This window comes from Liolophura sinensis, chromosome 7 (genome assembly GCF_032854445.1).
Source record: "Liolophura sinensis isolate JHLJ2023 chromosome 7, CUHK_Ljap_v2, whole genome shotgun sequence".
NCBI lineage: Eukaryota > Metazoa > Mollusca > Polyplacophora > Chitonida > Chitonidae > Liolophura > Liolophura sinensis.
In genome coordinates this window covers 4,377,954-4,515,168 of record NC_088301.1, presented here as the reverse complement: position 1 = coordinate 4,515,168, position 137,215 = coordinate 4,377,954, and the positions used below count along the sequence as shown (strand labels likewise).

The 137,215-nt window shown below is 38.7% G+C and overlaps 5 protein-coding genes across 9 annotated transcripts; 2 read left to right on the top strand and 3 right to left on the bottom strand.

The window, feature by feature from the left end:
• Positions 1–3,382: 3,382 nt before the first annotated feature.
• Positions 3,383–32,414, bottom strand: LOC135470099 (spermatogenesis-associated protein 1-like). Of its 3 annotated transcripts, none has more exons than XM_064748849.1 (12): positions 32,317–32,414; positions 17,225–17,331; positions 16,172–16,289; positions 15,403–15,456; positions 14,338–14,575; positions 11,687–12,011; positions 10,608–11,124; positions 10,118–10,211; positions 9,429–9,554; positions 8,674–8,852; positions 5,723–5,821; positions 3,383–5,335 (listed from the first exon to the last, which is right to left on the bottom strand). In XM_064748849.1, the coding sequence occupies exons 1-12, from the start codon at positions 32,356–32,358 to the stop codon at positions 5,171–5,173; spliced, it is 2,064 nt and encodes a 687-aa protein (XP_064604919.1). In that variant the 5' UTR covers positions 32,359–32,414; the 3' UTR covers positions 3,383–5,170. The 3 variants fall into 3 exon arrangements, with proteins under 3 accessions (XP_064604919.1, XP_064604918.1, XP_064604920.1); XM_064748848.1 differs by lacking the exon at positions 32,317–32,414 and adding an exon at positions 26,097–26,237; XM_064748850.1 differs by lacking the exon at positions 32,317–32,414 and adding an exon at positions 26,097–26,237 and having other exon boundaries at positions 11,687–11,822.
• Positions 32,415–41,321: 8,907 nt separating this feature from the next.
• Positions 41,322–76,186, top strand: LOC135469594 (AP-3 complex subunit delta-1-like). 3 transcript variants are annotated; one of them, XM_064748087.1, is made up of 34 exons: positions 41,322–41,534; positions 47,451–47,546; positions 48,018–48,098; positions 48,953–49,033; positions 49,646–49,753; positions 50,132–50,261; positions 53,526–53,665; positions 54,041–54,114; positions 54,594–54,643; positions 56,238–56,266; positions 58,940–58,988; positions 59,479–59,624; positions 60,269–60,417; positions 60,799–60,925; positions 61,249–61,352; positions 62,011–62,242; positions 62,521–62,666; positions 62,872–62,970; positions 63,251–63,311; positions 63,576–63,650; positions 64,209–64,281; positions 64,930–65,114; positions 65,705–65,784; positions 66,940–67,114; positions 67,526–67,711; positions 69,120–69,284; positions 70,220–70,387; positions 70,920–70,967; positions 71,655–71,792; positions 72,615–72,755; positions 73,305–73,390; positions 74,215–74,339; positions 75,175–75,257; positions 75,575–76,186. In XM_064748087.1, the coding sequence occupies exons 1-34, from the start codon at positions 41,439–41,441 to the stop codon at positions 75,674–75,676; spliced, it is 3,828 nt and encodes a 1,275-aa protein (XP_064604157.1). In that variant the 5' UTR covers positions 41,322–41,438; the 3' UTR covers positions 75,677–76,186. The 3 variants fall into 3 exon arrangements, with proteins under 3 accessions (XP_064604157.1, XP_064604156.1, XP_064604155.1); XM_064748086.1 differs by having other exon boundaries at positions 56,217–56,266; positions 64,945–65,114; XM_064748085.1 differs by having other exon boundaries at positions 56,217–56,266.
• A 5,945-nt stretch (positions 76,187–82,131) lies between these two features.
• LOC135469853 (probable leucine--tRNA ligase, mitochondrial) lies at positions 82,132–104,212 on the bottom strand. The gene is made up of 25 exons (XM_064748475.1): positions 103,991–104,212; positions 102,414–102,528; positions 101,873–101,956; positions 101,072–101,203; positions 99,906–99,997; positions 99,594–99,654; positions 98,497–98,586; positions 97,681–97,824; positions 96,967–97,080; positions 96,018–96,140; positions 95,773–95,800; positions 94,829–94,933; positions 94,232–94,344; positions 93,624–93,677; positions 92,129–92,239; positions 90,602–90,720; positions 90,041–90,207; positions 89,232–89,405; positions 87,952–88,043; positions 87,438–87,528; positions 86,347–86,504; positions 85,985–86,062; positions 85,256–85,414; positions 83,083–83,151; positions 82,132–82,444 (listed from the first exon to the last, which is right to left on the bottom strand). Exons 1-25 carry the CDS (start codon positions 104,011–104,013, stop codon positions 82,157–82,159), a joined length of 2,784 nt encoding a protein of 927 aa, XP_064604545.1. The 5' UTR covers positions 104,014–104,212; the 3' UTR covers positions 82,132–82,156.
• A 3,022-nt stretch (positions 104,213–107,234) lies between these two features.
• Positions 107,235–113,345, bottom strand: LOC135469708 (metallothionein 20-II-like). The gene is made up of 3 exons (XM_064748271.1): positions 113,186–113,345; positions 108,106–108,222; positions 107,235–107,662 (listed from the first exon to the last, which is right to left on the bottom strand). Exons 1-3 carry the CDS (start codon positions 113,211–113,213, stop codon positions 107,589–107,591), a joined length of 219 nt encoding a protein of 72 aa, XP_064604341.1. The 5' UTR covers positions 113,214–113,345; the 3' UTR covers positions 107,235–107,588.
• Positions 113,346–123,445: 10,100 nt separating this feature from the next.
• Positions 123,446–128,749, top strand: LOC135469852 (pancreatic lipase-related protein 2-like). Its single transcript, XM_064748474.1, has 7 exons — positions 123,446–123,513; positions 124,022–124,320; positions 125,822–126,050; positions 126,420–126,536; positions 127,355–127,480; positions 127,860–128,096; positions 128,739–128,749. Exons 1-7 carry the CDS (start codon positions 123,453–123,455, stop codon positions 128,747–128,749), a joined length of 1,080 nt encoding a protein of 359 aa, XP_064604544.1. The 5' UTR covers positions 123,446–123,452.
• The last annotated feature ends 8,466 nt before the right edge of the window (positions 128,750–137,215 follow it).

Genomic DNA, 137,215 nt, shown 5'->3' with positions numbered 1-137,215 from the left:
CTATTATGGTGGGGACACGTTAGGAATACGGAATGTAAAAAGAAAACCAAAATCCATCAATCATGTGAAAAAGGAATTTATTTCAAGCTGTAAAAGAAACACAGATTAGGCATTAATAAACTTACTTTTCCATGACTTAATTGTTGATCATCAAGATGGAATATATTGATGATGCATGGTAGGTTATACACGCACTGTCCCGTTCTCCCGTGATGAAATATATTCTGACGTACATTATTTTGTGTGTACACAGTGTGTTTTTAAGCTTTACGTCATTATCTCATGCAATTGCTTGATAAGTGAAAAGACTACATTTATCCTGAGACAATGGCAGGTAGGTCGTGAAGGACTGACTGTGACGGTCCATTCATGTGGTGTGACTTGTTTGCTCAGCTTGTGCTAAACCATATTTTAGTCATATGATATCATGTGGTGTGGCTTGTTTGCTCAGCTTGTGCTAAACCATATTTTAGTCATATGATATCATGTGGTGTGGCTTGTTTGCTCAGCTTGTGCTAAACCATATTTTAGTCATATGATATCATGTGGTGTGACTTGTTTGCTCAGCTTGTGCTAAACCATATTTTAGTCATATGATATCATGTGGTGTGGCTTGTTTGCTCAGCTTGTGCTAAACCATATTTTAGTCATATGATATCATGTGGTGTGACTTGCTTGCTCAGCTTGTGCTAAACCATATTTTAGTCATATGATATCATGTGGTGTGACTTGCTTGCTCAGCTTGTGCTAAACCATATTTTAGTCATATGATGATACTGTTCTCCAGTCTTTGACTTTCCAACCAATGATCGCTAATAGCAATCATTCACAAAGTCAGTTTGAACATTTGTACATCTCTTCCACCCTGAAACATCATGTATTTAACAAGGCATGTGTATCTTGCATGCAATCTTTATCACTTATGATTATACATCCATTTGCTTCGCTTGGTGCTCAGTAGTTAGAGGTTAGAGCAAAAAAAAAAAAATTAAGGACTGGTTGGCTCGGTGGGGTGTCATATCTGGTGTCTTTGGCATGATCCTTCAGTGGTGACAGCACTGGTGGCATGGACTCATCCTGCCACAAGACTCGTTGTCGTCGTATGACAAAGAAATTGTTACTTACATGGTGAAACCCCAAGCACACATGCATATCCTAATACCTCAACCATTTTGTATTTAAAAGAGCAGCTTCCAGTGCAATTTATGCATAATTTTGATTTGATTTCTGAGACAAAACTACATTATATGGGTTTGCCAACTTTAGGGGTTCACAAAAAGTATAATTTTATCAGTCTACAGAGAATAACACCTTCAGAATATGCTTGCAACATGCAAAAAGGTTGAAGAATTGCAGTACACACACATCCATACATCATATTTTCTTAATGTTGCCACAAAATGGCCGATGTGGCATTAAGCCATAATCATTCACTGTTAAACGCCTGTAAAATGCTCCACCCAGTCACTGTGCACGAGACACCTGGCTGACCTCTATATACCTACCTATCCGTTTATTCCCAGTTTGATCTGATAATAAGCTACTGACTAAAATGACAACTGCATTCTCTATATTTGACAGCGGTTTATAATTATGAGAGATGTGCTCAGGTTCATGCATGGAGGACACCAAAGTGTGCAGGGTACCACCCTTTTAAGACAAGTTGCCAAAGTGGAAAGCGATGCTTCATCACATGTAGTCTTATCTATCTTGTATCTTCTCACATGGCAGCTTTCCATGAATCTGAGTATGAGCTAATTATAATGAGGCAGTGGAAGGTCTTTATACGGCAAAAATAACCCAAAACAAAATTATCTTTTCTGTCTACATTGCTAAAGCATGAGTAATAAAACCCCCAAAACACAGACACAACACTTTGTTTTCTTTTGTATATTTTTACTAAATAGGTTTTGGAGAACAGACAATACAATAAGAATACATGTATACAGATATATCACAGATTTATTAAAATATGAAAAAGACGAGATGTACATGCTTAACAACTATCTAAGTTTCATTTTCAGCCAGTCAGACAAAATGGACGGAAGTTAATAAACCTAGTCAAGTCTTCAATACCGGTATCTTCAAATTCAAACCAGCTGTGTGTTGTCATATAATGTAAAATGCATATTGAAAAAGATAACTCAAGGTAAAATATGTAATGCATATAATATTTGAATGCTATCTTGTTCAACATAAGGCTAAATAAATCAAATATTTTTGGCTATGATGGTTTTGGGGCATCGTACAAACAGGAATTTTTAAAAACATGAATGTTATGTATGCACAAATATTCAGTGTCTAAAGACAATTCAAGACGTATCATTTCATAGGCAAATCCAATATCAGCAAAGTAAGTCTCGTTATGATTTATCTTCTTTCATTAGGTCATGGAATTTAAAATGTTAATTTCTTCTGTCCAAATCACAAAGAACCCAAGGACAATTAAACACATAGTAACAAGTTCTCAGCTGAAAAAAACCTTGATGAAAATTATTCTCGTCATGGGACTTGAATCACTGACATGAAAAATTTGCGTAAAAAGATTAACCTTTCCTTAATATATTAATTTTAGAAATCTGCACCATTATGAACCTAACATCAAAATTACAACAAAGGACATTTAAAATTTCATATTTGAATCATATTGTATGATTCTAGAAATAAAATTATTAGCAAATTTTTTGCTTTTTTTTTTTAAGCATATCTAAATATATGCACATTGAGCAAAAGTCAGCCAACAGTTTACCACTTCAAACTTAACTCAAACAATGGTCACTTACCCTATTACATCCAATGTAGGCTATCTATTGATCATAGTGAAGCTTTGTATGTACATGTATCATTTTACACGTGCCACTTGCTTTAGTCACTCTATGAACCTTATTTCCAGTATAATATCTTTGAATAAACAAAAGCAGAACCTTATTACACACAATGTAAAAAAAAACACAACCCAAAGAGCCACATAGATAGATTATACAGAGGGATTAACAAAATAGTGATTTGGCTTTGTGGCTAACAATTTTTGACAAGACAAAATATTCCTTTGGCATAAATAAATATTCAGGCGTCTTTTCATAATTCTAGATGTGTAACATGTACATCTGGTGCATTTGTGCTTTGATACAACTTCGTTATTTTCTTGGCAACTAGTCAACATGTTGAAAGTAGTTACTATATATGGTAGGAAATAGCCAATCAATTCACATTTTATAGTTAAAGATTACAGACAAGGCTTCCATAATCCACCTAAGAAACATGCTTTTGGGAAAGTTTTGTGTTTACAAAAGACATTTCTTAAAATATTGCTTGAAATTTGCTAACTAATATTACTGGCTTTTTTTTTTTTTTTTTTTTGGGCAACTTGCTGGTAACATTTTCTATTCCACAGTTGTGAACAGTGGCCACAACATAAAATATATGCATAGTTCCAAAAAAATTTTACCATTGCATATTAAATATGGTAATAAATAAAAAAATGAAAATATTTTGACACAAGAAATAATCTTCAGCTATGCTTAAACATTTTCACACAGTGCAGGTCATGGCCCACTGAAGGTGTAGCTACACAAATACAAATGTTTAGAATAAGAACATGAGCAGAACATACAAGCAAATAAGACAGGAAGACAGCATTTTGTTATGATAAACAGTAACAGAGTAAGTTTACCTGACAACATACATTGACCAATATAGTACCAGTATCCTTGTTTGCTGCATGTACCAGCTTGCACAACACTTTTATCTGACATTCCACAAAAGTTTGTATTTGAATTAGCCATATGATTAACTGCTGGGACCATTCCCCAAATGACAAAAGAATCTGTCCTATAAAAGTCTCATTATATCTTTTCAATACTGGTACTTAATACAAGATTCTAATGTGACTGATATTATTCTAACAAACAGTTTGTTAAAGCAGTCAATAATGATCTCTAAATCTCAACAAATAATATCTAAAAGTGGTTAGTATATGCAAACTGTAACAACTAAGGTGGTGATCATCAAGTTCTGCAATAGCAAATTTGCTTTCACAGATCTCTAAACAAATAACAGTAACAACTGAACCTTTTTGGCCTATAAAAAGGCAGCACTAAATGCAATTAATGCAGTGAAGAGGGTTAGGCTCAACTTTAAGGACCGTATGTGGATGGCTGTGGGTTTTCCCCAGGCTCTGCCCGGTTTCCTGCCACCATCCTGCTGGCCGTCATTGTATAAGTGAAATATTCTTGAGAACGGCGTAAAACACTAATCAAATAAATAAATACTCAACTTCAAGGGCTCTCCTGAAAGGTTATTGAGGTTATCTCCCTTTATACAATTTTATGCATGTAGTTTTGGTATACAGTAGATCCACTTATTAAGCGTTACATGTTACTGAAATAAAAAATATAAAAGAGCTAAATTTAGACTCAATATCTCAACATTATATTTTGCCATCACCAGGAGTGACAATTAAATGAAATTCTCAAATATTGAGCCTATATGAAACTTTTGTTTATTCAGAGTTATGCTACTTGTGTATTAGTCTAGTGAAGATGGAAATCAGTGCATACATGCTCAGCTCTGAACAAAACATACAAGTAATAGTTACTAGTTGACAGCTGCATGCATGTATGTCGGACTTTACCCTCATAGATGTATGTCACACTTCATTATCATCTGCGTAACTCGATGCTCACACAGCATGTAAACTGAACATTTAAAAAAATCAAGCAGTGTGCGGAAAAGTCAAAACTACTCCATAACAGGACAGGAAAGATCAGCTAGCTTCCTAGGCCAAGTAGCTGAAAACTCGTAAATCAATTTTATATGACTTTGCTTGTGTATAACATCAACCTATGACAACACTACATAGATAATGTCCTAATGGGGGCGTACAGTAGGACATTAGATGGGGCTCTAGATAAAGGGGAACTGGTTTCTCAGGATTTTGGGGAGACCATAGATCTGGGGGTCTACACATGTAGGCACAGAAAGAGTGAGTGAGTGCTTGGGGTTTAAAGTCGTACTTAACAATTTTTCAGTCATATGATGGTGATGTAGGCACAGAAAGAGGATCTAGAGTAAGGGGGGCTGGTTTCTCAGGGTCCTGTGGAGACCATGGGTCTGGGGATGTACACATGTAGGCACAAAAAGAGGGTCTAGAGTAAGGGTGAGCGGTTTCTCAGGATCTTGGAGAGACCATGGGTCTGGGGGTCATATAAGCCATATCATTATTACTGGCTGATAGGGTTGCCATCTGTTGAGAACGAGATAAAGTCAGGTTGATTTTCTTCTGCGTCAGCTCCGCTCTCAATGCCCTAAGTTCCGTCTCAGCCTGGTTTCGCAACTGTGCACAAAAACAGACAACACGCTTTAGCAATGCGCTTAGCTTTCTGCAAAAATGTATCAAAACAGACTTTTTAACATCTCAGAATTCCAAATCCAAAATTTCCATTTTATTGAGAGGATGAAACTAGCTAGCTGCTAAAGAAACTAAGGGGTGTAGATATTAATACAAGTTACATCCAGTATGGGCATCTAATCGAAACTGTCATTAATCAATTACTACATCTGAACACACATTACTTTTGATTAGTATTAAGTTATTTGCTGGCTTAGCTAAGCCGTGAAGTTTTTTTCTGCAAGTTTTCTGAAAATCAGACCTACATATACATTTTTTTTTCTCACTAATTATGAGAACTTCACGTCAGAATCTGTCAATATCACCGCTTACTTTCATTTCTGCAGTTAACTTCATCTTTGCATTCTCTGCTCTCCGTTTTAAATCTTCTATTTCATGTTGCAGTTTGGTGGCCTGGATTTTGAAATTATTCTGAAAATAAGAAAAAACTTTGAAATGGGGATCAAGTTTAAAGGCATACAGAATTAAAACAGGATCCAGGCCCAGGTGCTCTACAGTCCATCATGATTTAAACGTTGAATAAAGTTTACCTAAAGTTCTGCTGCATTACAATCAGGAGACAGATACTAACATTAAAACAGGGCTTTACACCTGTCAATACGCGCCTTTCACATGTGTTATCGCATTACACTGTTTTCTATGCCTGTCAAATTTTGCTGTAGAGCTTTACAGTGCATAAAAGCCATATACATATTTCACAAAAATTACTGACATGCAAAAATTACAAATCACCTTGCTACGTGTACATGCATGCTCTACAAGGTTCAGAAAATACAGCATGGGTTCATAGAAGTTGTCTGAACGAGAGTGTATTTGGTCCGTCAATTGAATTAAAAAGCTCAATTAATGGCTATGTTTATTCAATTTGAGGTTGGTTTTTGAAAGAAATATCCAAAATTTACATCAACTCAATTTGAACATATCTGAAGTTCTTCATGACTCTCTGCGTTGATTAGATTTAAGAAGGCAATTTTTGGAAGCGGATGAAATTAAACATGACACATAGTAAGCTGCTTTGGTCTCTACCAAATCGGTCCTCATGAATAATTTGACCTACTTCGGCTTTCGGTTGTTTTGATTTCACATTAGCGTAGTGCTAGTGAATGCATGAGAGTGCACGCGGTCTGACTGGTTTCCTCCCCCTGACGTCAGGTATGGCAATAATAACGTCAGGTGGCGCTAATATCTTCAGCTCCACAATGCAGTTTGCCGCCAAGTTTTTTTTTCAGGAGTCTTCATTATTTGTACCACTGCTGTATGTGGTAACAAATTAAGGTTTTGGTTCTTACACTGTACAGTTGTATCTCAACAGTACAAATATGGCAAGAAAAAAAACATAAAAGACTTGTACAATCTGTCAACATTTTTTTCAATCTTTTCTGAATTATATCCAAATGTTCATCACATACAGCAAACGATTACTAGCAGCTCATTCCACAATTTAACAGATAACTTCTTCAATGGACCATGAAAACTTTGTATAATAAGTTTGTTGGCATTGATGAAATTAGGAAAATCAACTCTTGAGCAGTAACTCAAGGGTTTAAGCAATACTACAGATAATTTTCAGAGGTAGTGCTGTAGTCCCTACTTTTCCAAGAGAGAAACTACTGGGTAAGCCTACTGCAGTACACATTTTTTGAAAACATTCAACACTTCACTATTCTGAGTCCCAGCAATACACCTGGAAAGTGTGAAGATGATTGAGTGAAGGAGGTTGAGAAAATCAAAAGACACATATGTGCATACATGTACAGGCCTACATGGACCTACCGGTACAGAGATTCTTGTAGTTACATTTAGGATTACAAGTACATGTACGTACATGTTGATTGCCCAGAATTACGACTTGTCATAACATTCTAAAATAAATTTATTATTTCAGCGCTTCCTCACAAGGAATTTATTTATTACACCTCAACCTGTTGGCCTACTGGGTCTATTCCAATAACTCACTCACTGAAAACTTTACCTTTTCATTTTGTTTTCACAGCAGGGGTTGCAGTATTATTTCATTCTATGGTAACTTGCCTAATGCAACTGGTAATTTCTTTTTACCTGTCGAAACATTTCTGTATACACAAACAACTGTCGTTTTGGGGTCAAAGCATGATACACTTGTTACGCTAAATCCAAATGTAGGTCTACGTTAGAAGACAAAAATTTATTATTTGTGCTTTATTTACTGGCAGTGTGTAGTATATATCTGAAGAGTTTCTGCATGCTAACTGTTCTCATGATCATTGTATTTCACTGCACTTGCTTCTCTCTACAGAAATCACTGATAGGTCAACATGTACCTACCTTAGGCTACCTTACATGGTGTAAATCATTTCCCTATATATGCTATCACAGCCAGTCAAGGTGACTAGTATGTAACATGTACCGTCACGATCCTCAAAATACCACAAGCGCATTCAATACCCTTTCATGACAAGAAACTAAATGAATAATAATTGAAAGCACAACTCCAAACATAATTAAAATTTTCATTCAATGCATAATCATAACATATAAATCCCATCAAAACAATGAAGAAAACATCAAGAAAGGAAGCTAATATTTGACCATAACAAATGGTATGCTTCATAAAGCACACTGACATGTTGTACTTGGGTGAAATTACTTCCGGCAATTTCATCACAGTTTTTCATGCCTCTATAATGGGCCTCTGGCGATTCTCACCAATAGACCCATAAAAATATTCAATTTTAGTATCTCAAACAGACAGCTGAAACACAAGAAAACTCAATTTCAGTTGAAAAAACACTCAATTTTGCCTACAAAGTACTGGTCAGTACATGGGAAATGAGCACACATACACTGAAAATTGGGATGTAGTACTGGTAGTAGCAAAAGAGTACATTTGGACTGTTTTATTGAAGGCAGGAGTTTTTACAAACTGGAATTGGGAACTGCTGCGATTCACTGCAGCCTATTTTTGTTTTTTCCTTCAGAAATTATCTATTTATTTACTTAATTGGTGTTTTAATGCTGTGCTAAAAAAAATTTTCACTTGTATGCCAGCCATTGGATTTACAGGTAACCGAAAAACCTCTGGACTTCAATCTACTACCGAAAAAAGCAAGATTTCAATTTGAACACCTAACCCAATTGGTCAAGTGCCTTATAGTCGCAAGGAGTAAGCACTTTAACAATCTGAGCCAGACAGGCCCCTGTTCTGCAGGAATTAGCGCATAGACACAAATGTGACAACTCGTTAATCTTGGTAGAGAATGACTACCAGCTGTAGTCCTGCTTACCTTTTCTGAGGGTATGTTATTTGATATCTTGCCACCTTTATGATCTTTTGGACCTTCTAAAGTAGACATCAGTTTACGATGTATCTGCTCCACTTCCTGTCGTAGTCTGTTACACTGATCTTCTAACGGTGATGTTTTCTTTTTCTCCTCAAAGTATCGCTTTTTCCATACATCTCTGGCTAAAGTTTGAAATATGAAAAAAAAAAAAAATCATCAATAATGTCATAAGTATTTTTTCCCACTTTCCCGCAATTCTTCAGAAGTTTGAAACAGTACAGCATTTAGGCAGTGTTTAACAACATGTTTAATGACAGTTGCAATCAATCTACTGTAGTCTTGAACGATGAGTAGGCACTGCAATTTCACCAGGTGTAAGACAACGCAAAAAAACCTCATTACTAACATATTTTGACATATCACTAGAGTGAGTACTTTACAGTTATAAAATTGGCATATAGCACGTTATACTGTAAACATTTTTAAACATCATCCTAAGAAATATATATACCACATACTTTTTAAATTTTTTTTTGTTTTCATTAAAAATAAAAGAAATTTTGTTATGATTGTGCCTGAAGAATGAGAAAAAAAACCCTTGAGTTTTGGCCCAAGAACCGAGATAAAGGCAAGGTGCTGTACTGTGCTCCATTATAGTTATCTTCCTTTACACAAGGTCCAGGTGGTGATAAGCTCATCTTCATCCACAGTTCACAATGCAGTAGTGTTTTTCATGGTTGTGAACAAGTCTGGTTTACCATGATTCCTACGGTTCTGTGTTTTGGTTTGCAGTAACTTGGCCCTTTTCACCAGTTCCTCCCTCTGTCTCTCTACAGCTCTCCTCTGTTCTCTCGCTTTATCTAACTCAGATTGTAAACGCTCTTCTGAAGGTCACAAAAGAAGACATACTGATCAGCAATACCTAAAGCCAGTACAGGACACACCCTTCTCTAACTTTGACTGTAAATGTTTTCTGAATTAAAGCAGAGACTAGCAAAACCTAAATATATTGCCAAAACTCCATAAATTTGTAGCTGAAACATCATACATATACATGTAGGTAAAAATACAGACCAATTATATATCATCCTGAGGTATGTCATTTTTATCCACTCAACAGGACATTTTTGGTTTCAGTGTCACCTCAATGCTAACTATCAAGTAAGGCTTAAACAAAATTTATTTTTATTCATTCTTAGCTGCTGAGTGAAAAAGACTCATTATCACATATTGGTGCAGAGATTGGGAAGAGGATATCACTGATACACTGCTGAGTATACCTGACAAACTTCATGGAAATAAGCCTCTGACTAGATGATTACCAGGTGAACAGGATGCACCCTCAGTCAGGGGGCAGTCAAATAGAGCAATAAGCAATGAGTTTATCTACAAACAGCTATATAAATATATACATGTAACACACATCCTTTTGGTACATATCACATACTTTCTGCTTTCTTTCTGGCTTTATCCTCTTCTGACAGTTCTCTGTCTGGAGATGTTGTATGTATGGGAGGTGGAGACGGGAATCTGGACAACTCCTGACAAGATAATGTGGCTCTATTGGTCACTTTATACTGGGAACAATAGGGTTGTCTTTTTTCTTGCTCAAAAAATGAAACTATGCCATCTATTTGCTTTCAAAAGTAAAACCCAAAAAGTCTGGACTGCACAAGAATCACACAAGGGGAAGCACATAATCAAATCAAACATAAAACATGCATGTCATAAAAGTGAATGTACAAAGAGCAGTATCTCCAGTAAACTGCAATGATGTATAATAATATTTCAGAGAGGACTTGGTTGTAACCAACAAACATTATCTTAAAAACAACTTTAAATTTACGCCTTCAAAGAAACCTTCTAACAACAACCAGCTTGTGCCATACACTCAGTAGAGATTGACAATTAGGAATTGGTGGCCTTGCTATTCTCACCTCTTCTGTCTGCTCATCTGTGTCTGCTTTCAGAAGCTCATCATTCTGCAGGCGTTGTCGCTGCTCTTCAATACGCCTTCTGTCTGCCTCCTCCTGCTGCCTCTGCAATGCTGCCTGCTCTTCCTCACGCCTGCGATATTCCTCCTCTTCCTCTTGTTTATGCCTGCGGTACGCCTCCTCTTCCTCTTCATCCCGTTGTCTCTGTAGATCTTCTTCCTCTTGCCTCCGTCGTCGTTGCTGCTCCTCCTGTCTCCTGGCATTGTCAAGGAGATCTAGCATCTCCTGATCAGCCAAGAGCTGTTGTCTCTCCAGCTGGTTATCTCGTTCTCTGTCCCTTCTCTCATCCTCAAGCCGCTTCAGTGTCTCTCTCCTTTCATCCTCCCACTGTCTGAGTTGCTCCTCCTGGCGCCGACGCTCATCCTCCCGTTGTCGTCGCTCCTCTTCTCGCAGCTGGGCATTTTCCTGCTCCCTCTGTCTAGCTTTGCCCTCTGCATCACTATCAGCAGCACGATAAGTTCTACAATCACCGATCACAACAACTCATGTACATTCTATATTAACAGTTCATTATTTTTTCATACTGTCGAGCTACAACCCAACAAGTCTGCCTTTAAATTTTGAAGTATTTATAATAATTTATAATGAGTATTTTCTTTCAATATTCCTGTGTTAACTGTCATTGGAAAGCTATGAGAATCAATCAAAAAGTGAAGAATGACTTGTCAGGTGTAACCTTACAACAACAGTATGATATTCCTGACGTCACTCTTTAAAAAAGGGCAACTAAACAACAGCCAGCCTTTTCCATGGCAGATTATCTCACCCGCTGACACAATTTCTTAACTTCCATACATTCTTACATCAATAACTAATAAAGATAATTAAAAGGACTGTATCTTCCAGCTTATGCTAATCAGTTCTAATTAATCAAATGAAATGCACAAAGAAGGTTAAAAAGTGTCACCGTATCCATGAATAAACAAATATGGCTTTACAGGATTTAGAGAACATCACAGCAATATACGGTGAAACGGATGCATTTACTACTTGCACTTCATCAAGCACTTCTAAGACTTTACCTTTGACCTCTGTCACCATAGGTGTTTCCACTGTACGCCCCATCTGGACTGTCTGTTCTTCTTGGGTCTGGCTGGTGTCCCTCAGGGTAAGCCTTAATGTTGTAGCCTCTCTTCGACTGGTTACTGCGATGTTTGTCTGGGGATGGAGGAGGACTGGCACTGAGGGGAGGTTGTGAACCTTCCTCCGTCTCCCTACGGTGCCTGTTTGAGCGCCCAGTGGGGGAGTCGTCGGGGGGCGAGCGGGTGCGATTGTGAGGTGGTGGCGACCGGAGCTGGTTAGAGATGGGAGGGAGAGATGTGCTGTCCTGGCGCGACCTGGCTGTGTCTGTGTTAGGAGGAAGGGCAGGTTTAGGAGAGAGTCGTGGAGAAGATTTAAGAGGGTAGTCTCCTCTCTGGGGCACCTCTAGTAGCACCCCGTGCTGACGTGCCGCACCCCAGGAGGACTGGGTCTGCCCTGAGGCAGACTTCTGCCTGTGCCGTTTGCCTGAAGGATCTTTAGGCTCACTTACAGTCTCTAGAGAAAACCCAGTGCGCTGAGAGCTACGGGACTTAAGGTGTGCTCGCTGGGGATCTACTGGGGTGAGTTTGTGAGTGGAGCCACTACCAGCAGGTTTACGGATAGCACCTAAAACGCAGAGAGCCTTAGAGTTCACAGCCAAGCAAAGCATGCAGGTTCAAGCATAAGTGTTAGACAAAGCAAGCTGATCCATGCATATAGGAAGAGACAAAGCAAACAGCTCCACTGTACAAGTATAAGCGGTGAGACAAAGCAAGCTGATCCATGCAGATAGGGTGAGACAAAGCAAACAGCTCCACTGTACAAGTATAAGCGGTGAGACAAAGCAAGCTGATCCATCCAGATAGGGTGAGACAAAGCAAGCTGGTGTAAGTCGTGAGACAAGGCAAGCTAGTGTAAGTTGTGAGACAAGGCAAGCTAGTGTAAGTCGTGAGACAAGGCAAGCTGGTCCATGCATTCAGGGTGAGATGAAGCATGGAGGCTCAATGTAAGTGGTGACAATGAGACAAGCAATCTGGTCCATGCTTACAGAGTAAGACAAAGCAAGGAGGCACAATGTAAGTGTTGACAGTGAGACAAAGTAATCTGGCCCGTGCATATAGAGTGCGACCAAGTACACAGCCACACCTACATAGCATAGGACAAAACACTCATACATGCAAACAGGGTGAGGAAAGGAAACAGGTACAGCCATACCTAACAGGGTAAGACAAGGCAGTTCTCTTTCCATGTGATCAAGCATGAAGATTATTTGTTAACACAGTTAACACAGTATATCTCTAAGCAAACTCAAATATTATCATAAAGAATCTGGACATGTCAGCAAGATGCACATATACCAAAACTATTAAAAGTGGTAAAATGTCTTCGGATATGCTATCACAATGTTTGTTGTTTGTACACACTGCTGACATGCAGACAGATGGAAGAAGAAGGGCTTGTAACAGGGAAAGACAGTATAATATTAAAACAGATTAGAACACCACCTCACACTTCACATCTGATATCAGTACAGTCAGACCACAAAGATCTTATGTTCACCAAAATACATAAACTTTCTTTAACAAATCTTTCATTTTACACATCCATAAAAAAGTCAAAATCAATTCAGAAAATGCATCAGTTTTACTGTTCAATGCAATGTTGAAACTCTACATCATAATTCTTAACAGATGGCAATGACTAGGTTTGGCAAAAAGAAAACTGAAACACATTATAAAAACAAAAACATGGAACAACCAGAGTTTAGACTGATAGTCCACACAAGCAATCCACAAAAGCCTTCAAAGCAAATATTCTAAGAATTTACATGTGAAGTAAAATGTACACTATACAACTGACAAAGTTTTGATAAACATAATACAGCACAGCACACATATGCATTTTGACCTATGTACATGGAGACAAGAAAATGACTGTGTCTATGATGCTAGACTTGCAACTTGCATGAATACATCTGTAAGTGCAAGCTATTCTACATCGCTACAAATTTTCTACCATTTTATGATTTCTGGCGAAATAAAGTCTCTAGTCTATTAATCCGTAAATAAATCGCAAGTAGTATGATGCCCCATGTATATTTATATTAAATACGCTATTCACATTTCATTACTATATATACACCTACATTATATAAATGCTTCGCAGTTTACATATATAGAGGAAATATATAGAGGGCTCCAGAAAGTAAGTTTAATGCATCCATCTGGAAAAACATGACGCTGATCGGGGAAACATGGTCAGTGCATAACAAGTCAACAAAATATTTCAAGTAACAAAACATACTCCCACATCCCATTCAAATGCTTTTTTAAAGCATTTCTCAAGAAAAATCTTTCATTTTTTCATTTCCGGAGCAATTTTCCTCTAAATGCAAACGTTTATTGAAAAAGAAAAAAAATCGTAACGGACAAACCCTAATTTTCTCGACCCAGTCAGCTTGGTGTACACAGAAAACGCTAAATGAATCCAGTTTGACAATGTATGACTGCAAACCCCTACCTGAAATCATCCATCAGCAAAACTAACTACAACAAGCTAAATTTTGCTGCATCAGTGCTCTTGCAAACACTTACTTGTTCAGGAATTTATTTCCTGTCCAACCCTTGATAAAACTCCTAAAAGTTAGTCTTACCTGGATGATAGCCACCATTTCTGATTTTTTCATTTTCCAGATTCAACCTCTCCCTGCTGTTGTAGCGGTCTAAGTCTTCCTCGGAGTAGCGGTTCCTGTACCCATGGGGGTGGGGCGTATCTCCTAAATGTACGGATGTACGGGTCTGTGCCCTGGATGACCCCTCTCCACTGCTGAGCCCATACAGGTGTCTCTCACCAGGAGATACCTCTAACAGGTAGACCTCGGGTAGATACGCCTATAACAATGGAACAAGTAATAGGAACAGGTGAAGAAACAACATAATATTACAGACATAATAGTCTTCATAAGTTAAATCCAAACACTCATTTTTGTGGCAAAATTGGGGACACCTAACAAGTGTTGTGAAAGGATTATTATATCACAATTTGATGCTTTCAGGTTGTAAACTACTGAAATTTTAAAGTTTGAACAAATTCAAAATTTTGTAAATCAAAAAGATCACCAGCATGGACTAGGTCACGTCCACAGCATGGATTAGGTCAGGTCTGCAGCATGGATTAGGTCAGGTCTAAAACATGCATCAGGCCATATCCACAGTCTGGATTAGGGCATGTCTCCAACATGGATTAGGTCAGGTTTCCAGCACGAATTAGGTCAGGTCTCCAGCATGGATTAGGCCAAGTCTCCACAATGGATTAGGCCAAGTTTCCAGCATGGATCTGGCCAAGTCTCCAGCATGGATTAGGCCGGGCCTCCAGCATGGATTAGACCGGGTCTTCAGCAAGTATTAGGTCAGGTCTCCAGCATGAATTAGATCAGGTCCCAGCATGGATTAGGCCAGGCCTCCAACATGGATTTGGTCCAGTCTCCAGCATGGATTAGGCCAAGTCCCGAGCACGTACTAGGTCAGGTCTCCAACATGGATTAGGTCAGGTCTCCAGGTCATGGATTAGGCCAAGTCTCCAGCATGGATTAGGCCAGGTCTCCAGGATGGATTAGGCTGGGTCTCCAGGATGCTTCAGTCAATAAGATCAAGAGAATCCACCATTACAACTACTTGCTTAATCTACACCTTTGTGTATGATGTATGTTTTTACTCACCAAGGGAGGAAGAAAATTTTTGATCTTTAACTGGTATTCTTGTTTTGGTTTGACCTGCAAAACATACATAAGAAATAGTACATGGTCTGTACACATGTTGATAACCTAAACCAGGCCAGTATACCAGTATTGTATTCTGAAATTTACACCTGTAACGACTTCATAAATTTAAATAGAATCTTTTCACATTACTTTGTACAATGTTAAAACCAAACACAAATATTGGTTTTAGCATCAAAGCCCCGTTTGAGGTTAATTCATCTCATATTATTAGCTGCAAACAGACATCAGATGTTGTGTACTTTAAAACTGAAGCAGACTTATATATGACAGGTTTAGGTCCCATAACAATCAAACTCAATTTTTATCCTATTCAAATATCTATTGATTCGCTTGATTTATGTTTGATGCTGCATTCAAAATTGTTAAGCACCTCACACTATTATGAAAGCTGTCAAAGTCTACTGTTGGAGGAAATTCCTGCATCTCGCTGGGTGCTTGACAAAGCATCAGGATCTGGATTTGAACCTGTGATCTCTTGATCATGAGATATGATGAACTCCTACTTTTGAACTCCAGTAGAAGCTACTGGTTCAGTGAACAGTTCCATCAAATAATAATTCTAGCTTCAAGGGAGATTTTGGTTTATAGAATATAAACCTCAAAATTAATAAGTTATTAAAACATTCAATGAATTAAATTCTAAAATATCTGATAATACTCCTGATACTCCTTAGCAGATCCCTTAGAAAATTTGTACATCACTTACCCGTGTCAAACTGCGTCCAACACATTTCATAAAAACATAGTCTTTTGGTGTGAGATCAAGACCTAACTGTTGTTCAATATCATCTCTAAGGGTAAACACTTTATTCTCTGGATGTACTCTGAAACATACATGTGGGAAAGAAACTCATTGTAAATCACAGTTACACATCTGAAAACATTGTAACTGACATTTGTGCCTGAGAGGACACTGTCACTGAAAGTTACAGTAATAAAAAGAGCATAAACTTTGCACCTGCCCCAGACACTTGGGAAAATACGGTAACTGAGAGCTACTTTTGTGAAAACAATGTAGCTAACACATGTACAATGGAAAATGTTGCTGCTGACATCAGCTCCATGTGTGTGGGAAAACATTTATGTAAATCATGCATGTAGATCAAAACTGAGATCGAAAATGAGATACAAATTTTGAAACTATAAAAATATATGCATGGGCAATATTACACCTGAAAGTTACATCTGGAAAACGATTGGAAACCTTCCATTACTAAACATTATAACTAAAACACAAATATACAAACCAATCTTCCTACCACTCTATGCTTCACATCTGGTACACATATAAAATGCATAAAACTTACACACAGAAAGTTACTTCCTACAACAATGTTTTAAAACACATCTAATATGCTAAGGCACTCATGCATAAAGCTGGCTCTTGTTTGTAGGACTATAAAGACTCACCAGATATTACACCTGTACATGTATCTGTAGCGTTTATAGTGCTAGTCTGTAATACACATTCCTAAACTTTTCATGAGTTTTCATGCCACATTTGACTGATGACACAGACGTCCCAGTCACAGTATTTATTTGATTTATTTGATTGGTGTTTTACCCTGTACTCAAGAGTATTTCACTCACACGACGGCGGCCAGCACAATGGTGGGAGGAAACCCATGACCATCCAAAGTCACAGCAAGAAAAGGAAGTACATGTACTACAGTAGAAAGGCACACAGATCTGGACTACTGTGTAAAGGCTGGAAGAAGTTTTAAAGTTCCCCGTAATAAGCCAATAGGGGGCACTGTACCGTATAAATCCAGCTGATATTGTTTCGTTGACATCAGTGTTGAGTACGTCATTGTGCTTCCTTCTCCAGATATCAGGGGGCACCACATAAATGTGTAAATCTACCAGCTGGAATGGAAATAATACATGTACAATCAAAGGATTATGCTGGTTAGTTTTCTTCTCAAGATGGGGATGGTCAGAAGTTTTTTAGTTTATTGAACATACTTAAACTATGAATCTCAACAACATATTACCAATCAAAGTATATCTATATGGTTTGTCGAAGTCTTTGCCCCTTAGGAAAGCAGTTATGGAAGGGAGGACAGGAGACTGCAATGTGCAGGTATACAGGTACATGTATACCAGAGTTTTTTTGTCAAAAAATTAATATTGGTTCATCAAATTTCCTACATATGTGTCATCAATAGCTCATATTTTTGCATTTCAGTAAATAACAGAATTATACCTGTTCTATTTACTAAGTGTCATAATGAAATTCTGAAATTTGAAAAAGTTATAATTCTACCCGCTTTATAAATTTTAGAACCTTTACTACTTATTTTGAACAGTAACATAAGAGGTTGATATTTTGTGAAATGTAATAATTTGGGCTATTCTAAAATAATAGCAAAACTTGGAACTCTGATCGTTTTTTTGGCCCAAATCTCTGGTATAGCCTCTGGAAGAAGTATGACCATTACCCATTGTTAAATACACAAAGCCAACCTTAGCACTTCACTTCTTGTGGTTCTCAGTGTGCTAGTTTGAATCACAACATAGAACAAATCGACAGTTGGTGTCACTACCATGAAATGTTTCTTACTACTGACAAGTTAACCATTTTCTTATTAGGCTTTGAACATAAATTACATAAACCAGACACTCGTATTAACAAGACTGGCAAGCAACTCAAAATCTTCCATGCGTACAATCTGGACAAAATTCTTGGTCCTTCATATTAATCAAAGCCGAAAATTGGAATCCCCACCCTGATTCTGTCTGTGAAAAAGATCACAACCAAACTTGGTATATTATATAGGAACAAACATATACTGGGAGAAAAAGGCAAATATTCTGTATTATAATTCCTTCATTCTGCCACATATCAACTACTGTTGCACAATCTAGGGGATATGCCAGCAAGTACCAGATAGAAAGAATCTCAAACTTCCAAAAAGAGCAGCTAGACTAATATTAAATGCCCCTTATTTAACACCAACTTCCAACCTTTTCAAGCACCTCAACTGGCTCTGTATCCAAGACAAAATTTCCCAGCAAACAGGAGCCTACCTGTATAAGATACTAAACGGAAAGTGCCCAACATACCTGAATACACTATTTAAATCTGTCAACTCTGCAACTACAAAACATCTCTGATAAACAACGAATGGTAATCTGCAAATGCCATTCCCCTCCTCAAAGGACGTCAAAAAAAAGCCTTCCATACAATGGTCTAAAAGTGTGGAACTCATTAGAAAGGGAATTAAAAGAGTCAAAATCTCCAAACGCCTTCTGTAAAAAGTTTTATTGACCATGCTTGAAAAACTAAATGTAAATGCTTAAAAACCCATTTTCAATATATACACAGTAAATATCTTCACTGTAATCTGTCCTTTGCTGATTGCGTTCGTTTTGTATTGCTTTGTATAGCATAATTACTGAATCTATGGCTACTTTTGATCGGTTATGTGTTACTGTTCGTCTGGTCACTGTTAATATTTACTTGTAAATGCCCGTTTGTTTTGTCATCCTGTCAGAGGGCTTCTGGGAAGAATAGTTTTTGTAACTGACACAGTTAATGTTCACCATTTGTCACCCTCAGAAAATAAAGTTTGGTGCACTGCAATAAGATACTTTATATTCCTTTATTTTCTGGCCTAAATACTGTTTGTACTAAACATGGAGACAATTTTTACATATATGTGCTCAATGATTGTAAGATAATCTCTCTCTGGTCTCAAATGCTATTAAGCAGTTCTATTTGTTTTTCAGATACAAATCTCCTTCGGTCCTTTATCCAACAAAATGGAGCATAAACTCTATATACATGTACACGTACGACCCCTACACAATCCTCTGGACCCTAGCACCTGACAAGTGTAACTACAACAATCTGAATGTAAATGTGACTTTAACTCTCTGAATAGTTCATCTGTCAATGGTTGCTCTCTCCAGATTAGCTTAGCTACCATACATCTGAATACATATACACAACTGAGTCAGGCAATTAACCCAGGTAGCCACCGTATATTGTACAGTACACATCCTTAAAGCAACATACTGAGATATCAAAAGAATACAATGCAATTTGTAGATCATGCGGGATAATGGAGACGAAAAGCAAATACTGACAGCCAGTTTATACATCCACTTCACTGAATGACAGCATACTCAAATTTGTATTACATTGATCATGCAACTAAAAATGGATGGTTCAAATTAATAATAAAGTTTAGAGATAAATTTTCTTATCTCTAACAGACACCTTATTAGCATTCAGAACTTAAGAGGCAATCAATGAAGTGGCAGATATTAAGAGTATGGCATGAGGAGACAGGTATACACTGTTTATAAGAGTATCAATATTCTCCCATTTCAACCATGAAGAAGTTTAAGAAAATCAAAATACCCAGGCATTATTAAAATATTAGCAAAAAAGAGTGGGATAAAGCTATAGACATAGAGTACAAAATGTTCTCAAAATGTCATCTACATTTTGCTAACACAATGATGTTAAAGACATACCTTTCTATTTCAGAAGACACATGTGCACCATTCCACAAGTATGTAGTACTTAAGAACACATGTACTCTTTGATGCTGAGAATGTCATGAGGTATACATGTACATGAGTATCCCAGTACTTTGTAAATAGTTTCTTTGGGATGGCCTTGGTCACTGACAAGCAATATAAAGATAATGTACACCCATCGATGTGCTACACCGGACATGCCAGATGCAATAAGCCGGATAAATGTTTCCAGTGCACATGATCAAGAATTCATCTCTGTGGGACAAACAAATCCATGAGAAGGCAAAATGACCCTCGGCAGTTTTACACACAGTTCAGCTAAAACCATGTATTTTATACCACTTGTTGTGACATCTGAGACCTTACATGGGTTTGAGGACAATTTCAAGTCAAAATGTTAGAAAAATACATTATAAGAAATTGGATGGAGCTGAATTCTTGGCCATCGCAGAAGCCTGTAATGTTGTACCATAGGCATTAATGATCATGTGCTTTTGTTTATCTTACCTATGACATGTTACGCTCAGGCGTTCTGAGTCACCAATCAAAACAGCTATCTGGCATATTTACTAATGCAACATGCATAGGATGAGACAGTGATCACACTACAAGTGTACATGAAAAACTCAAACTCTGCATAGAAGATCTACACATCAGTACATTTGTGACAGGCACCCTGCGTTAAGATTCAACTGCCATTCTATTCCTGTGTATAATCACCATAACAGAGTGAATTGACCTCGATTCCTTAAATGACACCCCACTTCATGAGTGGGATTATCAAACTGACATCTAACAGCACAATAATAAATGTCTTCGCACACATGAACTCCTCTCTGTCAATTGATATACTGCAAAAGCCATGTCAGGGTTTGACCATTCAGGTCGTTAGTCCCTAGATTGTATTTCCTTAAAGTTCAAATTCTTGGAGATTTGCCAAGTACATGTGAGCCATTTCTATTCGATTTAATAATCTACAGTATCAAATTCCATCCACTCTGGTTTCTTAATCTTAGATTAAAAATCCATAGCCCTACAGTATTACTGAGTAAGCATATACCTGATGTATTCACTGAAAGTATTAATCTACTAACCAGCTTATTAGCATGCAACTGGACATGTGTCCAATGATCTAATACAATTTGTCATGTTTGTAGCCTAACAAAGATGGCGCTCACTTGATTTAGGACCTTTCATAATTATGAAATCAAAATTTATTTATGACATAATTTTCACCTTGTTACACTACACAGCTTCTTTCATTGTGTTCTGACAACATGATGATTTGATGAGATAAAACCATACACAATACAAAATCACTCCACATGTACTTTGAACTTCATGCATGCACATGAATGTAGATGATCATTTCTGCCAAGTTAGTCCCAACTGTTTATGACTAACTGATTATTCATTTTATACTGACTTTATTTAAAATAATTATATCAAAATTATAAAAATGGATTCTGCATTCTGAACATACATGTAAACACATCATGCCAAGGAAGTTTCATCTGGTAAAAAATTCCAATAAGTTGCTTGCATAAATCATACACACGAAAAATTCAGGACAACACACAACAGGTACATGTACAGGTAGCTGGATGATTTCCGAGGTGCATCATTTAAGAAGTCCCAACAAGTCAAGTCTCTATGCGACAGGGTCCAGTACATTTTTCTTCTTGAACAGAGGAACAAAAGCAGACAGCAGTATACCAGTATGTAATCCAGGTCAATGCTTTCAGTTTTCAATTAATGTTTTCATTTTTTAATTAGGAGAAACTTACATATCTACACCGTCCCTAATAATGTGTTAATAGTGGCAAGCATCTTCAAAAATCATGTATTTAACATACAAAGTGGTAAATACTAGTCCATGTGGTCAATAATATTTATAAAAAACACTTCAATATACACAGACCGTGAGTTTTGATTCTGGACTATCCAATCAAAGCTGACATACTATATACATGTATTGTTATAGAGTACGTCATATTCATCAATCAACGAGTGTACTTCGTGAACTAAAACAATTAGCTTTCTACACACTCCGGCTGATTCCTTCCACTTGGCTGATCCTTCCTTCCACAGGTCATGATCAATAAATCAAATCACATTAAGTGTTTTAAACTGAAGTGATTTATATTGACTGAGCTTCTAATCAATAAAACAGCACTATTACAATCCATGTGTAAGCTATTAACCATTAATTTTGAACCTACACAACTTGGTATCCAAACTCAGCCTCTTTGAGAAACATACGCAGGACTGCTTTATCAGTCCATCAGCATATATGTACCTATTAACGTGGTATATTTACACATAAGATCAATCAAATATCACATAAATATGATATATTTATATCGTAATACCAGTCTTGTGACTTATTTATTTATTAGATTGGTGTTTTACACCATTCTCAAGAATTTTTCACTTATATAACTGTGGTCAACATTGTGGTGGGACGAAACACTGATGTATATTGCTGACCATGTATCAGCTCGACTCTGAATTAACTGGTAACCCCAAAGAAATAACTTTAATAATAAATAATAAATTTATACCTTACTGATTTAAAATCTCTTAGTGAGCTATTGTTTTGCTTTCTTGTTTCATTCACATACTTTGTGTGAATACTTTACAACTTCTGTATACCAGCACGTACAACAGCGTGTCTATGATGTACAATTTTAAATAAGCTTAGCTAAGCTCTGATTTTTTTCATCAACAATGGTGTAATCATTTAAGCTACACTGTTAACAGATGTTCTACATGCCTACTTTATGTACTTAATCATAAGATTGTTAGCTTTGAGATTAGCTGATAATCCCCACACTTACCATACAGATACAGTTAATCCCAATGGCTGATTTAACTTTACAGTCCCACAATATAATCTACAACAGCTAATCCTTCAGAGGAAAGCTGGTCTCAAAGCACTGTGGAAAAACACATGCAAGTACATGGCCACGCAATCCTTATAAAGTTATGCCTCGTACATACACTGTTAAAAAGCGAGCGTAAATTTGAAATTTAACTGTGACATGCAATAAGAAGTCAATGTCTTCTTGCGCTATGTGTCCTCTAGTTAAGTGAATGAATAAAGTTAAAAAGTTGGATATAAACACACTTGACAAACAGACCTGCAACCTGCCAGACCAACTGACAGACAATTATTAAGTGTGGTACTGAAAAACAATCAAATAAAGAAACAAATAAATTATTATCCCCAATATAAACAGTTGAAACTTTAAAGCTGAAACAAAAATGCTGTATAATGATATAGTTAGGCAGTAATCATATTTAAAGGAAGAAGTTGTATCATTTCAAGTGTAATAAAAAATACAGCCAGAAATATTTGAATATCTTTATCAAAGAATGTAGCCTTTACTTAACATTATGTTTTCTTTTTATGCTGAGATCTGGCTTATGAGATGACAACCTTTGTACAAGTGTACAGTAATACACTGTGTGCGTGCAAATTCAAACCTCAGGTTTATGACTAGATCATGACCTGTTTCTGTATTGTGATATCTTGCATATATCATATATTATATATACTTGGCTCAGAGATTGCTTTTACATGTATGGATATTTACACAAAGTTTATAAAGTGTGCCATGTTTGTGATGATGCATAACTGAGATATCACAGTTCAAAATGAGCTACATGTAAAATGCACATACTGAGAAAATCAAGTGCCATCATGTTTTCAATTTTAACCACTTACTTCTGTCACCTGAGAGAGCAGCTTTTTCCGCTGATCAGTCAGCAAAGCCTCTTTTGCCTTTTAACCATGTGTGCACAGAGCAATATCACATTTCTGGTATCTCTAACACAGCGAATCCTAATGCCTCCTAAGAATTCCAGGTTAAACTTCCATCCACAGAGTTAACAAGCATGTGAGAAAGAAATGGCTGTGGCTATTTAAGTCTATTTCCACCCCTCTTCCAAAAAAAAAAAAAAAAAAAAAAAAAAAACTAAGGTTATACTATCTGTAAAGAAAGAGGTTGGCTAACCAGTGACAATGTGTAGACACTACATACTTTTGCTTTTAACATGGTTGGACATGTCTATAAGCAAAAGTGTGAGGCATGTGAACACAATCAGTAGCGCCTGTTGTAAATGCTGGGTCAGTCACAACTGTCAAATCAAAGGGGCAGGGTGGTCACTGACAAGTCTTTGGTGACAAAGGGTTTGCCACTCTGTTACCTACACAAATATTTGAAGGGGAGGGCAATATAGTCCTGCTGACTGATCAACACTAGTGCGTGCAATGTACTTCAAGTCACCATACAAAGCACCATAGCTTGAGCTGTAGAAAGCACTCCATTAATAGGAGTCTTGGTTGGTCAAACAATTTTGTACAGAAGAGCTTTGCCCACTCCAGTCTGGGCAGGAAAGTACATGTGCAAAGGCCATGGAATTCTAAGGGATGACACAAGATTTGTTTATTGTTGTTGGGTCACAAAACCAACACAATACATGCACTGGAAAAAACCAAAGCACATACATAACATGGTCAACACATCCCTTGACAATATGCAACAAAGAAAGTGATTTTCTAAAAGACCAAACATAGAAGCGATTTTATAAAAGAAACCAAAGGAAAGAGGTGTCACAAAAAACACATTTTAATCTTGATATTGGTGCAATTAAACATATTATACACATTTACAGCAAGCTTCCACACAACACACAGTAACGCCTCTAGTACCCAAGTTTTATTTTTTTTCCAATGTCAATAGAATGATGACATTACTGTTCTGATTCAAATTCTTTCACTTTTTATATATTAAATTCATTTTGTAGGAACGAATGCATTAGAGATGATGTTGAATGACTGACATCAACAAACTACCTGTGTAAGTTAATATTAAGCACATAATTCAACTGATTCAAGCTGTTCACATTTAAAATCCTCTCACTTTTCATTTTTATTTTGTAAGCATCGGACACAATGTCCTTTCATTTCCGACAAAAAACTGACTCAGGTTGGTTTCCAAGACATTTGCTACTCAAACTGTTCCATACTAATTCATTTCATACCAAAGATATATTTATGATGTACAAGATAATATGTTTTTAAACAAGGACTATTTCATCAATACCCGTGCTTAACACCTGACCCTATAAACTAAAGTTGAAAAAGCTACATATAACACTAATCAAAGATAAATGGAATAAAAAAAAATGCTAACCCTTGAACTTGCCACATCAAGCTAAAGGAGGTGGTTGGGGGGGGGGGGGGCACCACACTTCATGTTACATGCTGTCCGAATTGTCCACTTTTAGTACATGCACTGAAAACATTATCCAAAAGAGAAACTACTACCACTGGAAACAGCCAGGATCCCATTTCGCACCCAACAAATCTAACTCAAAAATTTCAGTGGAAAAATCAGCATATGCATTCACCTAACTATAACCATTAATTCAGAATTGATGTTAGGATTAACATAAAAAGTTAAACTATAATTGATTTCTGTAACAGCAGATTTTTGATGACACCAAATAATCACCTTCTTACAGATTTAATACTTGCAAGTTTAACACTGACAATATAAATAGCAGATAGCAGATATGTTGTAGACATCTAGAACTAAACGCATGCATAAGTATATTATTAAATTCTTGGGCCAGAAATTGGTACTATGAAATAAATAAGCCAATAGTACATGATGATATTATATGCTATATACATCTGTCACTAATCTGTCAATAAAAGTCCAAACTAAAAACTTCCAGTATATGTCAGGTGGTTTTGTTAGTATATAATTCCACCAACACTCACACCACCAATTTATCAAAATTCAAGGTATACAGAAGGTGACTGTTAGATGTTAAGGAACCTAGCTGTGTTTTTTCTTTTATTTTTCTTTACGTTTTTGCGTCGACACACATTTGAAACTCGACTAATTCAGGTAGAACTCAACTGACTATACAGAATTCGAATAATCGGGGTATCTATCATTAAGCGGCGAAAGCAGGCTTTCCAGCACTCTCTATTAGCTGGTGTGAACACCCAAAGCTGTTATTCACGCCTCGATTAGGGTTGTACAAGTGTGAAATAAAGAGGCCTACAGAACAGATCGTGTCAACAACAACGCACCTGTCGTCAACCATAATCAAAGTCTCACCTGTTCGGAAGAGGGACGGCTTCTGTAATCCGTAATTCTACTCCTTGAATCGCTCATTTTGCTCCAATTACATTAGTTCAATTTTCATCAGAACTTAGGCACAGGCTAGGAGCTGGAAGCAATCGATGAGGCCGTGAAATTATGTGATCATGTCGATAGAGCGCGCGCTGGTTTCCAGGCGAAACAAATGACAGCCCCCACGTGACAAATGCTGACATTATCACTAAGGGGAATAACCCCCGTTGACAAATATTGACAGTTGAGTTGGCCAAAACTCAGCGCGATTCGTCACGTGCCCAATCCGTTAAAAAGAGAGGGGGAAATACAAATACAAATTAGATAAATATAAATCGATGGGGTCTGACAACAACTACTGCACGAAATTACTCGAACAACTATTCCGTGGAAAAATCTAATCTGAGATAAGCAATGCATAAGAGTTTTCTGCATGTGTTCAGTGCCACACAAACGGGTCGATGTATGGATCCAGCTGCGTGGCCATTTGTATGGATGATCACTGATAAGTTAGTCAAAATAAAACATCTCTGCAGAGACACCTAGAAACCAGAGATACAAACTGAACAATGTATTCACCTGAAGTGGACAGCGACATACGAAACATTAACCCATGTTGTTGTGCTGTCAGTATACAAAATGTTACAAACTGTGAAGGCCTGTTGTGATAACAAGCATGTATTCAGGTCCATGCTTAAAAAGTTAATTCAAACACAGATGAGGTTTTTTTTAACATACAAAATAAATTAACGTTCAATGCATGTCAAACCTTATTATAGATAAAGTTCCAATTTTTATTAAGTGATGATCGAAGCTGACTAATATACTGATGTACGTAGACATCAGCATCTGTATAGAACTATATATACATATCGGTAGGCTCTATACAGTGCGACGATGTTATACTATATAGACATATGGTATAAAAAGAGAAGTAAATGAAAGAATAAATGATCAGGATTTAACGCTACATCGACAGCATTTTAGCCGCGTCCTGACGAGAGCCTGAGAGAATACGAAAACTTTCGACATCGTGAAAGATAACGTCCAAAATAAGATCAAACATTCCAAAAAAAAAAAACTATCATATAAAATATACAGTTCTTATACATTAATTCTATCCTATTAGTTCAAAATATTCACCTACAGCATCGTCAGCAACGCTGTCAAATACTGAGCACAGGCAACTGCATGTCACATGGAACACACAGCCCTCAAAATGAAAAAAAAAAAACGTCTTTTGAGGTATAAAAAGACCTGTTCTGTTTTCCGGGTCCACAAGGGTTAGTTACATTTTAAGCCCAAACAGCTTGCCAAAAGGGTTGAGGTCCTGCTATTCACCCCTCTTTCCACACGGAATCGGTGTGACAGGGTTTGTTAGAAAGTGCACAAAATGTTGGCGTTATGTCAAAACATTTAATAAATTACCATTTTGTAAATGGTTATATAACGGAACTCTATATTCTGGTAGCTATATAGGTGTTGATCGAGGCCAGGCTTAACATTACTGGCCATTCGTACATATCCAGAAGAATATAAAGACGAGCCGGTCATTTCGATCTACTCATAGCAGGTGCATAGGTCTACATGCAGTCACGCGAATTTGCGTGTTTTGATCTTATCACTTATTAAAGAAACACTGATACTATATAGGCAACTCATTAAACTACCTCTTTAAAAAAAAGCGTCCACTAATTTATTTAATGCAACAGCGCTTTGTTACACAAATATATATAATAAACGAAACTATATACTTCAGATTATATGCAGCAGGAATTACACAATAATATTTAAGGCATCCATATATACGTCAGTGAAAAAAAATCCAAGGTACACAGTGTTGTCCAGCCGTGACTCTCACCTGTGATCGTCGAGTAAGTTATACATGTATACGTAAACGAGTTGTCCTATAATACGACCGGCGTTTTTCTGAACTATACGGCGTAAAACACCAATCAAATAATTATAAATAAATAAATAAATTATACATAGTATACAGTTGGGGGTAACATGGTATTATTCTGCTGGACTAAACATTTGCGAGACCTAGTACATTTGCATTGTTTTAATGTGATTTCATGTTAAATTTAATGACAACACAGCATTTTAAGTTATTCTAGACCAGCGACGTCTAAGAAATTGCAATTAACATCTATACTGTACATAACACTGTGTATTTTTGACCTATAATTCTGCATGGTACTAGGAGAGCGTATTATTTGCTACTATTTAAGCATTTGCACCAGCAGTTAGAATAAAACATTAAATGAGGTAAACTGACAGGTGTTAGGCCTATAGACCATATTTCACCAGTGGTAAGATTTGCTAATTATCACACTGTCATTATTGCTCTGCCTTTTTTCTCTGTACATGCTGCAAGTCTTTTATTATATTATACTCTGAGGTAAACTGGAAGACCAGAAAATTGTACTTTTATACCTTTTTTTGTAAACTTGTAAAAGTAGAGAAATACATAAATGACAATACTGTGCTGCATTTTAAGGATATGGTTGTGCGTTTTTATTACCCATATAGAGGCAATATATACTGTAAATACCGACTGCATATACTTTAAATGTTAAAAACAAAGCCAATTGTTATGTAAAACCTGTTGGGCTTAGTTGGGTATACACATAGCATACTGATGTAGCTCACCAGCATGAAAAATGAAAATAAAGAACAGCACTGAAAAAGATTTTTAAAAAAAAGATGTGTGCACGGTAAGGCATTTTTCAAGGCGTTTGCCAGGATGAATGATGTTTGCGAAACTTAACTTTATATTAAAAAACATGAGCTTGTCGTAGCCGTGTGCTGTAGGACTATATATAGGTCATCCGAGACGTGGCCTCAATTCAATTATCAGACAAGGAAGTTTCATGATTCCCCTCCATCATTTGTTGATTGGACCCCTCGTCACACTAAATAATGATCAAGCAAATAAAACTTTACATGCAGAAATGTGGAATATATAGGCTATTATGCACTTTGAAAAAGAAACTGTATACAGTGAGGAGTTAGGTAAATAATGAAAACAGGCGATCAGTTACACTAACAGACACTGGACGCATGGAATGTCTGTGCAAACTTCCTCTCATGTTTAAATTACTACCGTTGTCCCTCCTTGATATTTATCGCTGTGCATAAACACTACATGTGCTACATGTTGTGGAATATATATATACACATGTAGTCTTGTAATATCTAACTCAATGTATAAGCATGTTAATAGGGATATCAGTTATACAGAAAGTTGTTCGTTATTGTGGAGCACCTTTTCTGAATGAAGTACAGATTCTAATGTTCAGAAATAACAGTAGAGATTAGTTCATGACTGACGAGGACAGAGACTTACAAACAGTTACTGCTCTTATTTGATTACATTGGGTGGAACGTGTAGTTTGCTATGTCACAGTATTTAGCGATGAAATCAAATAACGTTTTGGTCTGCAACTGCGGTTGAGATTTTATACGATTCATGTGTTGTTTCTTACAATTCCCTTCAATAAATAATAGGCCTATATGCATAACAGACGACGATTACACTTGTTCTGCCTTTCCTCAAGTACGCGTGTACGTAAATGCAAATTGCAACTTTGTATTACACTATTACATGTTGACAGATGACGGAACGAGACGTGACAGTTTCTCAGTTAAGTACGCACGTACTTAAATGTGGTTTTGTGTCAAACGTTATACATAACGCTCGTCAGCCCTGCGTGATTCTCGCATTTTCCGTAGCCTTTTATAATTAAACTAAGTCATAGAAAATATTCCGTTTCACATTCATCGTTGTGTAAGGATATGTGCTTGATGAGTATGATGAACGGAATTGTCTATATGTTAAATGATCTGTACGTGGCTGTTCTCTATAAATTCTGTCTTTGCTAGTGTTGTATGAAAGAAATAACTTTTTGGGGCAAATATTATAGTGATACAAAATTGCTTTGATAAATATGTATGCATAGTTGGATGAGTCAATGATAGATTTATAATGAAAGCGGGTAGGCCCTACAATCAGATTTATCCTCCATCAGATTTCGTTCATTACAAATTAAATGGTTGGATGACGAGATGAAGACATTGTTGAGTCCTGGGACTGAATGAATCGTTGGATGATTTTGGCTAGGCAGTGCATATCGTGACGTCGACTGGAATGGGCAATAGATAATAACTTATTGACAAACCTACTCCACCAAACCAAATTCTTTCTACTTTATCAACCGGTTTTGAAGAGTGACTTCACAATCAAAGGCGTTTCAAAACGGGAGAATAATAAGTCATGCCATTAAGACATCTCTAACTACTGGTTTGTTTGCAAGCACCCGTATACATTAGACAATGTTATAAACAAGGTCTTCTTCACCTACGCCTTCATTCTCGAGGCTCTTCTCCGCTGCTACATGTACGTCACATGATATACTTGACGTTACCTCCTTAGCTGTCAATCAAGTCTGTCAATCACAGCCACAGCTTTGTGGTAAATGTTTCAAAATGCCTGCAGGTGTTTCTTCGTTCGAACGAATTTATCGTGCGAGCAACGTTAATTCAGTGGGTACCACAGCTTTGTTATAAAATGTAAACATTGTTGCATTTTGGTGTTAGGCGACGTGATGTTCATGGCAATCAATCATGCTTGGACCAGTACCTCTCCTTTATTTATATCTTCACCGGCACTGGTATATTATTTATTGATTTATTCATCTTGTATAGTTGAAGCGGAAAAGAAAGTCTTTTTTCTATTTCAACAATTAAAACTTTAAATCAATAGCCTAGAAATACAATATAAGATTTTTTACTTAATAAAAGAATTACATCTTTTGCCCCCACTTCTAAATTTTATACAAATAAACCCTATATATATTTTGCCACCATAAAATGATTCTAACAAGTCTGATATTGATTAACCTAATTACTGTTGTTGCACCCACACTTTCCCTTAAGGCCAACAACGGCCCATATATTTTTGTCGGAAGTGTTGAATGGTGGAATCGCCTGCGTGATGAATAATACAAAAAAGGTCGCCGGAAAGCGGTTTTAAGTGTATTGTTATTCTGAAACGCATCGTGAAAGGGAAGCAATTATAAAATCAATCTCTACCATGTAAATTGTGACAGCTGAGGGCAAGCTGATTGGACGAAAATAATGCCTGTAACTGTCAAGAGAATAAACAAACAGTGGATATACCCCACATGGCTAAATTACAAATCCACATTCTTGCACGGAACATTGACCAAATTATTTCTGTCACACACTGATGCACACAAATGAGAGTGTCAATGACCAGATTTATATACATGCTACCTCACTAAACCAACAGGCTGTCTCACTGAACTATTGTGCTGTCTCACTGAACCACCATGATACCTTAATGAACCTTCATTCTGACTCACTGAGCCAATGCGCTGCCTCACTAAAATATTGTGCTGTCTCACGGCACCAGTATGTTATCTTACTGAATCCTCTTAATGACTCACTAAACCACCGTGCCTTCCTCACTGAACTATTATGCTGTCTCACTGAACCATCAAGCTACCTTTAATACTAAACCTTCATGCTGTCTTGCTAAACCATCACGTTGTCTCACTTAACGATGCTGCTGTCTCACTGTAGCATGATGTTGCCTCTCCGAGCCATTTGAGTTGCCTCAAGAATTATTGTGCTGCCCCATTGAACCATTAGTCTGCCTTCCTGCAGCTTCATGAAGCCTCACCGAACCATCATGTTGTCTTAATGAACTAGCATGCCGAACCATCATGATGTCACTGAACTTATGCTGCCTCACTAAAGCATCGTCTAGCCTCACTGAACCATCATGATGCCTCATTATACCAGGCGATTTTTACTAAAAGTACACTTTTAAAAGCTATTTTTAAAAGCAGTGTTCTTCCACAAGTATGCGGTATACGCCAACGGGGCTATTGCTTCTTTTTTTAATGTATAGGTGCTTACCACCATATTCATTTTTTTTTCATACTTATAACATACGCAGTGACGACTCTGGAGTATCCAGAGTAAATCACTCTCCTCCGACAAGTATATATGTGACCATTTTTGACAACTTTAACGATCACATATATCGATGGCTGATTTCAGATATTACCCATGAAAATTCCATTTTGATTTATAACCTGAAATCAATAATCACACGAAGCACGAATCAAATAAATTAACATAAAATAGGTCATCTATGGTTAAAATAACTTACCTGAACACTAGTCAGCTGTCGGTCCAAAATAGGTCTGCTCATGTTATAGCTGTTATCGCTGTACAATGGTGATTAAATCTCTCTTTTAAGGTGTCAACGGTAAAATCGAAGGAATATACCCCAGAAACAAGCAAACAGATAACTGTTTCACCTGGTAATTTTATCCGGAAAACCAACAATGTGATCCAAACAGTGCTTGTCTCTGTACTTCTGTCGTTTAACTTACAATGGTGATTCACCTTTGTTAAATGCAATTAGCGATGCAATGTACGGTGGAAAAGTGCGTATAAGCCCGCGAATGAATGGACCGCGAAAATGTGTCAAGTGTTTTACCGTTATACAGCTAAACATCAGGTACATGGGACGACATCGTCTTGCTAATCGGATGCACCCTGACAACCGCTTGTGTTGGCACCAATAACAACTGATCGAGATACCAGATATACCCGTATATAGGCCTGCAAGTAGTCCACGCCAAGGATTTCAACGGTCCACGGAAAATGAAATGCTTTTAACGCCGTGTCTGAGTTTACCTGAAGGGCAAGCATTCAGTGTTAAGTATCTTGTTGACATAGGTAAAAACCGTTATATTGACGAACAGCTGTAAAATGGCCAGCGCCACTAATACTTCAGGTTCGCTAAACGCTATGTCAACAGGAGACAATTAGATAAACTGACGTCAGTGAGGATAGATTTATTATCGCGTTAACAGAGTAAATACACCCACATTTCTATGAAGAGCAATATATAACAATTAATATGTTTGATAATTCGGACCTGGACATATTATGACTGGATATTCGCCACCGAACTGTTGATGAAAGACGACACCACTCAAAGATAATAAATGAAAAGAAATATGCTTGTCCAGGAAGTTGATACAGATCAGTGCCACAGGAGCGAAATTGTTGTCACAAGGGGACGCCACACTTTCGACCCCTCTCTTTCACCACGTTATAGGTATGCACTTCACAACGTCAGCATTCAGATTTCTCAGTGTGCATTGTTACACACATTTGTTATAAATACCAATGCAGTTTTGTATGAACAACACCAAATGGACATTAAACATCAAAAGTCGGTGTTTTCAGTCGTGTTAGTGCTGATAGAAGGTGATCACAAACAGATACAAATACACGTAATAATAAGTCCTCACGCGCTTGGTAATACCTTTTATACCTTTTATGGCGTAGCATACTATTGCATAAGCAGATTAAAACAGACTTTTAGCTGGCTTTGTCATTTTCTTTCTCCTTCTCGACTAGAACGAAAACCGATCCAAGATGATCAGATTTCACGGTCGATTCTAGCCAATTAGGCTAAGCGGGTGTTTACCGATCCAGAGCTGCCATATCCTTCTGGAGGCATGCTATAATATAAAGCACATGTCAGGTAAACAAGACAACGCCAGTAATTGTGTGAATCGATAAACAGCCAATGGACAAACACCAGGCGTAAACTCGCGCTTGGAATGAGGCGCAATGATATCTGTCCCGATTTGTTCGGCTGGTCTGATCACAGCCGACAATTTACCTACATCAAGCTAGTTTTGGCCAAAGCTTAGAATAATGTAACTTTAAAAAGTCTCCTCTTCGCAATATATGCAGTGAACAGTTTCACGAAAGAACAATTCACCATCAAAAGATGCGAAGAATCTATTTTATTTGCACACACAGCAAAACCCGACAGGCAAAACGGCTATTTGACCTCTCTAGAACACATGTCACATGTTTTCTATAAAACACCAATGTTTTGGAGAAAACATGGAAATGATTTACTTAGAACGTCGATGTTATAATCAGTATGCTGGGCTATGTTTTCGTACGTGTACATAGTCCCAGTATATACATGTAACGCGTTTATGGATAAGGTTTCTGCGTTCAAATAAAAACAACAGGGCGTTTTGACATAAATGCGTGTATTTTCACACCTGCATGTCTACACAATTTCACACTCGTATAGGCCTACTGTGGAGTAGTTTTATATTTGTCTGAGAAATAACTAAAATACTAGGTTCAGTATGTATATACATACCTGAATCTGCTCGTAGCTGTTATGCGCATGCATTCTTCCCATGAAATTAGTATCCTTTTCATAAATTTGCTGTTCTACACCATACTCCTTACAGCTCACGCTTTGCTCCCTACGTTCGCTTTACATCACTGTAACCACTTGCCAAGCTTGACCCTTGGGGCCTGTGTCCCTGTGGATTCGCTTAGGCTTAGCCTTATCACTGGTGTCCTCGCTGATCTTTGAATTTCTCTGTGACTTGTCAGAAAATCCAAACCTAGGTTGTCTAAAGTAGGCTACACAGCGCCGAAAACTGCAAGTATGCTATTATAATATGGAATCATGTTAAACATAATTTGGATAAAGAGAATGCATGAGCATTCTGTGAAACCGGTCACAAGTTGGAGGTCACGTGACCACCCTTTCGTGTATTTTATTATACTGAAAATTATACAAATCCATTTTAAATTCAAAAATAGGCATTTTCCAAAACTACAACGTTGGAAGGACCGTTTTCTTCACCCACGCCGTTTGTTACTAAGAAGATGACGTGGTCCCCAGCTTCCCATCCGTCTTACAAAAACCAATTATTGATAGAAGTTGAGGCTGTGATGTTGTATTTTCTGATATAACTTCCTGCCTCATCACCGTGATCCCAGTGACGTCGGCGTTGTTCAAGATTTCTGCACAAACTTGCTAGTGGTGGAACTGATGGAAAGGGAGCGTAGAGGAATATGGTTCTACAAGCATGCAATTCATCCTTCAACTTCCGGTTTATGAAAGTAGTCCCGTCTGCGTTGAACAGAGGTGGTGTGTTCCGTGTCAACCGGCAAGCTTCAGTCTCGAATGTCAACACAGATGTAAGGGAGTACAATCCAACAGAATTCCGTGAGGAAACAACGAAACAGAAGCTTCCGATTAATTATTTACGCACATGAGATGACATACACACAACACCCATCGAATTTTCGAATTAATCTAGCTTGTATATGTACACTGCAGAATTCACAAAGGGTCCGGCGAGGCTTTTATTAAACAAAGACTCAATAAATTCATGAATATATCTTCGAACAAGCCATTTCTTGTATTCCATATGAACAATACAGAGACGATTCGAGATTATAATACAACGTACACAACTCACAAGGGGAAATAAGTGCAGGAAAACAAACAAATTAAAGTTTAATTCTATCTTACAACAAATAAAATTTTATACATTATGTACACCTGTATTTTGCTTACAATATAGTTCAGTTTTTCTGAGTCCCTTACAATGGAAAACTGTTTCTTTATCTTTTGAAATTGCGAGAAAATAACAATAGGAAACTTTTCCAACCTACGACCAAGTTGGGAACATATAGGCCTAAGCTGTGTACTGGTTTAATTTAAAATGTTCTTGTCTACATATTTAAGGTCATCTTGCTCACGAGTAACACGTTCTCAACTAGAGACGTCATCGATCGCTTATTATCTCTAATGCTTAACAACAATGCGGAGCGGACTGGAAGTCGAGTAAGGGTCGGCAGTGGTCTAGTCTAGTCTGGGATACTGGGTGGGTACCCATGGTCGGAATTTAACTCCCGCCTCGCATGCCAACAGTTTTGGGTCGCGCGCACCTTCTAACTGAGAAACGTCTTTCTCCCGTGGGAGAGGGATTTTACGTGGGTAAAGGTCGCACAAAATCGATGAATTTCGGCTGTGAACAAGGTCCTTCATAGCCCATAATCTGCAGAGCGAGCCAGATTACATGTAATGTCTGGTGTCTTGGGCATGATATGTGGCGGCAGGACTTTGGCAGCATGGACTCACCCTTGCACCATAAGACACGGTATACGTACACACACGTGATATGGCTATAAAAAGTGTTAAGAACAACGTAATATCCCAAACATGCATAGATACACACGTACTCTTCTATTATAATAGCATACTTGCAGTCTTCGGCGCTGTGTAGCCTACTTTAGACAACCTAGGTTTGGATTTTCTGACAAGTCACAGAGAAATTCAAAGATCCAGAAAAAAAAGGAAAAAAAACAAGATATAGAATACCAAATATAACGTTGACAAGGCCATACGATATGCTTCAGATAAGGGACACATATACTGTATTTACAGTAATCCTATACAAAAGCTGTCAAACAGATGTTCATCATTATAAGCAAAAATTTACTTACTAAAACAAGAGCGGCTCAAGATGACTTATTTATTTATTTCAGTGGTGTGGTACAAAATGATAAAGTGCACGGAAACAGGTTAATAAATATACATTATTACGCGGTGGAATGATAGTTCGATGGTAAGGTGTAAGCCTTAACCGGCTTCCCTATATAAGTGTGATACTATAGGAATATGCAAGTAGTGTAAAACAGGACGTGAGATTGCGAGGAGAAGAAAATCAAAACAGGGAGTGGAAGAAGAAATGTTAAAAAGCAAAAGCCCTGTGATGGACCGGGGGATACACTTCACATATGATGAGCAAGTGGATAGAGAATACATACACCGTGCAAAACGGTATAGTGGTAGTGAGAAAGGTGTGCACGTGGAAAGCGGGGTACGTAGGCTCAGGTTAAGTGTGTGAATTCGTCAATAATACCAGGCACACCGATTTCCTACAGGTATCTTGGCTCACCTCTTTTTTTCTATATAAATTTTCTTAATTTTGTTAATTAAATCACTCAAAGCATTACGTCTTGGGATTTTCTCTTATACAGCATAAAGATCCCCTGCAGTGTAATAATTATATTCGAATCACTTGTATATTAAGGCTCTTTGGAGATATATCTCCTAATGTGAAGAACCAGTCTAGAACTCTACATTTAATAGTTAACCTGCATATATTCCGCTATGATGGCTCACGCGGTATAGCTTAAATGTATGGCGTTTGTCAAGTGTGTAGGCATGTGGGGGTGGGGCATACATATAATTTACTTGTTGTAAGTATAAAAGTTAGATCAAGTTTGTACCAAATTTCATAGACAAAAGCTGGGAATAAATTCCGCGGCGTGACCTATAATGTCATATGATGTCACGTGACATATAATAGATCACCATAGCATACATATCAATAACCCTGGGGAAAAGAAAATATCGATGTGGATGTTCGATGTATGGTTTACTCCAGGCATCAAGTGCGAATGTATCAAGTGACAGAGTGACGTGTCTTGGGCGGAAACTCATTACACGTCAATATTGATTTTCTTTGTATGAAGGCACAACTAACAGTTCAAATCTCAACAACTCCTGATAGTCTCATGGGATATGCACCACTATTTCACCGGCTCCATCGGTGATAATAAGAGCATTAAATCGGTGTTAGTTTTAAAAAGGGATGGAGGTGCAGATCAGGTGTGTTTTCTCACAGCGTAAAGGCTAAAAGGTGTTTCGCAAAAAAAGCCATTTCTCCTGGACTAGGTGAACCTTGTTACAACAAAATATTTTGATCAATATATATATTCTTTAAACTGAACCGAAACAGGTCACTGATTGGCTGCAGAGTTTAGAAAGGCTTTACTTGTCCCCGGAAACGTTCTCTTTGCGAGAAGGGTGGCTTCACCAGTCCTATGCAGACGTTGAGTCTTGCGTATACATTCCATTCTGTTCGCGCAATTTACGATGTGTTTTGCATTGTTTCTTTATAAAAGATTGTCATTCAACAATTTATACGAACATCACCCGAATACCCCGAATCGCTATAAAGTCAGACATTTATACTGTCTCAATTTCCAATTCCACACATAAGTGGGGAATAATTTCCACTCCAAGATTTATGCAAACATCGTTCCCGCTCAAATCAGAAAATTAGACATCTTGGAATGATCAGTTTCCAATTCCCAAAATATAACAAGACATGAACACTGGGGGAAAACGTAGAAAGGAAAATTGCACAGATTGAGAAAATCGTAATGCATCATGCACGCACGAGCCGTTTCTACAACCCGAAAGGACGACCATTTCTGTGGGCGTCAACCTAACCCAGTTTTGCCTTTTAATCATATGAGCGTTGGGTACGATTCTCTAACATGACGTATCCCATTCCCTGTTCAGATTTCCAGATTTAAACTTCATTTATAGAGTTGTCAGGCACGTACGTCACAACAAAATGGCCGTGGTCGTTTAGCCCTGTTTCCAGCCCCTTGTCCGAAGTAATTACGATTAATTGTTTGTTGTCATTTCTTTTAATTACTCTCGTCATACTGGAGAGGGCATTTGATTTTGATTTGAGTAGGTACCAGGGCGGAGTGCACTAATTATATATCTACACCGAGCCAGTGGCAATGTCTATTTGGTCTGGTGGTAGAAGAGCAGCCTTTGGTCTCGAAGGACGCTGGTTTTACCCCAACATGTTCGCTCTATCAAAACTGAGCTTTGAGAGCTTTCCCTTGGAAGGTATCTGTGATTGGTTCAATTTATCAGGGTAAAATGCACTGCAGCTGCCAATCACGACAACCGCACGGAATCTCACATGGTCCAAAAGGTTATTATTTCTGCTGTATAAGATTACCTTGTCCCCTAGAACACGTCTAAGCTAAGCGTCTTTTGTTTCAGCTTTGACGTCGCAATCATTATTTCGGTCATATCACAACAGTGTGTCCTTGAGTGAGTGAGTACCTGGAATGCTAACAATTTTTCAGTCACATGACGAAGGAGTCCTTATAGGGCATGTAATGTACCGCCTTGATGCAGGACGGACTTCCACTGCTCTTTTGTCTAGTGCTGCTTCACTGAGACAACTTACCGAGGGCAAGTATATAAGCCGACCCTCCCGAGCCATTACACTGATACGAGTCAACCAGTCGTTGCACTACATCTGCCGACCCAGGATTGACTCTGGATCTACTACCTGCAGAAGCGGACGCTCTACCAACCATGCTATCGGGGCCGGTCGTGTGTCTTGAAGAAGGCCGGTTTTAATGGCGACATATTTACTTAGTTCTGCCTCAACCTAGGGATACCAGACATGACGCCACCCACACACATTCTGTATGAAAGGTTGGTTTTTCAAGACACCCGACTAAGTTCTTTGGCATGCTACAGAGGTGGAACCAAAGTTAGAACCAAACAAAGAACCAAATGTGAATCTTTATTTCGCTGCACCGAATTCTTTGACATCCAGCCACGCACTAACACGGTCTGTGGACCACTAAAGCGAATCGTCACTGGCCTGCACTGCACTTTCGACACTGTTGATTCTTCTCTACATGCCCCACGAAAGGGCCGTTAAGGTAGAACCAGCGCCACCTGACGACCGTGAGAGTACCTATAGCCAACACTAACGGTTAGATTTCACACCTTTTTCGTTTATTGCTTACCGATGCAGTAGCAATCAAATCTTTTGGATTATATTACATATACACCATAGGGAACCAATTATGAGAGCAAAAAACCACGCGGTTGTCGGCAGAACAATGAAGAACCAAAATTTCTGACAGTGATACTGACACCGGGCTGACCAGTACTTGGCATATTCCTCTAATGCCGAGCAGAGGTAGACCCAAAATTATCGATGTGGTCTTATACGTATGACTCGATTCGGGATTGAACCCCAGACCTAACGTCCACGGGACAGAGGCTTCCTCCACCGCTGCGGGTCTAGCGTCAAGCCTAACATGCATGCGTATGCCACTCTTACACCATGAATGCTTGGCGTTCCAAGAAACATTTCCAAAATAACCTAAAACCCCTGCGTATAAAGTACATAAAAATATTACAGACAAAGAGTAGATAAAAACTGACAACATTTAGGAGAGAAGGGGATACGGTGCAGTTTCTGACGATGCAGGGAAGACAGCCATTACCTGCACTTCATACAGAGATCCTTGATAACGTATTCTTACAAGCCCGATCCACAACATGTTTCTCGAAGATGAAATTTTCAGCAATTTTCAGTTAAGACCTTGCAGGGTTACCGCGTGAGGACGGCCTACATATATGTTCATATATTTCCTAATATTCATGTTTAAAATATATATGGTTGAGGTTAACTGCGCATAGCCCAGAGAAAACTGATTCTCCTTAATATGTCCCAGATATGCTGACTAAACCCATTGTTCAGAAGATTATAGGTACAGTGGCCAGTCAGTGCTATTCGAAATATTTAGCATTTTCAATAATTCGGAGGATTTTCTAATGAAACTTATAATTATGAACAAAGAATTTGAAGTCACGGAGGCCTCCAATGTATAATTTGTCACTTTTTCCTGCCTTGGAAATAAAAATTTTGAGATCAGCTTAATACAAAACAGCTAGGCCTATTCAACTCCTAATCAGTTTATGGTTATTCTGTTAGAGGAAATGTCCAAAGTAGTACAGAATAAACTGGAATTTACTCCTAAGCATCGAAATTCGCATACCCTTACTAAGCCGTATATGCTATCGTATATACCAACTTAGCCTATCTGCTAGTAGGATAGTTTCCTGTTTAATACTAATTAATCATACAATAAAGCAAGTAGGAAAAGAAGAAAAAAAATGAAACAATCACCAATCGGTTAAAATATGATGGTTGCTTATAGATGACACAAATAAAGAAAAACATCCGAGTGATGGTGCAAAATTTGAGCCATGGAAGTAGAATTTAGTAACTTCACTATCCAGTCCTCACAGGAACACGGTTACACAACTATGTCACTTTCGGGATACCATTCTCAATGTTATTGTTCTAGCGTACCGGGACTGTTTTCATTTCATGCATATTTTTCATGTCATATGGTGACCATGCTTTATGCAAACCTTTCCCGCTGTCTCTGTTTTCAGGCGAACGGCATCTGTGCCGTGTGTTCACTTAATTGTGCTTTATATGTCAATCATTTTTGTTTTCAACAAGACGAATCAACCAGCAGTTTCCTTTAATGTTTTCTTAAGCTTTGTCAAGTTATCATACAGACCAGTCTTTATTGACAAAATGACAGATGTGGCTTAGGGGCGATAACTCTTGACAACTACCGGCCAAATGTCGCACACGTCAACCAGTCACATGATCAAGGCGGAAGCCATGTTTTGGGATGCATCCGCGACTGTGCAGTTATTTCTTTAAAATTTATCTAAAATTGAAAGGTTTTTATGGTATGAAGTCAAATTGATCTACACGTATGTGAAGACGTCAGCCGGACGCCATGGCTCTGAAGAAAGTTAAGGGCACCCTGGAGAGGGTTCTGGACAAAAATCTGCAGGATTTGGTCCGGGGTATCCGAAACCATAAAGAATCTGAGGTAAAGGCTGTAGACTTGTCAGTCGGCAGGTGGTACAAAAATTGACGGTCAAGTTCGCCTCAAATCACACATTTCCATTTGCCATTCCTCTAGACACATCAGTCCTTGCTTGCAGTTTAATTGCCATGTGTTTGTCAGTTTTTGTTTTGGAGTTTTGGCAAGGTAGAATTGGCCTAATTATGAGCATGATTATGATAGATTTTGATGTAGCGAAAATTTGTGACCATTTTTGTAGAATTTAGATTTGGTATTTAGTATTGAAGCCCGATGAAATCAAATTTAGAAGTTCGTGTATATGTAGGTGGCTTTTGTTGTGATGTTAATGTTGTTTAAATTATTATCGTTTTAGCGCCTGTACTGAAGATGCATATACCATCATTTACATTTTGTCTCTACATGTAGTATAGTAAGTCTACATAACAGCCATGTCAGTTTATGTGCTTAACGTGGACATGTTGGTGCCAGTGCATAAGTGATTAGAAATTGCCTTCTCAATTGGACTAAAAATGAGTCAAACACACACAGCATTGAGCTTTCTTGAAATGCACAAATAACTACTGAACTTCAGGTAAATAATTTATTAATGAAGTTGCAAAAAATCATTGTCTGCTTATAAATTGAATTAAAATTTTTTGCTGAATATAATCTGAAGAAAATTGAGAAAGTCAGGTCAAAGCAGATGTTTCAACCAGTGATTTACTGTCTATATCATGACTGTGTTTAGCCTGGAATGTGTGTGAGCACACCTACATGTACGGTAACACTGTAAAAGCATGCGGAAAAGAGCAGAACTATTGTATACATTTTATTGTACAGTACCGATATTCCTACCAAGCATTACATACATGCTACACACACGTTAATTTGAATTCACAGCTTCGCTTGTTTATGACCCAGTTAAAATGCGATCTGATGATAAACAGGAGAGGACTGAATGATGATAATGCCTATTGTGTATGGTATCTTAAATTTCCAGCATCTATCAGGATATATTCTTATGTACATTTTAGTGCTGTGTCAAAGACTAAACTATGAAAAATCAGCCAGTGCAAACCCAGTCAAGCTTTTGCTATGAGTTTAGAATAGCTAGATAATTACCATTCACTAAATTCAGCCTTGTTTGCATGATACGCCATTAAAAATCTGTAATAAAATTCGGGTCATGTGATAGCTTTTTTCAAACCTTAAGTGAAAGAAAGCTTAAATATGAAGTAAGGTTCATCATTCAGACAACTGAAAACTACACGTAAAAGGACTTTCATTTGTTTTTTCAGATTTTTTTGAAGAGCGGTAAAAGGCATTCATATATTTGAATACTATAGTGGGCTTTACCAGCCCACCTGATGGCCTGAACTCTGATGTCACATCCCCTTTTTTTCTGATATTCACCAGATGGAAGGAATTTTTGGGAATGTCATTTCTGTAGTCTTTTACTCATGAGTAAAAAGAGTCATCCGAACATTAAGTGTCATGATTAGAGTGGAAAAAACTCCCTGTGACGTCACAGTTCATAATCTCTGATAGCACAGTTCATAAAGCCCACAGTAGAATTCGGGTGTTTGAACGCCTTTAACTCTCTGCACAAAATTCTAAAAAAAAAGAATGAAAGTATATTTATGTATAGTTTATAGTGGCCTGTTTAGTGATGTCTACCTTGATTTTTAGAGATCTTTCTTTAGAATAAATAATACAGGTATGCTTATGGTATTTACTGAGCTGGTCTTGGTAAATACATTAAATGTGGCTGGGTTAGAGAAGATTTCATAAAAAGTCTCTGGCACAACCTCTTTAAACGCATTTAATCACCAGCTACATTTACCAGTCATATCCCCTGCCTTTGAAAGGGATATGGCCTGCAGTTTGCAGATGTACCAGCAGATTAGGCGAGTGTAGGGTGCTGTTTGGATGGACCAAGTGAAGTTAATAATACAGTGATAGAGCAATTCTAACAATTAGAAGAAAAAAAGAAAACAAAATGATCATCATATATTTAGAAGGTTTACTGTTTATATAATATAATTCATCATCACCTATCTTTATGGGGATTTAAAACTGAGTGTAGATTTGGGTCAGTTTTATGCACACTGACTCGTGATCCTCCACACCTCTGCTGTGAAATCTCCTCGCACAAGCAGTGAGTTCACAAAGTGACTTAAACATGTACATGTATGGGTTAATATGTATTCATAAGCTTAGTGCAGCTCATATAAATTAGGTTATCACATGCTTGGATTTTAACGTCTGACATGTAATTTGAATGGATCACAGTGTATTGAGGATATTCCAGTGTAACCTGACAAACTCTAAGCACTCTGATGACATGACGACATGATTTGTTTAATCTTGTAGGTCGACAAGATGACACTATAAATATGTATCATTAGACATGTGACTTGAATGAAAGGTCCAGCATGAATTATTCTGAAGAAAAGCTTCGCAGGTTAAAGCTGTTAGCAGTTGGAAAGGCAAAATCTTTCTTACTTGTGTGGTTTTGACAGATAAAAGCTTTTCTCTAGTGTCATTAATAAACACATGCAGATGTGTCAAGAGAATGCAAACCCTTGTGTCTTCATGAAATACATGACAAGCTGAGCGTGTTTACAAGTTCAAAATTGTAATTGTTTGTAATTGACTCAAAATCATAGCCTTGAGTTTGAGACTTTTGAATTTGAACAGTGTCATTAAACATTGCTGTATGCCTTCTTTTTTTTTTTGGCTAATTTTTGTTTAATTAACGTGCAGAAAGATATATGTACTTCAGTGGGACACCAGTATTTTTGCTTTTAAGGCGGTTTCAAAATGCTTTTGATATCCAAGGATATCTTTACTCCACTATCCAATCTATTTCAATTTCTCATAGTGAGAAGGCTGTTTGAATAATCTTTCTCCACTTCATACGTCATACTACCTCAACAAGTGCTAGTGTATTGTAGACTGCCGTTAGCAAGGAGAAAGCTTGTGTATATTAATATCAGATATTCCACAATGCTCTATGAGATGACAGTTAGTTTTCAAGTATTCTTTGGGAGTTTATGAAGAAATTTACTGTCCTCGAAAAGTATGTGTAAGTTAATGGAACAGTTTAAATTTCAAGGCCTGATCAGAAGAGTGTCTGAACGAAATCACAAAGATGTACATGTATATTTGACAGTTGGCCCAACTTGTGTATGACAAGAATGATCTCCCAACATTCAAACGGGTAGGGACTGTTTTGTTGTCTTGTGTGATTCCCTCCCTTGAGTTCATGTTTTGGTCACTAGAGGGCTGGAGTTTACAAGTGCTGCTTGTAACTGGCATGTGGTAAGCAGGTGTTGGTATTTGTTATTTCTTGTGATTTTTTTTTTGTATATGACACAGAGCCGTGCTCTTATTTAGGACCTTGACTTCCATAGGTTGTGGTAAAGTTTGTTTGTAGCATTGTGGATGTACCTTGTTTTTGTCTTGATTTGTTTTCTTCTGCAATGCCTTCTTAAAGAAAATTAATTATTCCCACCAGGCTTTTCTTTTTTTTTGTCACATGTATTTTTTTAAATTGTTTAAAAATAAATGTCTGGTATTTAAGAGAGCTAAAAGCATCTTGCTGTCTTACCTTCCTCTGCAGGTGATATGTTGAGGTGAGAATGAATTCTACATGTACAAATTACACAAAGACAAAACTTTTGATGCCCTTTTATGTATTTTGCATAATTCGGTGAGAATGGCCGGCTGTGTTTATATTTACATTAACAATGTACATATATATATGTGTATGTGTGGAAGTTTCGTGCAGCACTATCGTATGTGTGGAAGTTTCATTTAGCACTATCGTATGTGTGGAAGTTTCATTTAGCACTATCGTACGTGTGGAAGTTTCATGCAGCACAATTGTACGTGTGGAAGTTTCATGCAGCACTATCGTATGTGTGGAAGTTTCATGCAGCACAATTGTACGTGTGGAAGTTTCATGCAGCACTATCGTATGTGTGGAAGTTTCATGCAGCACAATTGTACGTGTGGAAGTTTCATGCAGCACTATCGTATGTGTGGAAGTTTCATGCAGCACAATCATACGTGTGGTGTGTTTCAGGATGGTGATAGGCGTGCGTGTCTGATTTTGATCGTGTCTTTGTTGTCAGGTGTAGGTAAAGCACAGGGTTTTTGGATGGTTTAAACTTAGAAACAACAAGACACCAAACAAAATGTATGCATATATATATATATATATATATATATATATATATTTCAGTTAATGTTTAGAAAGGGTTTCTTTTTTTTTTGCGTGCAGGGGCTGAGAAACCTAATGGCTTCGGTGGACAATCCACTAGCCCTCATTCAATGAGATTTGTCCTTGACATTATATAGTCTTGAGGTTTCTCAAGTAACTAACCAGGTGTGGTAGTTTCCCTAGGGCTTTGGCTGGTTTCCTCCACCCACAAACCTGACTGCTGTCATATAAGTGAAATATTCTTGATTGTGACTTTAAATGCCACTGAGATCTACTAAATGTACACTGAATGTAAATGTGCACTGTACATTTAGATGGTGTGAACATTGTTCAGTATCTTTGAACCTTGATTTTTTCAGCCTTAATCTTAACTGGAAACGACATGACATGAGTTTTTAACTGTACACCATGTTGTAAATAACGGAGTATGTTTCTGATTTTTCTATTTTCATTGCATTGAGCAGATTAATTTCACGCTTCTTACACTGGTTCTGTTCCAGAGGTGAACTCATTGCATGTGTATTCAGAGCTGAACATCTTTCTCTTCTTCTGATTTCTTTTTTAAAGCAAGGCCTGATTGAATGCATCAGCTTTCCTTGGCATGCATTATTTACATATCTATTTTAATTGATACCTTTTGAAGATGTATGTATCTAAAGTACAGCTGAAGGATGACACAAATGGTGATTGTCATACTTCAGTTGTATTGCATAGTGTATATGATCAACTATACATGATCATATTGGCCGACTCTTACATGTAAGATTATTTAACTCCAGAAAAATGTAGAAGTCACTGATTATACTGCAGTTCACATGTTCAGTGTTCCTTTTCACATACTGGTTGTCATCTTCAGGAACTGTCGCTGTATGTCACTTGTCTTAGCCCCAAGGCTGCTGCACACCAAATCACCAACATCACCCTTTGATGAGGAGTTAATTTTGGACGCGTGAACTCACATAAAACTTTTCAGAATCTACCCCCCCCCCCTCCCCGAGTCAGGATAGTTTGACAGGGCGTGATAATGTTGTTGCCTAAAATGTACTGGAAACAGACATGCTTTATAATTCTTTATAATAATTTTTTTTAGAATAAAATGTTTGTGTCTTCCAACCTTATGATCTGTTTTGAAACACTGGTGTTTCTGTGTATTTTTAATTATTCCTATAATTACAAATTTTAGAGCAGATTACAATACATACAAGTAATAAGGAATACCACTTTGCCTTCAGCCGCTAGCTGTTTGTGTGCATTGAACGCATTTCTACAGATCTGTATAGTTGTACCAAACACTATGATACTTTGACACCAGCAACAAGTTTCATGCACACCTGAATGCATCCAGGACATTCAGACATTTTTTAGTCTAAAATGTACATGTGTGCAATCATACTGACCCCAAATATCTAGTAAAACTGGGAAAGCATAATGAATAGAGATAAGCTTTAAATAGTGTACATATGGCCCCTATTCAACTGCCTGTAAGATTGGGAAATGTTTTCAGTTGACTACCCTGTATAACAAATTGCTGAGCAGTGACGGTGTTGCAGAGTGAGGACAGCTTCTATTAACACCAGTATGAGTGTGTCAGTAGTCCCATTCATCATTTGTTGGCCAGTATGTTATTGTAATAAATCAAGGTTTAAGTATTGATAATGTAATTTAGAGGTAATTGTCATCTCATCAGGTGGTTGCTCTTTCTTTTGTTTCAGAGTAAATACATCGCAGAATGTGTAGACGAAATCAAGCAGGAATTGCGACAGGAAAACCCTGCCGTCAAGGCCAATGCTGTCAACAAGTTAACCTATGTAAGGTTTCTAAATGTACACTGATTTGTCACAGGGATTCTGCAAAAAAATTAACTGTACATAAAATGCCCGAAAATCCAAGGCTGAGAAAAACTGTTTTTGATGAACTTGTTTGCAGTGGCTTGCACTGTAAACCTGTCTAAAATGAGTTTTGTTGTACGCTATTTCGCAGAGGTACTACAAGTCTCATTATTGAAATGTTCAACTTAATTTTAATTTAATTTCTGGGCCATATTCTCTGAAGAGTTTGTATTATTCAAAATATTTAACAAGTCCTTGTGCAGAGTTATTGAACTTGTTACTCTTTAGTCTGCTACAAAGATCCTTCTGAAGGGGCAGGGCAAACCTTACAATCTTTAGAAGTAGTTATACACATGTTATTATAAATACTCTTTAGCAGTTCCATATTGGAGCTTTTTAACAAGATGTGATTTGTGCAAAATTATGCTGAAGGGTAAGTGTTTGTTTCAGTTACAAATGCTGGGATATGATGTGAGCTGGGCAGCCTTCAATGTCATAGAAGTGATGAGCTCCACCAAGTTTACATTCAAGGTATAGAACTCTACAGCAGTCTACATTGGACTAGCCATGTTTTATGATGCATTTAGCATGTGGGATGTGTTGTTCTTGCCATCAAATTTTATAATACATTACACACTAGAATACTCATTTCTCCTATAGTTTAGCCTGTAAAAACAAACTTTCAGAGGCATATTAAGGTATCCTGAAAATAATACTTTTGATGTGAACACTTAAGTCTCACTAAACAGAGACTAATCAGACTTCACCAAAACCTTGTATGTGGCTGTACAAAGTGCATGGATCAGTTAGAATCAATGTGCCATTTTAGGTGAGAGAGACACAGCTGTTCATGTTTCCTATATATCATTATTACATTCATTCATCTTGTGTATGGAGAGCTGAAGTCAGACTGTGGAGTAAATCTTGTGGGTAGCACAAGTTAACAAGTTATAAGTTGACACATATAACTGTCCGATAGATACATGGTATGTGTCATCAGTGCTGATGGTCAGCTTTGTTGTTCAGTTTAATATTTCTCTGCACCCTTTGTTGTGTCACTTCAGAATATTAATTATATTGTAATCCTTCAACCTCTTTGCATGTGTGCAAGGTGTTTACTCAAGCACATTATGATGGCATTATTCTGTGTAGGCTGATAAAGTTATACTTTTTGTGAAGCCCTGAAATTGTCCAGTCCAACCATTTGTTCCAAAATCTAATTATAAATGTGCATGAATTGCACTGAATGTTGCTCTTTGATTTGTGAAAAGGTTGAGGAATTAGAGTAAGTGCAAATAATGAGCTTTTTTTTATCCTTTTTATACATTTTGAATTTAGTTTGTAGGATTTTTATGCTAGAAGCAAATGTCTTGTTTGTGTTGTAGAGAATTGGTTACCTGGCAGCATCTCAGACATTCCACGAAGGGACAGATGTTCTCATGCTGACAACAAATATGATCAGAAAGGTACTAGTCATGAAGATATTCAGGAGGTTTTCAAAACGAATCAACATGGATATCTTCTAACAATCCCTTGTTGTAATTTGTCTCTAAAGACTGAAATTATGATCGAGCCACTGGATAGAGTGGTATTTGCAGAGAGTTACAAGTCAGGACATATACATGTATGTTCCTCAAAGCAACTGGAAGCTGAAGTGAAGTCTTCAAAGTTGATTAAATATGTTACTGACTCACAATGTGAACATGACCTTTATATGTTATGCCAGATAGCAGTGTTCAACTTCTTTACACAGAATGCTGTGTTATTATGCAAGGGTATAATTTGTTATATTAAGTAGCAAAGAATGATACTTTTTGAAACCCCCATTTGCTTATTATTATGATTATTATGAGTCACAGGAAAGAATCTTACATTCAGGTGCTTTCACCATTTCCTTATTACACAGATACTTCCGGGTGACGTTATCTCCAATCTGACACTCACTCGCCTTCAGCCAATGAGGTCACAGACTTAAATTCATTTCCCGCTGATTTGGCAAAGGTATTAAGTTACGGCATTAGTCGGGTACACGATTATGTTTTTGTCATGTTGTGTTTTTCTGTTTTATCTCCTGTCAGGATTTAAGCAGTCACAACATGTATGACTCTGGGGTGGCTCTCAACGGCCTGTCTTGCTTCATAACGTGCGATTTGGCCCGGGATCTTGCTAATGATATCATGACACTGGTGAGTGTAACGCATTTCTCAAGTCTTAGCTTCAAAACGCCTGTATATGTTTGAGAACGTTTGTGTTTGTTGAAGAAAGCAAACCTGCTAGTGTATTGGTTCATAGTGTAAAATGGTATAATGCTTGAAGGCATCATGAAAGTGTTTTAAATTTTGAATTTTTTTTCATATGGTGGTGGTCATTTGTGGTGAAGTTGTTTTTAACACTTAGTAAAATTTAATGATCAAACTACAAAAAAAATCCGAAACAAAAGAAAACTAAAGCGTCCTTGTTGGTATGTAATAATGTCACATGGTGTGATGCGAGTAAGGTAAATACCAGAATTCATGTAAATGTATTTCAAATCATGGATCTTTTTTTTTTTTTTTTTTTTGTAGATGACCTCCACCAAACCCTACCTACGTAAGAAGGCTGTGTTAATCATGTATAAAGTCTTCCTGAGGTTCCCTGAGGCACTGAGGCCAGCGTTTCCTCGACTGAAGGAGAAACTGGAGGACCCTGATCCTGGTGAGTGAAACCAGGTTTCTCCTTTATTTAGGGGCAGGTTTCACAGAATGTGAGATCCAGGCCAAAACCAAAAGTGTTAACACCGGGCTCGAATTAGCGGTGTGCTAAGGGCTAAAAACAAGCCCATGTCGTACGTGTTGTATTACAGAGAACTATTTTCAGCAAAATAGCTTTGAGAGTAAAAAGTGATCATGAAAGATTTCAACAAAACCTCCAAAACACAAAACAATCTGTGATAATGTTGACTAGTACCTTGTTGCCTTTATTGTATTTGAGTACAGGCCCTGAAATTCGGTGCGAACGAAACGGTCATTTGCCTGTCGGTTACATGGAGGGTAATTGAGCAGGCCGATAAATCGGTTGTGCTGATCTGTCCCCCCGGAACGTTCCCACAGATGCAGCCCTTGAACTGCGTAGCGTTCAACGGGTATATTAGAGTTTCCCACAGAAGGTTTCTGGCCATCCTCAGCATATGATATCCCAACAGCTACCACAAAATGGAAGTTGTGTTAGTTATTAGAGCTACCCCTTCCTAGGCTGTTTCGATACCAGTCTGTTGGCAAAAAAACAAGCTTTATTAAGTGTATGACTGTGAATGAATGCCGTCATTTGGTGCTATGGTGCTGCAAAGTGTTCTACTGAACTTAAACTCAGTGCCTCTTTTCATTTGGGCCGTCAGTTAAGGAACCACCTCTTAACTTTGCAACAGTGTATAGGTAACTCCTGGGAAGGCTTCCGTGTTAAACAAAATATTACAACTTTTGGCTAAGAAGGTACTGTTCGACTGTTAACCATATTTTCCCACGGTGAGCATGCACGCTACATGTCTCCTTTGTTATGTACACAACACATGCTAGCTGACGGCATTTGTCTGTCGTGTATTTTGTTGTCAGTGAGCTAACGGTAGGCGGGGAATGGTGACATTAAATTTGAACTGAATTTAAGCTTTCAATATTCAACATCTTTCCATGAGCTGGTCATGGTTGACATTCCCTCGTGTCAGTGGTTATATCATTTCACTCTGTGGACAAAACCAAATTTATTTCCCAGGGATGGTGAGGGCTCCAGAAGCCAGTTGGATATTACACACACTACAAGTTGCTAACTATAAAAGTAATTATTAATCATGAAAAGAAAACAAAAATACTCAGGAACACATGCTGCTTCGGCTTTGAAAACCATGTGTTTCTCAGCGTGTATGACAAATATGGTTTAAAGTGGCTTCCTGATCTATGCTGATTACAGTTGATGCTGTGAGGCCATTGCGCTATCCCAGGATTCCACTGGACATGTATGATGGTAGACTGTTCTGCAATACAGCTAACTTCTTATGCAAATTAAAAGGCTTTGCCCAAGTTACAGTAAATAAAAGAAAAAATTCTGCTAGGAAGTACAGTATATGACTTTATTAGCCACGTGTTCATGTAACCAAGTTGCACGAATGATTAGTCTGTTTTTGCGTCGTGGCGAAATAGAATGATCGGTTATTCAAGGCTTAAAATCTATAATGGATTTTTTTTGGTTACGTCAACCATCCAAATTTCATGGCCTGGCATATTAACTGATTGACATGCAAAAAGATACCAGTCGGAGGTAATTTGCATGGTCATTTGCTGCAGATTGTCCATGTTTTTTCAAAATTTCAGACTATTTGTGAGGAGCACCATGCTGATGTCTTCTCACTTTCTGTATCTTCACTTTTGCAATGCTCACCGCCAGGCAGTATGTAAATACATATTTTGAGAACAGAGAACTTTTTGCATTCTAGACAATATCCTGTGTGTATGTATTGTACCCTCCCAGTTTGACAGAAGCTTCAAAGCGATCCTTGGTTTTGTCATACCTTGTGGTATTCCCCAAGCATCTTTAAGTGAGGGTATTGGGACAATACATGTAAGCATACTGATGTGACATTAGTGTGTTTCGGTAGAACAGCAGGTCCTGTGGAAAAGGCAGCACGTCATTTCTGATTTGGATTAAGGAGCTTAGTCCATGACTGTCGATGTGATCTGTGATTTCTTGTTCCAGGGGTTCAGTCAGCAGCTGATGATATGTTGTCTGTGATTCTTTGTCACAGGGGTTCAGTCAGTAGTTGACAATGTTATCTGTGATTTCTTGTTAGAGGGGTTCAGTCAGCAGTTGACAATGTTATCTGTGATTTCTTGTTAGAGGGGTTCAGTCAGCAGCTGACAATGTTATCTGTGATTTCTTGTTAGAGGGGTTCAGTCATCAGCTGACAGTATGTTGTCTGTGATTCCTTGTTACAGGGGTTCAGTCAGTAGCTGACAGTGTTATCTGTGATTTCTTGTTAGGGGGGTTCAGTCATCGGCTGACAATATGTTATCTGTGATTCTTTGTCACAGGGGTTCAGTCAGTAGTTGACAATTTTATCTATGATTTCTTGTTAGAGGGGTTCAGTCAGCAGCTGACAATGTTATCTGTGATTTCTTGTTCCAGGGGTTCAGTCAGCAGCTGACAATATGTTGTCTGTGATTCTTTGTCACAGGGGTTCAGTCAGTAGATGTCAGTGTTATCTGTGATTTCTTGTAACACAAATTTAGTCAGTAGATGACAATGTTATCTGTGATTTCTTGTTCCAGGGGTTCAGTCAGCAGCTGACAGTATGTTGTCTGTGATTCTTTGTTCCAGGGGTTCAGTCAGTAGCTGACAGTGTTATCTGTGATTTCTTGTTAGAGGGTTTCAGTCAGCAGCTGACAATGTTATCTGTGATTTCTTGTTAGAGCGGTTCAGTCAGCAGCTGACAGTATGTTGTCTGTGATTCTTTGTTACAGGGGTTCAGTCAGCAGCTGACAATGTTATCTGTGATTCTTTGTTCCAGGGGTTCAGTCAGTAGATGTCAGTGTTATCTGTGATTTCTTGTTAGAGGGGTTCAGTCAGCAGCTGACAATGTTATCTGTGATTTCTTGTTAGAGGGTTTCAGTCAGTAGCTGACAATGTTATCTGTGATTTCTTGTTAGAGGGGTTCAGTCAGCAGCTGACAGTGTTATCTGTGATTCTTTGTTCCAGGGGTTCAGTCAGTAGCTGAAAATGTTATCTGTGATTTCTTGTTAGAGGGGTTCAGTCAGCAGCTGGCAATGTTATCTGTGATTTCTTGTTAGAGGGGTTCAGTCAGCAGCTGACAGTATGTTGTCTGTGATTCTTTGTCACAGGGGTTCAGTCAGTAGTTGACAATGTTATCTGTGATTTCTTGTTACACAAATTTAGTCAGTAGCTGACAATGTTATCTGTGATTCCTTGTTACAGGGGTTCAGTCAGCAGCTGTCAACGTTATTTGTGAACTTGCCAGGAAAAACCCAAAGAATTATTTGTCTTTGGCCCCACTCTTCTTCAAGTTGATGACCAGCTCCACAAATAACTGGGTGCTAATAAAGATTATCAAACTGGTGAGTGCACATACAGTTTGGTTATATTTGATGGGTCAACGAAGAAATAGCCTTAGTTCAACAACTCAGATATTGCCTCTTAGTCTGTCAAAAATGTTGTCTCATGTTTTTCTGTGGTAAGATGCAAATTCAGTCTTATTTAACCGGCAAAACATTCATGCCTATGTATTTTTTTGTAACTTGTGAAAATGCAATGGACTCCTATACATACCTGTATAGGTTATTGTTTAAATTCTCCCTCCCCCACACCTCCTTTAAAGATGCCCCAAGATACAGCAATTAAAAGTTTGTTTAAAATACAATTTCTCACTAAAAAGCCTTGAATTTCTTTTGTTTTGAATAAAGAATGTATTTGTATCAATATTTTTGTTTTAGTTTGGAGCTTTAACTCCTCTAGAACCAAGGCTTGGAAAGAAACTGATAGAACCATTAACAAACCTAATACACAGGTAAGTGTTATTTTCAGTATACACATGAGGTAATCGAGGCTTTGTTTCATGTAATAGTCCTGATAGTGAGGGGCTTACCTCCCCTGATGTTATGTTGAAACGGGTTGATCTACATGAATAATTTAGGCTTCTTTTCAGTTCTTAAATTTGTCAGTTTTACTATTTTCACATATGCAAATAAAACGAAAATGAAAATTTTTTTCATTTGGGACACCAAACTTCTGACTCCGGCCGTCATGGTTGCCCATTGACATGTGGGATTTTTGATTAGTTACCCTAGGGGTGAGTGATCCAAAAAAATTAATTTTTAATACAGTGATGTTTGTTACTACAATTCAGTGGTTTTGCTCTATGGGAAAAAATACTAGGTTTTCAGAAGACTCAAGGAAGGAAGGTGTTTTTTAGGTTTTGATGTGTCCGACATGCAATGTGTATAAATGTGAATTGGATATATGTCAGTATTTGCTTGTGTTTTTCAGTACATCAGCAATGTCCCTGCTGTACGAGTGCATCAATACTGTTATAGCAGGTAAGTACCAGTTTGAACACTGTTCACTCTCACAAATTTCCATGTCTCTGTTTTCATGAATAGCATTTAAATAAATTAACTTTTTCTGTTCAGATCATACTTTTGACAATAACACTTGTTGCTTATTATGTTATATAAATATACTTAATACATGAACACTGAAAATGAGTTAGAAAAATACCTTAAGTGTGTTGATACCTTTGTTTGATAACGTAAAGTTACTAACAAGATAAGAATTACATTGAGTTCATTATTTTTCGCAGTATTTCATAGACAGGGATGAAGTGTTTTCTGACAAAAAGCTGAATTGAATACAGAAAGATAACACATGAAAATGAACTTCAGAAAAATTCAGTTTTGTTTTCTATGAATAATGTTGGAGAACTGCTTTTTTTCCACTCTCTTTGCATTGCACACACAAAAATATAAAAATGATGTGGGCTTCTAGCTACAAACTTATCTTGCAAAGCTTATGAACTAAGATTTCTACCTATAAAACTTCACCTGAAACACTTTTGTTCCCTTTAGTTGATTTTTGAACTTCATCTTTTCTTTATCTCTAAGCCAGCTATGTATTGACAATTACTTTATGCCATGCACTATTTCAGTGAGCACTTTGAAATTGCCCACACATTGATGTGGTTAAATTTTGAACATGGCACTTTTTATTAACATAAATTTTGTGCATTCTGATAATCATTTGGATTTTGGTATAACTTTTAAATTACGTAAATTTGATGTTAATTTTGTTTTCATCTACTGTTGAGTTTTTGAAGCTCTTCACACTGAGACATAAATGTGTTTGCAGTGGTACACGCAGTTTGTTGTAGAGTTTGTTTACGTTGTGGTGTCGTGTTTTAGCTTTCTTTGCCTTGATGAAAATGTGATGAATTTTGTTTATCTCTTTAATTGCATGTCTATCGTATTCTTGTTGATGATTTGATGTGTAAAAGGCTGTTCTTGCTTTCATATTGTTTTTACTCATAATTCTGAAAGAAAAAATTTTGAAAAGTGTTAAGCAATGATAATCTTTCAAATGTTTTAAAGTGAAAGCGATTTAAGTGACCATTGAGGTACTTGTTTCAACTTCTTGCAGACAAATATTTATGCACTGGAACTTAATCATATATCCATTATGTAATGCAAAACTGTTATAAAGTACTAAGACATATTGACTCATCCAGCATTTTTCTTGATACATCTTGTCTAGGTGATGTACAGATTCATTTGACATTCAGTAAAGCATTTGTATAATCTGTGACTTCCAGAACAGAGAGTGCTCAAAAAATGTTAAATATAAATGTTGTTAATGAGAAAAAAAGGCTCAAGAATTCTGAGAGGATACATGTATAATAACGGAATAAAATATCTCATGCTGCTATTTTTGTAAACTCTTGGTGCTCTTTGTTTGCCAAGCTTTTTCCCCTGCATGTTGGACAGTCAACTTGTGACTGGAGAGCGATGATAAGGGAGACAACTCCAGAAAGCAAGACCCAACATCACCACTTGATGTAACAAACGCTGGTGTACTCACTGCTTACACATGATATCTTTTTTCTCCTCTTACTTACAGTACTTGTTTCTATATCTTCAGGCGTCCCAAATCATTCTGCCTCCATACAGGTACACATTTCTTTTATACGTTCTTATTTAGTGTTTGTCTCTGTCACCTAAGGTGAAGCTCAGAGCCCCTTGTTCTTTACAACATCTAACTCAGAGATATAGAAATTTTATGAATGTTTGAAAGGAGCATGGTGGTACTTTAAAAAAATTTGCTTTGTCACCAGTTCCTCCTGAAAATGAAATACTTTTTTCAAAGCTTTTTGGAATGTATACTAGCATGTTTGGAAGTAATTCAAGTATTTGCACATTTGTCAAAGAATATGGAAACACATTGGCTGGGTTGTCACAGGATGGTCTGTAACTAGTTAGAGTCTGGATTTTATGCGCATACATAGGGTAGAGTGTATACTAAATGGTACAAATGAACTCCATGCTTTGTATAATTGGTGTTTGAAAAATTAAAAAACTAAGGTAGAAAGCTACACAAAAATTATTTTCGAGAAGTATGCTGGCAAAAATTGCATCTCCCCCTCCTCAAAAAGATACAAAAAGGACTTTAATGTTTTCTTATTGAATAGTTAATATGGGTTAATGGGTGAATAGAATAATAGAATTCTCAGCATGGAATGCCAGATGTGACTGATAGACACAATCAGTTTACTAATTGCTTCTAAGAAACAAAAGCAGTAAGTACCAAATGCTAAATGCAGAATACTGTCAGTTACTCTTTATTACATGTAGGTGTAATAGATCAACATATTGCCAGCTAAAATTCAAAAACATATATTTCTCCGTTTTGCTTTGACCACTTTCTCTTGGTAGGCATGGGAGTGAGCACATGCAATTCATCCTGATAAATTCAGGTATTGTTCTGTGTATACAGTTGTACCAGTAAACTGAAAAGGAAACTCTTTTTGCGCCAACCCAGTCAATGTCATGTCAACGGTCCATGAAAACACACTATGAGCTTAAAAATGGTTAAAATACATCTAGTCCACAAAAAACAAGGAGTTGTGAGTGAGACCAGGATTGTATAATGTAATGCATTGGGTATGGGAGGCAGTGATTTTACATTTGGTAATTCTGGGTGATAAATAAATGCCAGTGTCCCAGCATTGGATGAACTGATCTGTACTATCTGAGGTATAACTATTATCGTTTTAGGTTTGACTTTTTATATTGCTAAATGTAAAAAGTCTTATTGTGCCATGTGACCTGTCAAATATGTCAGAAATGTGAGGCAACTAGTTTTAGTTACATTTACTGTAACGTGGGCATCTGAATTTTTTTTATTAAAAGTTATGTGGAATAAACAAATAATGGTGAAATTTTGAACACGTAAATTAATGTTAGCAAATGTTGCCCAACATTTTTGGCATGTCACTTAGTACAGTAAGACTTTTTTCCCCCTAAGCGACTATAGATTTTGATCCAAAAAATCCCTGTGGTAGGGCATGAGAGGGTTATGGTGTTATGACAGCAGATCAGTGATGTCCATTTGTTCAGTTACGATAGACCTTACAGTACATTAGGGTCTCATGAACTATTCTACAAACAATAATGTGATCACAGAAATTGAAGATGGAGAGTTATAGCTGTCCTTTGAGTTATTGTCCTCTTTGAAGGCTATTTTTGCCATTAGATATAATATTAAATAATACATTTGGAGACATAGAGAAATTCTAACTATGGTTTTCCCTAGTTTGTAAGTAGCCATGTTAAAATGCCATAAAATGAAAAGTATGGGCCCTGTGCTCATTTTTGTCATAAAACAGTTATGTAGAAAAGGGAAATCACTCTGCTGTCATAATACTACACGGCCTAAAATAAATACAATGTTCCCAGGTTTATTATATGTGGTAGCTCCTCCCGAAGATGTAGCACTCTTCTGGCATTGGGGATAAATGTAGTGGTTTGTTTTATAATAATCAGATGTCGGGGTAAATTTACCTGAACAAAGTGATGTTTCATACCTTTTTTATCTCCAATGTTGAAGAGCACATTAGGAGAGGCTGGAATCTCACCTATTGAAATCTGATTTAAACTAAAATATGTTGTAATTGCCTTTGTAGATGTGCAATAAGTGTCTGGGTGGTTATGGTTTGAGATTTTGTTAAACATCCTTTTATTCACCATGATCCCATATGCTGGGTGGTTTTCATTCTCCTTTAACCTTTAACCTCTGACCCCCTGGTTTAAATGGTTTAAACATTGATGGTATAAGCTAACTTTTTGGGGGGTTGAAGCTCAAAAGAAGTGTATGGAAGTTAATGGGATGTTTTAATGGTCATTAACATAAAGACACTCTTGGTAAGAGCTGAAAGTTGTACATTTTGGAAGTGTTTATGTTTAGGAATTTGTGGGCTTAAAGTAACATGTATTATTCATGGTGTGTTAGCATTTGGTTACATATACATGTAATATGGTTTGACTTTTTGAGCCATTTGTTAAAAGAACAGCAACACATCTAAAAGACTGAGCCTTGAGAAGCAGGGGGCTGTTACAGTGGCACTGACAATTTACATTACAGATGGTATGACAGTTAACTATAATCCATGCCATCATAATTTATTTATTTGGCTGGTGTTATACACTGCCATCATAATTTATTTATTTGGTTGGTGTTATATGCCACCATCATAATATAAGAGAAAACGTTCATATAAATGCAATGGTGTATGCTCGAATAATATATGTGTTTATTTATTTGCTTGTGTTTCTCACACTTCCTAGCTCTGTGTGCAGAAGCTGAGAATTTTGATTGAAGATTCCGACCAAAACTGTAAGTACGACTACTGGAAATTTTGAAAAGTTTTTGATTTCTCAAAATGTAAAATTTTTCTTGGTACATTGTTAGTCAAGACCCAAAGGTTTAATCTGGATACAGATATTTCTTTTCTGGATACTGTCCCCTAAGTGATTGTTACAAATGTTTACTAACGTTGTTTGTCCTGCATGCTAACTACACCGCCTAAATGATTGACTTTTCTCTCACAGTAAAGTCCCTGGGACTACTGATCTTTCCGACATACTGACGACACACAACTTTCTTTGACATTGTAGAACTGTATATTCATCATTTTTCTCTGACAATGAAGTACCTGGGTCTTCTTGCTATAATCCATGTATAGACCTCACCCTGAAATGATTGACTTTCGTCTCAAGGTGAAGTACCTGGGTCTACTGGCCATATCCCGTTTATTGACCACACCCCCTAAATGATTGACTTCTTTGAATGTGTAGAACTGTAATTCATCACTTTCCTTTGACAGTGAAGTACTTGGGATTACTGGCCATGTCCCGTATACTGACCACGCATCCTAAGAGTGTCCAAGCTCACAAAGATCTCATCCTTCAGTGTCTGGATGACAAAGATGAATCCATCAGACTTAGATCTCTGGACCTTCTCTATGGAATGGTATGTACATGTATTAGCACAGGTTGATGCAGTAGGCAGTCTGTTGGACAGGAAATTTATAGATTCCCCAGCTTTTAATGTTCAACTAACCTTCCACCAGTATGGTGTGCCAGTCTTTCAAGGGAAGGTGTGTCAGAGAGGTGTCAAAGGTCAGTGAATTTCCCTGGTCACTCCGGTTTCCTCCAGTCATGAGACTGGCTGACTGCCGTCATAAAAGCGAAACATTCTTGAGTATGGTGTTATGCAAGTATCAAAGAAATAAATGGACAGGCTTTTTTTATGTGATGGCATGCGTGCTTGCTGGCATGCCTGAAAAAAGGTGCAGAAAGAAAGGAGCAAATAGGTGAGAAAATGTTGATGATGTTCTGTGACTGCTATTATAATGATCATGTTGGTGTGACCTTGGACATGAATTATTTCCTCACTATATTTGTATTAATATTATTATATTTATTTATTTTTTTTTTTTTTGTGGCCAAAGGTTGCTGTGCTCTCTACCATGCTGGAAAACCATGACAACAAAAAGGGATGCCATTCTCTTATCAGAATGTTACATCATAGCATAGCCCAATATCATTTAAACTTGATATTGGCTAAGCTTACTGGAGTGTAGTGTGTCTCATAGTTGATGGTTTTATTGACAGGTGTCAAAGAAGAACCTGATGGAGATAGTGAAGAAGCTGATGATCCACATGGACAAGGCTGAGGGCTCTAACTACAGGGATGAACTCCTTTCCAAGATCATTGAGATATGCAGTCAGTCCAATTACCAATATGTTACCAACTTTGAATGGTTAGTCAAACTCCTGTTCGCTGGCGTGTCCAGCAGGTTTTAGATCATAATAAATAGATTTCTGTACTTGTGTAAGAGAAATAATATCTCCCTTTCCCATCCCCCCACTTCCACAGTGTGGTCACAAAAAGCGGTGCAGTGCTAGTGTGTCAATTGGACCTTAAGTTCTTGAAAGAAAAAAACACCGGAGCGTGCAAGTCTGTATGTCACACAAGGGAAACCGCGCATCAGTGCCTTGCCAAAGGTCTGTAGTTTACCCCTGGCACTGCAATTTCCTCCACAAATCAGATTCACTGCCATAGTAAAACTGCAAAAATCGTTAGCATGGTCTTACTGTTTAGCAATAGTCAAATAAATAACTGTTTGTGTTTGTTTGTATAGGTATGTAAGTGTACTGGTGGAACTGACCCGTATGGAGGGAACACGACATGGGAAACTCATCGCCTCGCAGATGTTAGATGTGGCGATACGAGTCGCGGCAATACGGCCGTTCGCCGTCTCACAAATGGTAAGCAAAGCTGTAATTGTAATTCATGTACACTTTGAGTAAGTCTCCAAAGACATTTGATTGCACAGCCATGAGTTTGTTATGAGTGGTTGTGTTTGTAGTACAAATTCTTAAGTACGAATTACTGAAACTCAGTTTGCAGACTATATGATGAGTACATGAGTTGCACTTCCTGTTTAAAATCAATAGATGTTTGCTGTTTAATATAAAAAGATTTCCATCTATTGTGACAAGTTTTTAGCACAGCAACGTGCAGATCTCGCATGTAACAAGATAATTATATGCGGGCAGTATCTGATGACTGTAGTTGTTGTTGTCATTAGGCTGTCCTGATGGAGAACTCTCATCTTTTGGCTAACAACTCGCGAAGAAACGGCATCTGTGAAGTGTTGTACGCAGCAGCCTGGATATGTGGGGAATTCTCAGAGTGAGTCACGCAAAAATGATACGCAGTACTTGTAGAAAAATATAAACAGCAAATAGTATTCATGACATTTTGTCCTCACATTTAGGTGTCATAATTTTTCTTTCCCACATTTTTCGTGTGCATAGAACATTTTGAAAATAATTAATTTTTGTAAAACCCATCCCTAAAGAATTACCAAAGGGTCATTCTGATAAGTTTTAATGGATTTTCAATCAGTCAAAACAAGGTGAGAAATTTTAGAAACATATGGTTTCAAAAACTCACCTTGCAAACTAATAGCTTTTGTGCCATTTCTTGGTTTTAAAAAAAATGAGCGACAAAAAAAAGTTTCAAGTGTTTGTGGATCCCTATTTTCTTTCATCTGAGGCAGGGGCCTCCTTGGCTGAGGTGGTTAGCATGCAGCGCGCACTCGTACCAGTGCAGTCGCTGTGAGTTCACGTCCAGCTCATGCTGGTTTCCTCTCTGACCGTATGTGGCAAGGTCTTTCAGCAATGTGCAGATGATCATGGATTTCAGCTGGTTTTCCTTGCACCATAATGCTGGCCGCTATCGTATAAGTGAAATATTCTGGAGTATGGCACAAAACACCATTCAAATAAATAAATAACATTTTTATTGTATGTACACTTGAATAATAATTTGCCTCGTGTGTACTCAGACATCTGAAGGAGCCTCAGGAGACGCTAGAGGCGATGCTGCGCCCCAAGATCACAACCCTACCCGGGCACATCCAAGGGGTGTACGTACAGAACATCCTGAAGCTTTACTCACGGGTGCTGGTCAAGGCAGAGGAGGAGGGTGATGAGCAGACCATCCAGGAGGTCGGTCAGATGGTTATTGAGAAACTGCCCATGTTTGTCCAGAGTGCTGACCTGGAGGTCCAGGAAAGGGTATGTACAACAATGCTTGAAATGCATCTCTTGAAAGATCCTGGACTTCAGGTGAAATACAGTAACTGTCTTTGTCTTGTTATCCAGGTATGTTTTGTTCTGGGCCACCCTGGTCAAGCTTTTCTGTTTTGTCAAGTGTCACATTTAATTAACTGTCCAGTTGGAATGCTAGCCAGATCATGAAATTTACAGATTCACAAACCCACAAACATTATGTCTGTAAAAAGTGTACTATCCAGGGAGCTCCAATTCATGTACTGCTGTGGTGTATGTTATAGGCCTGCTGTGTGCTGCAGCTGATGAAGTACGTGGTGAAACTCCAGGAGAAAGGAGGACAGACAGCAGCTGAGGTCTCCTCCCTGTTTGTTGGTGAGCTCAACCCTGTGGCCACCAAAGCTCAGAAGAAAGTGCCTGTCCCAGATGGGTGAGTCTGGGAAGTTTAATGTATCACTGTTGAGGCCACACCAAGAACCGCAACTCTGTTCTGTAAATCTTTCTCAAGATTCTTGATCCTTATAATGTATCTCCAGTCTGGGTTCATGTCTCCTGTGGGGGGTCATTTCTCAGGTCTATTTTCTTTAGCTCCAGGGTTATGTCCGTAAGCTCCAGCATTGTATCCTTTATTTCAGTCTGGACCTGGACGAGTGGATTTATGACCCACCCTCAGACAGCTCTGATGAAGATTTCGGAGGAGCCAATATTTTTGGACCCTCTGGGGAGGACATGAAGTAAGCCATAGGATGTGAAATATGTCAAGCATTTGATGAGGTTATGGTTTGCACAACCTGTAGGCCTGATAACTGTGGCTGAAAGAAAATTGCATTGTAACATCACAGAGAATTGTGATAATTAAAACATTAAAATCAATGTAAGATTAAAAAGTTCATGCAAGAACAATTGTACCAATCAAACAGGATGCAGATTAATTTCTTGATTGTCTTACATTGATTACAGTAACAGCTTTTCTGCCTGATACTCAGTCTGTTCATCAATTTTTGTCATTCACAGATCATCCTATCACAATGATGCTCAGCCCACATACCAGCCCACAGAGGAGGAGCTAGAAAAGGTGGGTGGGCAATTCTACTCGTAGCCTTTATGTATATTGATGTCAGTCTGACATGGTTTAGTGTAGACTTCTGTGCAACTTTCAAGGAACTACATAAATTTGTTTCGTTACTGCTGCATTTTGTAAATAACATTCTGTAACTGGTGTTGCTTGGCCTAGAATATGAATTTTTATGTATAAATATGCATGGGTTTCCACATTATCTTGAAGTTGAACAATGTACAGCCATGTAGTCTTGTCTTTATGTTTTCCATTAATCCACAGAGACGGGAGGCCAGGCGAGAAGAGCAGTTGAATAACCCCCATTACCTAAAACTAGATAGTAAGACCAAACTAAAGGTTAGTAAAGCTTGATACAATGGATTGAGACCAGTTTAACATGTTTTGAAGAAGACCTTAACAAAAAGCTTGTTCTGCCCTGTAAGTTGGATATTTGATTTCAGTCATGGTATAAATATTGTTGACTCATTGCCAGACAGATTCCTGTTGACCACAATGACAAAACTTCTAAGTACGGCTCATCTCTGTTAATAATTTGGGGATCCCTTGCTAGAAATTGTGCAGTAATACTGTAATTCGTCAGCCTTTTCACATGTTTGCAATGTGTTTATTCAAGCCAATTCTGTAGACTGATAAAATTGTACTTTTTGTGAAGCCTTGAACTTTGCCAATCCAAACGGAACAGTCACCAAAATTGAAAACATGCATAAAATTGCTCTCAAAGTTGCTCTTTCATATAAACAAAGTTTTTAGAAATTTTTTTTTTGAGGAGAAGTAAAATTCAGAAGAAAAGGTGTAAAAAGTGCAATCTATGGAAAAAGATTTGTCCATGCCATTAAAGCAATGTCTTAATCATATACTGTGTTACTATGTTGAGCTGATTTTCCTGCTTTCCAGAGCCCTGATAACACAAACTATGAAAACATACCGGTGTCTAACATAGACCTGAGTGTACCACTCCATGTGCCAGGTAAGTGAGGGACAGCAAGATAATAGAAACTATGAGAACATCCAGCCATAAGGCTATCTGCTGTGTGATAGGGCTCACAGATTGCTGTAGGGGTACGAGATACATGTACAAGTAGACCACTGTCTGAAGAAACAATACTTGAAATTTGCATTAGCCATGTCACGCTTGTCTCACCATGTTGGATGGTCTGTTGAGTTGCTGAGATCAGTATTTCTTGTTGAACGGAGGTGTGGGGGTGGGGAGGTGGCTCCTTGGCTTTGTGGTTAGCACACTAACACGTCACATTAGCGTACGAGCCTCTCACTAATGTGATCGCTGTGAGTTCTTATCCAGCTTCTTCTCTGGGAAGAACGTACTTTGGAACGAGTGGCAACCAGGCGATGGTCATGGGTTTCCCCCAAGCTCTGCTCGGTTTCCTCTGGCCATATTTCTGGCCCCCGTCGTGAGTGAAATGTTAAGTGAATGTTTGTTAAGTACAGCATAAGACACCAATCAAATAAATAAATAATAAGATATTTCCAATTACAACATAAGCATTTTTTGTTTTCTTAACTGAGGTGGGCTACAAGTCTTTCTTTTGTGAAGGGGTTCCATTTCACACTGGGAAACTATAGCCAAGAACTTAGTAGAAGTTCTTAACTATTTCAGGTCTTTCCTCCTCAGATATGTATTTGAAACTGTCCAACTCCAACCTCTTGTCATCTGGTAAGAAATCTAAGCGATCTAAGAAGAAAAAACGACGCGGTAAAAAAGGTGTGGTGGAATCTGAGGACGAGGAAGAAGATGAAACCCCACATGTGCTAGCTGTCAGCACTGCCATGGACATGCCTGAGGTATGGTAAATGCATGGAATTATAGACATGTGGGTAGATTTCTATACAGTATAGTTGCTTGTTATCTTAAGGAAACAGATAATCTCTCAGCGTATTAAAATTAAAACTGATCAGCATCCAGAGCATCTGCCCAGTTAACAGGAGAGCCTGTGCATCACTGTCTGTATAAGTAGTCACAAAATGACAAGGCAGCTGTTAGTACAGATCCCTTAGAGAGCTGTAGAGCTTTCTCTAAGCTTAGTGATACACAAATGCATATACAAAACAATATTACCAGATAAACCAGGCTGACATCAAATAAGGGCATACCCAGAAGTTATCAGTTCTGGGCAGCATATGAAAAGACAGGGCCTAGTTCTTCAAAATGTATTAGCATTAAAATTAGCTTTATTATTTTTAGTTAAAGTGCTATTAGTTTCAAATTAGGGCAAGACTTAAGATGTAATCCTGTCTTAACGCTTAACATACCTTCGACCCCAGTTTATATTTTATACCTTATTTACTGTATCCATATCAGTTGTAGCAGTACTCATACACTTGGTGAATGAGACATTTTGATGCATGTGAGAATGCTGCTGTTGTGTTTTCAGGGAGCTAATGCATCTGACGGTGATGAGGATGTGAAGGACACCAGTGATCCTCATAACATGTTAGATATTAACCTGGATGAGTAAGTGTCACTCTGTCACACTGTCACACATGTCTTCTGGGTGTCACACTGTCACACATGGCCTCTGGGTGTCACTCTGTCACACAGGTCCTCTAGGTGTCACTATGTCACACATGCCCTCTGGGTGTCACTGTCACACAGGTCCTCTGGGTGTCACTCTGTCACACAGGTCCTCTATGTGTCACTCTGTCACACAGGTCCTCTGGGTGTCACTCTGTCACACAGGTCCTCTGGGTGTCACCCTGTCACACAGGTCCTCTAGGTGTCACTCTGTAACACAGGTCCTCTAGGTGTCACTCTGTCACACATGTCCTCTGGGTGTCACTCTGTCACACATGTCCTCTGGGTGTCACTCTGTCACACAGGTCCTCTGAGTGTCAATCTGTCACACAGGTCCTCTAGGTGTCACTCTGTAACACAGGTATTCTAAAACTGGAGATGGTTAACATTTTCTTGGATAAAATGAAAAATGAAGAGAAAAAATAGACATCCTCTCAAATTACAATGTGAGGTCAGGTGACCATGTGTTAACAAGCAGCTAATGTAGTGTCTCTTCCATTTTCATACAAATCTATGACAAATATTCTCTTCCTTTGTGACATTTCTGATCTATTGTATACTTACTGTGAATCATCCCACCATTTCAACCTTTACAGCACCTTTCCTCATTGAATTCATGCATACAATTACAATGATAATGATGCCAGAAATGATTTCTTTGTTTCACTAAAGATGCAAACGTCCTAAAACTGTGCAAATTATTTCTTGACACCTGTTAGTTTTCTCAGGATGTTTCAAAATATTGGTCACAGAGCTGGATGAAAAGTTGAAGAATTAGGGTAATCTACCAACTGAATACATTTAAACAATCCAGTTGAAATGGATTTAAACAATCCAGTTGAAATGGATTTAAACAATCCAGTTGAAATGGATTTAAACAATCCAGTTGAAATGGATTTAACCAATCCAGTTGAAATGGATTTAAACAATCCAGATAGTAATCTGATGTCATACAGACTGGGCAGTTTTCCCTAAATGATCACCCAGAATTCTTAAAATAGTGTTCCTGATAAAATGTATCAAATTTAACCTAAAAGAGGTAGGACTGAGTTACATACTGTATTATCCGGTATGTTTATTATTCTGCTGTTGTAGGCCTTTGAGAGATGATGAGAGGCTTCCAGTCAGGACTCATCGTACCGTTGATGGCAGACACGAGCCCCTGGATGGGGAGCTGGTGGACGGTACAGCCAACCAAAAACCAAAGAAAAAGCATAAAAAACTCAAGGAAAAAGACAAAAAGAAAGAGAAAAAAGAAAAGAAAGACAAGGTATAATACTGAAGGCAAACGTTTGATGTGAACTATGGTGCCAGATTGGTGGGTGGATTAGAAGTGTTGGAAGATAAGAGACATATAGAACTATCTTATCTCCACCTATATGTATGTTCCTGTATTGATATGAACATGGTCATGTTGTCAGCAGTACATCGTCTTTTGGTTAATTGTCACGAGAATAATTCTCAAACCATCAACTCTTCCTGCAGGCTAAAAGATTAGGAGGACAAGAATATCAGGAGTTCATGAATTAAGTCACATGCCTGTACCTCATTTCTCCCAAATCTTCATGTAAAGGGAATTACATGTCATTATCATCACTGAATACAGCAGTGTTCTCTTTTTATGCAGACATATCATGAAGTGATATTTATTGCGAAACCTGTATTATCTCTAATGCCACAGAAAAAGAAATCCCGGTCCATTGAGAAGGAAGTAGACGATCAGCCTGACCTGTTGGGTGAGGAGGAGAAGGGTGGTGATGAGAAGGATGGTGATGAGCCCCAGGAGCTGGTGAAGGAGAATAATGTGGAGGACAAGCCAGACACCAGGGAAGACACCATGGTAGACACCCAGGAACAAGACAAAAAGGTAACAGTCTACATCACGGGTCGGGGACTGCTGTAAATGAACTAAAATTCTGTTCAAAATAATGAGAACTTTTAATGGCAGATAAAGGTCATAAAATTTACTTTTGGTACTTTTTTTCTAGAAATATATAATCCACTTTGTGAACAAAACTCAGAAGAGGCTGCTAAGATTAGTCGAACTGGCAGAATGAGGTAAAACAAGCAGCTTGGTGATGGCTGAAACTTTTGATCATTTGTAATACTTCACAAACTGTGGTGTGGAACTTTTCCTTGGCAAATGATCCAGGAAAATATTGTGAAAAGCTACAAGCTGAAAAAAAAAAATGACAGTTGTTAATTTAATGATGGTCAGCAGACACTGTTAAGCTATTGTAATACATTTAGGTGCGTAGCACTGGAAAAATTCCGGTCTAAAACGCCATTTTCTTTACATGAGAAATAATTAGAAATAGCCTCCTAAAAATGACATCCAACTATTCACACACCTTTGAAGAACTGGATGAAGGCTCCAGTCTTAAATATGTACCAGTTTCGCCAGGTATCCATGGCAACACATATAAGTGATTAAGAGATGTCTCCATGATAAATGCACTTTTTGAATCATTGATACAGCTTTGTAATCAGGGCCGTTAGCGCAAAGGGATTGTAAGCTTAGGTTGATTGTAAATCATGAGGATTGTGATTGAGGACTTAACTTACAAATGACACACTCTTGCGGGAAGAAATTGTAAGCTAAGATAGAGGTAACTTACATGTAGACAGAAATTATATTCAGGTCCACCCAGTTGTGAATATTTACAATCACCTCAAAATATATACGTTTATGTATAATTACTTGCCTTAGGTATACTGTTAGTAATTTTGAACTCCTTTTGCATTTTTTTGCATTTTGTTGTTATCTGTTAAATATGTAATGGTGTGGAAAACTTCTGTAAATGTAAGACAAAAAACATTATTTACTGGTACATTGTCCATTTACACAGGCCTAAGGTCGCAATTGTAACTTCCAAAAATTTACCATCTTTATTGTAAGGCAATCAGTTGTAAACCCTGTTGTAGGGTGTGTAATCTATTGTAGCTACAATCTCGTTGTGCAAGCGGGCCTTGGGCCCAGTTGTTCGAAGGTGTATTAGCGAATACTGGTATTAAATAATTTTTTATATTATTTAAAATATTAGCTAAATTGCAGTTGCAGAGGGGAAAACTATAACCATATCAGTTTTACTTCATATTTAATATACTTTTATGCAATTACTTTTGGGATAAGTACTAAATTGAAGAATTGGCTTAAAGTTAAATCTGGTATAAAGTCTTAAAACAGTTTTGCCCTGGGCACTAAGCTTGTAAAGGATTAGGAAGGCGAGTTAATATAGCTGTGTAATATAGCTCTCTTGTGCTTCCGCATTCAGAGTGAGGATATAGAGTTTTGGCTGACGAACAATGAGACAGGGAGCAGAGGGGAATCGCCCACTGCCGTCACAGTATCACCTGATCAGTCTAACACGCCCACACCTACCCACAATGCCGTAGTGCTGACCGAGTCTGAGGAGGAGACGCCCAAACATTCAGATGGGGTAAGACACAGAGCTAAATGTACAGGACACGCTGTTAATGTCTTCTCCATTACACAGCAAGGAGAAGCGTAGGTCTTCTCTTTGAAATACTTGCGTACTTTTAGTTATTATGGTTGGCTGAGGGGATACAAAGTATTTACATGGTGAGTGTGGAAACTGGTAGCGGTCGGGCTGATGGGTTAAACCACTTTCGACTTCCAGACTGACCATGTAAATATATTGTGATTATTACATCAGAAAGGAATCTGATTAGAGAGTAATTGACCAATCAGGAAACGGGTAAACTCTTCAGAGGGATAATACTTTAACGTATGATATTACAGTCAATGGGTGGGGCGCTGTTTTTTGTAGCCTTTCAACATTTTTATTCAAGCTCTGCCCTGTTTTTTTTAAGAACTCAAAATGGAGTATTTTATGTATAATTTTTGGCAGAGTCAAATATCAGATGCAGAGGTCAAATTATTTGATACTGTTAACCATTAATTTCCAGGTATTATATTTCTACTGGTATAAGTAATTGACTGTCATAATTGTATTTTATCATTGTTGGCCTACTTCAGGTATTATATTTCTACTGGTATAAGTAATTGACTGTCATAATTGTATTTTATCATTGTTGGCCTACTTCAGGTATTATATTTCTACTGGTATAAGTAATTGACTGTCATAATTGTATTTTATCATTGTTGGCCTACTTCAGGTATTATATTTCTACTGGTATAAGTAATTGACTGTCATAATTGTATTTTATCATTGTTGGCCTACTTCAGGTATTATATTTCTACTGGTATAAGTAATTGACTGTCATAATTGTATTTTATCATTATAGGCCTACTTCAGGGATTATATTTCTACTTGTATAAGTAATTGACTCTCATAATTGTATTTTATCATTATAGGCCTACTTAGCCAGATTTATCGAACTTTTGTTTCAGAAACATAAAAAGAAAAAGAAGAATAAAAAAGAGAAAAAGGAGAAGAAAGAAAAGCGTGAACGACAGAAGAACAAAACCGATTATGAAGAGGCTGAGGGTATCACAACTCCATCAAAGGAAAACCTTCCTCCTTCTCAGCAACCAACACCGATGACCATGCAGTTACCAGTACGTACATTTACAGCAACCGACACCGGATATGCAATGATTAAAACTGTGAACATGGGATCTCTTCTGCACATGTACTTATGATGAAAGAAATGGTGACTTGTCTGGGCCATATGAGAGGAAAAGATTAGGTTCTGTCCCCAAACTGTGAAACATAGCGACTGAATTAATAAATGTTCTGATTGTTTCTAGGTAGACCAAAAACTTCTTGTGGTCACATTCTTTATACTGAATGTTTTTTTCTCAAGATACTTATAAATGTGGATTTATCACTGCCTAAAAATACAGAATCAGAATTTTTTGGCGCGTGAAAATAAAAATCTCAAAAGCTCATGCTAGATAGTAGCAGGTTCAGACATTGATAGACTCGCTTTCAAGTTACTTTGATAAAATGTCATTGCAGTATGTATTGCTACTGATAGCTTTTGTTACCAATGTTAACATCCCTCTTGCTGGTTTTTGTTTTTTTTTTATTTTTGTTTTTCTTCGCAATTTAGTATGTATAATTTTTATTTATACTTCATCTGTTTAGCCCATGTCAAGTTACAAATTACTAGGAGAAAACTCAACGATAAAAATGGTAAGTTTTTGCGGATTTTTTTCACTACATCACTGAAGAAAATTGTATTCTATACCAAACACAAAGGTTGAGGCTTAAGAAATTATTTCACCGCTTACACATCAACGTATTTAAGAATGTTTAGTATTAATGTGGCCATGGGTTTCCGCCAGGCTTAGTCTGGTTTCCTCCAGCCATAGTGCTGGCTGCTGACGTATAATTGTAATATTTTTGAGTTTTATTTTACTCCAGTCAAATAAAATTAATTAGTATTAACCAACTGCAAATGTAGTTTTAAAAAAAGTTGACTGTAGACTGATTGATGATACATGGTTCGATGCTCATCATAAAACTGAAGCACTCTTTAGTGCTGCATTAAACTCTATTAAACACAAGTCCGCATAAATGCATGACCTGACCTTGTAGCAGTGTAGAAATATTTTAAAATTCATCAGATTTTGCCACATTGCCATGGTATTTAGCATCATATGAATAATTTTCTAATGCCTGTTTGAACAGTTAGAAGTTGATTGATCAGGATTGTGTGAAAGATATAATAGTGTAACATGAAATGCCGTAATATTATTGGGTGCCAGTTATCAGCCAGTTGTCATATGCGCATCTTTAAATGAGTCGTTTTCATGAGACAAATTGCTGGCCGTTAAACTCTTGTTTCTGTTGTCCTGATGCCTGATCTTGTCTCCACAGACGTACGAGACGCGGGTGACACCACAGAGGGGTGACCAGATTGTGATTTCTATCATATTTACAAATCTCACATCCCATCACATGAAGGATTTAGAATTCAACGTACTAGATACACTAAACAGTAAACTGATCAGAGGGGTGAGTTGCTATCACTGCTGTATCCTCTGTGGATAACTGCATGGCAGTAGCCAATCAGGGTGCCTTTCTTTGGCAAAGGTGAAATCTTGTTAGTTTGCACTTCTATTCTTCAGCTTTTTTGTGTCTGTGAAAGCTAATGACTCTGCTCAATGCAATTTTTAAGTGAAAGTTTGTCAGGTACCTGGGGAAGGTTGGTGGTCTGTTCAGGGCACTCCTTGTGCCATTTTCCTCCATTCATAAAGCTGACTACCTTCATGTGAGCAAAAAATTTCTTGAGCAGGGTGTTAAACACCAGTGAATCAACCCATGTAAATTTTGGTAACCCCATGTAACGTGGGTGTAAAGGTAGGGCAGAAGTATCGTCAGAAAAGTTAGAAAGACGGACCGTCCCAGTGCCCAGCCATAAGAGCCCTATTTCCTCAATTTTTGCGCATATGAAAGAACATGTTTCAATACAATTTATGCACTTTTTTCATTTTATTGAACAATGAACTACATTGGTTGGATTGGTCGATTTCAGATTGGTTGATTTCAGAGCTGCACTAAAAGTATAATTTCATTGGTCTACACAGACCAATGCCTTGAGAATATGCTTCAATGTAGACATTGCAAACATAGGAAAAGGTTGAAGAATTACAGTAGTTAAATAGATTCATGAACTAACAGTACTATTCAAGCTCTGTGGTTTATGTTCATGAAGAAGAGAAAAAATTGAATGAATTTGTGTGTTGTTGTGGTATATATATATATATATATATATATATATATCTTGTATCTATAAGCACCAATCAAACAGTTATGAAAAAACGTATAATATTACAGGTTGGTGCATCACAGCACGACTCGGTCAAGGTTCCATTTGTCCTGTTACCTAATGCTCAGAATGAGGGTCAGTTTGCATTCACTGTGTCCAGTATCACCATGCCACAGAGACTAAGGGGAACTCTCACCTATATCCTTAAGGTAAGATGCTAACTTAACCCAATTGTCAGCCAAGTGATGAGGCGTGCGTTGTTAAAATTTCCTTGTTTTACTCCACGATTTAACAGATGTGGCCGAAAGCCATTGTTCCTGGACAAGAAACTAACCTCTCAGAAAGTCTGATAGTGCATCTGTAGTGAGCTGCCATTCTCACAGTTTTGCTTGACAAATCAATGTGAACTGGAATTCTTGTGAAACCTAGGTATTTTGGTACATGGTAATTATTGGCAGTGGGATTTTATTGGTTGGGACAATGTCCAAGTGCTTGTCTCTCCATGGAGCACTGCAGACCAATAATATAATGTCTGAAAGAAGGAGTGAAGCTATTTTCGTCATGCATATTTGGCTAAAAGCAAAAAAATATACAGATTATACAGCTCATGTAAATCAAATACAATGTTAATTAAATGTTATGAATTGTTCATTTCTAATTATTTATAAGGTTATGAACTATAACAACCCAAAATCATCTATGTATATGTACAGACACGGAGATGGTTTGAACGTGAACGTGTTTTGTATGTTTTACAGACCAGCGAAGGCTCAACACATGATAAACTAGACTTCAAACTGCATCTACCGTGTAGTTCATACCTGTCAGCAACTCATTGTAAAGGGTAAGTCTTTTTTCTACTGTACAAAATCACTGCACAATAACCCTGGAGCCTCTCACTAATGTAATCAGTCTCTGTCACGGAGGGATTAGCGTGCTAGCTCAGCACAATGACCCTTAAGTCTGCCACTAGTGTAATCGGTCTCTGTCATGGAGCGATTAGCGTGCTAGCTCAGCACAATGACCCAGAAGCTTCTCACCAATGTGATTGGTCTTTGTCACAGAGTGGTTAGCGCGCTACCTCAGCACAATGACCCTTGAGTCTGCCACCAATGTGATAGGTGTCTTTCAAGGAACGGTTAGCGTGCTACCTCAGCACAATGACCCTTAGGTCGCCTCCAGTGTAATCGGTCTCTGTCACAGAGCGATTAGCGCACAAGCTCAGCACAATGACCCTTGAGTCTGCCACCAGTGTGATTGGTCTCTGTCACGGAGTAGGTAGCGTGCTAGCTCAGCACAATGACCCTTAAGTCTGCCGCCAGTGTGATCGGTCTCTGTCACGGAGTGGTTAGCGTGCTAGTTCAGCACAATGACCCATAAGTCTGCCACAAGTGTAATCGGTCTCTGTCACGGAGCGATTAGCGCACTAGCTCAGCACAGTTACCCAGGAGTCTCTCACAAATGTGATCGCTGTGAATTCGTCAAGCTAATCCATGACTGCTTCTGTGAGCGGATGATGGTTGGTTTTCCTCGGACACTGCTCAGTTTCCTCTTACCATAATACTGGCTTCCATTGTGTAAGTAAAATGTTACAGTGTAAGGCTCCAATCAAACAAATGGTCTGCTTCAATGTGTAAACTCTTACACTGTTGTCTATGTTTCCTTCAGGCCCGAGTTTGCTAAGCTGTTGAGCAGTGGGGACCTGACCGAGAAGTCTTCACTGACTGTATCACCAATGGACACTGAGTTCCCTCACATCCTTGCCAAGCTTTGCTTCTTCCTGCACTTTACAAGTAAGACATTTAATGTATTCTCAAGTCAGTATGCATGAAAGCGAAAAAAAAGAACAAAACATATTTCCTCTTACACTTTACGTGTAAGGCATTCAGTCCCAAGTCAGTCTGTCAGAAAGCAGCCTCCAAGGCTGAGATGGTTAGCATGTCAGCTGAGTGCAATGACCCCAAAAAGCCTCTCACCAATGCGGTTCAAGTCCAGCTCATGCTGGCTTCCTCTCCGGCCGTATGTGGGAAGGTCTTTCGGCAACCTGCGGATGGTTGTGAGTTTCCCTTGGGCTCTGCCCCATTTCTTTCCACCGTAATGCTGGCTACCATCATATAAATGAAATATTGTTGAGTACGGCGTAAAAACATCAGTCAAATAAATCTCCTTACACTTTACAGCTAAGACATTCAGCGTACATTTAGTTTCAAGTCAGAATGTGTGAAAGCTGAATGTTAGTGCTTCTCTCTGGGCAGTTTCCTCCACCCATGAACCTGACTGCTGTCATAGGTAAAACATTCTCAAAAGCTGGGCTAAACACTAATCAGTCACTTAGGATGAGAGATGATGAAATACTGAATTGCAATATTTTCTGACTGAGCCCAGGTGGATTTGCTGATTGGGTTTCTTTCACAGGTGCATGTTGTTTCCTTGTTTGCTCATGCCTGTGCCATGATTTTAGGGCACGTGTGTGTTGGTACATTTTGGACGTCTACATGAACAGTTAGAATAGAAACAGATAAATTGACATGTGGCTAGATTTCTCCGGTTACGTGTGACCATCTGGTTTTAATCCTATGCTGTAGGTTTTTCTTTATAGTTGATTACTTTTTACGTGTTATGTTGTAGTTGTGGAACAGGTAGAGAACAGTGCGTCCCTGTACAGCAGGTCAATACAAAACCACAGCATTTGTCTCCTAGTCAAGTACACTGTGAGTATTTACATCTGCCATATACACTGTGTTTTTGAGAAAGTCAGTCTGTGAAGACATCAGGATATGTGCTAATTAGTATTAAATTATATGATTATTTGAATGCTTGGAATAAAAATATTAACTTGACAAGGACTGCGCTCTTAAATAAGACCTAACCAAACATGATTTTGAGTAGTAAAACAAAGGTCATTATGATGACATCTTGTGTCAGAAAAGTATCCTGATAAAATCCATGGGCAATACATGAAAACAAACATTTTGTGGTTGTACAGCCTGCCAGCTATATGTCACTTGTGCTCTCTGTTTCTTCACAGTCCAGCAAGACCTTGAGTATAGATGGGAAATGTACGGATACTAGTTTACTATCCAATGTCCTTGATGAGGTGCGGACTGTCCTCACCCAACCTATCCAGTAACATCAGCTCCTATTGGCTGAAGCAGTTGTCCATCAGGACTTGGGTACATAACCATTAGCTCAATCAGATGTCCGTCATGATATCATGTGCTATGGGCTAACCTGTATGAAGCTGCTGTGGACTTGTGTATGTAATCATTGTCCAGGTCAGGTTTCACCTATAACTGTAGCTTTTAACCACTGTCAGGTTACATACATGAGTGATGTTGCTCTGCTGGACATGATACATAATAAATTACGTACACTGTTGACCAGATAATCTTGATTGCCTGCTGGTCAAATTACGCTTACTGTTTTTCATTCAAGTCAAGAAAAGTGTAAGATTTTACTTTGTGTCAACAAAAAACATAAAATTCTTTTAAGGGAAATCCTGTCTCTCTTGTCTGTTAGCAATATTTGTGAAAATAGAGACAATATTGTAATACAGTATTTATGTATATGTAATTTACAAACACCTTCCTGGAAGTGAAGTCAGAGATATGATAACCGACAGTGTTATTCAAATCATTTTTTGGAGGGGTGGGGGTGAGGGGACAGAAAGATGAATTTTCTTACAAGAACATTCCAGAATCCTTCCTGTCAGTCATATCTCGCAGGGGTTTTTTTTTCGTATAAATACCTGTCATGCTGGTATACTGTAAAGTAATGCTGATAGGAATGTGTCCAGAAACACTGATATTTGTTCAGTTTTCATGCATTTAGTTGATATAATTATTTTTTTTTTTATTTGGAATCTTTCACAATTTGGACATTAAAAGTTTATACCATTCTGAGCATGATAATACATGTTCTTAATACATGTATATTCTCAAGACTGTCGTTTAGGTCTGACTTAAATCTGGCGTAAACTACACAACATACATGGAAACTGCACAGCGTTTCAGTAATAGTTATCCCATAACACAAGCAGCCTCACTTCCTCCCAAGCCTCATGACTCGTCACTCCTTCGCAAGTGCTTTACCTAGATGAAAATACCAGTACTCTTGAGACATCAGGAAAATGGGGTAGAACCTTTTTTGTATACATGCTTCTCTGTAACTGTTTTCAAGCTTCAGAATTTTGGGAGGATGGCGGGCAAGGGGGAGAGTGGGGGGGGGGGGGGGGGGGGCTCATGATATTTAACTCTCTGAATATACATATGTAAATGCAGTAGAATTGTACAGGACACTGTCAAGATCACCAACATTATATGCACCGATCTACGCAAACAACGTTATATCTACCCAATTGGACCTGTAACTTATTACTAATGTCTACCTATACAGGACTTGTTGTGGTCTATTCTAATTTATTGTACCTGTAACATTACATATGGGTGTAGAGTAGGGAACATATATTTGTGGGGAAATGTTTAGTCTGCCTTCCATTGTCATGTTGTTGTTGCACACCCTCCCCTTTGCTATCCTTCCTTCAAGTTTGCTTTTTCTAACGACCATTGGAATAAGTGCTGGATATTGAGTATAAGTTAAGCCTGTAATTCTAGACATTTCAGGAGTTCTTTTTTCGTACGGAAACTGATACCATCGGATTTGATTACATAAAGGCCTACCTGAAAAATTATGGAGAAGTACTCATCATCACTTCTATTGTTATTGCAAATTTTCATTGTATTCCTACATGCTGACTTTTGGACATCTCGGAAGCATCAAACCTGTGATAGTAAATATCTGAACAGGTTAGGTAGTCGTTTAAAAGGTTTAAAATCTGATATTTTCAGTAGTTTAATTTTATCCAAACTTTGTGTTTTGATAACATGCACTTCAAGGTTGAGGAATTAGTGCATGTATCATGATTGAAATAGACCTGATATGAATTCAAAGTGCTTATTAAGTACACATGATAGCTGTTGAATAATGATGCCATGGTTGTGAGATACTGTTTTGTGTACTTGTAGGTGCCCATAGTGGGCACTGGCATAGGTAATGTGTACTCTCAAACCTGAGATACTGTTTTGTGTACTTGTAGGTGCCCATAGTGGGCCCTGGCATAGGTAATGTGTACTCTCAAACCTGAGATACTGTTTTGTGTACTTGTGGGTATTCATAGGGGTATAGGTAGTATGTTCTGTCTAGCATCGATATCAACTTATGGGTATGAAGAGGAATAACTGACAGAAACTGTACTGTAATCTCAACCAGAAAATACCACCTTGTGTATTTGTGGGTACCCATAGAGGTAACTGGCTTTGATAAAGTGTACCGTCTTGCCCAGTGTCTCTTAGGTCAGAATGCAATTCAATTCTTCCAATGTCATGGACCCCATTTCAACTTTGAGAAAATCTATATGTATGTGTTTATAAGATAAGAAGAAAAGTACAGTACAGTAATCCTGTAACGGTAGGGAAATTTGCAATTTTCAAGATTCTGTAAGAATCAGCCTGAAAACAATGTATCGGTACCCGTTAATTTATTGACTGTTACTTGATTCAACTTGTTAATTTGGTGTCCTCAGAATTGGGATAGTGAGTCACATTGTTGTAAATTGCAAGTTCTGAATTGGAGGGTAAAAGGCATATCCTTGAATATCAGTTTGTTAGTTGTTAATAGATATAAGTTTGGTTAGTGTCTACTCTATGAAATGTTGCTGTACATAGAATAACTTGCAGTTATTTAGATCGACCCCAGTATAGGCCTCTTTGCTGTTTATTCCCCGTAAAACGCTAATTCTTGTAGCAATTTATCCAAGTATTTGATTTTGATGTTGTGATAGCAACATTCTGCAGGATTGTGATCACAAACTGAATGCTGATTTTTACTAAATATACAGGTAATAAAAATGAAACCTGTATTATTTATAATGTCAGTCTTGTGTATATATATATATACCTACATAACAACTGTTAATTAATTGTCCGTGTTTTCAGTGATATCAAATTTCAATTGACCAGAAGTCTGAGCTTTGTTTTCAAGGATGCACAGAATACAGGCTTCATAAAAGTATTATTATTATTCACAGGGGAAATGAAGTGTGTGGCACCATGGGTTAAGCTATTATTTTTCATTATGAAGATATAGGAAATGAATTTGAACCATATGATGGCAAGGTGATTGACATTAACACGGCCAGACTTACAAGCAGGACTAATTCATGTCTTCATTAAGGTCGCTTGTGTTTTATGTGCATGTAGAAAAACACATCCAGGATACAGTACCTCACAACCATGCAGTCTCATTCCAAATGCAACTGAAAACTACCATATTTGACCTAAAATTTTGTCCTTGATTAAATTTTTCATCTTGTCCATTTCTGAAATTTGCATTGGTGTTGGAAATGTATTTTGGGGCTGTTTGGAAGAGAGAAAAGTTTCTGTAAAAACTTTCAGCACTACCCTATTTCTTCTAATTTTTAGGACAGATGTAAGTTGTGCTGAAAGCAAAGAATTACATTTTTCTCTGTTTTTGAGAAAGTGAAGATATGAATATGTTGGTCAATAGGTGTACTAACCATGTCAAAAAAAGAAACTATATATTCCTGCTACAATTACATGTTTATTGGTGAAAAAAGCAGACCAGGTGTCCCAAAAATTGAAAAAATTAGGTAATATATCTCGGAGGCTTCAATTTGCCTCTAAAATTACACTTTGGGCTAATTTTTAGGTCAAGTATATGTACAAGGGAATTTATTGATCGTATCATACGTGGGTCAGTATGTGTAGGGGCGACGATGTTAACATTCTACCTTAACTCAACTCACCTGGGGTACCTTGAAGTGAAATGGACAAATGGTTCATTTACCTCGAGACATGAAGTTTTGCTGCTTGGAGTTCTGTTGCCAGAGTTTATATACCATCATTCCACTGTGCTAACAATGGTTCTCTCCAGACGACCTTGATCCATGTCGTTCTTTTCATAGATAGAGCACTTTCCAACATTGTCAACGGTTGTTGGACTGTCACTTATATAAACCTGTTAGCAGTGTGAATAAATTATAAACTATCAGGCTGTAAAAATACAAATATCAAATGATTGTGAATGTATTTTATGATATGAAAAAGAAATAAAGATATATAATATATATAGTGTAAACAAACTTCTGGTTGTTTCTTCTTCCTTTACTGATGTTTACGTCTGACAAACACATACATGCTCTGCTGTCCCTGTAGGGTGGGAGGAGGGTAATGAAAAGCTCGGGGAGGGGAGAGGAGGGAGCAGGTAGTGTTGACAGAATTGCTGGGGAAAATGAGGATGCTTGTCTTTTCATCACCTGGACCGAATGCATTGTTTCAGTCTCAGAATTGGGAACAGCAAAGTTTTCCATTCCTGTACTGGTAAATAATGTGCAATAAATGATCCGCTGGATTCATATGGATCTTAAGTGATAGGGTCTGGCAGCAACTTGCAGATGGTCGTGGGTTTCTCCTGGTCTCTGCCCGGTTCCCTTCCACCATTATATTGGCCACTGTCTTGTAAGTGAAATATTCTTGAGTACGGTGTAAAACACCAATCAAATAAATAAATAAATAAAACACCAATCAAATAAATAAATAAATAAAAAGTTTGTCAATATAACCGAGCAAACTCATGGCACGATATATGGAGAAGTTTCAGTCATTTATTCAGTTACATGTAAATGTAGGATGTGTAAATGTAAATTTTGATGTGCACCCCAGTCAGATTCATGTGCATGGCCTACCTCCACTGTATTGTTGGTGTTTTTGATAACTATCATAACATTTATTTATTTATTTTTTTTTGATTGGTGTTTTACGCCGTACTTATGAATATTTCACTTGTACGACGGTGGCCAGCATTATGGTGGGAAGAAACCGGATAGCTCCCGGCGGAAACCCACGACCATCTGCAGGTTGCTGGCAGACCTTTCCACTTATGGCCAGAGAGGAAGCCAGCTTGAACTGGGCTAGAACTCACAGCGACCGCATTGGTGAGAGGATTCTGGGTCATTACACTGCGCTAGTGCGCTAACCAACTAACATAACACGTCATGAACACCTACACTATATTCCTTAATCATTGAATCAATCAGTAAGTGGGAAGGTCTGTCAGCAACCTGCGGATGGTCGTGGGTTTCCCCCGGGCTCTGCCTGGTTTCCACCCACCATAATACTGTCCGTCGTCGTATAAGTGAAATATTCTTGAGTACGGCGTAAAACACCTATCAAATAAATAAATAAATAAATTGAATCAATCAAATATCAACACATGTGGAAGAAAATCCAAGTCACTCCTGTTAAATTTCATCAGTTGAAGTGAAATTTTAGTGAGTACAGTATTGGTGCTTTCAAGAACTTAAAGGGTTCCCCTGATATGCTATCAGGAAATGTCGAGATCTGTCCAAGCTATTAAACCCATATTTACCATATGTCTTAAGACAAAATTTCAAACTCGTCTACAAGTAAAATGTTTTGCTCTAGGGAGTTCGCCCACTGATTCTTTGCCACAAAGCAATGCACCAACCACAATTTGAGTTCTTTCCTATTCAAGGTGGTATGGTTCCCTCCAGAATCCCTGGGCTCAATCTCAGTTATGAAAGTTCTTTAAATTGCTTAACTCATTAGTATTTTGCCTAGGACCAGTATGGAGTGTTTCTCGAAAAGACTGAAGTCAAAAACTACATAAGTACAGTATTATGTTGCTTGAGCAAAAAAAAAACTTTCATGTAACTTCGTTCAAGTAATGATATATCAGTTTACTGTTCCTTTGTGTTGAAGTACAGTGATAGTACTGAAGTACTGAGATATCGGACAGGTTATCATTACCTTCTGTTGATTGATTTCTTCATTTGATTGGTGCTTTACCCTTTACCTCAACAATATTTCACTTATACTATAAAGCTATCAAAACCTTTGAGTCACTGTACTTTATATTTTTAACAAAACATTAAAGTTTTTTTTCTAGACACAGCCGTGCATCTGTTAGGGACTGCAGAGAGCTTGTGAAGAGAGTTTGTCATCACTGAAATAATTATTGACATCAAGAATGAGTTCAACAACAAAAAAAGTTTTATTAAGGACCTAGTCAATTTACCTGGGACTCATATGGCTACCTGTGTGCCCCGGGGATTCATTTCACTGAAAACCAATCAACATCACTGCTGATTGATTCACTGATTGGTGTTTTTACACTGTACTTATTATTTCACATACGATGAAACTGGGCAGAGTCCAGGGCAAACCCACTGTGGCGTGCCATCTGCAGGTTGACCACAGAGGAAGCCAGCATGATCTGGACTCACAGTGACCGTATTGCTTGGAGGCTTCTGCGTCATTGTGCTGTACACTCAGCCTTTGACCACGAAGACATCACACAGCTTTTTGTTCATGTTTGGAAAACAACCTACATGTAATCCTGAGTTGCGTTTAACAGTGAACCAAGTATTTTCAAGTGTGGAAGAAACTCAAGTGCCCGGAGTAAACCACCACTCTCTGTCCTGAGAGCGTGATCTGAGGGTGGTTTAAACAATTACCTGCACAACTAAGTAATTATTTGGTATAAAACATGATTTATTACTGTATTTACATTCTCAAGCTGAAATCACATCTTTGCTTTTTGACTGTTTGTCTTTACTTTTGTATTTTTTCTTCGCCTTGCCCAATGTCTTCCTTGGTTCTCCACTTTTCTCTGGCAGTGTAATCCAAAGTTCAGAAGAATAGCTTGGCTTCAAATTCAACACCAGAGAAGAAATCTCACATGGCTGAATGTAGTCACGATATACGTGTTCCCCCTTTATCAAATCCAGGGCAGTTTCAGGGGTCAAGGCCTCCAGCTGACCACGAGGTAACTTCAGGGTCAAGGATGTCTGATGGTTTACCTGAGGAAAGTGGAATGTGTTTAGAGTCCTTCAGACTTGCATACAAGAAAGAATGTCAATCTCAAATGGAAGATCGGAATGTGACAAATACCTACAAATAGGCATCAATGTCTTCATTCACTCATTCCGTAACAGACTGGGAAATACTGGGCAGAAATACAGAAACACAGGTTTAAAAAGCATGTATAAACAGGGTGAATAAATCCACAGTCTGTGCAACAACACAGCAAGAATTTGTTGACAGAAAGAAGACAGAGAATTACCCACATAAACACATCTATGTTACACAAAATGATTTTTTTCATACAGTAATGACAAAAATTTGTAATTGTCATTTATGTGTCGTGTATTTATCACTAATGCATTATAAATTTGCATTTCAAGTCGAGCCCATGCTGGCTTCCACTCTGGTCGTATGTGGAGGGTGTTTCAGCAGCCTGGGGATAGTTGTGGGTTTCCCTCAGACGGAGAGCTTGGTCCATCCCCTCCCACCCCACCATAAGGCTGGCCGTCGTTGTATGTAAAGTGAAATATTCTGAATAGAACATAAAACATCAATCAAATAAATCAAATAAATACATAAAGTAATGTGTTAGTCTCCAGGAACTTTTCTCCTAGATCAAAGCCTCCTTGCCCACCTTTACACTGAATGGGAGTCTGTAGTCTAGGTCTACCTCTGGCCAGTTCTGTTCTAACACACCCTTGTCCTGAACAAAAATAGTAAAGAACAATTTTAATGAAGGTAGTCCACTACATTTGACCCAAAACACACAGATTATTTAAAAAATTTGTTAAGTGTTAGCATTTATCATGAAAACAAGTAATATGGAATAAAACATAGGGGCCACTGAAATACTTTTTTTGTCTAATGAGCATTTAAAATGTCTTCATGTTGGCAAAATGTGTGCTACTTGCATGGTATATTACATATCACAAAGTTATATTACTACACATCACAAAGTTATATTACTACATATCACAAAGTTATATTACTACACATCACAAAGTTATATTACTACATATCACAAAGTTATATTACTACACATCACAAAGTTATATTACTACACATTACTACACATCACAAAGTGATATTACTACATATCACAAAGTTATATTACTACACATCACAAAGTTATATTACCACACATTACTACACATCACAAAGTTATATTACTACATATCACAAAGTTATATTACTACACATCACAAAGTTATATTACTACACATTACTACACATCACAAAGTTATATTACTACATATCACAAAGTTATATTACTACACATCACAAAGTTATACTACTACATATCACAAAGTTATATTACTACACATTACTACACATCACAAAGTTATATTACTACATATCACAAAGTTATATTACTACACATCACAAAGTTATATTACTACACATTACTACACATCACAAAGTTATATTACTACATATCACAAAGTTATATTACTACACATCACAAAGTTATACTACTACATATCACAAAGTTATATTACTACACATTACTACACATCACAAAGTTATATTACTACATATCACAAAGTTATATTACTACACATCACACAGTTATATTACTACATATCACAAAGTTATATTACTACACATCACAAAGTTATATTACTACACATCACAAAGATATATTACCACACATAACAAAAGTTATATTACTACACATCACAAAGTTATATTACTACATATCACAAAGATATATTACCACACATCACAAAGTTATACTACTACACATCACAAAGTTATATTACTACATATCACAAAGTTATATTACTACACATTACTACACATCACAAAGTTATATTACTACACATCACAAAGTTACATTACTACACATCACAAAGTTATATTACTACATATCACAAAGTTATATTACTACACATCACAAAGTTATATTACCACACATAACAAAGTTATATTACCACACATCACAAAGTTATATTACTACATATCACAAAATTATATTACTACATATCACAAAGTTATATTACCACACATAACAAAGTTATATTACTACATATCACAAAGTTATATTACTACACATCACACAGTTATATTATTACATATCACAAGTTATATTACTACATATAACAAAGTTATATTACTACATATCACAAGTTATATGTATATATTTTGAATTCAATTCTGATGCTCAGAATGATTTCAAAATTTGCTTATTTATAAAAATCCATGTCTGGATGAAAAATATCAAATAAAACACGTGGGTCATCGAGCTACATTTTTTGTCTTATATGAGTGCAAAATGCCTTTATGTTAATGTAATGGCGCACCTACAGAAGTATGAAGTGGAACATATTGTGCGCCATTTTGGTGACGCTGAACATTTCACTGAAGAGTTAAAAGCTTGACCCCATAGCGAGCAGAGCGTGAATGTAATCGGGCAAATTGCAAATGTGAGAATATCTGCGCAGAGGCCATGGATTTGAACTGCCGCCAGCTACTTTACCTGAACCACCTGTAATCTGACTGTTATCTACTGACAAGGTGAACACTCTTGAAGACAGTTTAACCATCTAAACCAAGACGACCACATTGACTTTGTACACAAATTGTCTTTATTAAGCCTTCTTCTTTTGTCATAAATTAAGATGTATTTTAATCTTTCTCCACGCGGGGCAACTACATTCTGTCAGGTTCTCACCAGGATTTAAAACCAATAAACTTAATTTGAAGAATGAAGAAGGTCAGATCAATGGTCAAGGGCAAGTCGTCTTTCAGTAATACTCATCCATTCACCCACAATCTGTAAAAACACAAAGCCACAAAGCACTTACCCAGTGATAAAGACTTGATAATGATGGAACACTGGTTAACCTGCTCCACAGTTCTGAGGCAAAGCTTGGAGAGAAAGGGGAGAGCACTATGATGAGATCTGCCAATGCCTGTTCATAGAGGGTGCTCTGTACCTTCAAAGCCATTGGATAGTTGTCTTTCTGTTGAAGATCAAGAAAACATAGTTTTTTACATGACTTCCAGCAACAAGATATATCCTCCCGCACATTCTGGCAAAACAACAATAATTTCTTTCTTTTACAAAAGCAAACAAAAGTACATTGTAGTTCCAGGAGTTACAAATGCCATACATGTGCCTGTCATCTTTATATCTGTGTGTTGACAACTAGAAACATAAATTCAGTATTGGACTAATTTTTAGTTCCTATGAAAACATTTTTTTTTTTTTTTATGTCCAGTGACATTGTTGCGTAACCATAACTATTTCACTTCAGGAACATACATGTACAGAAAGTATCAAAGTTATGGTAGATCATATTTTTTTTTATTTCACTTTAAACAGTATTTATTTATACATTTGATTAGAGTTTTATACAGTGCTCAAGAGTATTTCACTAAAATTATGGTGCCCTAGCACCTTAACCACTAGGCCACTCTGTAGCTTGGATATTGTTGTATTCCGTAGGTAAGTGCTGCGCTAGCACGATAACCACCAGGCCACGGAGGCCCTCACTATGAACAGTAATGTTTTATTTGTTATATTAACTTACCCTGAGATCTCTGGTGTAGCTCTGTAGCTTGGATATTGCTGTATTCAGAAGATACGTAGTATTGAGATGGAAAGACACCTGTGAATATAAAATATGTGTGCTCCATAACACACCAAAAGGCAGACATATTTAGTAACATCAAAAAAAAGTTGTCACAAAAAGTCTGATAATTTCTGGCAAACAAAGATAAAATACATATCAGAACTATTCTTGATTCTATAGTAACAGTTTTATAGATCTTACTAAATAATGAATCTAAAATAAGTAATTATTCTACGTTTCTTAAAAAAAAATATGGGCCAGACAAAAAGAAAATAAAAACCAAAACAAAAAACAAAAGAAACAAACCTGTTAATGCTTACCTCCTTAATGTGATAATTCCTACTGTCGAAGATGTCCTCTTCAAACTTCAGCAGATCAGTTTTCTCTGCAGAGTTTTCTCCCCTATGCTGGCAATGTTCTATATATTCATTCATCAGTGTCCAGATCTTCCTCTGCCAGTTGAGGATTCCAACAAATGCTGTGCAAAATACACACTTAGACATTTATATCACACACATGGACAAAAACAGAAACACTTTCACTTTATTTAAATAGATGCCAAGACTCATCTAATTTAAAGGATACATGAAACGCATTGGTTTTATTTCTTAATGTGCAGCTTAGGACATGTAATAAGATATAACAGTACAGAAAAATTTCCGCCTTCGTTTTGAGGGGTAAAGATAGCTTCAAAGTGCAGTTTTCAATGATGATCACTGTTAAAAAGACCTCTGTAGGAGGACAGACCGAATAGGGTTGGGGTAGGGGGTGTTGGTTTGGGAGGAGGATGGGGGGGAGGGGGGGGGGGTGCTTAGCCTGCCCGGTAAAGCCAGGCAGTGTCTGAGCACGTAACCTTTCCCAAACAGTACATAGTACATACAGCTGACAGCCAGTCGACATCAAATCATGTGCAGCCGTGTATACAGTGAATAGAGCTCTGTATGCCATAGCTCAGAGCATTCCTATCTGGTCATTTGGGGAAAAGTTGGATGGCTTCGTTTTCCTTGTTCATTCTTGTTGAAATATCCTATCAAGTCGAAATTTGAAGAAACTGATGTGTGAAACCATCCCACTTTTTTGGAAAAACTAAAACTAGCACAACAAACCACTTTTGAATGTTGGGAAATATGTATGAATAAATGTGTTGTTTGCTTGAACTAAGAAAATCTTAGAATTGGTCACTATAGTGACCACAGTTCACTGGGCTGGACGCACATTGGGGTTCCCCTTGCTCCGATCAAGGTCAATAATGATGTAATTTCCAAAAAAAACCTGACCCTCTACGGAAAATATGAATAAAATAGAGGGGTAATTAACAGGTGTAAAAAATACCCCAAACATGAAAGTTAAAAAAAAAAATTGGGGTATAATTTTCTTTCTGTTTCCCATCAACACGGCCATGTGAACTCACCCTGAGGGGACCAATGTCTGTCAGATTTGGGGGCAACATTTGACAGGATACAAAGTCGGGTAGTGTCACAGCCAAACTCCTTCAGCACATCCTACAACAGGCAGGGACATTCTACAATACTAACAATCATCACACCTGTAAACAATCATCGCACCTATGAACAACCTTCACAACTGTAAACAATCATCGCACCTGTAAACAATCACATCTGTAGGCCTACACAATAATCACACCTGTAAACAATCATCACACTTGTAAACAATCATTGCACCTGTAAACAATCTTTGCACCTGTAAACAATCATCCCACCTATGAACATCTTCACAACTGTAACCAATCTTCACAACTGTAAACAATCACCGCACCTGTGAACAATAATCACATCTGTAAACAAGCATGACACCTGTCAACAATCATCACACTTGCAAACATTCATCACACCTGTAAACAACATTCACTCCTATAAACAATCAGTACACCTATAAACAACCAGCACACCTATAAATAATCATACCTGAGGATCGACTCCGTTGTATTTAGACTTGGACATCTTTTCCCACTGTACCACCACAGGAGCTCCTGTACCCTTCTCTGTGACAGACTCCCCTGAGCAAAAACAAGATTACTCTTGTCGCAGAAACACTCCTCAACATGCTGAAAAAAGGAACTTACCAACCATTCCCCATGTGGCTTATAGCAGACTACCAAAAATCCCCCATGTGGCTTATAACAGGCTACCAACCATCCCCCATGTGGCTTATAACAGGCTACCAACCATCCTCCATGTGGCTTATAACAGGCTACCAACCATTCCCCATGTGGCTTATAACAGGCTACCAACCATCCCCCATGTGGTCTATAACAGGCTACCAACCATCCCCCATGTGGTCTATAACAGGCTACCAACCATTCCCCTTGTGGCTTATATTAGGCTACCAGCTATCCCCCATGTGGCTTATAGCAGGCTACCAACCATCCCCCATGTGGCTTATAGCAGGCTACCAACCATTCCCCTTGTGGCTTATATCAGGCTACCAACCATCCCCCATGTGGTCTATAACAGGCTACCAACCATTCCCCTTGTGGCTTATATTAGGCTACCAGCTATCCCCCATGTGGCTTATAGCAGGCTACCAACCATCCCTCATGTGGCTTATATCAGGCTACCAGCCATTCCCCATGTGGTTTATATCAGGTTACCAACAATTCCCCATGATCAGGACACATCCACAATTTGTGACTAATGACCAAATTGTTTTAAAGTTTAATACATGTACTGAGATAAAGAGAAAACATGCCTTGAAATCATAATCAAAAACCTAAACTACAATAGGGATCAAAACATGCCGGTGAAACTTTCTGGTTCAGGGGTAAAATGGGTAAAACTCAGGTTTTTGGCTATCACTTTAACATGAGTGAGACAACTGTAAAACAGAAAAGGAATCTTGCCCACATAAATACTCAAAATTTTGTGACTGTCTTCAGACCTTCCTGAATTTAATTTTCTTACACCTGAGTTTACATTTCCACCTTGTGATGTGTTTTTGGGTGAATTTCTACCCTAGGTGCCTACCCTAATTCGTCAACCTTTTCAACCACCACTGTGACCCATATTGTGAAACATTTTTAGAGAAATAGGAGGTTTAGAGAAACAATCTGCACAGTTTTATGAAGCTGGCATCTGTAGTGATGCAATCAAATCATTTTTGGCATCATTTTCATAACAACTGTTTGCATAAATTCCAGCGGAAAAAGTTCTTTAGAGGTCGAAAAGGTTGATGATAAATTACTTACCCTCAATAACCACCTCATCAAGGGCGAGGTATTTGCCTGTGGACTTCACCTGATAGCTCTGTCCCATCACCATGCCCTGGGTCAGCAGACCCTTGAAGGGCTCCCGCTGGGTCACTAGCCCCAGGTCGTGCAAAAAGTGGGTGAAAAAGCGGGCAAAGTACAGGTGCAACACAGCTGGAAAATAAGTGAAGAAGAATTCAAATGAAGTCTATAAAAGTACCAACAGATAACAACATTTAGTTTAACATGTTTGTGGTCAAATATGTTCTTCTAGATGAACATGCCTTTCAAACATTATCGAATTAAAAAAGAGGAAGTCAGGGTGAGGATTTACATACATTCAATAAGAAAAGATATTTATTTGATCAGTGATTTTTTCACCCCATATTTACTGCAGGTGTAGCAGGTGACGAAGAAGGCTCAGATGAACTACTTCAGACCACCAGGCATCTGACAGAGTTTCTCACTCAAAATTACATGTGACTAAGGCAACAGATGTCACCTGCATCGTTTGTCTCAGTCAGTGGATTCGACAAACTTCTTTTTTTAACTGTCAGGAAACTGGAATTAAAATGAAGGGCAAGATGTGTCATCTAAAAATTAGCAGAGAGATTTTTGAGTGAAGACTTTTGTGTCTCAGTTACATATTCTACGCTATCTATTATGTGAACAAAATTTCAAAATGGGATCATTTTCCTACAGAAGTAGCGTGAACATAACAAAAGTCACCCTTTGGAATTTCACCTTAGATCCTCACAGTTTAATATGCACACTGTATTAACAGTGTATTAACAGACAGGGCGACCTACCATGCTCCTTGCCACCTATGTACAGATCCACGGGCATGTGCACGTTGGCTTTCTCTGGGTCAAATGGCTGCTTTGTGTTTTGTGGATCCAGGTATCGCAGAAAATACCAAGAGGAATCAACAAATGTGTCCATGGTGTCTGTCTCTCTGTGAGCAGGACCCCCGCATCTGACACAACAGACATACAACACTATAAGCATCCAACATGTACAACTGATATTTGCTGATTTATTTGATTCATGTTTTATGCTGTACTTAAGAATATTTCGCTAAAACGACGTTGGCAAGCATTATGGTGGGAAGAAACCAGAGTCCGAGAGAAACCCCCGACCATCCGCAGGTTGCTGCAAGATCTTCCCATGTACGGCCGGAGAGGAAGCCAGCATGAGCTGGACTTGAACTCACAGTGACAGCATTTGTGAGAGGTACCTGGGTCAATGCATTGCGCCAGCGTGCTAGCCACCTTAGCCACAGAGGCACCCGAAAAGCTGATACAGGACAGCTTTATGATTACTAATGTACAATATGACACCCACCCATCTCCCACCTACCAGTGTCTTACCTGGGACAGGAAGTCTGTTTCCAGAACTCGGCCTCGCTCAAGGGCTTTGCTGTGTTACCAGGGAAACTGGAAACATCTGGTAATGTGACAGGTAAGTCAGCCTCTGGTACTGGCACAGCCTGATGAAGAGAAAGATTGACGACTGATTATAACTTTTCAACAGATTACAAGGGCCCTCCGCTGGCTCAGTAGTTAGCGCACTAGTGTGGCGTAATGACCCAGGAGCCTCTCACCAATGCAGTCACTGTGAGTTCAAGTCCATCTCGCGCTGGCTTCCTTTCCAGCTGGGAAGGTCTGTCAGCAACCTGCGGATGGTTATGGGTTTCTTCCAGGCTCTGCTCGGTTTCCTCCCACCATTATGCTGGCCACCGTCGTATAATGAAATATTGTGACACAAGTGACTGATTGGCACTAGCATCACTGGTGGATGATTGGCACTAGTGCCACTGATGGTTGATTGCCACTAGTGCCACTGATGGTTGATTGCCACTAGTGCCACTGATGGTTGATTGCCACTAGTGCCACTGATGGTTGATTGCCACTAGTGCCACTGATGGTTGATTGCCACTAGCACCAACTGGTGGTGATTGCCACTAGCACCACTGGTGGTTGATTGCCACTAGCACCACTGGTGATTGATTGCCCCTAGTGCCACTGGTGGTTGATAAATTTCCGTGAATGAGGAGACGCCATATTGTTTAACCCCACTGAGGCCGAGTCCAAATTTCATCAACAATGGATTTTATCATGCAATGTCTGCAGTGTAAAAACACATCAGTCTCTATCATGATGTCTCAATGGCTTTAATGTGATGTGATGAGCTTGGAAAGGAACAACTGACATCATTGAACTGGAGTCAAGGTTCTGGTGGCAGGTGTTTACCCCACCCAGCCATCTCTGGCTACATTAGACTCCTGCCTGTGGGCGTGCAACTGTTTTCCCCCAAGATGAATCAGTTGTTGTTTCACTCAGTGGCTTTGTAAACCAATTAATCACCCAAATGCGAGCTCTTTCATTTAAGTTTGAAAATCGGTGTAAAAAATGACGAGTTGTGACACAAGAGACTGATGTGTATCCAGTCACCTGGTCGTCAATTAGTCCAAAAAATACAGTAGTTTTATTTCATTGTTGATTTGTGTCACACTTGTATCAGATGTGTTTAATTCATGAATAAAAAACCTCAGGCGTGCTGATGGAAAGCCACAATGTCTTCCTTATACATGTACATGTCTGTACCAGTATACCACATGTTTTAAATGATGAAGATACTGGAGGCTTAGCACTACATACACTATCAATGTAAGCATCTCATGTACATCTGACAACATGGCAGTGATAGGAGCTGGATTAAATGGAGCAAGCCCATGGATATGACCTTTAATCCCTCCACCTACTCAACCTTTAAAGTCTATCTTAACTTTATGCTCAATACAACTACTGACAGCCATGCAGGAACTACCACACATTGTCTTAAATCAACTCTCAATTTAACAGCTAATTTTCTAAAAAAAAAAAAAAAAAGCTTACTTGACATTTTGGACAATGGATTATGGGTATTGGTGTGCCCCAGTATCTCTGTCTTGATATCAGCCAATCATTGAGGTTAGGGCTGACCATGTGACCTCCAAATCCATGCTTCTGGGAATTGCAAATGAGAATGATTTTGGTACAAACAGCATTGATCAATATGTGATTCCAGAGTAAATAATAAAACCGCATTTCATGCGCTTCAATCCCTTAAATAAGCTGATTTCATACTGCCTTGATTAGGCACTGTAAGACATAGGGCAAAATAAACCATATCTCCGCAGAATCTTACAGACTACTGCATGCAGACAGCTCGTAAAGCACACTAAACACTAGGCTAAACTTCAGCTTCCAGTATCAGAGGTGGTAACTTACTCTGGCCTATTCTGTCACAGGCATTCACACCATGTCTGCTCTAAGTGGTGGTAACTTACTCTGGCCTATTCTGTGACTGGCATTCACACCGTGTCTGCTCTAAGTGGTGGTAACTTTCTCTGGCATGTTCTGTGACTGGCATTCTCACCATGTCTGCTCTAAGTGGTGGTAACTTATTCTGGCCTATTCTGTGACTGGCATTCACACCGTGTCTGCTCTAAGTGGTGGTAACTTACTCTGGCCTATTCTGTGACTGGCATTCACACCATGTCTGCTCTAAGTGGTGGTAACTTTCTCCGGCCTATTCTGTGACTGGCATTCACACCGTGGCTGCTCTAAGTGGTGGTAACTTACTCTGGCCTATTCTGTGACTGGCATTCACACCATGTCTGCTCTAAGTGGTGGTAACTTTCTCTGGCATGTTCTGTGACTGGCATTCACAGCATGTCTGCTCTAAGTGGTGGTAACTTACTCTGGCCTATTCCGTGACTGGCATTCACACCATGTCTGCTCTAAGTGGCGGTAACTTTCTCTGGCATGTTCTGTGACTGGCATTCACACCATGTCTGCTCTAAGTGGTGGTAACTTACTCTGGCATATTCTGTGACTGGCATTCTCACCATGTCTGCTCTAAGTGGTGGTAACGTTCTCTGGCATATTCTGTGACTGGCATTCACACCATGTCTGCTTTAAGTGGTGGTAGCTTACTCTGGCATATTCTGTGACTGGCATTCACACCATGTCTGCTCTAAGTGGTGGTAACTTACTCTGGCATATTCTGTGACTGGCATTCACACCATGTCTGCTCTAAGTGGCGGTAACTTACTCTGTCCTATTCTGTGACTGGCATTCACACCATGTCTGCTCTAAGTGGTGGTAGCTTACTCTGGCCTATTCTGTGACTGGCATTCTCACCATGTCTGCTCTAAGTGGTGGTAACGTTCTCTGCCCTATTCTGTGACTGGCATTCACACCATGTCTGCTCTAAGTGGCAGTAACTTTCTCTGGCATGTTCTGTGACTGGCATTCACACCATGTCTGCTCTAAGTGGTTGTAACTTACTCTGGCCTATTCTGTGACTGGCATTCGCATATGTCTGCTCTAAGTGGTGGCAACTTACTCTGGCATATTCTGTTATCGCCACTGCTGCCTCAGCTCGAGGTAAACCTGAAAACTAGCAACAACACAACATGTTATGAGTGAGTGAGTGCTTTGGGTTTAATGTCATACTTAACAATTTTTCAGTCATATGACAACGAAGGAATCCTTGGAGTGCATGTAATGTGTCTCCTTGTTGCAGGACAGATTTCCACAGCTCTTTTATCTAGTCCTGCTTCACTGAGACAAATTACCAAAGGCAAGTAATCTTCCCCGCCCTAGGCATTATACTGATACGGGTCAACCAGTTGTTGCACTATCCCCTCTATGCTGAACGCCAAGCAAGGAAGTTACAACTTCTTCTCTTATAACATGTTATGACATGAACAGCAAAATACTCACAAAATATAGGTGGCTCTAAGAGAACAGATACACATACACACATTTAATCCACGTGAACTTTTCCACATTTAAATGCATGCATACTTACATGAAACAATGAATCAATGCAACTAGTTTGTGCAAAACAACAATCAAGCATTTGCCAGTTTCTTTGTATGTAGCAAGAATTTACATGTATTCACTGAAAGCTGTTGGTTCTGAATGGCTGAATCATCAAGAAAGAATTACCTCCCCTGAATCTGTGATCCTCTGTTGCTCAACACTGTCACGAAGTACATCAGTGATTGGTAAATTAAATAGCCCTGCCAGTTGTTTGTCTTCTTCATTCAAACAAGCAATGCCTGTAACAGTCACATTCACAGTAACCTTTAAGAAAGAAATGTGATGTCATTGAAACAAAGCATCAACGTGCCATTGTGGTATTTTAACCATGTCAGCAACCTGCGGATGGTCATGGGTTTCCCCCGGGTTGTGCTTGGTTCTTCCACCAAAATGCTGGCCACCGCCTTAAAAGTGAAAAAAATGGAATGAAACACCAAATAAATAGTGAAGGGTGTTGTGGAGATAATGACTACGGTCCTCACAATAGTGAAGAGCTGCCAATGAGGGTGAGTAATTGTGAAATCAAGTTGAATCCTGGGCACATGATCAACTACAGAGCTTTATCACTACTTTTTCGGCCGTAATATCGTCAATCAAGGAACTAACTGATGCTGTCAAAGCACAAATTCCTCATATTTACCAACACAGTGAGGGCAGGTGTACAGTCCGTAACATGCACAAATCACCTGAGAAACTCTGAACTCTGAGTGATGAGTCACTCACCTAGGTAGGTATCATTGTTCTCCTGAAAAGTCCTGGATGAACTCACAATGACAGGAATGAGTTGTCTTGTGAATGGGTGAACGGCTTGAAGATTCAACAAAGCATCTGAGAAAAGAAACATCTGCTTATTTATTGCTGCTTAACTGTTGTGTTATAATGCCATACTCAAGAAGTATTCACTTCTACAATGGCTGCTTGTTTTATGGTGAAGGAAACTGAAGTGATCAGGGTTGATTATTTATTTGACGGTGTTTTATGCATTTTTCATTTATACAATGGCTATATGTTTTCTGGGCGGAGCAAACTGAAGTGATCAGGGTTGATGAAGCAACAACCTTTGGCAAGCTTTTAATGAAACTTGCCAACATCTGATGTAGAGGTTATATCCACACCATAATGGTAGCAGACAGGTGGTCTTCAACAGATGTTTAACAGTTCAAAAGGCCACGAGAGTGTCTTGAATGCCTTCTGTCACCGGACAAATAACCTGATGTAAGGCCATAAATGAGCTGACAGGAGCGCGATTTGAACCTCAAACTTCTCCTAAATGCGAATTAGAGAGAGTACAGCCTGCTTTTTAAGCAATCATCACATAACAGTCACATTAAATTTATTTGATAGGAGTTTGAGGTTGTACTCAAGAATTTTCCACTTACGCACTCAGGATTACTTGTGTGGGAAACTACAGTAACTTGAGTGACTCTGACACAAGTACACTAGTCAGGTGAACCTGTACCTTTACTGTCAGATTTGAAATAACATCAACATGTATAGAGTAAAGCTTGCTCAAACCATGATAAACAGGCAAAACATTTGATGGTAATGCAACTGCCCAGAGAACTTGCAACCAAGGAAAGCAACCAACATTGTTTCACATACATACTAGCTTGTAAGCTGAAGTTTTTGCCTGTGATCTTTGATTGATTTGAAACAGATTTACCAACCTTTTTTAGAACTGACATCATCTGGATTCTGTAAACAGGTCACAAAAAGCCAAATAAACATCTTAAGTTACATGGATATGGATGACTGAAACCAATATTAGTCAACTTTACTTTTAGATATTAGCTACATGTCAAAATCACAAAGATAAATTTTCCATGAACATTTATCAAACAACTGTCTTTAAATTCAAGATGAATTTTATAAATAAGATACAAATGTGTGCTTGTCCTTTTTGTTGACCTACTTTGTAATACTTTGATTGGTTGAGCCAGTGTGAGGATTTCATGGCTATGAATGTGGCTCCAAACATGGCCTCAGGATGGGGGGTGAAGACTGACAATGACTCTGAGATCTCCTCTCCTTCATGCTGAGAATACAGACAACAGCTGTCACAGGAACGACCACAACACTCTGTAGAAGTGAATACTAGTATCAAGATTAACAAGTGAAATATTTATTTATTTATTTATTTCATTGGTGCTTTACCCCGTACTCAAGAATATTTCACTTATATGACGGCGGCCAGCATTATGGTGGGAGGAAACCAGGCAGAGCCTGAGGGAAACCCACGATCATCCGCAGGTTGCTGGCAGATCTTCCCACTTACGGCCGGAGAGGAAGTCAGCATGAGGTGAGAAGTGAAATACTATATCAAGCATGATACATTTGGTTGACAATTAAAATTTGATCCAATAATTTTTAGGTAATAAGGAGAACAAACTAGAATATTAAAATAAAGGGGCATACCTGTGTCTCAAATGACAAATTTATTTATCTATTTATTTGACTGGTACTTTATGCCGTACTCAAGAATATTTCACTCATACAACGGAGGTCATCATTATGGCGGGAGCAAACTGGTCAGCTAAACCCACAACTATCTGCAGGTTGCTAGCAGACCTTCCCCCATACGACCTGAGAGGAAACCAGCATGACCTTGACTTGAACTCACAGCTACTGCATTGATGAGAGGCTCCTGGGTCATTGTACTGCCCTAGCACTCTAACCACTTGCCCATGGAGACCCTGAAGTTCTCCAAACGTCATCAAACAATTTGGATTCAATTCTCAAGACTGTACGGAAATGTACAGATTTGGTGTATGAAACCCTTGAACATTTGCTTGCTTTCTAGCTTTGTTCTAAAGTTGCAGAGTACAGGCAAAAGTAGAAGGCGGATAACAATGTGTAGATACCTGTAGGCTGAAGTCAAAGCGAGAGCCTGTGCAGTCCCCCAGCCAGTTCTTCTGTAGCTTGATGATATCCCTCCACATGGACGCATCTACACACTCCAGGCCTTCGAGTAATGACTGTCAACAGAAACAGAGTTCAAGTTTAAAAAAGTTTGTTTATTTGACTGTTGTTTTACGCCATACTCAAGAATACTTCACTTTATATACAACAAGCTGGGATGAGTGTGAATGAAACCCTGCTGGCAGGCCTTCCCACATACGACCTGAAAGAAAGCCAGCATAGACTGGACTTGAACTCACAGCGACTGCATTGATGAGAGGCTCCTGGGTCATTGTACTGCCTTAGCACTCTAACCACTTGCCCATGGAGACCCTGAAAAGGTTAATGGGTGGGGAAATGAGGCTACTCACCCAGTGCCTAACAAATCTTGTGGCATTATGCTACAGTCAAACCAGCGAGAGATGAATTCATGCAAGTGACGTAAATGGTTTATAGAATGCAATGAGACCAGTACTTTAGAGCACTGAGCCAGGCACTCCTGGCAGACACACACATTGCCCTTTTTCCATAATGAAAAAAATCTCATTTGACGTTGACTCCATATTGTACCATCACCACCAATTTGTGGTAAAGCAGAATGATTTTTAACCAACATTATGCAAGTAAAAAAAAATTTTTTTTTGCCTTTTGATCAGGTCCCACACCACTAATATCACCTTGGCATAGACTGTAGTTTTCAAGTACCACTGTCGTAAGAATCTCTTTTCAACCTTGGCCCCTGACCTCCATGACCTTCCCTCTTCATCAATCTGCTCTTCTGCCAGCACGGTCTGATCTACGGGGTCCCAGTTCACCTCAGCCTGTGAGGACAGATTGACTAAATGTTTGATTAATTGGGTGGTGACTCCTGGTGCAGTCAAAGCCTTCCCACCCAACAGACAGTAGTCTGATTTCACCTGTCAGTCTACTAGGTTTACAGGTACAATTTAGAGTGCTATTTGTAGTGAAGTAGGATCCTTGCATATAAAATTCTCATCAGAAACTCTGAATAAATCTAACCTAGGACTATTGTTTTGGGGGCTTTTTGTACATTATTGTTTTTTTACTAATAATGGCAGCCAGTATATTACAAGTGAAAAAACTGACGCAACTTTAGTAAACTACCAATTGGCAAGTTTAAACTGGCAAAGTTTTCCATGTGTACTATAACATATTGGTGGAAAATCAGACACTCCAGTGAATTTAAGATTATGTAGAACAGAAGAGTTGAGTGCCTATCGCAACCAAGGCCTTGACAACAATGTAAGCTGCAGGCCAATCTTGAATACCTCCCAGCTGGGAATGACCTCAAGTGTTCACATTTTGTCACAAACTTCTCCTTAGGTCCAGCGAGATAATGATTTCCACAAGTTTCAAGGGCAATGCTTTTCAGAATGCTTTAGCTGAAATATCTTGTGAACACTGAGCAAAAGGCTGAGTGAAAAAGTCATTTGCAGTAAACATTTTCATTTCTTGTTGAAGTCTTAGCTGACCTGTTTCTGATAAGCCAGCCCGGACTCAAACATCTTGATGAAAATCCACTGTGTCCATCTGTAATAATCCGGGTCACATGTCGCAAACTCCTGAAACATGAGATCAGCCGAATGTCTGTCAGATTTAACCAAGATGTTATGATCTATAAGTGGGTAAGCATTCTACAAGCTCTGGAAATGCCACAAACGATGGCAGAAAATCTTTTAAAATTTCCATATCTTCTTAACAGTACTTTCAATTAAAGAAGTTTTGGCATAATGATTTCTTTACAAATGGTTTTTAAGTCTTGACCAGCTCTGTTGATATATACACATATTTATTAGATTGGACTATTTTCCTCTCCAGCAGTACATGGGAAGGTCTGACAGCAATCTGTAGATGGTTCAAGGATTTTCCCCGGGCTCTGCCAGGTTTCCTCCCACCATAATGCTGGCCACCATCGTGAAATATTCCTGAGTATGGCGTAAGACACCAATCAAATAAATTAGACTTGTCTTTTGTACTTTATTCAATGTTGTTTCACTCAGATGTGGGCAATCTGGTTTACTGTTGAAGGTAAATGGATGGGACTCAGACAAATCGTCTGACAGCAGCTGCTAACAAGAATAAACAGCTGTCACAGACATACATGGATGGAGATATTTTAACATCGGTCAAAGAAATTTATCTGTCTATACTTGTGTAAATGAAGGTTTTTGCATAATCTGGGCTTGGGCTGCTGGCCTATGTCTGTACATTTGGCTGTGATGCAAGCCTGTGCTCTCATGTTTCATATTGCCATTAACAACATGACGTTATCACAACATCATCCAATGACTCTTCATTTCTTTCCGTACTTATCCTTGCGCTCTTCATAACAATATTACTATGTGTCTTACTACACATACCTTTCATTATTTGTGCTGAAGTTTCATTTTTAGCTGATTAAAGTTACTAAATTTTGCTTGATAGTGGACTTGTGTAATCTTTGATATATAATCTTTTGATATATAACCTATATTATATAACTAGGTTATTAAATGAATACTGGTTGATATGGACTTGCAAGTTCAATTAAGGGAAATGCACCACTTGTGCCCTGCAGTCACAAACATACCCTGTGCCAGTCAAACAGACACCCCAACTGCTTCAACTGCTTCTTCATGTGCTTTATGTTGCTGCAAAAGTAAAAATTGTATTTCCAAAGACAGAAACGAGAAAACTTTTAGAACATTGTAAACTACAAATACATTTGGCATTGGTTTGGTGATGTAAACTGTTTGGTAAACTTTAAAACTTACCAGAAAAATGAACACTGCAATCTGCAATCACTATTAAAGAACTCCTATTGACATCATCAGAGATTCCATTGGAGCACGTTTACAAAGTTACAGGTAAAAGACTGTCCCCAAACCCCTGCCCATTTCACCTGTAAGTCCACTGATCTGGGGCAACACCTCTGTCTCTAGCTGCATTCTCTGCAGGTAGCCCAAATCCATCCCAGCCCATGGGATGAATTACCTACAACACACAGATTTAGCCAGCCCAATAGGTGAATCGCTTATAACATACAGTTACAGTCCATTGGGTGATTCGCCTACAACATATACATTTAGTTACAGTCCACTGGGTGATTCGCCTACAACACATACATTTAGTTACAGTCCATTGGGTGATTCGCCTACAACACATACATTCAGTTACAGTCCACTGGGTGATTCGCCTACAACAAATACATTTAGTTACAGTCCATTGGGTGATTCGCCTACAACACATACATTTAGTTACAGTCCATTGGGTGATTCGCCTACAACACATACATTCAGATACAGTCCATTGAGTGATTCGCCTACAACACATACATTTAGTTACAATACGTTGGGTGATTCGCCTACAACACATACATTCAGTTACAGTCCACTGGGTGATTCGCCTACAACACATACATTTAGTTACAGTCCATTGGGTGATTCGCCTACAACACATACATTTAGTTACAGTCCATTGGGTGATTCGCCTACAACACATACATTTAGGTACAGTCCATTGGGTGATTCGCCTACAACACATACATTTAGTTACAGTACGTTGAGTGATTCGTCTACAACACATACATTTAGTTACAGTCTACTGGGTGATTCGCCTACAACACATACATTTAGTTTATAAATGCAGTCCAAAGGGAGAATTGCTACAACACACACATTTAGATACAGTCTACTGGGTGATTTGCCATAATTTAACACCCAGGTGAACTACAAGAGCAAAACACATTTCTTATGTCTTTAATTCAGTTAATACACACACAGCAGATGACCTACAGTTTGACCCTTGTTTATTTTCCACTAACTGCAGTTGGCGGCGAGATGACAGAAGTGAGTGATAATCTGCGCCACTTGCTGTGTAAATCTTCATAAAAGCTTTAATAAGTTGATAATCCAACAGAGATCATTAACAGAGAGGCTTGCAGATTTCCCAGCCAGTCAAAACTTTGTTTTTACCCATCAATTAAACTTCAAGATCAATGGACAGTTGCTACAAACCTGTAGTTTCAAAACTGCCCCATGCATGACCACATCAAGGTTAGTGTCTCACCTGTTTGCCATTAAGCCTGTGGAATCTGGCCATGACATCGCTGATGGAGTACACCCGGACATGCCCCATGTGGAGCTGACCACTGGGATAAGGGAACATGGACAGCACATAGAACTTCTCCTTCTTACTCTGCTGTATAAACATATCACAAGGCCTTAGTCCCAGCATATAAAGATATCACAAAGCCTTAGTCCCAGCATATAAAGATATCACAAAGCCTTAGTCCCAGCATATAAAGATATCACAAAGCCTTAGTCCCAGCCCATAAACATATCATACAGCCTTAGTTCCAGCTACTAAACATATCACAAGGCCTTAGTCCCAGCCCATAAACATATCACAAGGCCTTAATTTCAGCCCATAAACATATCATATAGCCTTAGTTCCAGCTCCTAAACATATCACAAGGCCTTAATTTCAGCCCATAAAGATACCACAAAGACTTAGTCCCAGCCCATAAGGATACCACAAAGCCTTAGTCCCACCCCATAAACACATCACAAGGCCTTAGTCCCAGTCAATAAACATATCACAAGGCTTTAATCCCAGTTCATGAACAGATGAACTGTGTTATTTAGCAGAACAGAAAACACACACCAATGTCTGTACTAGAATCCAAGGTAAAAAAGGCCCTAAATCCAGTCTAACTAAATCTAGTCTTCCGTGTGAGATTTTGCAAAGATGATTAGGCTAGTTTGGTCAATATCCCTGCTTGAGGACAGTGGAGTTTCCAGTCCCTGTCATGTTTATTGCCGCATAAAGCCAAATGAAGTTCTCTGAAGTTAGAGTAGGCCTACTTACACCATCCTCTGAGGGCTTTTGGTTCACAACTTCTTGCCAGTGTTGCTCTATATCCTTTGCCAATGTTGGGGAGAAGGTCTTCTCCTGTTGTAGAAAAAAGTCTCTATGACAACATATGCCAGAGGTGTAATACTGCTTTTACATACAACCATTAATTAATCTCCTGTCCTATACACTACAAGATGTCAAGCTCCACACTCTTAAGACCATGTGGTGAATTGACCCACCTCTATCTTGAATGCATGAATGAATAAGGATTAATGTTACACTGGCAGTACTTCAACCATATTCTGGCAAGAACATATCTGAGTCAAGCATGGCTATTGACAAGAGAAAGAAAATAGTCAAAATCAAAAAGAAAACAAATGGACACTTTTAAAACAAGCTAAGACAACATGAAAAGATAAAATCTGAAAGGCATATTAAATATTTTTAAACTTATCAGGACATAATATGTAATTTGCACACTTCCCATGACATAAGTTCAAACTGCTGTGTGCTGCCAAGTAACTCAAGAGGGGGTAACTCTTATTGTACTCACCCACTGTCCAGTTTGGCTAAAGATCAGGCGTCTCTCTAACCTACCCACAGCCCTGACTCTGTCAGACAAGAGCAGGTAACTCTTCAGGGGCGTTAACCAAGCCTTCAAAAGCATTCTGAATGGCAAACAAAGGAGTTATAACTTTGAACTTTGCAAAAGCCAACCCCAGCTACAATCTACATGTACAATATTAATTTATACCAGCTTGACTGTACCTGTAAATTGTACTTCATTGTGTCTTCCATGTTCTTCAGTAGAATGAAGAATGTCATTCTTAAAGGTCCTTGCATGTCCAATACTGATTTGGTTTTCAATGACAGCACTGAAATTACTGACTGCTGTCACAAGTATCCAGCTTAAATTCATGTTAATGTTTGCATGTCATATGTTGAAAGCTAACAGACTGGAGCTATGCCACTGTAAAAGTTTGTTCTAAATTACCAACAAAGGCAGACCAGTTGCCTTTAAACTTAGTTTTCAGTGATTTTGGAAATATGCCCTGTGAATATCCTACTTAAGATGGAAGCTATGCTGCAGTATTACCACAGTAAACAGGACTATAGCTACTGGTTTCCAGGGCTGGGCCTGGCATTTGAAAATGACTGATTTTAGGCAGTAAGGTTGAAAGGGCAATTTCTAAGAGCTTACTCAATACACCGTTCCACCACCATGTTCAGAAACGATCTAGTTCGCGTTATGTTCCCAGTAGTAGCTATTGTGCGAGTTTGATTGATGGTTCCTTCTACATGTTTTACTCATGGGTGAGAGTAATGATGGGGGATTTGTAAAGGTAGGGCTGATGTCATTTGGTCGGGTTTGCCTTTCACAATGAACACGAGTTCAGTTAACTGGTTACTACATACAAAAACGTAGTACTCAGCGCTGGTCAGCCATGTTTTGTATTCGAACTTTCCAGCAAGGTACCTGCTGGCTGTTCGAAAACTTCTTCCGGTGTAACCTTTCATTATGAATTAATTTGCTTTTTCTTTCTTTATTGACCTCAAATATAAGGGTACTATAGACAATGGACTTTGCTGTCATCAGCTTATCTTATGAACAGTCAGCAGGTACCTTGCCGGGACTTGGCGGACGTTTGAATTCAAGACATGGTTCAACTTGTTCGACTCAAAAGTGTAAACGGATGGATTACTGTTAAAAAATCGTTTACCAATGCTGGTCAAGACAAAAGTACACTTGAGTCAACTCGGGCTATCTCTGCATACCAAATGTAAGGTAGGGTTTAGTGAAATTGTCCATGTGGAAGCCTGGCGCTGGGCTGAGTTTCACAAAGCGTCGTACAACATTTTTTGTCTTAGATTTTTCGTATGATATATTCTACGTCACTATTACCGTACCATTGTCCTATATGTGCGATTACTGTACAATATCTTTGTGAAACTGAGTCCTGCTGGGCTCTACGTTATCGTACGTAGTGACCTGCTAGCTCAGTAACCGGGTACTGACAGTAGCCCAGCTAAATGAACATCTGTCTCAGCAAGCGGTATAGTAACCAACACAGATAGAAACATGGCTTTTACAACAGCCATGTCTTTCAAATCCATTTAGCTTGCCAATACCTTTCACAGAGTCTTAGTCTCATATCAGTGCCCGGTACTTTAATAGCTGAGAATCACACCCACAACAGCAACAGTCTCCATGACAGATGAACGATTTTCACCCATTCTGTTATTTTGCTGCTTACAGAGGTTGTTGACATTCTCTACAACACGAATAGATGTCAGAGACTTATGTGAACTTAAATATACTTCATAGTTAAAAAGTTGGCCGGTTACATTTCATTCGCGTGCGCTGACATATAGGCGAACGTTGCGCCATCTACCATAGGGCCTATTTGGCTTATCTCCCCGTGGTCAGGGTACGACGCGCAGTTGACGTTGAAACTAGTTTATAGTTCTGTTGAGTACGCACAGGATATTCCCTGAGTTGTTGTAGGAGGTCCGGTTACTTGGTGAAATTAAAGCAAAAACTACACCAGGAAGAACATCCCCCCCCCACACACACAAAAAAAAAAACAACAAGAAAAATGTACTTTAGAACAGAAACTTTCTTATTATTATTTTCATTTTATTAATATTATATCTGCGAACTGCTTTCATCATTGCCTAGTTTCACGAAATTTCAGTAAACTGCAAACATTGAGAAATCATTTTGTTTTTGTCTTACTTTAGTCCGACATGGAGTCGAAAACATACAGACTAACATCGCAGAGCACTTGAGTTGGTCAAAAAAAAAAAAACACAAGTTGCTTACGCTCAAAATCCTATGGAAGATTTGTGAATCGGGCGCAGTTCTGTATAGGAATAAAGGAATAGGAATGTGTGTAGCCGATAATTTGTCTTCGAATTCCTTCCACGTAGGTAAATATATATTTGGTTATATCATTGTCTTCAGGTGCAAAGTGTAAGTTTTGCGATAAAACATATGTTATAGAGTGTAAAGGTATTAAATACTAGTCTAAGGTATATAAGCATGTCACATGTTTACTACAGAAAACATCTCCATAAACACTTTGACCTGCCCGTTTATTGGCTTGTTACACTTAACAACACAGAGTAATGTTTTCTGGACTATTTGTTTAAAACATTTATTGATTTATTTGATTGGTGTTTTACGCCGTACATAAGAATATTTCACTTACACGACGGCGGCCAGAATTATGATTGAGGAAACCGGACAGAGCCCAGGGGAAACCCACAACCATTCAAAAGTTGATGTCAGATCTTGCTACGTACGGCCAGAGATGAAGCCAGCATGATCTGGACTTGAACTCAACACGACCGCATTGACGAGAGATTGAAAATATCCAACTCATTACTATGTAAGCTTTTCTCATTTTCACCATAATGAATACATTTCTTTAATTACTATAAGCATAGCGCATCTGAATATACACCAGGAGGTGTTTATTAGGTGTAACAGAAATGTGTTTATAAACGAAAAGCTCGTTTTTAATGTGTGGTGTTTAATGCCGAGCTCAAGAATTTTTTGACTTAAATAACGAAGGCATAAGGTTTGTGGATGGAGTGAGTGAGTGCTTGGGGCTTAACGTCGTACTTCGGTTTGTGGATGAAGAAATCAGGGGTGCCTGCATATAGGGTAAACCATAAGCTTAGAAACATCCTGATTTTACAGCTGAAGTTGCGAGAGCTGGATTCGAACACGCAACCCCATGCATGCATTGGCCAAACTATGTGGATCTGAGCCAGCGAGCGCCACAAACTAATATACGTGTACAGCAAAAAATTGCGTATTATGACTAAAATAATAAATAAGACTACGTTAAACTCTAGAAAAGAGACCAAACATAAAGACACTAACATATATTTAGAACTAAGGACTGTAATCTAGGCCAATGCTCCGTCCGATCCGATCTTTGTTTCCAGATAGGTCTTGAGTTCTTCAAGGTTCAAATCAGTTTCAGGGGCCAAAAATAATTATCGCTTGATAGCATTTTAACATACACTGATATATAAACGAACAGCTTCTTCATTTTATTGCTAAAATTTGCTTAAGCTGTGGTGAACTTTACAAACTATTGTTTTGGGTAAAAGTGCATACACGCAGGATAATAATATTGCATTTTCAACTTCGGAGTTTTATTGGGTTTTTGGGCTTGCAACATTGCCGTGATCAGGGCTCCTTGACGACATCAACGAGAAGTGAGTATAACTCATTTCACTTTTTTGTAAAAACACACAAAATATTTATGGTGCTGTGGTTATTTTGCAGAAGGATCTTACAATGAATGTCTTGGGCCACCCTTCTTCTTGTGGTGGACAGAGTGATATGCCGATGACCGGTATGCTGAACTCATATCCCACTCTTACATAAAAGCCTTCCATCCGACATCAGTATGTGTCTGCAACAACGCTGGTAGTCGGTATTTCTAACAGTGTCTGCTCAGAGGTTTGGTTGGGCCACTGAGTGTGAATCCATGTTGATCCATGGTGATACCATCCAATGGGTTGTAAGATTTACGTTTATTTATTTGATAGTTGTTTAATTCCGTGTTCAAGAATGTTTCACTTGTCAGAAGTGCACATAAATGTATAGATGCTACCATCATGTGATGGTTCGCTCACTGCATGGCACCTCTTGGGCAGAGTGGTATGCTTGAGTTCTTTGCCAAGCATACTCGGTACCAAAGCGCTATATACGTGTTATCATGGCACTTCTCCCCTCTCTCGGTCATTTTCTTCTAAAATTTTCTATCATCAAAATCCACCACGGTGTGTTTAGTCATTAGAATACAGAAGCGTGAACTCGTCCACGTCATCTCGTCCACAGACCATCTTGCGCTAGGGAATTCAGAGTTCAGAAATAGTTCATGTATGAAAAGGGTCTCTACGAATCAATGACTGGCCCGGGTTTCAGGTCACACTGGCATTATGTCAGCATATCGACCATGTCGACCATGTCTCTAAGGCAGTCTGTTGAAAACATTGTGGAGGAACAATTAGACTTCACTAAACTTATGTACTGAACATTAGACTTATGTACTGAACAGTAAACTTTTGCACTGAACAGTAAACTTGGGTAGGTTCTGTTTTTGTAATTAAGAATATTTCACCTATATACGACATCGGTCGTGCGGTCTTGTTGATATATGTTGAAGACAACAGGCATATTCGGAAAAAAAAACGGCCTCCCTATGTTAGGTACATATGCAACATATATGCTTAGAGAAAGAGAGGAAACCAGGCATAGCCCAGAGAAAACGGCTAGATGTATGATAAACGCCTCTGAAATCATCGTGCTTACCTATTCAGTCAGCAAATCACAAAAAACAGACACCGTAAGTGAAGGTATTACACGAATAAAGAATAGTACATTTTTAATGACTTTAAACTAAATCACATGGTAAAACAAGATGAAGTTGATCGTGCATGTTGATCGACTGCTGCCAACGTTGCCATTTTCCAAGTATTGTCACTGCTTCCAGGGCTGATGGTATTGCCACTGCTCCTAGGGCTGATGGTTTTGCCACTGTTCCCAGGGCTGATGGTATTGCCACTGTTTCCACTGTCGGGATTGTCATTATTGGAGGCAATCATTTTCAACACAATTTGTCTCAAATTCGGTCCATGGCAACGCTTTACTTCCTCACCCTCTCATCCCTCCGCATGCACGTTGGCAGCTACAGATTTCGCCGCTTTACTTGCAGCTGCAGCTGTTCTTGCAGCTACAAAAATCTGGTCCAGTGCAGCCGACGCCACATGCACAGCCACCTAAAATGTGCACAACGACAAGAAGTTATCAAATACACTGGATAATGATTGGTGAGTGATAAAGGTATGTATACAGCAAAACTCAAATTCAGATTGAAATAAATTCAACAAAATGAAACAAAATCTAAATTCGGAAATACAGGACTTATCCTAGATTTCCTCTCACTTCTCTTCTACCATGAGTACTAAATCCAATCTGTTATGTTATCTTACTGCGGAATGAGCAGCATCATTCGTGTCTATAACGGTACATACTAAATGTGGTCCGACGATACAGATTTTATGGAAAACCTCTCGAAAACATGTATTATTACTGTGACAATGAATACTGATGATTTGCAGTAACAGTTTACCAAAGAATACTTCCGCGTCATCAATCTAAGTGATCAAGGCATATGCATGTATCTGCATCATGCTTGCTCAGGTTAATTATATTAACATACCTGAGCATTTGCATGTTTTCTTGCATCCTGGGCATGCACAGCCGGTCCCACATTTGCATCTGTCTCCACAGTTGCAGGCGTCACCTGTGCAGGTGTCGGAACAGCAACAAGTTCCAGCTACAAGGAACAAACATACAAAGGTAACTGTTATTAGCACTGCTGACTGGCACCATTGTTAAATACGGTAAAACGATTTAACTCGGGGACATATGTTCACGTGTGCACACCCACGTGATATCCCTCAAACACTAGCGCTGATTCAGCTACATAGTAGACGTGTTCTCACAGCGGCCCATCGGTCCTGCGGGACCAGCAAGGCCGTAGGTTCCAATCCAGCTGTTGTGGGTTGGCTTGCGGTTTTGTCAGAAGGTTTGTCAGTTATAGGTACCCGGTTACAGGTAGTATAGTTTACTCAACGGTTTCTTTTACCAATAAACCTGACCACCGTATACGCACTCAAAACCTTAATTTTTTCTTTTGACAGAATGTCTGTTGACGATTGATACTAGAATGTATTCTGTTATTATAACACAACATTCTGTCATATTCATATAACCTGATATCCTGTTAATCTAATAGAATCTTTATATTGAATTAATATGTGCGTTAAATTTAACAGAATAATCTGCTGCAATAGCAGAATACATTCTAGCATCACTCAGACAACAGACTTTCTGTTAAAATTAACACATTAATGATTTGCGTGTACAGGAAAAGTGAGCAATAATGAAACAATTACGCAAAGGAAGCACTACATGTTGTATATGCATAGTTTATTGCACTATTCTATATTTTATATATCAATCAGTCAGTTCAACCATCTATTCCACAGGAGGTCGATGACAAAGGTCAATGTGCCTCAAAAAGCTATATGGAAATCGCTTAAACTCGTGCAAGGTTCACAACTTTATTTTAAGGCATACTCGAATAACTGATGACAAAGAAAGGAGCTTGTGAAACTAAACAATGACATTAGCAATTAATTCTTTATATTTAGACAACCTCGAATTTAATTCCCCTTGTTTGTTTGAAAAACAATTCAAAACCGACAATACAAATACAGTCTGGCATTCTAGTGTATACACAGAACAAGTAAAATTTCCCGTCTTGACAGCTGAATAAATAAAATTTGTTTTGATGAGAGACAAACTAATAACCGTTTGTTACGTAACTGTAACATACTGCTAAAAATTTTAACTATATATTTCAAGAGACATGCCACTTGTTCACATTCATGGTTATCAATCTCACTTTTGTGACCGTGACATTCCTGACATATATTACAAATAGATGTAGGCGTGTTAATACGTGAATGAGTTATTTTACAAACCGTTCATATTTTCATAAATCTGTTCCGTATTTATAAAAAAAATATTAATATTTCCTGTGTCTATATGCAAAGCGAATGGTTCTACCCTGACAGGTTTGGCTTGTATCCAAGGTGACGCGTGTTGTATCCAAGGTGACGCGTGATAATGATTCATAGGCTATAATCAAAAACATCTTTAAAAAACGCAGTGTTGATTATGGTACGATGTAAAAATAAATTTTATCGAGATTAAATTTACATCGCAGAAAACCCGATTTGACTGCATGGCGAAATGGCGTAATCTGAAATATCCGAAATATGACAGCATGGGGTTAACCCTGCTTGAAACGCAATATACCTCCATTTAAAAACATGACGCATGCAGACAAATGTATTCCAAAAGCAAAATAATTTGAAAAGAGTTTGAAATGTGTCTCGAAATTCAGACAACGCTTCTAACAGAGGTTTTCTGTTAGAAGCGTATGTAGACGATGTTTTTCGACAAAATATCAACACAGCTTGTTAAGACGGGTTGCCCTTCCAACAGAGACGACACTGATTCTGAGTGGTGGACTTCATCATCGACCTCTTGTCAGGTGTCTCCGTTAACACACTGGATGTGTTTACATTCTACACAGAAACGGAAGGTAGAGATGTGGGGAGGGAGGATAAGATAGGTGTAAGGTGTGCAAGTCTTAAAACAGAGAAATTGCGTCACAAGAATCCATGATTGCTGGTGTACAAATACAGTCAGCTACGTAACAAGATCCCGTCCTCATTCCTTTGTATAAACGGATATTCCTTTATACAGGTCTACAGCAATTATTTCATATACCCCCCTTTCACAGAACAAGTCTCTTTTTCCATGCATTCAACAGTTACAAATTTTATGACTTTAATGAATGTTTTCGAAACCCGCACTCCGTTGTGACGCAGAAACTGTGAGTATAGTTGGTTCGCATGAGTATGAATGAAAACAATTGAAAACTTTACCGATAAAAACCAGCAAAAGAAACCTCCAGATCAAAAACATCGCTGAACTTACAACAGGTATGACGTCTTCATCCGCAGTTTGTTTATGTGAAGGTCACGCACGGTGGATCCCGGTATCTTGGAGAGCTCAGAGGGCGTATGGTACTTTATGCATGACATTCCCCTTGTCTTTTGCTTACATGGCCACAAGCATGCGGGTGTTGTATATATAAACCCGATGTAGGCTTATCATGTGGATTGTGGATGTTGTCAATGACGTTATAAATGTACATGTATCAACCTTTATGCTGCTGCCCTGATGCAGAAGAGTAAGTCGCACCTGCCGTTCAGGGATAAACGGGCAAACTGTGAGCGAAAAATGACTCTGACAAACGTCTGCAGTTATTACATTAGCCGAGGCTTTGTATTCTTTCATTAGGTGTATACATATATGAATGTCAAACAATATATTTATTTGATGCTATTTATTTGTATATGTCTATCACCCACTGTTTACTGTTTATAAGGCCTATACACGTAATCTTATTATCTGTATACATACGAAGTCTTACACGTTATCCTCTGTTCACTTTTGTTTTTTAAGTGACGTTCACAAATATGACCAGTGCTACAAGATAATAAGGATTTCATTATGGACACGTAGAAGAACATATAAATATACATGCTGAGTACGTATACAAGAGCTCAGACACAGGCTTAGAGGTAGACAGGAATTCATAATACATAGTTGAGGTTTGCTGAGCTACAACCGAAAAAAAGTGCAAATATTTTGTGTTTTTTCACTAAATTAATCATGTTTTAACAGAAATGCAGCAGATTTAAAATGTGAAAATATTTGTTATTAATCTGAGGTTATGGTCGCTGTAGGCACATGCATAGACGTGAGGTGAATTTCATGGTATGGAATTTACGTTATATAAATATATTAGGATAGGCTGCTTTATGTTTTTTCTTTTCCTTTTCAAATGTGTTCAAGAATGCACGTATTACGTAAATGTATCTTCCCCGCATGATGGGAGAAATTCGGCGTTTCCGCATGACCACTCACCAAACGCCCATACGCCGTTCACGGCTAACGGCTCTATGCGTTAAACTTATTATGCATCCCTTCAGTATATATAGCGGTGAACATATTTGTTTATTTTCTGGTTTTCTTTATACATTCAGTACTCCGGTATATCAAACAAACAAGACCGCGGTTAGCGATAAGGATGCATGAAGTAACTTTATGTATAGGAGATCACCGCATATTTAAGATATAAGAATGTGTGATATATCCGGACACGAGGCCGCAGTTGATCCCACACTGAATTGGTCGGGTTCCAGCACGGTACCTCTCTTGTTGTATGGGACAAAGTACGAGTCTCGTATTTATTAAGCAACTTAAGACTCATCAGTCATAAATTGCAACTGTTTAAAAAGCGGAAGTCAGACCGGGAGAAAAACATATTGTAGTCGACACATTGTTCTACAGTAAAGAATCAGTGTGCAAAATTTAAACTTCCTGGAGGAAAGCATTTTAATTGTAGCGGTGTTTGAATTTTTGATCTAAGTCTTAGAAAAGTTTGATGAATATGGGTCCATGCTAAGATAGCCTGAAAACCATTTCTTTCGAGGACGGAATGCATATATGATTGTATCGATGTATGACATTATGCTAAAATTAATGCATCACCATTACACTTATATACGCATTATATTACAAACCAATTAATGTCTTGTAAGCTATATGTATATAGGTACGCTTTATACAAAACTATTCTTAATCAAAGGAATTATATAGAGTGGTGACAAATTATCAGCAAAGGGATTCGAACCACTATCTGACGTCATATTCTGATGGCATATTCGCACAGGCTGACCGTGCTATACACTCTGAATTTGTCCAGTGAACGCAAGAAACAGGGAACCAGTTAGATGGGAATTCACAAAGGCTGGAAGCTTCTGTTGACAGGGCCAATACGCCTATGGGCACAATCGAAGTACCTTCTTGCAGGCTCTCGTAAAATATCGCCGGAAAGGCAGGGTACACATCTATTTATACAGGCCATACAGAACTAGGCCCTCAGGGATAAGACAAATAATTCGTCTCTCTGACACACCTCTCTATACAACTGTACGCCGGTACCGTTCAATATCCTCAACTTCTGTACGGCTATTGTCCAATTCTGACACACTTAACATCTTCGAGTTCAGGTCAACGACCAGACCGAGTAGCCAAATCTTTTATTTGTCTTTACGTGTTGGAGACAATTTGCCTTGCGTAATCTTAAAATTTAAATATCACTAAAACAGCCGGATTGTGCATGTTCGGTATCACATAATTAAGGTACACCAAAGCATATAGTCATACTAGGACATCTCGACTCTCGACAGAAAGCCACGGCCAAATCAGCGAGAACTGGATTCGAACATGCGACCTCATATATCAGTGGCCGGATACAAAATATAGTCACTGCGAGCCAGCAGTCTGAGACAGCTGAGGGTCCTTCGTATAAGAATTAACATTACGTGATTGAGGTACAAGCTGTAGGTCCAACATATATCGCCACAGTGGTACAGACAAGTAGCAACTATGCGAAGATTAGTGGGGACATAATACAGATAGCATTAACAGGTGTAATTTATGTAGATTTCCTCATCACATTAACATTAAATGCATAGACGCATTAAGCGTGTACATGTACCGCAGCGACGTGATTACATATGTTAATATTATTGTGATCTTACGATAGAAGATCATTGATCACATTTAGTCCTGTGTTGATTGATACTCACTCTGAGCGCAGTTACATGGGTCAGGCATGTTGTCTCTTTATGTCGAGCAGGAACACAGGCACGTCAAAGCTGTGGTATTGACAAGAACGTCGGTTTGCATCGCAGAAGGCGTGTCACATATATATACGCTTAGAACGTCATAGTGCCGTGTGCAACAAATCAAGCCCACACTCGTTCCTTGCCCGTATTGGCAGTCTGCTCTAAATCACATGGAATTTGTTTACAGTTGAGATAAATGCACCACAAAAAATGATTTGTGTATAAGCACGCCGACTTTTGTATATAGGCTACCGATATAGGTAATATGACGCCATTTGAGAGGAAGATTTTAATAATCATAAATCACAGAGCCTTTCTCTTTTTTTGACATATTTATTCTCTGTGCCGTGTGCAATACAAACCTTAGAGACCTAATTTCAATTCCGGTTTGTCAGCCCGAACTTTACTCATAAGGTCTAGAAATGACCAGATTGAGTGACTTAATTGTCCTGGTTATCGGGCCGTGTGCAAAAGATTCCGATATCAGTTCAGAGCCGTGTGCAAATTTTATACTTTGCGCTTGCAATGTCACGATGGCTCTGCTGGTTTTTGTATGTCGAGGTCACCGTGCTCAGAGATCTGTTGCAGCCGCATAAGCTGACGTTACACGATCGCTCAATGTAGGGTCCAATTATTTCAAATAAAACTCACGTCACTTGATACTTATCTGGAATGAGTGAGTGAGTGCTTGGGGTTTAACGGAATCTGGAATCACATGCTACACTTTCCAAAAATCCGCTATCACTACATGGGGTTATAATGAAACTACTCTATAATCAGTGCTGTTCATTAGCAAATGTACATGTAGGCCTGTGCATAGATGGATTGGAATGTGCCCAAAGACACACTGTAGAGTGTACAACATGTATAAGGCCTTTGTGTGTGCCTATTTTGCCAGTAAATCGGGTTCAAGTCGTCCTGTTAAGTAATCGGTGATTTAAACGACCGTGAATTGTGTATAAATATTCAGAATCAAATGTGATAGAGTAGAAATCACGCGCATGGCCTTACTCACGGGTTAATTAGAATGTCCAGATATCCGTTATCAGAATGGCGTCATTGTTTTGTTTAACAGGCTTAGTTATACAGTTCTATCATCACGTATAGCCCGACACAGTTGGATTAAAGCTAAATCTTCTGGACATTAAATTTTGCCATAGTTCCTCCTTGGTTTTACACTGTGATCCATGCTATTAAAGGTCGTATGTAGGGGGTAACATAATCAAAGGAAATAATTATTCATGTATTACATTATTTGTTGCTTAACACCGTAGGCCTGTACTCTATAATACGACTAAGTTGAGGTTTGTGCCTAGAGGAAACCGCATACAGTCCCCGAAGTAAACCATTAACGGTCTCGTCATGCAGGTATCTGACAAAATCAGCGAATCAGTACTCAATTTATTTATTTATTTGATTGGTGGGAGGAGTATTTGACAGGATGGCAGTATATGAGCTGGACTATCAGGTACTGAAGAATGTTTCACTTATACTACGGCTGCCAGGAGGAAACAGGACAGAGCCCGGGAGAAACCCTCGACCATTCACATGTTGCAGGAGAGGATGGCAGTATATGAGCTGGACTATCAGGTACTCAAGAATGTTTCACTTATACTACGGCTGCCAGGAGGAAACAGGACAGAGCCCGGGAGAAACCCTCGACCATTCACATGTTGCAAGAGAGGATGGCAGTATACGAGCTGGACTATCAGGTACTGAAGAATGTTTCACTTATACTACGGCTGCCAGGAGGAAACAGGACAGAGCCCGGGAGAAACCCTCGACCATTCACATGTTGCAGGAGAGGATGGCAGTATATGAGCTGGACTATCAGGTACTGAAGAATGTTTCACTTATACTACGGCTGCCAGGAGGAAACGGGACAGAGCCAGGGGGAAACCCACGACCATTCACATGTTGCAGGAGAGGATGGCAGTATATGAGCTGGACTATCAGGTACTGAAGAATGTTTCACTTATACTACGGCTGCCAGGAGGAAACAGGACAGAGCCAGGGGGAAACCCACGACCATTCACATGTTGCAGGAGAGGATGGCAGTATACGAGCTGGACTATCAGGTACTGAAGAATGTTTCACTTATACTACGGCTGCCAGGAGGAAACAGGACAGAGCCCGGGAGAAACCCTCGACCATTCACATGTTGCAGGAGAGGATGGCAGTATATGAGCTGGACTATCAGGTACTGAAGAATGTTTCACTTATACTACGGCTGCCAGGGGGAAACGGGACAGGGCCCGGGAGAAACCCTCGACCATTCACATGTTGCAGGAGAGGATGGCAGTATATGAGCTGGACTATCAGGTACTGAAGAATGTTTCTCTTATACTACGGCTGCCAGGGGGAAACAGGACAGAGCCCGGGAGAAACCCTCGACCATTCACATGTTGCAGGAGAGGATGGCAGTATATGAGCTGGACTATCAGGTACTGAAGAATGTTTCACTTATACTACGGCTGCCAGGGGGAAACGGGACAGAGCCAGGGGGAAACCCACGACCATTCACATGTTGCAAGAGAGGATGGCAGTATATGAGCTGGACTATCAGGTACTGAAGAATGTTTCACTTATACTACGGCTGCCAGGGGGAAACGGGACAGAGCCAGGGGGAAACCCACGACCATTCACATGTTGCAGGAGAGGATGGCAGTATATGAGCTGGACTATCAGGTACTGAAGAATGTTTCACTTATACTACGGCTGCCAGGAAGAAACGGGACAGAGCCAGGGGGAAACCCACGACCATTCACATGTTGCAGGAGAGGATGGCAGTATATGAGCTGGACTATCAGGTACTGAAGAATGTTTCACTTATACTACGGCTGCCAGGAGGAAACAGGACAGAGCCAGGGGGAAACCCACGACCATTCACATGTTGCAGGAGAGGATGGCAGTATACGAGCTGGACTATCAGGTACTGAAGAATGTTTCACTTATACTACGGCTGCCAGGGGGAAACCCACGACCATTCACATGTTGCAGGAGAGGATGGCAGTATACGAGCTGGACTATCAGGTACTGAAGAATGTTTCACTTATACTACGGCTGTCAGGGGGAAACGGGACAGAGCCCGGGGGAAACCCACGATTCACATGTTGCTGGAGGACCTTCCCACGTACGCCAGCATGAGATGGACTTGAACTCACAGCAACTGCATTGGTGAGAGGCTCTGGGGTGATAGCCCAATCTGTCAGAGCTGTATTCAACTCTGACCTGCACTGATCACAGTCAATGCGCTGTGGCAAGGAAAAGTCTAATGTTTACATTGTGTTCTCGATGTGCAAAGTATGGAAGCCGATTACGGATATCATTGTACAACTGTTCCATTGTAAGATGACGGCCTTAACAGGCTTCCATAACTATGTCAAGGAGGCGTTTCAGCGTCTGTTTCAACGGCCTTATTTGGTTGGTTTCTCTGTGACTTATATACACAGTTAATGCGAATCATGATGCATTTATATGTACAGTATACGTGCAACAGTCTGATATAAAATACATGTTCATGGTAATTGTATTGTGATGAACACCCAGGGCGCACGTGATTATTTACGTGCGTATAAGACGTAATACACACACGTCACTTATAGCGCCTACGTACTATTACCCAGACGTTACGTTTTGCGCACGCGTACTACACGAGTGTGATGTTTACACAGGGCCTTTATCAGCTGCGCATTACACGACACAAAGTTTAGCGCGGAGTTTAGTGCAGAGATGTTTTTGTTGTACAGCCCATGTACCATAACACATTTACAGTGACCGTATTAGGTTATCCGAAAAGTTATAGCGTCAAGATTTTTTAATTTTTTTTATATGATTGGTGCCGTACTCAAGAATATATAGCGTCAAGAAGTATTCCTTCAAATGTATAACGTCTTATAGCAGGTGATGAAGTGTTTCACTTGAACTGCTGATAACGTTGTCGAATGGAGCGATGAGAAAGTAGATTTATTTATTCAATAGACGTACAACAGTTCAGCATGTATCAGTTAAAGATTTTAGATTACCAAAAGGATTGGGTCCGGGTAGAATTTTGTTCATTTAACGCCATACTCAAGAAACGACGCTGTCAGTTTTCCTCGGAGGAAACGTGGGTGTAACCCTTTGGTAAACTCTTCTGACGAATTATGGGTGTAGGTAAACCACAGACCTTTGGCAAATCACTGACGAAATTGCTAATGTTGGATGTCAACAACCACCATCTGACCAACCAGTCTGTACATATATAAAGTATATGACCTGTTGATCTCATCAACAAAATCAAGAAACTATGATAAACCCAATCAAAGAATCGATCAAGCTATACGTGATGTCTGGTTTGTGTATTCCACTTATAGATACGATATGTAGTAGGCCTGCTGACAGCTATCTTTGGCTAAGTCATGAAGGGCTTGGTCTTTTTGGTTATCTTCACACTTGATAAACACTCCCCAAAAAACAGGTGCTCGGGTGACATTGTCCGGAACAAAGTATAGTCTTGAGGTGGACTTCATTCAGTCTATTATATGTATCAGGGAGAGTAAATAGCCTGATAATCGTACACATCTGGGAATAACGGGATTTTACGAAATACGCCAACAGACTCATCCTAAAATAGCCGCCATTTTGCATCAAGAGACTAACGGAACATTTGTGCTTGATTTGGAAACGATTCCCATACTGTCAACAAACACTCAAAAAAAAACCATTTTGCTTCTTAAACATTCAAATAAACTGACTCTCAAAATGTTTTTAAAATAAGCCTATCGAACTACAAAAACCAAAACCCCAAAAATGAAACACGCACACATCTGATGGTGGGGAATGATTATTATATGTATAAAGTATATAGTAGTACACAGGTTAGACAACTAGGGCAGTATCGGACAATCTGAGTTACTTTGTCCATGTAGTAATGTCACATAATCTCTGCAAACGGATATGTGGGTCAGTTTTACGCACGCGATCTCGTGACGTGAATTCTTGTACAGCCTATAGATAGGACACTCCTCACTTTGTTGTTACATACACGAGTTCACTTTACAGCTTGCATCAAAGCAAGTCTTTATTTTGCATCTGCAACACTGACATATAAATATGACTCCCAGAGACACTGTTATTTTTCTTAGATGTAGCAAAAAATGTCAAACTTTGGTAAATTAATTAAACTAAATTTTCTCTTTTTCTGAAACTCGAATCATTCTTGAGTGGGTTGAGTGTGGCGGAACCGTTTGTTTATTATTTTCCCCCGGCTCTTGTGCGGATTCTACACAGCAATTTTTGATTGAAGTAAACATTTGGAATTAAATTTGGACAACTTCATCAGTTACTTTTTCTCTCTCGATGTTAAAGTATTGAATTCGTAAAACGCATGCAGAAACAAGTGCACAGTATTCCAATTTTACCTCCTACCTAAATTGAAAAACTCTCAAAACTGGCTGTGTGGAGTCGGCCTTTAGTAATCATAACGAAGTTGATCGTATTACATTAGGCTTCAACATGTTCAAATTAATACAAAATCTAAATGTTGCATATCATGACATCCACATTATCCTACAAATCAAACATTGCCGAAAGTGTGAAAGATCAAAAAAGCGTAGATTATGAACGTGCCGTGAATGAGAATGTACGAGGCCCTAGCTAGCATGCAAGGTGTCGCACGTGCATCAGATGACATGGTAACGAATGAGACCGAGAGTTCGAATCCAGAAACTGCTGTTTCTCGACAGCTTTACGCCCTGCTTTGACCCCTCAGTTTCCACCCAGAAATATAACCCTAGCCAAAAAATAATATATAATGATATAAATAATATAAACTAATATCGTATCTCATAATATCATGATGTACCACATTCTTGTATAATTTATGTGGATTAATTTTGTCAAACCAGTTCATTTTTTTTACCCATTGTAAATGTACAAATATTTTGTCACAGATTATCCGCTGGGCCATCCGTTCGATGCTAATAAAAACGCATCGTCACTAGTCGCCCTGTGGATAGACACTTTTAGGTACTGATTAATCTATTGTTCACTACTTAACAGCTTTATGCATGTACGACCTTGTTCCCAGCAACAATTTATCCATGTATTATGCCATGTAACTAACCCACTGCCTGTTTTGACATTTACGTAACATGTTCCTTGGTTACTGGTAAGACATATCCTATATAAAGACCTCTGTGGACATTCATATTCATATTCTTTGAAAATAACATGAAGTTTGAAACTGCAGTTGAAATAAAACAGAATGTAGAAAGTTAAGAAGGTGTTAATATATATATATATATATATATATATATATATATATATATATATATATATATATATATATATAGGCTTCAACCTAATTGTCAGTACCTAATATATATATATATATATATATATATATATATATATATATATATATATATATATATATATATAGAGAGAGAGAGAGAGAGAGAGAGAGAGAGAGAGAGTTGTGTATAGATGTATATACACATGTATATGTCTACACTGTCGTAGTTTGAACAACTATCATTTAATTTAAGCTACTGTCTTTGTTTTAAGCGATTGTGAATTATATCGAATCAATTTAAATGCAAAAGTGTTCACAAGTCACAGAGAACTCTTTATAGCTATAGTCAAAATGAGAGACAAGTTGGATTTCGGTTGTTAAGATTCACCAAAACTATGTGCCTTCAGACACGTACATACATAGAAGAATCAAGACAGAAAACTAATCAATACCAGAATTTATTTTCCAGATAAACAGTCAAAGTCATTGTTCAAAACTGCTCTCCACATGAATGTCACAGTTTGACTAAAAACAGAATAAACACATGTAAACATGTAACATGTATGAATTCCACGAATCTATTAGTATGGTGTCACTGTCAAATGTCTCCACCATAGGTATAGTATAGCTATCATATACAATGCCTGACTCACTCAGACAGACACTGTATCACAATGACAGTATAAGATGCTGTTTACATCCGGCATGTCAGACGTCTGTTAGGAAAACGCTCTGATCAACTGCGCATTTTACCATGGCGGAGAGGGTATGTGTAAATATAAACCTGGATCTCATGTAATTCAGACAGCTGACCGAGTTTTCGAAAACTTCTAGTATTATGGGATGAACTCCTGACCTACATATACAGTTGATCCCTCACACTCACAAACTTTACATCGCGTTCATTTAATCCCTATATACAGCACGCTACACTGCTCTCGGCCAGTGACACACGCCCTGTGGCACGTTCAGCTACTTGACTTGAAACACCATACATATTCCGGTCAAGTGTGGAAGGTAGGCTAAGGGTGGGTAAACAGGAACCCATTTGTACCACCTGAAGATTTACACAATGGAGGCGAGAATTTATTATAATGTTCTGTAGGCAACATCTAGATCTCTGCTTTTAAACAGTCTGATTCATAAACAGTGGTTAGGGAAGCCGAACGCAGCCTCTAGCGTTTTCTTACTTCCAACCTTCCAAATATAAGGTCGAAAACATGAAAAGCGAATGTCGGAAACCTTAAAACGCAAAAAAGGCGAATATTGAAAGCGCAAAGGTTGAAAACTCGAAGGTGTGAGTCGACAGCTTGCAAAACGTAAGGTGAAAACCTGATAGGGTCAAGTTGGCATACATGTAGCTTTACACTTTAGGGTTTTCGCTTTGTGCTTTTGGGTTTTCGTCTGGTACCTTCGGGTTTTAAAATATCGCCCTTCGCGTTTTTGGCTTTTCGACCTAACATTTGAAGTGTCGAAACTAACGAAACAAGAACGGCCGAATCCGGCTTCCATATGTGGAAAATTGCCATTTCTCCAGAAATTGTGGTAGCCCGAAGGAGTTGTCTCCCCTGGTCCGTTTTGTTGCCCTGATCAATTTAGATACATTGGCCTGGTCTTCAAAGAAAAAACAACAACACACAATTCTTTCATGAGGTAAAGGTAAAATAACATCACGAATATATATCCATATGTTTATCTCAGTTTTACGATCCCAATAGTCTCGAGTTTCCAATACACAAATAAACAAGACGATGTTTGAACTAAAAAGGCCAGCCTGAATGTCAGTGTGTCACGGGCCGCTTTCTAAAAATATTATTTCACACGCAGTTAGCACTTCAAATGTATGTTTAAATCCAGCTATTACCCAAAGTAATTATTTGATTACAGTTACTGGTTATTTGAAGAAGAAAGCGTAAAAAAAGAAAAGAAAACATTCTGATTCTGAAATAATCAGCCTTCCATGCGAAGTTCTTCTTTTGCGTATTCGGCCCTATAACCTTTTTGTCACTTCCAGGTCATCACGTAGTTCCAGCTCATCAGCGAATATCCACTAGCACAAGTACTGCTTCCATAGCACTCAACAACTTGGGGTCTGCACCTTATTTTAGACATGGAAATATTCTAGAAATAATTATATAACTTTATAGGTTTCTTTTCCTTCAAAGAAAAGTTAGCCAGTTCTTCCTTGGTAGAGTGCCCAGCAAATTCTGCATATTCAATCTTCTATTATATGTAACATCGATATGAATTAATTTATTTGACTGGTGATTTACGTCGTATTCAAGAATATTTTACTTGTATCACAGTGTTCAGCATTGTCATGGGATGGAACCGGGCAGAGAGTTGACGGGTGTGAGCTACAAGCATCCTATACCTGTGAAGTTATCAGACAGTTCCCTGTTCCCGGCAATTAAGCTAGCTTCTAGTTCCCAGTTTGATATTCATTAAAACTAGGATAATTAGCAAGCGGCTGGGAATATTTGCTCCACTTATGGTTAATGTATGACGTGAAATAACATAGACTGCGCTTCGCAGTTATCAGTTAGCTATTCAACGGGAACAAGACTTTATTTCCTATAAATTATGTATAGGGCTATATCTCCATTATTACTGCACCTACTGACATCATGGTACATTACTGACGCGTAATACGGGCTATCACGTGATGTCAAAAATTCCCGATTCTGACGGCAGGGGGCGCTTCTGTGAATAACAATCTGGACCATAACTCCATTAATACTGCACCTACAGACACCATACTTGGTACCTCGGGAATTATATGTATCACGTGATAGCCCGCTTTAAGCGTCATTAATGTACTGAGTATGATGTCTGTAGGTGCAGTATTTATGGAGATATGGGCCAGACTGCTATTAAGACTGCTATTCACAGAAGCTCCCCTGCCGTCAGAATCCGCAATTTTTGACATCATGTGATAGCCCGCGTTAAGCGTCATTAATATACCAAGTATGATGTCAGTAGGTGCAGTAATAATGGAAATATAGCCCAATACATAATTTATAGAAATAATGACTTGTCCCGGTTGAATAGCTAACCGCTAACTGTGAACTGCCGTCTAAGTTATTTCATGTCTCTGACGTATTCTCTGTTAACACAAATGCCGATGTTTATTCGTGATTGGACTGTGCCTCACTGGGACGCCATGACGAAAACAACACAGAGGATGTCCCACCCAGACACAGCCCGAACAACCAATCTATAAATTGCTGTTTACTGACAACACCCGCTAGTCTGGTATGCAACCCATAGCCACAAAAACCTATGGGTACAGATAGCGATACAAATCCATAACATCGTTCCATATCGGTTGCTTGACTCGAAGAAAAGGCTCAAACGCACATTGGTGATCTAATTTAAAAATTTGAATGGATTCCATACATACTTGAAAGAATGTCGCTTCTCAGACTTGGAAGTTTTCAGTGAGTAAGCTGTGCGAAAGCCATACTCTCTGTCAAATATTTTTTTAGCCAGCACAGCGATATATAAGTCAGGTTTGAAGACTTGTGACCATATTTCTTTAAAAGGAACCTGAAAAAATCACCTAACTACCATGGGCACAACGACTGCTTCGCCCACGTAGACATTTGCACAACACCGAGCTCGTATACACACGAACATAAAGGTGAAAGGCTGCGATTCTTTATTAGAAATCGTCGATCGGTCAATAACATGTAATTTGATACATGCTACTGACCCGGTGCAAACTCGATGCATAATAAGCTATACTCGCATGGCCCGAAGATACCTAGCTTATATAACAATATCATAATGATATCAAATGTATACCTTCTCGGTCTACTTTTCCCTGGGATTTTACCAGATGCCTGGTACCGTGCGAATTCTTTCGGTTGATAAACACAAGTGCGTGTGAAATACCATGCGCTAAGGTTGGTATAAGTGAAAAGTTGTCTTGTTAGCAAAACTGTTGCAATGGCGCTCTCCACAGCAGTGTATTTCACTGCCACTTTTCTGAATGTAGGATTAATTTATGGTAAGTGTAAATAACATAACGGACATGTTTATATATTTGTTTTTCATACTAGTGTACTCAGGTTTCTAAGTTTTGGTCGCAAAAGTTCATGTTCAGGTCTTGAGTAAAACGCAAACACGCTGAAGCTTACATAGCCACACCTTGCAACCTTACAACACGTCAAAAGCTCTAAGAGGCAGAGTCATGATTAAGAGAAGTAAACATAACAAGAGAACCCTCAGGGCATAGAAACCTTCACTGAAAATGAAAATAAACTGCAACATCATATTCCACATTTAAGACTAACCCTATTATAAAAAAGGTTTGAGAATTCTAAACATCTAATGAGGATTCATACGGCAGTTTAAAGAATGCATCAATACGGATCATACGCGGAACAAGCAAAAGCACATGGCCATTCTTCTGTGTTCGATTTGAAATTGCCCTCGAGTCATGTAATTTTTCAAGTTTCATAAAGATTCAAATAAACTGCAGTTGTTTTTTACTTTTTATGTGACTTTTTCGACAGCTCTGTTCTCAGGGAAAAACAACGTGTGCTATGACAATTTAGGCTGCTTTGACACATCTTCTCCATTTGACAACGCCTGGAAATATTTGCCGCAATCTCCGGAAAGTGTTAACGTCAACTTTAAACTGTACACCCGGAACGACCCGGAAACCGGAAAGGTTCTTAACGAGAACGATCCGGACACGGTCACCACCGCAGACTTTGACGCGGAAAAAGATATCAAGTTTCTCATCCATGGCTACGTGAGTCGTGGTAACGCTCCATGGGTATTGAACATGTCACGGATGTTCCTCCAGAAGGTAGGTGCAGTCTGGGTATTGAACGTGTCACGGAAGTTCCTCCAGAAGGTAGGTGCTGTCTGGGTATTGAACATGTCACGGATGTTCCTCCAGAAGGTAGGTGATGTCTGGGTATTTAACATGTCATAGATGTTCCTCCAGAAGGTACGTTGTGTCTGGGCACTGAACATGTCACGGATGTTCCTCTAGAAGGTAGGTGATGTCTGGGTATTGAACATGTCACGGATGTTCCTCCAGGAGGTAGGTGATATCTGGGTATTTAACATGTCATGAATGTTCCTCCAGAAGGTACGTTGTGTCTGGGCACTGAGCATGTCATGAATGTTCCTCCAGAAGGTAGGTGATGTCTGGGTATTGAACATGTCACGGATGTTCCTCCAGAAGGTAGGTGATGTCTGGGTATTTAACATGTCACGGATGTTCCTCTAGAAGGTACGTTGTGTCTGGGCACTGAACATGTCATGAATGTTCCTCCAGAAGGTAGGTGATGTCTGGGTATTGAACATGTCACGGATGTTCCTCCAGAAGGTAGGTGATGTCTGGGCACTGAACATGTCACGGATTTTCCTTCAGAAAATATGTTGTGTTTGGTTACTGAACATGTCACGGATGTCCCTCCAGAAGGCACGTTGTGTCTAGGTATTGAACATGTGACAACTGTTCCTTCAGAAGGTATGTTGAGTCTGGGTACTGAACATGTGACGACTGTTCCCTCAGAAGGTATCTTGTGTCTGGGTACTGAACATATGACGACTGTTCCTTCAGAAGGTATGTTTTGCCTGGGTACTGAACACGTCATGGATGTTCCTTCAGAAGGTATGTTGTGTCTGGGTACTGAACGTGTCATGGATGTTTCTTTAGAAGGTATGTTGTGTCTGGATACTGAACATGTTAAGGCTGTTCCTTCAGAAAGTATGTTGTGTCTGGGTACTGAGCATGTCATGGATGTTCCTTCAGAAGGTATGTTGTGTCTGGATACTGAACATGTAACGTATGTTCCTCCAGAAGGTAGGCCGTGTCTGGGTACTGAGCATGTCATGGATGTTCCTTCAGAAGGTATGTTGTGCCTGGATACTGAACATGTTAAGGTTGTTTCTTCAGAAGGTAGGTTTTGTCTGGGTACTGGACATGTCATGAAAGTTCCTTCAGGGTAGGTCTGAGTACTGAACATGTCATGGCTGTTCCTCCAGAAGGTAGGTACTATCTAGGTACTGAACATGGACGTTCCTTCTGAAGGTAAATTGTGTTTGGGTACTGAACATGTCACGGATGTTCCTTCAAAGGGAAGGTACTATCCTAGTACTGATGTAACGAGCGATAGCCGGATGTCACTATCCCATCACTGTGGGGTACGTCTGTCTGCGCCACTGGCTTAAATTACGTTTTCTAAGCAAAACTTACACGGTGTTTGATCCACATCCAACTCTAACTCTTCCCCAAGGGGACTTAGTAGTTCCCTTATGACAAAGATTTGTCACAATATTCCGCTCTTCATTTGCAGGAGGACTGTAATGTGGTGGCCGTGGACTGGCATGAAGGCGCCCATACATTTTATCCCCAGGCCGTGGCCAACACACGCCTTACAGCAGCCGTTACCGCCAAGCTGATCAAGCTGCTCCACACCCAGTTCGGTCTTGACCTTCAATCAGTCCACCTGATTGGTCACAGTTTGGGATCACACATTGCTGGTTATATTGGGCACCGTACGCCTGGAATTGGACGAATAACGGGTAAGCTTCCATGACAACTGCATGCCTTGTGCTGAAACATGCTCACACAACCGTAATGATAAAGCGATTAGTGTTGTACAGCTTTAAACATTCTCGTTTTCGTCAGTTTGTTTCGTCTCCAGATTTTTTTAATGACATGAGCTTCAAAGACGCATTCTTTTGCGTCAGAATATATGTTATCGATAAGGATCATGTTGGAAAATCATTTTTTTTCCAAAAATAACACGAATTCATTTAATTGGGTCGCTGAAAATCGCTATTGCACACAAACAGATAAGAAAGTATGTGTCCAAAGGGTACATTCCAAAGACTGTGCCAAACTTTACGTGGATGGTACGAAACTTATGTTCTTTGTGTTTGTCCTGACAGGCCTTGATCCCGCTGGCCCTCTGTTTGAGGAAACGGACAAGGCTGTCAGACTAGATCCCTCCGACGCCATCTTTGTTGATGTCATACACTCCGATGGAATTCCGGTCATTGATCTAGGTAAAACCTCTGCTAAGACGTACAAATGACGTACCAACACAGATACTCTCTTGAACAAGTATTTGTATCCAACTCCACGAAATTACTAATTGATTTTGAATCCCTATGTATCACTGGGATATAACAGAATATGCCTTAATGCGATATTTGTTTATACTGAAAAGCTAAGAGCCTCCTCTTGAAATGAAATCCATTTTGTGTGAAGCTTGATTTTGATACCATACACACACTACTTAGTGAGTAGCAATGACGCTTAACCTTGGTTATCTTACAACGCTACTCACCGCAGGCTTACCCCTGACATTCCTGTTTGCTCCACCCTTAAATCTAACGCTATAGTCTAAATGATTTCGTTTGATATAGGGTATTTACCAGTGATGGCTGAAATTTGTCCGCTTCTCTTAAATGAAACATTTCCCGACAAGAATTAAAACCAGTTATCTTAATTAGTGGTTCAGTATGGCATGTAAATATGTTTGGTCTTGAACTCCATGTTGGCAAAGAAATAAATAAACAAAAATACAGAAGCACTACTTTTGGCAGAGTGTCAAGGCATTCGTGATTAAATGGTAATCGGTTCATGTCGTGAATCTCAGCAGAATTTAAGCCTAACATCATTGGTCCATAATCATATCTTCAATGCAGACATTGTAAAATAGGAAATGTTTTCAGATAAGGTAGGTGACGTATATGTATCTTATCAAAAAACTAATGGGTCTATACATTTTTATGAACAGTCCTGTATAGTCCTTATTTTTACAATTACATCAGTATACTGTAAGCACATGCTAAATTCGTAGTAAAATATCGATTGCCAGGATTTGGCACGCAACAAGAGCTGGGTCACCTTGATTTCTACCCTAATGGCGGCACCCAGCAGCCCGGCTGCCCCAGTCACCCATATATCACGGGCATCCAAGATGTCTTCACGCTACACTTCAAGGGTAAGTTTATGCTCAAATCATGCACATGTGATAATTTCTTTTATCGTATCAGTAACCACACTTACATTTGATCTGATAAAAATAAACACGAGCTCGGTCTGCACGATTGAACTCTAACTTAAGATAGAAATTCGACGAAGATTGGAGACCTATCAGACTGAGATGAATAAAACAGTGATTCTATCTGTTTGAATCCTATAAAGCTCTTGTAGCCTATAAACACCTGGGCCACAGGCACATGCTATGTTCATTATAACTTCCATGGCGACACATGTGTTACCTTGGTGCTTGCGGTCAACTTGGGCAGGGATTGCTTTGTGCATAGAGACCCCTGGAAGCCCATGTCATAGCACTATTGTTTATTTCTCGTGTATTTCAGACGTCGTCCACGCTGTAGACTGCAGTCACGACAGAGCCATTTACCTTTTCACGGAATCCATCGTAAACCCTTGTCGGTTTCTTGGGCACCCTTGTTCCACCAAAGAGAAGTTTGACCAGGGCGCCTGTGCCAACTGTGGACCGACCGGATGTCCACCGATGGGTTACCCAGCTAAACCGAACCAGGCCCCGCGAGGCAGATATTACCTGAAAACAGGACCGCAAGAGCCATTCTGCCGTAAGAACTGTATGGCGACTTGTTGTGTGTCAAGTATTGGTTTTGTACAAAAAAATGGTGCACTTTTTGTACATATAGGAAAATTTACGGTAGTGTATTTCCCCCATGCTCTGCCCGGATTCCTCCCATCATAATGCTGGCCGTCGTTGTATAAGTTAAATATTCTTTAGTATTGCCTAAGACAACAATCAAAGAAATAAATAATTATGGGAAATTTGCAGCAATTTGAAGGATAAAAAATTTTATTCACAGTGTGATTATGTCTAGAGAAAATGATGGCAGCTATTTGTTTCAGTTTTATTTCGTATGAAAGCCAAATCCACTTTCAATATATTCTTTTAAGGAAAGAAATCCCCAACCCATGTTGACCTCTCCTTGCCTATAGACAAGTAGACTGTATGACATAGCATAACGATGAAAAACATTGCGCAGGTGAAATAAGAAAAATCGATTGGAATCATTGACATGTTAATCGAATTTTATCAGACGGAGTCAGGCAGCGCCCCCCACGCTCTGAGTAAGGTATTGAGCTCTCAGTAAGCTTACGTCATCTCACGAAGTTGACGGGCCTTTGACGTAGTAGAACACCACGTCTACGACATGCCTGTGTCACATCCTTCACGCTTCTACTTTCACTTTCAGAGTCCGTGTAATCCCCTAGAGAGAGCCAGAACAAACGTCCAGGACATGGTTATTGCAATTCCATTGCGTAAATATCTTAAAAGCAAAATCCGCTGCGAGAATCCATTTGTGCAATTCGTGGATAGTTTGAAAGCAATTCCAAAATCAATTCTAAAGGCCTTCAATCCTTCAGAAACGCTCTCCGATGCAGCAGACAAAACTATGTACTGTGGAAGTTTTCTGTCATCAATAAATTGGATACACAAATGACTACCCTCAGCTTGATTATTTGCATTCGTATAGGTCCCTATGTCTTCCAAGTCATTTCCAGTGAACTTTATTTGTGCCCCGGAATCCTTATAATTTGACTGAAAAGCTTTATAATGGTGGTGAACGATTATATGTATTTTTTTTTACAAAATAAAAAGTGATAACAAAAGTTCAATGTGTGTCAGGTTAAGGCAAGATAACCCATCATTATACTTCCGGTCTGTGCGCAACCGGCCCATGCTCTCTGATCAAAGTTCTCTTTGGTGGAACATGGATGGCCAAGAAACTTACAGTTCAAACTTACAATGGGTTCCTTGAAGAGAAGCTCAGCCCGACTGTGACTGCAATCTACAGTGTGGAATATATCTAAGGATATCTAAGGAAAGGGAAAATGAAGACAGTGTTTTTTTCCCTTTCTATGCCTGGTTGTATGATGTATAATTTATTTATTGATTTATTTGATTGGTGTTTTATGCCGTACTCAAGAATATTTCACTTATATGACGGCGGCCAGCATTATGGTGGGAGGAAACCGGGCAGGGCCCGGGAGAAACCTGCACCCATCCGCAGGTTGCTGCAGACCTTCCCACGTACGGGCGGAGAGGAAGATGATGTATAACAGGTGCACAATATCAAAGCTATCGGTGTTCAGCATTAACATTTGTTGATTTGAGTGCCGTTGCACTCTTAAGAATCGGTTTATGAATTTGGCCAGTGATAGGGAAAACAGCTGAGCTAATCGGTTTATTTATTCATTTGATTGGTGTTTATTGCCGTAATCAGTCATTTTAACTTATATGAGGTTTATGGGTAGAGGAAACTGGAGTAAACCACGGAAAGCTACCGATTATGAGCTGATTAGATTAGAATGTCATTCCCATTGTTGTCTGTCCAAAAGGAAGAGAGTTTAGTGTAACCTGGCTTGAAACTGCAGTTTTCCAAACAAGGGACGCAACCCTACAGGATCATTCTAGAAATTAAATAGACTTCAAGGCCCACCTTTACAAAACCTCGTAAATCAGTTTCTCGTACATGGCACCGCCAGACAAAGTCTTTTACGAAAAATTTACCAGAAATATGACCCTGTAAAAGAGGGCCCAGTCGTGGCCATGGTAGTTGTCAGAATAGGTCTATTGGGGGATGAGTCTGAATGAGGAGTACTCAAACTGCTCCAGCTAAGTCGCGGTAAGCTCAACGCTGACGTCATTTCCGCATATTCTCGGAAAATGTGCCTAAAAGGAAAACACTAGACCAAATGTGCATGTTCATCGATAAAGCATTCCACAGTAGTTTAAAAAGCATAACTTTTGTTTTTGGGATGTAGCAAAACCAAACTATCGCAGTGCAAAGTAAGAAAAATATTGTACACTGATACAATCAAAAACATCGCTATGTTATAAATTTTAACCAATCAGGCACCAGTTATTTCTATAACCCGTTTATAACCGTATCCGCTAATGCCACCCGAACCCTGTTTTGCTTTATATCCATGTGACCGTGGGAAACCAGTGACGTGACGCCGTGATTCCGGTTGGTCTGGCGCTTCCCATAGCGTTGTAAGAATTCCTGATTAAAAGTTGATTTATAAAGATACCAACTGGGTCCAAAAAATATCTGGGTGTTTTCACCGCTCTTCCGAAAGTAACTGTATCCTTAAAATCCAAGTTGAAGACATCTTTAATGCCAATCCCCTCAGACACCCTCGTTGCTGTGTTTCTCCGTTGGGGTAGAAGTATATGTGCCTCATCTCCTGCTGGGTGCAGAACCCTAAAATATTAGAAGTCATCATCCATATCATTCAGCCTAGAATTCTTTATATTGAAAAGTGAAGTGTAATATCATATTTGTGTGATAAAAAATCTACATCCAAGTTATTTGATTATTACTTTTTCTCCGAATTCCGCGAAGAGGTGTACTGATTGGTACTCATTGGTACTCATTGGCAACTTGTGGATGGTATGATATTACCCATGTCGAGAAGCTGTATCTTATCTGAGTGGATGGTATCCACAAAGAGCCCGTCTGAGGGGGTCCAGTCGGGCGACGGGATCCATCTTCTCAAACAAGGGGGCCCGCGGCGTGCAGTTCTGTAAGAATATAGGTTTGTCGTCTGCGTAAAATTTACTTTTTTCGCGAAATGTTTCTTGTATGATTGTTTTAGAGGTCTGAATGACGTTTCAGAAAAGTTTTTTTCATTATCGTGGTTGTCAATGCGTTAATTTCTTCATATACACAAGAAAAGCCATTTAAATGCGGATACCCAATGTAGAAAATATGTTATAACATCACGCATGAGCAAAAGTACCATACTAACAAATCTATTCTATAAAAAGTTATAAAGCATTTTTTCATAACCGTTAATCTCATGTTCCATTATCAGTACATGAATGTTAGCAATTAAACTCCACATTTAATCCATGCGACATCTTTCAAGATTACAGATTCGTCATCACTTCGACCCTCTATCGCTACTCTAATCTCAATATTTAATGTCATACAGATTTTAAAATGGCCGCCCAATAACCTACCTCTGCTACCTCCACTGATGTGAGATCGCAAACTATGACCAATGAGATGGACAGATCCCAGGTCAAGGCCGAATTGCTCTTGGAGCATTCTGATTAGTTTGACAGTAATCGCGGCGGATAAGCGGGCGTTGGCCACAACCTGGTGGTAAAATGTCCGAGCTCCCAATTTCTAGTCAACTGCGACGACTTTACAGTCTTCCTGAAAGCGAAAAAAGTTTTATTACAAGTTATTTCTGTTTGACCACAAGCTGGAAATAACGCTGTAGGTAAAACTACAGTGCAATCTCAACATACTGTACACATTCCATATTTAAATGCTGTACGTATAATTACAGTGCAATGTCAGCATGCCATATTCCATACCAACGTTGTACATGTGGGTATAACTACAGTGCAATGTCAACATGCCATATTCCATAATAACGTTGTACATGTAGGTACAACTGCAGTGCAATGTCAGCATGCCATATTCCATAACAACGTTGTACTTGTGGGTATAACTACACTGTAATGTCAGCATGCCATATTCCATACCAACGTTGTACATGTAAGTATAACTACAGTGCAATGTCAACATGCCATATTCCATACCAACGTTGTACATGTGGGTATAACTACAGTGCAATGTCAACATGCATATTCCATACAAATGTTATACATGTAGGTATAACTACAGTGCAATGTCAGCATGCCATATTCCATAACAACGTTGTACATGTAGGTATAACTACAGTGCAATGTCAGCATGCCATATTCCATAACAACGTTGTACATGTAGTGCCATATTCTGACACTGTAATGTCAGCATGCTATATTCCATAACAACGTTGTACAAGTAAGTATAACTACAGTGCAATGTCAGCATGCCATATTCCATACCAACGTTGTACATGTAGGTACAATTACAGTGCAATGTCAACATGCCATATTCCATACCAACGTTTTACATGTTAGTATAACTACAGTGCAATGTCAGCATGCCATATTCCATACCAACGTTTTACATATAGGTATAACTACAGTGCAATGTCAGCATGCCATATTCCATACCAACGTTTTACATGTAGGTACAATTACAGTGCAATGTCAACATGCCATATTCCATACCAACGTTTTACATGTTAGTATAACTACAGTGCAATGTCAGCATGCCATATTCCATACCAACGTTTTACATGTAGGCATAACTACAGTGCAATGTCAGCATGCCATATTCCATACCAACGTTTTACATGTAGGTATAACTACAGTGCAATGTCAGCATGCCATATTCCATACCAACGTTTTACATGTAGGTACAACTACAGTGCAATGTCAGCATGCCATATTCCATAACAACGTTGTACATGTAGGCATAACTACAGTGCAATGTAAACATTCTATATTCCATACCAACGTTGTACATGTAGACATAACTACACTGCAATGTCAGCATGCCATATTCCATACAAGCGTTGTACATGTAGGCATAACTACAGTGCAATGTAAACATTCTATATTCCATACCAATGTTGTACATGTAGGTATAACTACAGTGCAATGTAAATATCATATATTCCATACAAACGTTGTATATGTAGGCATAACTACAGTGCAATGTAAACATTCTATATTCCAATCCGATGTTGTACATGTAGGCATAACTACAATGCAATGTAAACATTGTATATTCCATACCAACGTTGTACATGTAGGCATAACTACAGTGCAATGTAAACATTCTATATTCTATACAAACGTTGTACATGTAGGTATAACTACAGTGCTATGTAAACATTCTATATTCCATAACAACGTTGTACATGTAGGTATAACTACAGTGCAATGTAAACATGCCATATTCCATACAAACGTTGTACATGTAGGCATAACTACAGTGCAATATAAACATTCTATATTCCATACCAATGTTGTATATGTAGGCATAACTACAGTGCAATGTAAACATTCTATATTGCATACCAACGTTGTACATGTAGGCATAACTACAGTGCAATGTAAACATTCTATATTCCATACCAACGTTGTACATGTAGGTATAACTGCAGTGCAATACAAACATTCTATATTCCATAACAACGTTGTACATGTAGGCATAACTACAGTGGAATGTAAACATTCTATATTCCATACCAACGTTGTAAATGTAGGCATAACTACAGTGCAATGTAAACATTCTATATTCCATACCAACGTTGTACATGTAGGTATAACTACAGTGCAATGTAAACATTCTATATTCCATACCAACGTTGTACATGTAGCAATAACTACAGTGCAATGTAAACATTATATAATCCATACCAATGTTGTACATGTAGGTATAACTACAGTGCAATGTAAATATTCTATATTCCATACCAATGTTGTATATGTAGGTATAACTGCAGTGCAATGTTAACATTCTATATTCCATACCAATGTTGTACATGTAGGCGTAACTACAGTGGAATGTATACATTACATATTCCATACCAACGTTTTACATGTAAGTATAACTACAGTGCAATGTCAACATGCCATATTCCATACAAAGGTTGTACATGTAGGTATAGCAATGTGGGTGACAGCTGACACATATATGTGACAGACTGTAGCAATGTGGGTGACAGTTTACTCATATGTGATACACTGTAGCAATGTGGGTGACAGTTAACACATATACGTTATAGACAGTAGCAATGTGGTTGATAGTTTATGCATAGGTGATACACGGTAGCAATGTAGGTGACAGTTTACTCATATGTGATAGACTGTAGTAATGTGGGTGACAGCTAACACATGTACGTTACAGACTGTAGCAATGTGGGTGACAGTTTACACACATTTGATACACTGCAGCAATGTGGGTGACAGTTTACACAAATGTGATACACTGTAGCAATGTGGGTGACAGTTTATTCATATGTTATAGACTGTAGCAATGTGGGCGACAGTTTACACAAATGTGATAGGCTGTAGTAATGTGGGTGACAGCTAACACATACATGTTACAAAGCAATGTGGGTGACAGTTTACTCATATGTGATGGACTGTAGCAATGTAGGTGGCAGTTTACACAAATGTGATAAGCGGTAGCAATGCGGGTGACAGCTAATACATACATGTTCCACACTGTAGCAATGTGGGTGACAGTTTACTCATATGTGATGGACTGGAGCAATGTAGGTGACAGTTTACACAAATGTGATACGTGGTAGCAATGTGGGTGACAGCTAACAATGTGACAGATTGTAGCAATGCAGGTGACAGTTTACACAAATGTGATAGGTGGTAGCAATGTGGGTGACAGCTAACAATGTGACAGATTGTAGCAATGTGGGTGACAGTTTACTCATATGTGATACACTGTAGCGATGTGGGTGACAGTTTACTCCTAAGTAAAAGACTGTGGCAATGTTGGTGACATTTTAAGCAAAAGCGATAGAATATAGCAATGCGGATGACAGTTTACTCATATGTAATAAACTGTAGCATTGTGGGTGAATTTTACACAAATGCAAATGTGATAGACTGTATCGCAGTGCGGGTGACAGTTTTAGCATATGTGAAAGACTGTGGCAATGTTGCTGACAGTTTTAGCATATGCGATAGAACATAGCAACTTGGATGACAGTTAATGCATATGTGAAAGACTGCAGCAATGTGGATAATAGTTTACACATACGTGAAATAGAGCAATAGCGGCGGTCTTTTACTCATAAGTGACAGATAGTAAAACTGGTAATAATTTACTCATAAGTGACAGATAGTAAAACTGGTAATAATTTACATGTATGTGTCAGTGAACAAAAGCGGTAATCCTTTACACGTATGTGTCAGTGAGCAAAACCGGTAATCCTTTAAACGTATGAATCAGTGAGCAAAACCAGTAATCCTGGTAACCATTTACACCAGCGTGCATGAGAATGAGCAATACCGGCAACCGTTTACACGTACGTGTATGCCAGTGAGCAATGCCAGTAACCATTTACACTGGCGTGCACGAGAGTGAGCAATACCGGTAAGCATTTACAAGGGCGTGCATGAGAGTGAGCAATACCGGTAACCCCTTACACGTTCGTGACATGTGTCGCATTTGACAATATCCTTGGTTGCTAGTAGGTTTAAGGCTTGGTATATTCAACATGATTTATGTGTGTTCTAAAATGTTATAAAATACACAACCCACGCTTTTTTCTTCTACCAAATTACTGAAGTACCAAGCTGAGACATTTCACATGATGTCCCTTCCAGTCAGACTACACTGACAATGCGCTTATGACTTCTGTAGCTGTGAAAAGTACTCTACTCCTTTATGTGGTGTCGCCATCAGGCTTATGTCGTAGACCGCGATGGCTAGATATATAGACAGTCCACAATTTCTGTCTATATGAAATGAGAGGAATGAGCAAAAGAGAAGAAAATCTTATCAAAAACAGTTTCCGATCGTCCTGTTAGGCACAAAGACTGCAGAAAATAAAATGTTACTATTTATTCATAATTAGTTACCTCTGTATATATTGCTAAATTGAGTGTAACAAAATACTGAAAAAGGGTACATTAATCTGAGTAATATGGCTCTTAAAATCACTAGAAAATGAGGCTAGTTTTAGGAGTTTTTCCTCCAACACTCGGGGGGGCCTCCGTGGCTCAGTCGATTAGCGCGCTAGCGCGGCGTAGTGACCCAGAAGCCTCTTACCAATGCGGTCGCTGTGAGTTCAAGACCAGCTCATACTGGCTTCCTCTCCGGCCGTACATGGGAAGGTCTTCCAGCAACCTGCGGATTGTCGTGGGTTTTCCCCGGGCTCTGCCCGGTTTCCACCCACCCACAATGCTGGCCGCCGTCGTATAAGTGAAATATTCTTGAGTACGGCGTAAAACACCAATTAAAAAAAAATCCAACACTCGGTAGTCTCCGCCGAATTACGTCACACAAGTCCAACCTTGACCAGCTGGACACAGATCCCCATTACAACTTCCGTTTTTCAGTAGGGACGACTGTAGTTCTGTGTATTTTAGGGTGTAAAGTCTTTTTTTGCTGCCAGCCTGCCGTTTTTGGTGTACAGGTGCATGCTTGGTATCAAAATGATGTAAATTGTCTAAGCTTTGGGCAGGTATGAGTTTTAATGGTGAAAGTTTGAAATTCTGGGCGAGAGGACACAAGGAGACAGGTGGTGATGAGGCTGCGAGTGACGTCGCCTTGGCGTTGCTAGGCACCCCTCCCAGCTGCCGGCATGGAAAGGTCCAGATTTTGACGGTCAACCTATGTCAAGATTTTTACAGCTTCTTTCTCACAGGCTGGGCCAGGTATGCACCAAAGCTTATTGGCCTCGGAATGTTTGGGACTGAGCTACAGCGCTAAACGTTAACATTGTCGCTTATGGGAAACTAATGGGGGTCTGTGGCCAGCTGTCAGAGCTTCGCCATTTAGGTCAGTGTTAAAAAGGCACAAGGGTGACAACAAGCACATGGCTCGCTGTTCTGCGAGCAGTCGTTCCGAGAGTACAGTTTGAAATTGACATTAACACTTTCCGGCGATTCTGGCAGATATTTCCAGGCGTTGTCAAATGGAGACGACGTATCCAAGCAGTCTACGTTGTGGTAACACACATTTTTTTGAGGCCGGAGTACAAGACTGTAACACAAAACATGTAATCAATAAAAGCAGATTTAGATGGGGCAGTCATGGACAGAAAACGTAAAATTCTCTCGAAAAAA

Excerpts from the sequence above, each read along its gene's own strand:
- LOC135470099 (XM_064748848.1), bottom strand. The coding sequence starts at position 26,153 with ATGAGCGATTCAAGGAGTAGAATTACGGATTACAGAAGCCGTCCCTCT. Across the intron at positions 15,457-16,171 it reads TTGGACGCAGTTTGACACGG|GTCAAACCAAAACAAGAATA; the intron begins GTAAGTGATGTA and ends TATGTTTTGCAG. Across the intron at positions 12,012-14,337 it reads AAATGGTGGCTATCATCCAG|ACACAGCCAGGTCGCGCCAG; the intron begins GTAAGACTAACT and ends CTCCTAACACAG.
- LOC135469594 (XM_064748085.1), top strand. The coding sequence starts at position 41,439 with ATGGCTCTGAAGAAAGTTAAGGGCACCCTGGAGAGGGTTCTGGACAAA. Across the intron at positions 48,099-48,952 it reads CCACCAAGTTTACATTCAAG|AGAATTGGTTACCTGGCAGC; the intron begins GTATAGAACTCT and ends TTTGTGTTGTAG. Across the intron at positions 71,793-72,614 it reads ACAGTAAACTGATCAGAGGG|GTTGGTGCATCACAGCACGA; the intron begins GTGAGTTGCTAT and ends ATAATATTACAG.
- LOC135469853 (XM_064748475.1), bottom strand. The coding sequence starts at position 104,013 with ATGAGACTAAGACTCTGTGAAAG. Across the intron at positions 87,529-87,951 it reads ACAACGGAGTCGATCCTCAG|GATGTGCTGAAGGAGTTTGG; the intron begins GTATGATTATTT and ends TGCCTGTTGTAG. Across the intron at positions 85,415-85,984 it reads GCTACACCAGAGATCTCAGG|AAAGACAACTATCCAATGGC; the intron begins GTAAGTTAATAT and ends GATCTTCAACAG.
- LOC135469708 (XM_064748271.1), bottom strand. The coding sequence starts at position 113,213 with ATGCCTGACCCATGTAACTGCGCTCAGA. Across the intron at positions 108,223-113,185 it reads CCCATGTAACTGCGCTCAGA|CTGGAACTTGTTGCTGTTCC; the intron begins GTGAGTATCAAT and ends TGTTCCTTGTAG. Across the intron at positions 107,663-108,105 it reads GAAAACATGCAAATGCTCAG|GTGGCTGTGCATGTGGCGTC; the intron begins GTATGTTAATAT and ends TGCACATTTTAG.
- LOC135469852 (XM_064748474.1), top strand. The coding sequence starts at position 123,453 with ATGGCGCTCTCCACAGCAGTGTATTTCACTGCCACTTTTCTGAATGTA. Across the intron at positions 123,514-124,021 it reads GAATGTAGGATTAATTTATG|CTCTGTTCTCAGGGAAAAAC; the intron begins GTAAGTGTAAAT and ends CTTTTTCGACAG. Across the intron at positions 126,051-126,419 it reads TGGAATTGGACGAATAACGG|GCCTTGATCCCGCTGGCCCT; the intron begins GTAAGCTTCCAT and ends TTGTCCTGACAG.